Genomic DNA, 144,179 nt, shown 5'->3' on the forward strand with positions numbered 1-144,179 from the left:
CTTTTCCTCCTCGTGTACTGGGATTATAGACTTGCACCCCCACACCTGGCCATCATATTCTCTTAAAAGGAAATCTTGAAATTTGCAGGCAAATGGATGGAACTAGATAAGATCATCCTGAGTGAGGTAACCCAGACCCAGAAAGACATGCATGGTATATACTGGCTCATAAGCTGATATTAGCCACATAATACAGGATGACCACACTACAATACAGAGACTGATGCACCAACCAAGGACCATGTATGATGCGGACCTAGACCCTCTGCTCAGCGCAGTCTCCTTGTAGGTCCTACAATATGGGGATTAGGGACTACTTTTGACATGGACTCTGGTCCCCCACACTGATCACTTCCCCCTGGTGAGGTGGCCTTGCCAGGCCACAGAGGAAGAGGATACAAGGAGTACAGATGAGACTTGGTAGGCTGAGGTCAGATGTTAGGGGAGGAGGGCTCCCTTTTCTGCGGACTAGAGGAGGGAGGGAGAGGTTATGAGGGAGGGAAGGTGGGATTCTTACATAACTTCCCATATTTGTTTATTGTTATTAGGTTGATACGGGTAATTGACTATATATTGGTTTTAGCAATATTTAAAGCTCCCATGAGAAAGCAAAGTCACAGAGGTCGAAGAACTCAGTGCCATACAGACTTTCTATATTTACAATGTCAACAACAAAACTCCATGTTTTTGCTAAGTTAATGGCATTTTAAAGTTAAATGGATGATAAAATATACCAAGTAGCCAAGTTTATGGCATGTATATTAATTAATGCACGAAAACCAGTAGCTTTAAGTCTCATGTTAGGAAAGAGATTGAATGAATGAGTTTAACATAGAACATATCTTTTTGTTTATATATGTATTATTAATTTATTCTTGTTACATCTCAATTGTTATCCCCTTCCTTGTATCCTCCCATTCTTCCCTCCCTCCCACTTTCCCCCTACTCCCCTCCCCTATGACTGTGACTGAGGGGGACTTCCTCCCCCTATATATGCTCATAGGGTATCAAGTCTCTTCTTGGTAGTCTGCTATCCTTCCTCTGAAAGCCATCATAGAACTTATAAGATAGGCAATTTAAAATAAAATATAAAACTAATAGTAGGAATTTTGATTAAATATAAGATTAAGGTGTTTCAGTTAGCAGAAGCATAGGCTTTTCTTTTTGACTTTTGAGAAATGAAGTAGACACACACCTCTGGCAACACTAAAAAAACAAAGAGGCAAAGCACCAAAAGATAATTTTAACATGAACAAAGTTTACAAGAGAATCTTGAATAGAAGTTTAAAATGGAAGATTAAAAGAAGGGGGCTGGAAAGACGGCTCAGAGTGTCAGAACTTTTGGTGCTCTTCCTGGGGACACCTGAACTTGGTTTCCTACACCCATACTGGGCAGTTCATGGCTACTTGTAGCTTCAGCTCCCAGAGATCTGGTCACCTCTCTGGACTCCATAAGGACTGGTAAGTGCATGAGTGTGTGTGTGCGCACGCACGTGTACACACACACACACACACACACACACATGCGCGCGCGCACACACGTACATTCACACTCACATAAAAAGAATGTGAGAAAGTTTTAAAATATGGACAGTTTAACGTACTTTTAGATGTGAATGCTTACGTGATAAAGCTTTGAGTAACAGCGAGGGAGTTCTAGACACAGCTGGGAAGAAGTGATTCTCTGGGGATGACTGAAAAGGCTGGAGCTTCACTACGGCTCTGTGTGGCGAATTCCATCTACTCTTAAGCTGGGTGTGGCATATTCAGGGATTCAGTACAATGCCTTTAAAAAAAAAATAGGAATGAGACATTTCCCACTTTGGCAGCAGACGTACCAGAGAATGAAAGAGTTTATAATACACATCTGTGAACCATTCATTTTCGAGATTTTTATACTGACAACTGTCTGCTTCCATTACTTTCCTTTTTCTCTTTTTCACAGTCACTAATTAAACCATCCTATCTTTTATGTGAACATCTTCACTTTTGCCATTAGCATTCTTTTAATCTAGTGAGCTATTTCTATCAGTTACAAGCTTTCAGCAGTCCAGAGGTGCTGGGCTCTGTCCTGTCGTGTCTACTATTGCCCAGTCTTTTATTCTATTTACTTTAACAGCAAGTAGTCTGTCCTATTAATATATGTAATTTTTAAATTTCCAATCTCCCCTTTTTCCTTTACCCATTAAGTATGCATTTTATTTATTTATTTATTTATTTTGGTTTTTCGAGACAGGGTTTCTCTATGTAGCCTTGGCCGTCCTGGACTCGCTTTGTAGACCAGGCTGGCCTCGAACTCACAGCAATCCACCTGCCTCTGCCTCCCGAGTGCTGGGATTAAAGGCGTGTGCCACCACGCCCGGCTAAGTATGCATTTTAATAAGGTTCTGCAAGTGGCTGCATATATTTAACTCAGTGTTTTGTTTCTCTTCTGTCTGAATCTTCTATTTCCCCAACTCCAATTACATCCATGGCTCTTAATCTGAAGTCGTCTAGTTCTAAACACGAATGGTTCCCTGTTTTCCAGAGCTGACCACTGGATAACTTCACCTGATGGGTCCAGAAAAACATTTAACACTTAATTTGAAGTTTTAAATTTCATATCTTTGACAAAAATTATTTTTCTTTTTTTTTCATTGCTCTGAATAATGACACCATCATATATGTGGTTACCAAATCTAGAAATGAGAGTTACTCAATAGTTCTTTCCTTCCCTCCCCGTCTATATTAGTTAAAGAATACATACACTGCATTTCTCAGAATCAGCCTTCAGCATTCCAAAAAGCTTATTAAAGAAAACCACAATCAAAATAGAGAACCTCAGAGCCCAATTCCAACTGATATATATCTACAATACAATTCTCACACTTAAGCCTGGAGGAGCATGGTACATAAGGGAGTGGAAAGATTCTACAAGCCAAAGGATCAGGAAGTTTACTGTGAGACGGTGTCTCCTGGAAATATCAGAGAAGGTACACCGAGAAGTCTCATCAACATGGCTGCCTAAACATGACCTAATTAAGGGTGACTCCAACGGACATGCTTATATGGAAAATGAACCGCTCACAAGACCTCAACCCTAGACAAGGACCTCCAGGCAACTATGAGATACTGAAAGCAGAATTGTCTTCCTCAGGGAAAAGCACACCAACTGGTTTTCCAATACCAACTAGTTATCCCTGAAAACATATACATGCAAGTAAAGTTATACAGTCTGAGAAGGTTGTGTCTATATTTCGGTGCACATTTATTTAACAACAATTAAATAAAAAGAGGCCATGAATTTGAAAGATAGCAAGGGAAGCATTATATGGAAGGGCTTGGAGGCAAGAAAGGAAAGAGAGAAACACTGTAATTATATTATACTCTCAAAAGAAAAACAAAAACTCCCGAGTCTATTACAACATTTATGCTTTTGCTTATTGTTAGTGAAAAAAATTTAGGAGTATGTTAGTTTATATCCTGGATTCAAACTATGAAGTTTTCTGGTTAATCTTCTGTACTAATATCAGATTATTCCTTCTAAAATTGAATTCTCATGTTTCTTCCTTGCTTAAACCTCCTCCTAACCACAGATTGCCTATCTATGAAATTGTCAGTTCTCAAGGATGTAGACTTCTCATTGCCTTTCCTTCTCATATCTTCTTTCCCTCACCTCTTCTTTTCTTCTCTCTTTTTTTTGAGAGCGTATTTTTTTGATACAGAACTTTTCTGTGTAGCCTTGCCTGTTCTGGACATGCTTTCTAGACCAGGCTAACCTCAAACTCACAGAGATCTTCCTGGTTCTGCCTCCCTGAGTGCTGAGATTACAGACATGTGTCACTGCATCACTGCGCCTGGGTCTTTCACCTATTTCCTATGTGATTTTTGTCATTATCTAAAAGTAGTAATATATTTGGGTCTCTATATTCACGTGTTCTGTACATAGTCAATCAAGATTATGTGGGAGACTGTCATTGTTGAACTTGCCCAGATTTCTCACCACTCTTTCCTAAAGTATAACGACTACTTACATAATAGACATTTCATTGGTTATTGTAAGTAACCCAGAGAAGATTTAAAGTGTACGGAAGAGTGTGCATAAATGATATGCAGACACCCACGCATTTATATAAGAGACTTGCATCTATAGACTGTGGGATCCTTAGTGGGCCTGGAATCAATTTGCCTGCTACTAAAGGGCGGCTGTATTTGTCTTTCATTTCACATGGGCTATCTCCTGTAGTTGATTCTCCAATTAAATAATCTGATTTTGTAATGTTCATTTTGTGAATGTGGAGGTGGTCACGTGATGAGGGCAGAAAGCTAGTATTAAATTGTGCATCCAGGCCTAGAACCCTGATGGTTCTACAGAATTCCTTTCCCTTGCTCTAGTCATCAGACTATTTTCACTCCCGGGATCTTGCTTTCCAACCTTTTACAAAGAGACCTCTGCCTAATGCACAAATGTTTTGGAACTTTTAGTCCCACATAGTAAATGAGCCCCACATTACCCTCCCAGAACACAGCGTTGTCTGCCCTCCATCTGCCGTCCTCCACTGTCATTGCCACTGGGCTTAGTCACATTTACTCTATCCCCATTTTTGTCTTTTTGCTTCTTGAAGACTGCACATGGAATTTTTAATCGCTCAACTCCCAGGTCTCATATTGCTTCTAGGTTAAAAAGATGAATAGATTTAAGGTTCTTTTTCACTGAAGACCACTCATATTTTTAGCTCCAGCTTGTAGGCATAGAGACATATGCAGTGCTATTTTATCTAATCTGCTATTGCCTATTATTGAACCCAAAGAGTTAGAGCTATGGTTATGAATTTGCCATTTTAGCTAACCTTATCCACTGTTTAATTTCTTTAGGGAAAGATTTGGCCCAAAGAGATCACTGTTTCAAGATCAATATGAGGAAAAGAAAATGTAAGCCAAATGTTAGAACTTCCAAGCAATTATATCTATTGGCCTGGGATATAACATCCCCGCGAAGAAAGCTGATTGCTTAAGACATTTTAAACAAGAGGGAGCAAAGTAGTAAGCCCACCAGGTTGGAAGAATGTCCAAATCTGTTTCAGATAGATGGTATATCTTTACAGAAGTTAAATGCACATAAGGCCAAACACACAATGCACACCACAAACATATTGAAGGCGATTATTTGCATATGAAGAGGAAAAAAATGATGTGGCCTGACTTTACATGCTTCAGGAAAACTTTGCTTGTTTCCTTAGAGCATTTACTTGAATATTTGTTTAAGGCTTTCATCATTGGATAAGGAAAAATACAAGCCGTAGTCAAGGGGAGATAATAGTTGCCTGGGCTCCTCCCTAGGGGAGTAAGAACGCATAGTGAGCGCATACCATTGAGTTCTTAGCAGAAATCAGACACTACAAATTGTATAATTGCACAGCACTGAGAGTCTATCTCCAAAGAGTATCTTTAGCGGAAAAAACTAAGAAAGCCAATTGTGCAATACTAAGGAGTGTAAATTAAATGCCACCTAATCAACCGTTCAAATTTTTTGAGGACATGCAGAAAGAAAAGCTTGAAATCAATCCTATGAGAAAAGCTGGCTGCATACAGTACATACAGGATGAGAGGGACAAATACTACTACAGACTTAAATACAAAGAAACCATGTTAATAAGTGAATGAGGAGTGCCCTGTGTATATTAGTGGTTATGTGACATTACTATCTGAGAAGCTTGGCTCTCTCAACTGTACTTGAGGTGATTGATTGCAAAATGAAAATTATAATTGTAATAAAAGGAGCACACAATGGTGATAGATAATATCGCAATGAGATATCTTTAAAACTACGCTAAAGCGGATATGTACTGTTCTGAGGTTAGTTTCCATAGCATCTCAGGATAATCTGGTGCGGCATGAGCATTCTACTGTGCGTGCCAAACAAAGCCTAGTCCTCTGCTGTCTGATGAAACAGAGACTAAGCACTGATTCCTCACAAGGCTGTGTCGTTCTTATCCACTTTACTGCGCCGTCTCAACTTGTTCTCTACCACCAATGGCAGCAGTGAAGACACTTTCCCATTTAGCAGCTAACGGACCCTCAGTCAGCACTAGACATCTTCTAGGTTGGGATGTAGAGAGGGAAAGGAGCCAGAAAGGTGCTCCTTGTCCTAGTTTGTCATAGAAGAATGAGTTAAGCAATCTGGAACAGAAACACACACACACACACACACACACACACACACACACACACACACACACACACAATTTGAAGGCCCTCGGACACCAGGCAAGCTAGCTGATGATAGTGCTCGTGGTGGTCATGTTTATAGCATAGCAGTAAAAACAATCATAACCCCAACGATAGATTTGGGAGTGGACTAACCCCAAGCCCCCAAGGTCTGACAACCATACAGTAAATCCTCAGGTAGATCTCTCAGCACAACGATGACAGGGGCTTATATAAGACTGAGCTAAGGTTTCTTCTGGGCTTGCATCCAATTGCCAGGAATTCTGCAGAAACTATTCTCTCTGTAACGAAGTCCTAATTTGATGATTATTTGAGTGGGAAAGGGTTAAACATTAATGCCGGTCTCTTCATATTGACGTTTTCCATCTTCAAAACTCTTCAATCAAAAAAAAAAAAAAAAAAAAAAAAAAAGGAGAAAGAGAGAAAGAAAAGGCAACGACACACAGGCCCTAATGCCCTTAGCAGATGGACCTGTGTTATTGCAGCACAGGGTCTGGAAAGTCTCCATATACCAAGCTATAAATATTCCTTTGACATTTATTATCCTCACTTGAGTTCAGGTGCTTAAATACTTGGACTGAAGTCATGTTTGTAGCAGGAAAAAAAAAGTTGATCTTTAAGCATACCTTGTCTTGGGCTAAATTATTAGCAACAGACAAAGATTAAGAGTAAATATGCAGGAACAAGGGAGTCTCCCACTTAAGAGAGGTCAAGGAACCTTTAAGTCAAATTAGTTGAAGTTTAGATTCACTTGTAGTACAAATTCCTAAACGCCTCACCTCAGACAATTTGATGGATCACATCCCAGAAACTCCCCACCCACCACCCACCCCCAGCTTCCCAAGAATCATCTACCAGTGAGGTGGTCTGTGGTCTTGGATTTGAGTTCCAGCACTGCCAGCTGCAGGGGACTGTAAATTCAAACTTCTATGAATCTCAGTTCTCATTGCATTAGGGGAAGTGTAGGATTATGTAAACCAGGAGATAATAGCCCTTATAAAATCCTTTCAATAAAATAAAACCAGGCTAAAGGTGTCAGCATAGATTAACAGGCCTTCCTCGGTTAGGAGCAAGGGTTCCTGAAATGTGGTTATTTTGTGGTCCAGGCTGGGATTTAGTAATGCGCTTCTTAATTAAGGACTGCTTACTTCCCTTGGAATTGTGACTTGGAACCTGTGACAAGGTCCATTCTGAGAGAAAAAAAAAAAAAAAAACTTCGTGTATAACTTTGCTTGTGGTAACTGCCAGCACCATCCATTCCTGAGGCTGTTTCTAATCCTTGCTCGGAGCAGCCAGAACGCCATGAAGTTAAAAGAAGATGCTCAGGTCTCTTCAACTCTGATTTTCTTTCTTCTACCACGTGTGGCTTCTTTGTGCCTGAAAAACATTTTTAAAGGGCTCCAGTATGGCATTATATCAATGCCTCTGTAGTACCTGGAACAGGCCATTACACATCCATTATGTCAGGGAGAAAGAGGGGACGGATGGCTATGGAATGCACATGTAAAAGTTGGACTTTTTGTTTCCAGGCTGAACATCATTAAAACATTACAGTGTGCAGTGCATAGTTCAGGAGCCAGGCCGCCTACTTTTAAACCATGATTGCTTCACATAGTTGCTGGGTAAATTTGGACAAGTAATTTCTCTAGTGTTTCAGTTTTTCTAATTGGAAGATTTAGAAAACAATATAGTGTTTCCCTTCTATTATTGAACAAGGACTATATGACCACGGTGAAGAGTTGAGCACAGTGTTTGGACATTTGATAAAGTTTATCAGTATTTGCAAAATCAGAAAAAGAATATTAAAGGCTGAAATTTTCAAGGGGCTGTAATGTTGAACTTTAGCTAGATTTTTCTCAGACTCACAATGGGCCAAAGGTTCACCAACCATGGGGGAAAAACCCATAGAATCTTCTAAATCTGTGAGCTAGCGAGTGAGCTTTTTGTACGTGCATACTTTTGTAGGGAGAAAAAAGTTAGTAGTTTTTAAACTTCCAAAGAGTACCATGACCTTCAAAATACAATACCAGCACTCAGGAGGCAGAGGCAGGCAGTTCTCTGTGAGTTCGAGCCAGCCTGCTCTACAAAGCGAGTCCAGGACAGCCAGTGCTACACAGAGAAAGCCTGTCTCAAAACAAATAAACAACAATGACATAAAAAAGGAAACTAAAACTAAAACCAATGAGCCAATGTTTGAAGGAGTTTCCCTGGCCTTATGAGGAATGCTCACTGCCAGGCTGTGATCTTCAGAACAATGTGCCATCTTGGGAGCACCAGCAGCCCTACCCAGAGAACTGTTTGATGGAATATTAGATGGATATGTCCTAGGAGTTGGGATGCTGGCCCTGAGTGGACTCCCTATCTGAGAACCTGGAGGTGAGGCTGTCACAACTCCCTGCCCTGCACTTCTCTTACTGTAATACGTTGTATCTCCTAGACCTTGGCATTCCTGGAGGGTAGGGTTATACACTCTGCCCACCGCAACAATGACTCTGTGACAAAGGCAATCCTATGACTCCCTTGTTGAAACCTTTCTGGTGACATTCTAATGCCTAGATAACTCTTTAACACACACACACACACACACACAAACACACACACACACACACACACACACTCACACACAAAACACTGTCCAAATATCACATGACATCACCCTACTTTTCCAGCTACATTTCTTTCCCAATAAGCTCCATATATTTCATTAACATTCAATTTAAACATTATATTCTCTGTGAAACCTTCCCTAAGTTCTCAAAAAAAGGACTGTTTTGTGTTAGGAAATACCATGGCATTACATTGAAATCTCTAGTGTATCCTAGACAGCACACAAAGGACTAAAAATATACATTATTCAACGTTGTATTCCCCAAGGCAGTTACTTCCTACAGATATATTTTTCCCTTGCTCTCTTAAGGAATATTTCCTGAATCTTTTGCAACTAGGAGCAGCCATGTTACCAATTACATGGAAAGGGAGCCCATGGTATTGGCACAGAATGTGAGTGGGACATTCCTACTCCTCCCCACATGATTTTTTCCCCTTCTATGATGACTGTGGCTACATGTTAAGGACAAGATAGATGGGCTTTGAATCTTGAATGAGTTCTCCATTCCCAGTAACCACTCAGTGTGTGTGTGTTTTATGTTTTTAGGACATCGAAGATTTTTCCCACAAGTGTCATAGCAGTACAACTTAGCATATACTAGGTAATGTACTGAGTATGGTGACGTGGGAAATGGAAGAATATTGGTCATTTGGTAGCAGCCTAGGAGCATGTGACCATCTCTGTAGTTCTTGAAATATACAGTCTTGTGTGTGATGTTTTCTGTTACAGTGGAACAAAGCACTGGGGTACGTAATGTCTTGACTATTCATGCAGAAGCAAGCATTCACAGTCACTGAAGAAGCACACATCTAAAAAAGTATATAATAATGTTGTTTCTGGGTTTTAAAGGTATGGATTTAAAATTGAGAAAGGGCAATAACACTTCAAGTGGCAAAACCCAGTTCACCGCAACGGAAATTCTGGTAAGAAAATTAGTTTTGAAAGGATATATTACACGCAATATGCTATATATAATTGAAATGATGCAGAGAAAATAGCATAAAATACAGAAAGTCAGAATGTGGCTTGGGGAAAAGGAATCATTAAAAGAAAGCTATGAAGGCAGGTATAACCTTAAGTTTTAGAAGTTGGGATTGAGGTATATGTCCCGAGAATTCAGAACTATTGCTTCAGAGCTGACATCTTTACAAAGACTCCAGAGCCCCACAATTAAAGGCCAGATTCCCAAGCAGTGTCCCTGGAAAATCTGGCATTGTCAGCTTCACCGGGCTCCAGTGGTTTTGTCTACAAGCTCAAGGAATTTTTGTGGGGAAATTGGAAACTATTGGTAAAAGTGCTCACAAGACTTCACACATCAAAGCAGCTGAACGAAATATATTTATTAAAACCTGGGAATCTTCAAAGCTGTTGTTAAGAGATTGAAGGGCTGAAAGAGTGAAGAGATGCTGTCTTTTAAAATTGTGTCTTATTGCCTAAGATTTTATCACGTACTAAAAACCTATGCATGGGTATGTTTAAAGGAATAGTTCCTAATTTTGGTACATTTTAGGGCTCCTCTAAATAGAGAAAGATGCTTCTCTCAGTGAAGGAAGTAGACATCATAGACAATCCAAGTCTATGGTCAAGAATGTTGTAGCTGATTCTATGAGTTGATAGTGATGACACACTGTCACTTACTGCTGCTGTCCTGGCATTTGGATGTGTCGCCATACCTATTCTTGGTGTTTTGAGTCCAAGTTTATTTTTTCATGCTCTTCTGTACCTGCCTTTACCTTCTAGATGTTTTTGTCTAGTGCTGTCTCAGAACATGTATACTCAGGCTTTTGTGTCACGGACATTTTGTAAACATGAGCCATGTGCCGGATATTGCTCTGATGATGAGGAACAAAGAACAATAAGAAATTTCTGTCTTCATGAGGCTTAAAGTTGAGGGCAAAGGAGAAGAAAACAGAGGGTGGTAGCCATTTCTAATAAGACCCACAGCATGGTAGTTGACAGAGAAGATAGCCCCAAGCCCTGGAATATATGTGATATGTGAAGATAATCCAGTGAGCATAGATTACAAGGATTCCCTGATTTCTGTCCTGAGAAACATAGTTTTTATAGTTTACAAAAGGAGGAAAATGCAGACATCGGCTGTGAGTCAGCCCACTGCAAATCACTGCCCAAGGCATCAATCTATAAAAGATTAAAATGCCATTACTGTACCACTTAACTATGGTGCCAATTAATGCCACGGGTTTCCACAGACAGCTGATTACATTGTTTTCTAAGTGAATTAGTGCCAATCCTGTTCAATTAAATAGCACCTGGAATGGAAACCACACAGACGCATGCACTCATGCAAGGGCGCGCGCACGCGTGCACACACACACACACACACACACACACACACACACACCAGGGGGCAGAGGGAGGGGGAGAGAGAGAGACAGAGACACAGAGACACAGAGACACACAGAGAGCGAGCACGAGCTCTTCGCTCACATCCTGTTTGTGACTGAGAGACGGCAGGAAGCATGCTTGTCAGTTGTCAGGGGCAGCTACAGCTCCTGCTCCAAACAGAAAGCAGCCATCTGCGTGTCACTCAAGCACCTACTGCAAGTATACTGAAACTGACCAAAGCAAGGCACCACCTACGTGAAAGAGATGAATTATTTTTTTTATTAGGCGCAGTTTGACATATTAGCATATGTACAAAATATCCATGAGATGAAAAGAACCAAAAAAAGTAGAAATAGTTTATCAAAATGAAAAGGATCTAGAGCCTGCTTTAAGAGGCACAACCATATTAGTGAGTACACGTCTATATGTCATGTTTGGTTGGAATTTTTCTTGAATTTAAAAACGAAAAAAAAAAATAGAACACTTATGAATAAATAAAATATTTTCCTGACATATAAGAAAAAAGTTTACTTAAATGGTGGATCTGTTCCTATGTGCAGAACTGACACTGCAGTGGGCACAGCCAAGTGCTATTGACTAGTTGCTGACATTATTGATACTCTTGCTAGGTGGCCCACTTTAATTATCAGCAACACTAAACCAAACTGTATTGCAGGAATATATACAAAAGAGAACAGTGAGTTTATTTGTCCTCCAGATTCTAATTATAACTGATTCTGTTTCAAACGCTACAGGAAATGTGCTAACGTGTTTTATTTGTAAATCTGGTTTGTGGTTGCCGAAGCATGTAGCACGGCTCATTAAGATGAACTTGCCTACAATCTTGTGAAGATTTCTTGATGGATAAAACATGCATCACCATGTCTACAAAGCTTGTTTCCATGGTAATTTGAGTTTACTTTCAAACGATATGGCATTTGCGGAGAACCTGACCCGTTGAGTCCAGAAATATCCGTGTCTAGTGACATTTGATTTATTTGGCATTATCTATTTAAAATGTTGTGACTTGACAGTGGTTGTAAATATTTTGCTGACATGTAATTAAAAAAAAAACCTCTAGTAAATGCATGTTTAAAAGAATTTAAACGAATTCATAGGATTGGATACAGTCTATTTTATTCACTTAATTAGGCAGGCCTCACGAATTAGCCACTTGCTTACGAGTGATGGAGTAGCCCCAGTAAAGGGCTGAAACCAAGACCAAGAAGGGTCATGGCCAGTGACAGAGCCATGGCCAGTGACAGAGCCATGGCCAGTGACAGAGCCAGAGAGCGAGGGACAGAATCTTCAGAAACCATGATGTTTTAGTAACAGCTACAGCTGTTTGACCCAGAAACAAAAGTAAAGGAAGGGAGGCGATTCATAGGCCGAAAGAAGGAGAATATTGTCCCAGAGTTCACAAAGGTCATGCAAAGGGGAACCGGCAACATCGCCCCGTGCCACAGCTCCCCCACAGCTCTGTAAGCAGTCACCGTTGGCTTTCAAGTAGCCAATACAAATTCATTCTCTTGCCTGCTAGATGCCTTGGTGATATGAAAGCCTAGGGGGACTAGTGAGAAGCCTTACAGTATTCAACGGCTGAAAGGTGTTTACTGGAGTCACGAGAGGTATTTTCTGGACTGTCTCCAACTGAGTGGGTTACTTGGACCAAGGCTGATTACCATGGGCGACATAGCTGGGGAGAAGAGAGCTGGTGCAGGCTGTTGGGAGGAGCACGCTAAGAAGCAAGGCGACATCTAGAGAAAGATATTAGACCAAGAGAAGCAGGCTCTTTTTGTTTTCTAGAGATAAACGTGCATGTTCCAGAAGAAAAGTGACTATAAAAAATCATATGTGTCATAGGGGAGGGGAATAATGGGAAAATGGGGGGGGGGGGAGGAATGGGAGGATACAAGGGATGGGATAAACATTGAGATGTAACAAGAATAAATTAATAAAAAAAATCATATGTGGAGCAGGGTCTCTACAGGGAGGAACAGATCCAACACAGAGTGCAGATTGCTCTGGATAGGAAAAAGAGCCTAGTTGTTGAATCTGAAAGAAACGGGGGAGAAAACGGAGGTAGATAAGTCTATGGATGAGGAACCAGAGTTCATATCTCATTGATAACCTGCCTCCTATTTGTAAACAAACGGTGATGCTGTTGAATTAGAACATAGATAATTGCTGTCATGGAAATAAGCAAACTGAAGCTATGGCTATATTTATATAGCCTAGCACGGTGGGAGGGGCATAGAGAGGTGGGTGTGGCATGGAGGAGCAGCAGAGATGCGGCATAGTCGGAAAACACGAATGGGACTATTTCTCTATCCTACCTGTTTAGTTACATGGTGTTCGTGCTTCCCCACTGATCTCTTCATATTTCACTGTCTTTTCCGATACCCTAAGACTCACTTACCTGGCTATAAGTGGTTGTTTATTAACTGGCTGTCATATAGTCACCTTGAGTCCATTCTCTTGCTAGTTAGATGATGTACCAGATAGTGAGTGAGGCATTGTGGGAAAGCCAGCATTACCTAGACCACAAAGAGACCTGATGCAGGAGAACCAGCACATTCCACTTGTAGAATCACAAAGTCGGGGAAAGGTTTTGCCCTAAGTGGGACATCATTTGGTGGGGGGTAACAGGACTGAAGTTTGAGATCCCCATCTGAATTTTGAGATGGCAAGTTTAAAGCATACATTCCAAAAGCAGGATGCCAAGGCAAACAGCACTGCAAGGGTTAAAATTAAAAAAAAAAAAATAGCATAACAGGCACATAAAGCACTAAGAACTATCAGCTATTTGAGGAAAATTGACCACAGGTGGCCTTAATCTGCTGGGGGTGGGAACTAGAAACTGTTTTGTTTATCACAGGCAAATTATTTTGGCCTGAGACCAGGGTTAATTTTCTCCTTTCTTTGTTTGCTCAGGTTTTCCATACCATTTCTGTGAAAAGCTTCCGCAGTGTTTGTGGACCTTCACATTAAGAATAACAGTAGGGGTAGGCTTCCAATGCCAAAAGCCAGGAAGCAAGAATGAACAGAATGGTTTCCTCTTCCCTGGCACATGAAGAAATATCAGTAGAGCTCAAAGAATGCAGGAAAGATTTGAAAGCCACCAGTTCATGTGACTCTTGTTACTTTAGAATAAGTCAGAGGCAACTTTTTTATTTTGTAACTTTTTAAAAAGTGTTAAATAAATATGAAACTTCTACATATTACATATGATAGAAAGAAAATAGTACTTATAAAGTTAAAATCTTTCTCACTCTTATTCCCTCTTCATTTCTTTCCAATATAACTTTCACTAATTCTCTATATGTTGTTTATTTCTGTTTCACTAAATATTTAATTACATAACCAATAGTAATATCCAATAATACAGAACAATTTAAGAAACATTTACATGAATGCTTTCACAATACATGCATTTAATTTTATCTTGTTCTTTCAACTCATCCTTATTTGCAGGTATCTTTCATATAGATAGATATAGTCCAGGACATTGAATTTAACCACAGTGTGGTGCCTTATTCAAACAGCGTTTACTCAAACAGCGTTTTTCAACTTAACCACAAAACCCAAGATTGTATGACTAAAGATACTGTCTTCAATACTCCGGATCAAATCATAGCTATTACTTTACACATGTAAGAGGCAGTAAGTTTATCATATATCAAATATTATGTGAGTGTGTGCATATATATATATATATATATATGAGTTACAGTTGACTTCTGGGGTAAAGGCTTTTTAATATTAATAAAGATTATAAGATTGCGCTTCCAAGAAGTTTGCTGAGATCACTGATTTACCATTGGGAGAACTGACCTATCCCCCATTTATTACCAATAGTTGATATGGTCAGATGCTATTTTGCCAGCTTGGTGGGTGTCAAATAACATGATTTATTTGATTTTTTATTATGCAGAAACAGAAGGTATGGTTGCTGACTGCACATAAAAGTTTCTTCTGTGAATTCCTTGTTCATACCTACAGCAATTTTTCCTACTAAGTTTCTGTTTTCATCACTCTGTCTTTTTAATGTTGTAGGGACTTCCATGTACCAATGTTGGATTAATACTGAACTTTAGCCATTAGGCATGTTTTAGACACCCTGTTCATGGTACTTCTTTGCATAAAACAAGGTTTACATTTTTTAGCAATTAAATTTATAAGTCCTATCTAGACACCTTATTGTTTCAGGTTTAAACATGTCTTCCCACCATGGCTCATAAAAATACTCTCAGATATTTAATCTTAAATAATTTTCTTAGCTTGCAGAATCTTTAATCCTATAGAATTTATGTATGCATAGGGTTAGGAAGAGGTCTCCTGCTTCCGTGTAAAAGGCTTTGTCTGGACTTTGTGTACTTAATCTCATCCTTCAAGTTAGGCTTGTTTGTGTCAAGGATGCTTCTCACTTTTCTCTTTTGTTGTATTTATTCTTTATGCATCTCATATATAAAACTGTGCTTGCAGCAGTCCAGGCCTGGACAATTGGGCAGATAAAGCCCTGCCCGGAAAGTCCCCATGGCCTGGCAAGGACTCTCACACTCCTGGGAGAAGCTGGGCAACTCTGGGGGGTCTGGACAGTGTCTGAGCTGTGGCCACAACTCAGTGGGACAGAACCACCACAGCCCTCCTGTCTGAATGGGTCCAGGTGGGAACCTATCTGCCCACTACAGCAGTCCGCACCTGCATAGTTGGGCAGGTAAAACCTGGCCTGTCAGGGTATCCCACAGGCTTGGGAGAGGCTGGACTATGCCGAGGGGTCAGGACAAAAAATTAAATAGTGGCCCCCAACACAGCTGGTCCAAATCTCCTCAGTAGCATGAATGGTATCAGGCAGAAGCCTACTTCTGCTGACACGGTCAGGAGCTTTAGGTGTAGAGCAAAGTCTCCTGGAGCAGAAACCAGGTCAACTGGTAGTTCCAGGGAAGAAATCCCTAATCCCCACAGACAAGGGCACATGACCTATAAACACTCACCAACTATCCACTGTCAATGACCAGTGAAGGACACCAGATGCTGCCACCCAACGTCAGAGATAGCAAGATGGCTGAAGGACAACATAAGAATGCAAACAACAAACCCAAAAACATCTCAAGTTCCCAGCTATCCCAAAGAGAGCAACCCTGAGAACTCAAACACAATCGAAATACAAGAAAATGATCTCATATCCTTAGTAATGAGGATGATAATGAAGGAAATGAATACAATCCAAAATCAAATGCAGGAAGATGCAGCCAAACAGGTGGAAGACATAAAAGAGGCCTATAGAGAGGCACTGGAAAATTTCAGGAAAATACAAACAATCAATAAAACAGTTCAAGATCTGAAGACGAAAATGGAAACAGTGATAAAAGCACAGACCGAAGAAAAACAGGAACAAGAGACCTTAGGGAAAAAAACAGAAGTGAGCGTCACTAACAGAATCCAAGAAATGGAGGAACGAATCTAGGGACTAGAAGATACAATCATAGAACTAGAAGTGACCATCAAAAAAATGCTAAATCTGAAAAATTCCTGACACAAAATATCTGAGAAATCAAGGACAACATGAAAAGAAGAAATCTGAGAATAATAGGCATTGAGGAAAGAGAAGACACCCGACTCCAAGGCCCAGAAAATATCTTCAACAAAATAAAAGAAGAAACTTTCCCCAATTTAAAGAAGGAGATGAATATAAACATACAAGAGGCCTACAGAACACCAAATAGAATAGACCAGAAAAGAAAATCTTCCCGACACATAATAATAAAAACACAAAATATACAGAACAAAGAAAAATATTAAAATCAGCAAGAGAAAAAGGCAAAGTAACATACAATGGCAAACATATCAGAATTATACTTGACTTCTCAGCAGAGACCATAAAAGCCAGAAGTGCCTGGACAGAGGTCCTACACACCCTAAGAGACCACAGATGCTAGCCAGACTACTATATCCAGTGAAACTATCAATAATCATTGACAGAGAACACAAAATATTCCAGGACAAAAACAAATTCAAACAGTTCCTTTCCACAAAATCAGCTTTACAGAAGTTAATAGAAGGAAAACTCCACCCCGAAGAGATAGACCATAACCAAAACTACACAGGAAATAGATAAATACACCATCACAAAAACACAACCACACAAACTCTACTGTAACCAACATGAAAAATTAAGGTACTTAATAGTCACTTGACATTAATATCTCTCAACATCAGTGGGCTCAATTCTTCAATAAAAAGACACAGAATAACTGAAAGGATGCATAATCAAGATTCAACATTCTTCTGCATTCAAGAAACACATCTCACCCACAAGGACAGACATTACCTCAGAGTAAAAGGCTGGAAAAAATATTCCAAGCAAACGGTCACAAGAAGCAAGCTGGTGTAGCCATTTAAATGTCTAATAAAATCGACATTCAGCCAAAATTAATCAAAAGGGATGAGGAGGGATACTTCATACTCAGCAAAGGTAAAATTAACCAAGATGACATCATAATTCTGAACATCTATGCTCCCAATACAAGGGCACCCACATTTGTAAAAGAACTATTAACAAAGCTTAAACCACACATCGATCCCCACACATTAATAGTGGGAGACCTCAAAATCCCACTTTCACTGAAGGACAGGTCACTGAAACAGAAACTAAGCTGAGAAATAACATCATTAACCAACGTCATGAATCAAATGGATATAACAAGTATTTACAGAACTTTTCACCCAAACACAAAGCATTTTATCTTCTTCTCAGCACCCCATGGAACCTTCTTCAAAACTGATCACATAGTAGGTCACAAAGCAAGCATCAACAGATATAAGAAGATTGAAATAACACCTTGTATCCTATCAGATCACAATGGTCTAAGGCTGGACTTCAACAACAACAGACATAACAAAAAGCCTACACACACATGGAAACTAAACAACTCTCTACTTTATAACACCTGGGTCAGGGAAGAAATAAAGAAAGAAATTGAGAACTTCCTGAAATTCAATGAAAATGAAGGAACAACATACCCAAATTTGTGGGACACATTGAAAGCGGTGCCAAGAGGAAAATTCATAGCGCTAAGTGCCTTTAAAAAGAAAATGGAAACATCCCACATAAGCAACTTAAGGACTCATCTGGAAGCCATAGAGGAAAAAAAGAATCAGAAACACCCAAGAGGCATAAGCATCTGGAAATAATCAAAGTCGGGGTAAAATCAATAAATTAGAAACAAAGAGAACAATTCAAAGAATCAACAAAATAGACAAACTGTTATCCAAACTAACTAAAAGGCAGAGACATAGTATCCAAATCAGTAAAATCAGAAATGAAAAGGGAGACATAACAACAGAACTGGAGAAATACAAAGAACCATAAGACCCTACTTCAAAGGCATATATGGCACAAAATTTGAAATATAAGGAAAATGGACAATTTTCTTCATTGATTCCACTTGCCAAAATTGAATCAAGATCAGATAAGCAAATTAAATAGTACTTTTTCTCCTATAGAATTAGAAGCAATCATTGATAGTCTCTCAACCAAAAAAAAAAGTTCAGGGCCAGATGGTTTCAGTGCAGAATTCTACCAGACTTTCAAAGAAGAGCTAATATGGATACTGTTCAAGCTACTCCAAAAGATAGAAATGGATGGAACATTACTAAATTCATTCTGTGATGCCACAGTCATGTTGATACCTAAACATCACAAAGACCCAACAAAAGAAGAGAATTTCAGACCAATTTCTCTTATGAACATTGATGTAAAAATACTCAATAAAATACTTGCGAAATGAATAGAAGGACATATCAAAGATATCATTCATCATGACCAGGTAGGCTTCATTCCAGGAATGCAAGGATGGTTTAATGTACCAAAATCCATCAATGTAATCCACCACATAAACAAACTGAAAGAAAAAAAACCCACATGATCATTTCCTTAGATGCAGAAAAAGCATTTGACAAAAGCCAACACCCATTCATGTTTAAAGTTTTGGAGTGATAAGGGATTCAAGGTACATACCTAAATATAATAAAGGCTATATATAGCAAGCCAATAGCCAACATCAAATTAAATGGAGAGATACTCAAGGAGATTCCTCTAAAATTGTGGACCTGGCAAGGCTACCCACTCTCTCCATATCTCTTCAATATAGTTCTTAAAATTCTAGCAAGAACAATAAGACAATAAAAGGAGATCAAGGGGATCCACATGGGAATGGAGGAAGTCAAATTATCCCTATTTGCAGATGATTGTGTGCATAAGTGACTCCCAAAATTCCACCAGAGAACTCCTACAGCTGATAAACACCTTCAGCAAATTGGCTGGATACAAAATTAACTTTAAAAAATATATAGCCTTCCTATATACACATGGCATTCATGGAGAGGAAGAAATTAGGAAAACCACACCCTTCACCATAGCCACAAGTAATATAAAATATCTAGGAATAACTCTAACCATGAGAGTGAAGGACTTGTTTGAAAAAAGAACTTCAAGCCTCTAAAGAAAGAGATTGAAGATGACATCAGAATTTGAAAGGATCTCCCTTGTTTGTGGATCATGAGAATTAACATAGTAAAAATGGATATCTTACCAAAAGCAATTTACAGATTCAATGCAATCCCTATCAAAATACCTACACAATTTTAAAAGACATTTAAGATCAATTCTCAACTTCATATGAAAAAACAAAACAAAACAAAACAAAACAAAAAAACCGAATAGATAAAGCAATCCTATTCAATAAAAGATCCTTTGGAGAAATCTCCATACCTGATCTCAAGCTGTACTACAGAGCAACAGTAATTTAAAAAGCATGGTACTGGCACAGCAGTAGGCTTGTTGATCAATGGAATCGAATTGAAGACCCTGGAAATGAATCCACATACGTATGGTCGCTTGATTTTTGACAAAGAAGCCAAATCTATTCAATTGAAAAAGGATAGCATCTTCAACAAATGGTGCTGATATAATTGGATGGCTACATGTAGAAAAATGCAATTAGACCCATATTTGTCTCCGTGCACAGAACTCAAGTCCAGGTATATTAAAGACCTCAACATAAAACCAGAGAGACTAAATTGGTTACAAGAAAAAGTGGGGAAGAGCTTGGAACACATTGGCACAGGAGACAACTTCCTGAACAGAACAACAACAGCCCAGGCCTTAAGGTCAACAATTAATAAATGGGATCTTATGAGGCTGAGAAGCTTCTGTAAGGCAGGAGACACTGTCAACAGAACAAAGTGACAGCCTACAGACTGGGAAAAGATCTTCACCAATACTACATCTCACAAAGGTCTAATATCCAAAATATATAAAGAACTTAAGAAATTAAACACCACTAAACCAAATAACTCAACTGAGAAATGGGGCTCAGAACTAAACAGAGAATTCTCAACAGAGGAATATCGAATGGATGAGAAACATTTAAAGAAATGCTCACTGTCTTTAGTCATCAGAGAAATGCAAATCAAAACAACTCTGAGATTCCATCTTACACCCATCAGGATGGCTAAGATCAAAACTCAAGTGACATCATATGCTGGCAAGGATATGGAGAAAGGGGAACACTTCCTCATTGTTGGTGGGAATGCAAACTTGTACAACCATTTTGGAAATCTATCTGGCACTATCTCAGAAAACTGAGAATAGGGCTTCCTTAAGACCCAGCTATTACACACCTTGGAATATACGCAGAAGAAGCTCCAGCACACAAGGACATATGCTCAACTATGTTCATAGTAGCCTTATTTATAATAGCCAGAACCTGGAAACAGCCTAAATGTTCCTCAATTGAAGAATGCATAAAGAAGCTTTGGTACATTTACACTATGGAATACTACTCAGCTATTAAAAGCAAGGAAATGTTGAAATTTGTGGACAAACAGATGGAACTATAAATGATCATAATGAGTGAGTTAACCCAGAAGCAGAAAGACTCACATGGTATATAATCACTTATAATTGGGCACTAGCCCAGAAGGCATGTCCCATGAAAGTCTTTACTTACCAGGAGATTGGGATAGATGTGAGGACATCCTACAGGGACTCTAGGTAAGAGAAATATAGGAGATGGGGAAATAGAAGGATCCAGAGGGTCTTAGAAACATACAAGAACAACATCCTGAAGGGTGGATTGGGGCATAGGGGGGTATGCTCAATCTAAGCAAGCACAATACAATAGAAAACATCAAACCCCTACTCTGATCTAGCCAATGGACAGGACATTATCCACCTTTATGTGGAGAGCGGGCACTAACTCTGACATGAATTCTCATGCCCCATATTTGACCACCTCCCCTTAGTTGGGAGGCCCGGTGGCACTCAAAGGAAGAATAAACAGACTAGGAAGATGAGACTTGAATCCTATGACCATATAGTAGGGGAGGAGAGCCCCTTGGTCAGAGACCTAGGCTAGGGGAATAGGGCGAAAGCGGGAGGGAGGAACACAGGGATACAAGTAATAGGATAACAATTGAATTGTAATCTGAGTAAATTAATTAAAATTTAAAAATTAGTTAATAAATAAATAAATAAATAAATGTGCATAATCTCCATCATATGTAGAACCTAAAAATAAGTCAAATTCATACAGTAGCAAATAGCACAATAGTGGTTACCAGAGGTTGGCACTGGGGTTAGATATAAAAAGGGAGAACTTGGCCTGCTTTTATGAAGATAGTCATGGTAGAAGAAAAGGGTTGGTGTCCCCAGAAATATATAGAAGGCCAAATAAATAAAAATACATATGTTTCTGTAAAAATATAAAATAAAACTCTGCTTTTTGTTATTGCCTCTAACGTGGATCTTAATGTCACCAAATCTAATTTCAAGAAGGTCTTATCTTAGGCAAGTACTTCTCCTGGAGACAATAATTATAGTATATATGTGTTTGAAAGTGAAAATATGCGAGTGGTGAAAATAAAATCCCTGCTCTTATATAGCTTACATTTTAGAATGATTAAAGGCAGAAACACACACAGATAATATGTCATGGGGTAATAGGAATAATATATGGTGGCAAAACCTGACAGTTATGAAAGGGATGTTCTAGTCTTAGTTTTCCATTTGTATCTTAGAACCAGAATCTCTACCCTCATCAATATTTTCATGAAGTTTTTATTGAAATTTCATTAACCTGGGAATTGATCTGGAAAGTCTTGAAAATTAAATAATTAGATCGTAATAACAACTTAGGCTCAATTCTTTATGTGCAAAAATATTGATCAATTTTTTCTTTCCGTGTAAAACAACTTAAAGCACAAGCATACAGAAGACAGCCCTTGGAGTCCTTGGGCATCAGGCCATGGAGCACAGTATTTTGAGGGACCCAGCTCCTCATTAGCACAAGAGAGCTAAACAGAAAGAGCAAAACAGAACAGTCAGACCCACAAGCACAGATGACATTTCCAAGGCAGAGTACTTGAGAGAAGTGAGCTGAGTGGAGAAAGCACATGAAGGAGCTACAAAGATTCCTGTTGGGATTTCAAGTGCGTGTATGTGTGTGTGCACATGCTTGTGCACTATGTGCCAGTGTTTTTCTGTGTGTGTGCTGTGTGTCTCTTTCTCTCAGTGTCTGTGTAAACTGCCTGAGACCAAAGAAAGAAATCCTTAACCAGATAACCAGGTAAGAGAGATGAACACTCGTACCTATTACTGACTGATGAATCACTAACAGCAGCTGCCTCCACCAGCCCAAATGGGAGGAGTCTTAACCCACAGAAGTGCCAAGAAAGACCTCCCCTCAGTAACAAGATATAATTATCTCCAGGCAAAAAATCCAATTATTTTCCTTTCTAAAAGGTCTGAAATACATCTGTGAGTACCAGCCAACTTACCCATACCCTAGGATACAGCTATTACTTCATATTTTATACAAGTAAAAAAAATCTAGTATCTATCATGTTCAAGTTGACAACATCTGGCATTCAATTAAACACAATTACTAATTATGCAATGAAGCAGAAAAATCTGAGATACAATTAGGGAATTTTAATCAATCAGCATTGACACAGATGTGAAGATCAGTTGGGGAGGGTATTAAAACAATCACTTCAACGAGGTCCATGTGATCTACAGATAGAGGAAAAGCTGAATGTGAGGCAGAGACAGGGAAGATGTCACAAAGAGGAGAAACTTTCCAAATTAAGTTTCAAAAGATACAATGTCATTTCCTGGCAACAAATGTACTGAGCTGGATTCATGGAGCAATAGTGCAATAGACACCACAGAATAAGGAGTACAGAACTTGAAATCTTAGACAAAACCCCAAAATGTAACACAAAAAGACAATAAGGAATCATTAGCAGAACATCATTAGATTGTGTGACAATTTCTAAAGTGCATGCATTATATGAATGCCACATTCATGTGTGAACAGGAGGTTAGAAATAGAAGATCAGGGCTGGAGACTCAGCTCAGTGGTTAAGAGTACTGACTGCCCTACCAAAGAACCTGGGTTCAATTCCCAGCACCTACATGGAAGCTCACCTACATGGATACTCACAACTATCTGTAACTCCAGTTCCAGGATACAACACCTTCACACAGATATCCATGCAGCAAAACCACCAATGCACATAAAAAAAGGAAAGAAAAAGAAAGTCTTAAAAAAAAATATTACAAAGAAACAGAATATTAGCATAAATAATAGCCTAAGCTTTCTTTAAAAACTGATGAAAACTATGAGCTTAAAGATTTAAGAATCATAATAATGAACTCCAAGAATGAGAAATATAAAAAACGAACTACAATTTGCTGTATCATGATGTAATTGTTCATGACCTCGGCTATGAGGCAGTAGAGCACAATGCTTTGAGAGGCAGAAAGTAAACGAAATAGGTGGCAAATCTCTTCATTAGCACAACAAAGCTAAACACAGAGAGAAACTGTACAGTCAGCTCCACAAGAACAAAGTTTCCAGGAATTCAAGTGTACATGTATCAGTGGTTGTGCGTATGCATGTGCATTTGTGTGTGTGTGTGTGTGTGTGTGTGTGTGTGTGTGTGTGTGTGTGTGTCTGTGTGTCTGTGTTTAAGTTATGAAGAACTCTTAGAAGCAGCCAGGCACCTTAGCTGCAGAGGGAACAGATAGGCCTGGCAGCACATGGATGAAACACAAGTTAATCAACTACATTTCTTGCCACAGCAAGTGAAGTTAGGTATTAGTCCAAAGAACCAAAAAAGCCCTTGGCATTGAAAACCAAGTACAGTTGAAAGCATGCAATCAGTTAAAAGGGGACAAAAAGCAAGATCAGAAAGCATTTTCAGCCGATTAAAAGCAAAGAAAATCAGTATTTATAGGTCACGGCAGAAGCTACCAATTTCGGAGAAATTAATAGCAACAAACACACATGTTAGAAAAGAAGAAAGACCCAGTGTTTATAGTGTTGTTGTCAGTTGGGATAGATTTAGAATCACCATGGTAACCCTCTGCTACACATGTCTGCAAAAGTATTTCCAGAAAGATTGCAGAGAGAATGTGAGTTGGGGTCTTAATAAGAATGGGATGGAGAGAGCAAGCTGAGCACCAGCATCCATTTCTTTCTGCTTCTGACTGCGCACACAGTGTGGCCATCTGCCTCCGGGTTCTGACTGCGCACACAGTGTGGCCATCTACCTCTGGGTTCTGACTGCGCACACAGTGTGGTCATCTACCTCCGGGTTCTGACTGTGCACACAATGTGGCCACCTGCCTCTGGGTTCTGACTGCGCACACAGTGTGGCCATCTACCTCTGGGTTCTGACTGCGCACACAGTGTGGTCATCTACCTCCACGTTCTGACTGTGCACACAGTGTGGCCATCTGCCTCCGGGTTCTGCCACCAATCCTTGCCTGTCAGGATGGACTATGTTGCTTTAAATTACCCAAATTAAACCCATCCTAGCTTAAGTCACTTCTTGCCAGGTATTTGGTCACACCAATGAGAAAAAAATTAAAGAAAATGGGTCCCAAGTCAAAGTCTTTGGTTACCGTCCTAAGAAACTAGGGGTGGAGGGAACTGGACAAATATAAGACAAAATAAACAGGACGAAGGAAATCATAAAGATAAGAGCACAAATTGATGAATAAGAAAACATCATAAAACAAAGCGAGCTATTTCATGGTGAAGTCCAGGAGTGGGACACTCGCCAGCCAGGCTAAGCATCAAGAAAGCAGGCAAATCTCATTAACCAGATGGTGTTATCATGTATTCTACAGCTATTAAAACATTGTAAAATATTCCTGAAGATATTTTTCCATTCATTCCAACAAGTTAAGTGAATACATTTCTTGCAAGATGGAAACTATTAAAGCTCATTTAAGAAGAAACAAATAACTGGAGGAGATCTGTCCTGATTAAAGAAACCGTGTTTGTGGTTCAAACCTTCCCACTAATAAAATTACAGGCTTGGATGGTAAAACTGATTATTTTTTATCAAATATTTAAGAAATAAATGATATCAATCCCATACAAATTCTCCCAGAAAAATGCTGAGGAAGGCCTCATTCCCAGTCCCAGGCCAGAATACTCTCAGTAGTCAACACAGAGAAAGTAGAAAGCAAAAGCACAAAAGCACTGCTCTTCAGAATTGCTCATGGATTTAACACAACATAAAGAAAAAGGTCTAAATAGATGTTTTAAGTTGATAAAGATAAGATATGATAGATATTGATTGACATTCAGAATTTAGACTCACTGAGGTAGGAAGGTTGCCAAGTACAAATAGCCAAAAAATTATGAATGTAACATTTATATAATTCCTGATTGTTTCGTGGTTCTTCTTGCTATGTATAGTTTATTTTATATATGTGTAATAATATAAATGTGTATGTTAAAAAAAAAGAAATCTTGTCTCCTATGAATAGGAGAATGAATATCTTTTGGCATCTCTAGGAAGCAATATTAACTAAACATCTAAAATGTAATAGATGTACTTCACTACAGTAACAAAATTAAACAAATTTAAAATAACTGCTAGTGGGAAGCAGAAAAAAGATCATTGATAATGCCACATTTTCTTTATAGAACTTCTCCTACATAAAGGAAAAGAGCTGTTTCTTCAAATTGATCAAGCTTGGGTTTCATTCCCGGGAAACGAGGCACAGATAGAATACTTCCGTCTTAGGATAAAAAGCACTGAAAGTGGTTTTTACTTCTTTTTCTTTTGAAACGCAGACTTACTGTGTGTCCCAGGCTCAGAATCCTCTGATCTCAATCTCCCGAGAACAAAGAGGAGGTCTTCACCACCCAGCCGTGCTCTGCGGTGGGATTTCCATACTGCGTGATTGGACAGGGAAAAGAAACTAAAAGCTCTTCGGAAACAGTGAAATAAAAAGACCGACTGGGAGGCACTTGCGTCTGTTGTGCTCGCTAACACAACAGTGACTACGTCTACAATCCGTGAATCAGGTGACAACGCCCCCATCAATTCCAGGAACACTGCTTGCTACAGTGAGGCAAGGTGGTACGATGGGAAGGGACACACAGCCAGAAACATGTTCTCTAACCCGCATGCCCTTGTACTTGCTCATCATAGTCCCCCTCCTCATCCTCATTTGTCACAATGTCCTGAAACGGGTACACTGAATGGAGCCCGGAGATGACTGCCTGATAATTTTGTTTCAAACAACAACTGTTAAAAAGAGTACTTAGTGGTTGCTAAGGACGTTCATAATACATACCTGGATTTATACAGTTTGGCTGGAGGGTCATCTCATTGATGGGAGGGGAGCCATTTTGAGGATAGGTGTTTGGTGATTCTGTTTGCTATTCTGTGTCCACTATGCCAGGGACCATATCAGTTTCAGGTGTATTGGCTCCTGACCACTGGGCTGATCGCAAGCTTGGAGTGGGACATACTTCATGGCTGATTGGCTACAATTAACAGAGAAAGTCTTTGAACTTTCCCCTTCAAGCCAACATTGCTATGACTTTTCTGGGCAATTGACACCATTGGGAAATCCAGTAGTGTTAGTTACCTTAAGTGTGAGCCTCCTGGTCATCTTGAGGTCGCTACAGCCTGCAGCATTTACATGGGTCTCTGAATTCTGTAGATAGTGGAGTTTGTGAGGGGATCTGTGTTCATCTGCTTGGGCAGATGAGATATGCTGACCATGTTTATACAGAGCTAAAGATTTGAGGAAATTGGAATAATATCCCCAAATGCCAGATGTTTCTAATAGTCATGTATTTGCCTTTTTTATCCTCAAACATGTGGCTGATTACATTTTTCTGTGGTTTCGGGTCGATATAGCCTTAAGCATATCCAGTATAAAATAATGACAGATACAATCATACTTTTACTTTGTAACATTGACAGAGTTTAAAATGCATATGGTTTATTTTTACATATTTAAATAAAATTATAATTTTAAATGGAATAGGATTCTGGGTGATTTTATGTGTGCCAATCATTTCGTTAAAAATATCTTTTTGAAAAAAATCTTAAAACACAGACATTTAAATTACAAAAAATAAGTGAAACTGAAACCTAATTGAAATGCAATAGTAAGAAAGAAATTAGAAAAAAATAAGAAAACAGGAGGAAAACAAAAGCAAACCAAGAAAAATCTGAAATTTGCAGAACCACCAGAAAACTTTCCAATTCCACATATTACGATAACTATTATTTTCGAGGCTAAACATGCATGAAATTTGGAATTCTGATGACACATATTTTGAGACAATTTTCCTCATTTATTCCATTCACTAACAGTTCCCAAGAGAGACATTTATATTATGCAGCTTTTGAGGGCTCAAAGTATAGGTGTCTTCGTATAGATTTATTGCACAGAAAAACAAAGCAACGGTAAAAATATAGAAATGAGTTCTCTTTTTAAGTCTTTTTTTTTTAGTTAAAATGTTCATTTTGAAATTATTTACTCTTGAAAAACATTAAAAGCAGTAATTCTTTAAATTATATTTTTCTAAATGCATTTTTAATTTTAATTTTTTAGTGTGTGTGTGTGTGTGTGTGTGTGTGTGTGTGTGTGTGTGTGTGTGCACATGCGCACATGAGTGCAGTGCTTAAGCAGGTCAGAGGAGGTCACTAAATCCCTTGCAGCTGAAGTTATAGGTAGTTTTAAGACACCTGTTTAGGTGCTGAGAATTGAACTCGGGCCTCTGGAAGAGTGGTAAGAGCTGTCACTCACTGAACCATCTCTCCAGCTTAACTCCTTTCCCAAATATTAACAATTACAAAACCTCAGTACACTTACTAAAATTAAGAGACTAGGATTAGTGCATTATCACCTAATTTATAGTTTTACTCACATTTTATCAATTCATTTCTTCAGGTTTCAGATTATACATTACAATGAGTTCCTTTTTAGATTGTTCCTATAACAATCTCATTTTTTTTCCCTCTGTAACTTATGGTTGGGAGATTTTTGAACAACTAAGGCTGGTAGTTTTTCTAAAGCTCCTTCAATTTCTGTGACTACTTCTTTAAGGTGAGATCCCTGTGGTTAAAAGGCTGTTTTCCTCAGTGCTGTATCAAGAGGCAGCTGAGTGTGGCTTACCATACTGTTGAAGTGTTAATCTTCCTGATGGGGCTAAGGTTCTCCTTGACAGATTTCTCCACTGCAGAGTTACCATCTGTTCTACACTGAGTAAGAATCAAGTGTGTAGTCTACAGCTATGAAAAAATACATTCATTATTACATGTTGTTCACCAATTTTATTCATTGTTGTTCATTTCTGTCTAAAATAATTGTTATTGGCTAAATGATCCTTTTCCCCCTCATTATTCCTTATGTATTTAATGTTTGGAAGCTTAATGTAAGAGATAGTCCTCTTTTGTTTATATATTTGTATTATTTTCATCTTACTCTAGTGGGTTAATTCTTTACTTTATATTTTTCCTTTATTATTTTCTTGTGCTTGTCTCTGGTTTGACCATCAGTAATCTCTTCAAGTTGGTTCTTTGGTCATTTGAAAACTATCTACCACATTTTTAAGTCCTTCTTTGCTTACCAGTACCACACAACCTTTGAAATTCCTCTAGTACTTTCTATGTCTGAGCCTTTGAATTAGTAATTGTCTAAGTTTTACTGATTTTTGTTGTAAAATGATACTTACAAGCTGATTAGTGGGTATTGGAGATCATGGGTACAAGAATACAAGGGAGTCTTCACTGTTATGCTCTCCCAGATTTAGGAAGTGTGTGTGTGTGTGTGTGTGTGTGTGAGTGTGTGTGTGTGTGTGTGTGTGTGTGTCTGTGTGTCTGTGTGTCTGCAAGTGTGTGTGTGTGGTGTGTAGTTGGTCTACATAGTAGACTACGTAGTCTGCATCAAGGCTCTATAGCCAAAGGCCACATGAACACATGACAGCTGCTGATTGCAATAAAAGAACACAAGCAAACCTTGGGATATCTTAGTAAAGAATGGTTAGAGTTTTTTGTTGTGTTCAAGGAAATTAGGGCTTTGCTCTTAAATGAATAATATCAGAAAGTAAAACAGTTCTCCAAGGTCCTTAGTGAATTTAATCTAGAATGAGGAAAACCCATGAAGAGGTTGAAACAAACTATAAGTAAGCAGTCGCCTACTGCTTTAGTTCAGACTCCTGTGCTAAGAACATTACAACAGAGACAATGAGAACTGACTTCTCATAAGTCTGTGACACAAGATCATGGCTTGGTGTGGTGAAGACCTTCTGGCCTGCACACAATCACTTTCTTGTTCCGAGTAGCAGTTACTTCTCTGCTGCTATGACAAAATATCATGACCACCAGAATTCATAGAACAAATTTATTCTGGCTACAGCTCAGAGTGCTGGAGTCCAAAGTTGGATATGATGGCAGGAAGTGACCAGAGCAGGAAGCATAGAGCTCACATTGCTTGCTAAGCACAAGCATGAAGCACAGAGAGTGAACTGGAAATGGCCTGAGGTTTTAAACTCTCAAAGTCCATCCCCAGTGACATACCTCCTCCAGCAAGGCTGAACCATCTAAACTTCCGCAAACAGTGCCACCAACTGGGAACCGTGTGTTCAAATATAGGGGACCATTTCACATCCAAACAAGTATACTATGTCTTAAAATGGGGGCAAGAGAAAGAGAAGGCTCATAAGAGTCCACCTTCATGTTACTGTCCAACTCTAATTACCAGTCAAAGGCGCAATGAGAATCAGAGCTTCAGCATATGAACTATGGATGCCTAATTATTTTTATGTTCTATCACAAGGTTCCTGTTTTTTAAGCGTAAATAAAGTTACAAACTATCTCATTTTTATTTACCATTACAGGATCCTTGGTACAGTTATGTAATGTCCTCATCTGATACTGGTGTTCTGGGAGATTGTTACATGCAATGAACATGTATTGATAGATATGATGGCACATCCCATTTTTATCTTTCTTGGTATAATGACCTTTTGTCTATCATCTACATGTCCGCCTGTTATTGATTTTATTTAAAACACAGAAGTCATAGTGAGACTTGTAGCTTTAACTATAAAACCCTTATCTCATAAACAGCTAGATGATATTCAACTCTTAACTTGGTTGTGTGATGCTTTTACTTATTTGTGAATTCACCATCAATAAGGTGATTTTTATATAAAAATAAAGACCTCAGTAGGAGCCAACCTAGAATGGATGAGCAGCTGTTGAAGCAGAACGTGGAATCAGAAGTGGAAGATGCCCAGGTCCTGAAGCTGGTAGATCAATACATTTACCAACAAATAAGGGCATTTCTGGGATACTCAACAAAGGCCAAATCTTGGCCTCTGGAGTACACACTCTGGTGGAGAAAGAGTGCAAAGTTTGACACTAAAAAGGCTTGAGTAACACCTGCCAGCCCCACCCTGGTAAAGTAGGGAGGAAAATCACAAAATTAGCTGTATCCCGTCGTAAAATGCAGGGTAGATCACTTTTATTTTCTGTAGCTATTTAATTTTTTTCCCTTCGGTTTCATTCAACATGAAACCACAAGGGACTGAAATTGTTTTGAAAATGAGGAACACAGCCAGACCTCAATCATTTGGATTTTATTATTTGGAATTTGTGATAATTTGAAGAGTGGCTTAACTGCAGTTTAATCTAAGTTCATCTATGGGGAAAAGCCCCAAACAAATAGATTTGTATAAACTTAGGGAGGAGGGTAAAACTCATTTTAAAATATAATCAACCATTTCCATTAGATACAAGCAAGTAACAAGCAAAACAAAACAACACACACACACACACACACACACACACACAACTGTCTCCAAATTTGCTGCTAGTGGCCCCATTCCTTAGGAGCAGTTACTTAAGCTAAATGGCAAGAGTTTGTATCTAAAAGTGACAGAGTCACACTTCTCTCTCAAATGGCCCAAGGTCCACTCCTTAGTTGTATCCATTACATTCTTCTCTTCTTCTTTCTTTGTACTTATCAACCACCCCTTCTTCTCATCCCATTTATGCCTCACTACTCCCCCCACCACACACACACCTTAAGGCAGGGTCTCACTATATTCCATTCTGGCATGAGCCTGACATCCCCCCCCCACCACACCCCATCTCCATTTTCCAAGTGCTGGGGTTGCAGAGTCCTCCGTGCACTTCTCTCTTTCTCATCTTTCCTTTTCTCTCCTTCCCCCCTTTCCTTCTTCTCTCTGTCCTGCCCCTGCATTTCAGTTCCTCACTAGAAGTCAGGAGACATTTCTAATCGATGTGTGAATTATCAGACAAGAAAGTGGGTGAACAACATGCTTCTAGAATGCTAACTCTGTGCTGCTTTGGGATGAAGTTGGCAGACATGGAAAACCCATGTCCTCCAGGCAGCAACCCCTGGGCTAGCCACACAGGATGTCTGACAGAGGGTTTGGCAAGCTTAGAAGTCTGAGGAAAGGCTCTGTCTTGGCTTTTTCAACTTCTTTTTTTTTTTAACATTAGGCAATCTGTAATTTAAATGACAAACATTGAATACTGTGTAAATAGCCAGCCCTCACTTTTTCTTACAGAAATAAAGAACCATGGTCCCAGTTTATAAATGCTAAAGTTCCTTTACAGTCCAGGAGGAGAAAAGGATTCTAATTTGCACACACATTCTTTCTGAATGAAAGAATCTTTACCATCGTGAAGCCATTTTAGCTGTCTCATCCCTAATTACCACTTGGTATCTTTCTCTAACTTCATTCCTCGTGGTCTCTTTGTTTTTAATTGGTGATTTCAACCATCTGGACCCACTGGCTTGTGAAGGCACTAGGGAGAAATGGAACATAAAAGAAAATAAACTTCACCCATTTCAATCAGGTCCACATCTAAACGCTCCCATATCCCACAGCATTTCCTGCATGGTAGGAAGTGTGTGTCAGCATAGGCCAAGCTGAGGATATGTGAGTAATGAACACAAAGAACAGCACTAATGCCCTGTTGGTGCCAATGACTGAACTGCAGAGGACGTTGGAGAGATCGCCCAGCCACATCCCCCTTTGCCACAACGTCGGGGAAGGAACTGGAGCGGGGCTGACTGGAAGCCCACTCACTCAAGTTCTTGTCTGATAATTCACACATCGATTAGAAATGTCTCTCAACTTCTGGTTAGCAGCTGAAGTCCCAGGGGCAAGACAGAGAGAAGGAAATGGAGGGAAGGAGAGAAAGGGCGAAGAAGGGAAAGAGGAAGAGCACAGAGGCCTCTGTCTGCAAAGAGGAGATGGGGCAGGTGTGGGTACCAGAATGGAATATAGTGAGCTCCTGCCTTAAGGTGTGTGTGTTGGGGGTGGGGGAGTGGTGAGGCATAAATGGGATGAGAAGAAGGAGTGGTTGATAAGTGCAAAGAAAGAGGAAGAGAAGAGCTTAGAGGACACAGCTAAGGAGTGGACCACAGGCTGTTTCAGAAAGAAGTGTGACTCTGTTACTCTTAGATGCAAACCCTTGTCAATTAGCTTAAGTAACTGCTCCTATGGAGTGGGGCCACTGGCAGCAAATTTGGGGACAGTTGTGGTTTTTTTTTTTTTTTTTTTTTACTTGCTTGTATCTAATGGAGATGATAGATTATACTTAAAAATGAGTTTTACTCCCCTCCCCAATCCTTTTCCTACAGTAGAAGGGTTTTTAAATTACTATATTTAATTTTGGGGGTGGGAAGACTGGGGAAGACAATAAAGTTATGATTAGTAAGTGAAGTTAACTATGAAAGGACTCACTAAGTGTTAAAAAATGAACACACAATGGCTTCTTTGGGCCATGTTGGAAGGTATATCTTGAGACTGAACTGTACTACAAGTGGTATGCTATTTCTCTCTCTCTCTCTCTCTCTCTCTCTCTCTCTCTCTCTCTCTCTCTCTCTCTCTCTCTCTCTCCTTCCTTTCTTTTTTCCTTGACATGGGTTGTTTTATGTTGGTACTGCCTCTGTGTATTTTAATGGTAACTGTTACAAGAAATTTAGAGTAATGTCTTTCTGTCAGTTTCATCTTCACCACCACCATGGCCATGTTCACAAATCACCATCCCATCCCTCACATTCCATGTGTGCCCGCCCACCTCTACCTCCACCCACTTAATCCAAACTGTTGCCATCTCTCATCAAAGTTACAGCTATACCCTCCACAGTTACTGCTATCTCATTCCCTTCCAGTCTTCTTACGTGGGTAGTTCACAAAATAAGCTATAGCAATTAACTTGTAAAAAGTGGACTACTATATCTTTTATTTCTGGGAGGACTGAAGGATGAGGATGTTTATCCACATAGCCATGAGGACCTCATAACCAGGGTACAAGGCTTCTGCTGTGACTGATTACACTCCTGCCTGTGGCCCCTCATCAATAGCTATGTAAACTAGCCCAGTAAACTCATGGATTCCTTGGAGTGAACCCTGGTGGGTTACAATTTTGGTTTGTTATTGGAACTATAAAAGGAGGAGGAAAGTGATGCCTAGATATCCTCCAACCCAGGTAGAAAATTCTCATAACACAACCCATTAGGAACCTATCCTCGTGGAGCTCAATCTACCAGTAAAGAAACCCAATTAAACAATTGACATTATTATAACGACAAGATGTGTAGTGCTAATTACGTACATTCTCAGGAAGGTAGGAATAGCTTGAAAGAGGTCTGTGATAGCAGAGCCCGTGTCGAAATGCAGAGGTAATGCATCAGGAAGATAGCATGGTGGAGATGCCGAGCCCGAGTGGACCATGCAGCACTCCTTGTGCCAGGCTGTGTGTGTGTGTGTGTGTGTGTGTGTGTGTGTGTGTGTGTGTGTGTGTGTGTGTCTCCTTTACATTGAGAATGAATCCAAAAAGGGTCAGAGTGGAAATGGGAAATTGACATGGGACATTAGGAAGCTGCTGCTGAGTTCCAGGAGATGATGTTTCCTTCCAGCATGAAGTGTGGGGATGAAAGGAAGGTGGCTGGGTTCAGAAGACACTTGAGCATCAAGACAGATACAACTCAGGGGATGGACTGGATATAGGGGCAACAAGAAAACATAGCCATCGAAGGATCGTAGGCTTGTGCAATTTACTGCAAAGGGAAGCTTAGAATGATTGCAGACAGATGTTTTGGAATTCAGATTTGGGCACGCTGACACTGAAGTGCCTGTAAAGTCTTACGTGATTATTTCTCCTCTCTTGGGCTGTAAAGCCAACAAAGACACGAATCATCTTTTTCTAACTATATGTTTGGAACATAACTGACATAAAGGCCTTGAAATCTTCCTTGACAAGTGAATTTACGGAAGAACATAGTGCGATCACTAGTCACAGTTTGCTCACCTCTAACGTAGCTTTGGAAACTGCTTCCTGTCTGAATTGTAAGTTGACCTCTGCTTTGGCTCTTCCTTTTCCCACTCAAGCACAGGCTCATTCTCACTGCTGAGAACAAGTGTCCAAACAAATGCAGCCTCCTTTTATTAGGCGTTGCTCTAACAACAGTGTTTACTTTAGATGGAGCTTGGGGAATCTTGTGGAAGAGGGAGAGGAAGGATTGAAAGAGCTGTAGAGGTCAAGGACACCACAGGAAAACCTACAGAATCAAGTAGCCTGGGCCCATAGGGGATCACAGGGACTGAGCCACCAACTAGAGAGCATCTATGGGATGAACCTAGGTCTCCCACACACAGGTAACAGATGTACAGCTTGGTCCTCATGTGAGAGCTCTAACAGCAGGAACAGAGGCTGTCTCTGACTCTGTTGCCTGCCTTTGGATCCCACTCCCTATAATGGACAGCCTTGCCTAGCCTCAGTAGAAGAAGATGTGCCCAGTCCTACTGCATCTTGATATGCCAATGTGGGTTGATATCTTTGAGAGGTCTCAGCTTCTGATGGGCTGGGAGGAGAGGAGAGAGGGGAAGTTGCAATTCACTGTAGAGTAAATAAATAAATTAGTGAAAGATAAAAACCCTAACCAAGAAGGTGAAAGACCTTTATGATGAAAATTTCTGATCTTTGAAAAATAATTGAGGAAGCCACTAGGAAAACAGAGTCTGCCAATGGTCATGGATGGGTAAATGAATATTGTGAAAATGACCATCCTACCAAAAGCTATTTACATGTTAATGCAATCCCAACCAAAATATGCTTGACAATCTTCACAGAAATATAAACAAAAATGTTTTTCTAGATTTCTTACGTAACCAAGTCAGGTTGCTGACTTTATTCTTGCCCGTTTCTTGGGAAGGGTTTGTCTTTAGTATTGGCTGCTGCAGGACTCAGACCGATTTCCCCACTAGAACACAGAGCCGTGGTGTGGTGGTGTGGTGTGTTCTGCTCTCCTCCTTCCTTGGTCCTTTCATTTCTAAGTCGCTAGTCCTAAAACCGTTATCTACTCTCTACGCAGTCATAGTTGCCCACCTATTGGCTGAAGACGGAGCAGTCTGTATTTATGTAATGTCTCAGGGCTAAATGCATTGCAAAATAAAAGCGAATATTCCTTGGAGAGTGTCACATGTTATTCGTATACAATATATCACATTTCTAATATAACTGGTAAGAAAACCAGCCCTTCCTACTTCTGCTGTCTTGGAAAACAATATTGGGGCTCACTGAAGAAAGAGGGTAAAACTTACCTCCTTTTCCATTTTAACTCATGCTGGTCTCAGTAGCGAAGAGATCACTGATACCTTATAATCATCAGAAGATTCAGGATTTGTACACCTCATTTAACGTCTGCAGTAGCTTGGTGGGAATTACCGTCATCACCAACAAATTGTGTGTGTGTGTGTGTGTGTGTGTGTGTGTGTGTGTGTGTGTGTGTGTGTGTAAAATATTTAAGGTCCTACTTGTAAGTAATACAATGTGAACCCATGTTTGTTCTATTTTCAAACACGTGCGGTTTTATGAATTCCTCGTGTCCTTTTAATAGCATGGCTTGCAGTGCATCATCATTTTAGTTCTGTGTATAAGGCTTCTCGTGCCGGGCTTGACAAAGCTGATAGGAGAGGAAAGGGTCAAATTTCACAGAATAGTCTAGAAAGGTTTCTTACCAAAACTACGGGTGAGACTAAAAGATGAAGTGGAGTCTTCTTCTGTCTCAGGTTCCTCGCCTCTGCCTTAGGCCAACCCCGTGTGGACAATTCTAGGGCTGGCACCTTCAGCTGTTTCCGACTTTCTCTGTTGAACTAACCTCAGAATCTGGTATTGTATGTAAAATCCTCATCAAGGACATACAAGAAACAGACAGGAGCATGTGACTTTTGCCTGTGGCCGTAACTACCTGGGTGAGATTACGGCCAGCATTTTAAAAGGATGCAGGTGACTCCCCAGGCAGACGATGGTAATACTTTCTGTAGGAGTCCCTCAATCCACAAACCATAGATGTATCTAAACAGTTTTCTTGGATCCAAAGAATATTTACCTAATAGAAGCAAAATGGCTTTGCGAGCACTGGCAACATAAGCCTGTCTCAGTGGGAACTGGAAAGGGGGTTAGGAAAGGGAGCAGAAGCAGCCATCTTTAGCAGAGGTCAGAGACAGAGAGCAGACCCGACTCCACTTACTCCCCCCCCCCCCCCGTAGTTTTCCAGCGAAGATCTCTGAGGGCCTCTCGAAAGGAACCATGCATTCCAGACACACTTCTGAGAAAGCAGAACAACCCACACCACCCCTCCCCCCATCCCCGAGGTTGGATTTGGATACCCCTCCTTAGGTCCAGACTCCTCAACAGGCCGTCCAAGCAGAGTAATAAATGGGGACTCTGGCAAGCACCTGGGAACAAGCCCTGTCTTCTGGGCTTGGCTTTCAGAAAACAGCTTGGGAGGATGCTCTCTAGGTCGCCTGTCTCTAGGGACTTGTCTTGGGATCTGTAGGAGAAAGGAGGCTAAGAGGGATTAAAGCTGCCCTGAAACTCTGTACCCCCGGGGAGAACTGGGGAAAGGGGCGGAGTTGGTAGGTCCGCTTAGTTGCTTGAGCTCCCCTCTTAATCCATCACTGCCACTGTGGCTGCAGGAAAGCCATCCCCTGAACTGTCTGTCTGGAAGGAAGGATAACCTGCTGCTGGCTTGTGTTTTCAGTTGAATTATAACACTTACCTTCTCATATGGCCTTTCATCAAGAGGCTTAAGTGTTTTTCTTTCTGTGGGCCTTACCGGCCACGTTTCCCCCATTCATTATCAGCATAGGAGATTGCCATGCTGAGCCCATATGCATCACCCCCAACCCCCAGCCCCCAACCCCCAACCCCCAACCCCCAGGGGCTCTTTAGCAGCAACAATTTTCTAATTCAGAACAGACTCTCTTCTGAGCAATGGATCGCGCAAGTACAACTGCCCTTGACAGGACTTATCAAAGTCGGGGATTTTAGAAACAAGATGTGAACTCCTCCGAAAGATAGGGAGCTATAAATACCTCCAACATATTTGAGTTTACCTGGTGAAATGTATATCTTAGAGATTTTCTATGTGACTGGGTTTAGGGTAAAGTGTAGCCCGGGACTGTGGGGTCATTTGAAGACCATCATTAATATGGCTTATTACTTTCAGGAGAGAGCTGTGATTGTTTAGCACATGGAGGGTAAGGGCTTCCTAGTCAGAATACATGTGCTTTAACCCTGACTTGATATCAAATTATTTCCTTTTTATATAGCTATTGATTTTAAAGTTTACTTGTTTTTATTTCATGTGTCTATGTGATTTCTCTGCGTGTATGCCTATCACATGACAGAAAGCCTACAGAGGTCAGAAGAGGGCATTGGGGTATTGGAGAGCCTAAAACTGGAGTTACAGGAAATCATTTCACTGCCCTGGGGGTGCTGGGACCTGGATCCAGCCATGTGCAAAAGCAGCAGTTGCTCTTAACCTCCGAGCCACCAGTACAGCTCCACATTTATTTATTGCAGTTGACAAATAGTTGACATGCACTCATTGTAAAGAGATTAATACATCGTACCCATTACATCACTTACCATTTGGCTATGAGGAGATTGTTTAAAATCCACCATTTTAGTATTTTTGAGATATTATAAGACATTATTACTAACTATGACCAATTTGAAGTAGAGCAAACATTACAATAATTCCAATTAGCTGACTGAAACTGTAGCCAGTGACCCTGCCCGGTACCAACAGATCGCCCTTAGTCCTTGTGTAGCCAGTTACCCTGCCCGGTACCAACAGATCGCCCTTAGTTCTTGTGCTCTTAGGCCCTGGTGACCATCCATTGTTTTCTGCCTCTGTGACTGACATGTCATGTTTCTCACATGAGTGAGAGCGTGCTGCACTTGTCTCTCTGTACCTGTCCTATTTCCCAGAGCAGAGTGTCCTTCAGGTTCATCTATGTTATTGCGAATAACAGGAGTTGTTTTTTACTGTGGAAACATAAATGAGGTTAGCAGTTTTAGAAAAACATATGGTAGTTAGCGCCTCAAAAATAAAAACAGAATTTACAATATAACCCACCAGCCTCATTTCTGGACACATAGTTTAAGGAACTGACGTTAGCATGTTGAATGTTCGTGTCTCCTTTGACAGTTATTGTAACTGTCAAGTTAGGAATCAATCTAAGTGCAAATCAACTGATATAGATAGAAGGGTGGTATTTATGAACAACAGAATCCATTCTATGAAGCCTCTAAGAAATGAACATTCTGTACACAAAATATTTGCCAAACGCTAAGCAGACGACTTTAACTCTCAGAATCTCCGTTTCCTCATGCACACAATTGATAACAGCGTCTACTTTATAAGGTTACTGTGAAACCGAGGGGCACACACACAAGAAAAGTAACTCTGTAAAACGACAAGCATGGTGATTGCTGTACTATATTCGTCACTTCATTATACATATGTATATTATTAATATAAATATGCCAAAACAGTATTCTGAATATCTTAAGTATCTACCAGGGTTGAGAGTGGGTGCATTAGCCATCAGTTAAGCAGTTAAGTCACCTTAGATTGTTCTGTTTCACTAGTAACAAAATACTATTCCTAACCAATACCTATACCTTTATATAACATGTTGAACAGCAGGAAAAGCATACTCATTCACCAGGTTTTTTTTTATATCTCCAGAAGCTGTGTAAATCAAATAAATATGAGATCAGAAAGAGGAATTAACTACAAGCCCATTTCAACTCCAAGTCATGTGTTGATGTAATTTGTTTTTCTGTTCAAATTCTGTCTCTTTTTCAGTCTGCCATTTTAAAACTACTTCTTCTGTGTATAATAGTCTCCATTTGATAAGGTTGTAGTTATTCAATGTCCTGCTGTTTAGTTCATTATATCTCTGGCCGAATGTTTTTTCTTCATTACACTTTCCTTTGAGCTTACAGCCCCGGTAAACATAATTGTTTGGAAAGTGGGTATATTCCTCAGAAATAGAGTTGGATTAAGCTGTTAGGGTTTTCAGGAAATATTTTTCATTTGTTTTAAGAAGAAATGGTGTCTTGATTTCGAAATCTCCTTATATGGAAACTTTCAAATGAGAAGGCTAGCGGCCAAGGTAGATTAGTGATTTAAAAGGAGAGCAAGCAGTTGGAGCTACTTGGAATTAAGGATGGTGTTGAGAATTATGTTTTGAACCACAGAATTGTCAGAATCTTAATTTAGTAGCCTAGCCCAGAAACGTAAGGGATAAAATCAGAAAAATTTATGATGCAGATTCAACTTGATTTGGAATAAATATTCCTTCTGTTTTGCCAAACTCTGTAGATATTTCTAGACATGAAGTGCCCTCCACATTACAGAAGTATGCCAGAAAGAATCACTTTAGGGCATAACCTGGGAGACTGGGTCTTGAGAGTCTTCAGTCTAGGCATCAGCTTCCTGGCTGAGAGAGGAGAAATACCATTTTGGATATGTAGACCAGGGAGAGAGAAAGGTTGCTTCCTCTGCTGGTCTATTCTGTCCTGGGGGAAGGGGGGAGGGCAATGAGAATAGATCATTCTCTCTTAAAGTCCATTTTATTTCTTTTTTAAAAATATATTTTATTAATTTATTCATATTATATCTCAATTGTTATCCCATCCCTTGTATCCTCCCATTCCTCCCTCCCTCCCATTTTCCCTCTACTCCCCTCCCCTAAGACTGTGGCTGAGGGGGACCTCCTCCCCCTATATATGCTCATAGGGTATCAAGTCTCTTCTTGATAGCCTGCAATCCTTCCTCTGAGTGCCATCAGGCCTCCCCATCCAGGGGACGTGGTCAAATATGGGGCACCAGAGTATGTGTGAAAGTCAGACCCCCATTTTATTTCTAAAGAACAAGAACTGAATGCTGTGGAGCAAAAAGTTGAAAGACTCTGTGCTGTGCAGGGGCTGTGAAGAAGTGCCCTGCTAAGCCTGGTCACTGGGCAGCTGCCTCAGTAGGTCCTGTGGGACACTGCAGATGGTCTATGTTCCCGTTCCTTACATTTGCATAGACCTTTGTAACTTCTCTGACCAGCAGTGTGTGGCAGAAGCCAAGCTGCATGTCCATTGACACCAGTGGTACTGTCTAATTTGGCCTGTTTATGGATGCACAGCCTTTAGACAGGCCAACCACCTCACACAAGCTGACCACATCAGGAGACCCTGTGGAAAGGAGAATCCTCTAACACCCAGAAATGTCCAGCAGATACATAAACAGGGCATCCGTTAGAGGCTACCATCCTCCAACCGAAGAACCAAGGAGCTGACAGTAAGTGGAACCCAAACTACTCTAGAGCCAACTAACCAGGGCCCCAGAGGGGCTTGTGGAGACTGAAGCATCACCCAAGGACCATGCATAGGCTGGATCTAGGCCCCCTACACAGATATAGGCAAGAGTCCCACCTCAGGCTTCCTATGGGTCCCTTAGAAGGGGAGTGGGAGCTGTCTCTAACATGGAATCTGTTTCTGGCCATTTGGTCACTTCTCCTGGTGGGGCTCCCTTGCCAGACCACAGGGGAGGAGGGTGTGATGAGTTCCGATGCTATGTGATGAAGAGGGTGGGTTGGTAGGGAGGAAGGGCTCCCTTTTCCTAAAGAATAGGGAGATGGGGGCAGAGGGAGGGAAGGTGGGACCAAGAGGAGAGGAGGGAGGGCTGTGATCAGTATGTAAATTGAATTAATTAATTAATTAAAAAAACTTGGAACAATTTATAAAATTTGGGGAAAAATAAAGGGTGTAATTTCAAAGTTAGCAGGTTTCTTGAGAAGTGGTTGACCAACAGTAACTGAGGTCAGTAAGTGTAAGTCTACAGGAAATTTCCAATGTTTCAGGTATTTACAAACACTTTTCAAGTTCATGTTTAAAATTTAGTATTAGGTCAAGATAATTTTTAAGGACTTTAAATTGTGTTCATTTTCTCTGTGTGTGTGTGTGTGTGTGTGTGTGTGTGTGTGTGTGTTGTATGCGTGCCCCTGCAAGTGTGTGTGTGTGTGTGTTTTCCTGTGACCAGCTCAATCATTCTTATGTACACAAAAGTAAGTGAAAGATTATCCTTGGTGTGACTTTTTTTAAAACTTGTTTTTATATTTGTTTACTTATTTTTTTGTGTGTGTGAGTGTTTTGCTTGTATTTGTCTGTGTATCACACACACCCCTGGTGCCCGCAGTGGTCAGAAGGAGTGTCAGATTCCCTGAGACTGGAGTTCCAGACAGATGTGAGCTGCTGTGTGGGTGCTGAGAATTAAACCTGGGCCTTCCGCATGAGCGACAAATGCTCTTAGTGGCTAGACCATCTCTCCATCCCTGCTGTGACTTATAGAAGAGCCTGTTTCCAGTGACCCACTGGGTACAGTGTGAGAAAAGATTCTTCAGTGCTTATATTTATAAATCCAATAGTTCTTTGAAAGATGTCAGAATCACTGTTTTCAATTTTCAATCATTTTTTAAAAATATTTATTTATTTATTTATTATTATGTATAGGGACTTTAACTTTGCAGAAAGACAACCTGGCTTTTTTTCCTACAGGAAAGTCTATTTTTAAAAAGTCAACTAACCCCAACTTTAGCAGGTGCTTTTTATGGATTGGAAAAAAAAAAAAACCCAAACACATTCCTACGTCCATAAAATCCACAGGCTACCAACAGAAAGCCAATTAATAAAACTAACTCTACTTCTTAAAAAATCTTGAAATATAAAACTTTAAATCTAATTAAATGTGGGGTATGGGGATAATAATAATTTTGACAGAAAATGCACACCAGAGAAGGTGAGAAAAATCAACCTGGCATGTCTGGTGTCATGTAAAGTCAGTGACTTGCATCATCACAGCATCAGTGCAGCATAATAACGGGGAGGACTAAAGCTAGATAACTTTTTTCTTGTCCTTTTTCTTTTGTTTTTTTGAGACAAGGTTTCTCTGTGTAGCCCTAGCTATCCTGGTACTCACTCTGTAGACCAAGCTGGCCTTGAACTGAGATCTATCTGCCTCTGCCTCCCAAGTGGTGGGATTAAAGGCATGTGCCACCACTGGGTAGCTTTTTTTAAAAACATACTTTTATTTTATTACACATGTATAAAACAAACTACATACAGCAGTGAGAACCATGTGACAATCATGAAAATAATGAGTTCTATACATGTTACATTCATAGTGACTTGGCCATCTGCATTCGTCTAGTTTGAAGTAAGTTTTTCCTCTCTTGTTGGGTCTAAATTTCTGAATGTGATTCAATATCTATCCTATCTCAACTCTAATAGCATAACTTCTTTATCTTGATCTAAAATGATTTTGTCCCCTAACCAACTAAACTTGGTTGTAAAACTGTACTATCTTGTCTTCAGTGCCCCTCAGAGACTTGAGAAGGAATAAAACTTACATTTCTGAGTGAACCAGCAGTGTGGGTTAGCAGCTTCCAAATTGTACAAATTGACTTAAGACAGTTTACTGCCTGACCAGTCACTCAATACACTTTATAACCTTGGAGCCTTATCTTCAGCTTTCTAGCCTAATATCTCTGCCAGACTTGTTTTCAGAGCAGGAACTATTGAGGACTCAAGCTTCGCCTGACTTGGCAGAGTGTGGCCGTCGACTCTGCCTGCATCCAAGTTGTCCATTTTTAGGCAGATTCTGTTTGTGGCAGGAATGAGGACATTTTTCCCAGTGGCTATTTTGCCACCTTTGAAGCCATGTCCATAAGGAGGCTCTTTGATGCTCATCATCTTCTTTGAGGTCGGCTGGGTGTTGTCAGGAGTTAACTTGTCTTGTCGAAGAAGTTTAGGATTGTGAGAACAACTTTAAATGCCATATTCTGTGTGTCTCTGAGGCTTTTGAAGACCTTATTCAACAATTTTACCTCATATATTGATAGAGTCATATCTATCTGTTAGACTTAGGATATATATTCTTGTGTTAAAATATGCCAAGTATTTGACATGCTCATGTTTTGTATCAGTATACTAAATTCTATAGCAATGACTTAGACATAACCTTCATTATAAGTAACAATTGAGTTAAGGAATAGGTTCAATCATCTAGCTTTTGTTCTATCCTCATTCTATGTTCCAAAATCTCCCTTTCTTTCTTTTCAGCTCCCCTCTCCTTGTCTACATATGCAAGATAAAGGCAAAGAAAGATGTTCCTGCATTTCCTCTAATTTTTTTCTGTATAAGACCAATAATGACTCACGACCACCTCCCGATGAGAATAAGCATTTGTATATCAAGCAAGCAAACAGCAACCTATACAACCCCCCTTTGAGGGAATGGGGCATCATTCTCTTAAGGTTTCTTCAGGTTCAGTTGTGGCACAAAGTACCTTGGAGTGGGCCCCCCAAAATTGGAAAGAATGGTTAAGCAATCTAGTGATTGCATTTATGCTTCAGTTTCTAAATGTTGAGAGATTCCAGGCTTAGTAGGAGATTGAAATGGTGGTCCAAATTGGATCAGAAGTTTTCTACAATGTTGTCCAGGAAGCTGTCCAAATCTGATGAGTAAAAGCAACAGAATCATCCCGGGCTGGAACTAGGAGGATGCAGGATGTCAGTGACCATCATGCTGGGAAGAATGGTTCATGTCAGGTCTGATCCAGCTGGTTATTTTGTTCTGAAAACATAATTTCTCACAAGCATTATACAGTTCTAATATTATAATTGTATGAGGTATGCAGGATGCACAGAACAATTAAAGCTAGTTTTCTGGTCATTGTATGGGGCGAAGTAAGGCATTTGCAAATCTTCCTTCTTGCCCTACGAGTAGTGGCCTCTAATAGTAAATCACAGAGAATCTGTTGTCAACATGAGGCCTCTCTATGCCTTTACATTTATATCTCTGCCAGTCTCAGAACTATTCCCATGTAGTGGGATTAGGAATATAAATTACCTGCTTGTTCTGTAGTCTGAGTTCTTTACATCTCAATTGTGGACCCCTCTCTCTTTCCCTCCTGATCCTACCCCCTCCCTCATCTACCCCCAATCCTGTCCTCTCTCTCATCCCCTTTCCCTCCCTCCCCTAGTCCTTAGATAGGGGAGCTCTCCTCCCCCAACATCTGATCTTAGTTTATCTAGTATCCCCTGTACTACATATGACCTCTTCCTCTGTGGCCTGATTGGGCCACCCTACACACTCGGGACTCTGTCCAGTGTCCTGCTTTAAGTCTCTGTAACTGTCCCTATATCCTGCTGGGTGGAGTCTCTCCTAGGATGTCTATGTTGGTTTAAAATCCACATATGAGTGAGTATATACCATGCGTGTCTTTTTGGGTCTGGGTTATCTTGCTTAGGATGCTCATTTCTAATTCTATCCATTTGCCAGCAAAACTCAAGATTTCCTTGTTCTTAATAACCTAATAGTATTCCATTGTGTAGAGGGACATCTCGGTTGTTTCCAGGTCCTGGCTATTACGAATAAGGCTGCTATGAACATAGTTGCACAAATGTCTTTGTTGCATGGTGGGGCATCTTTCGAGTATACACCCAGAAGTGGTATAGCTGGGTCTTGGGGTAGAGCTATTCCCAATTTTCGGAGAAAGCACCATATTCCTTTCCAGGGTGGTTGAACAAGTTTGCACTCCCACCAGCCATGGAGAAGTGTTCCCCTTCCGTCACATCCTCTCCAGCATGTGTTGTCATTCAAGTTATTGATTTTTGCTAATCGGATAGGTGTAAGATGAAATCTCAAGGGTGTTTTGATTTGCATTTCCCTGATGAGTAGGGATGTTGAGCATTTCTTTAAGTGTTTCTCAACCATTCGATATTCCTCTTTTGAGAATTCTCTGTTTAGTTCTGTGCCCCATTTTTTAATTGGGTTATTTGTTTTGGTGGAGTTTAATTTCTTGAGTTCTTTATATATTTTAGATATCAGCCCTTTGTCAGATGTAGGGTTGGTAAAGATTTTTCTCAATCTGGGTGCTGTCGATTTGTTCTGTTGACAGTGTCTTCTGCCTTTCAGAAGCTTCTCAGCCTCATGAGGTCCCATTTATTAATTGTTGATCTTAGAGCCTGAGCTTTTGGTGTTCTGTTCAGGAATTTGTCTTCTGTGCCAATGAGTTCTAGGGTCTTACCCATTTTTTCTTCTAACAGATTTAGTGTGTCTGGTTTTATGTTGAGGTCTTTAATCCACTTGGACTTTAGTTTCGTGCAGGGTGATAAATATGGATCTATTTGCATTTTTTAAACATGTAGACATTCAGTTGGACCAGCACCATCTGTTGAAGATGCTTTCTTTTTTCCATTGTATCGTTTTAGCTTCTTTCTCAAAAATCAAATGGCCATATGTGTGTGGATGTATATCTGGGTCCATTGGTCAACTGGCCTATCTCTACACACTGGGTAGCTTTTTAAAACTCACATATATCCCTGAAATGATTTTTTACTAAACCTTACTCTGCACTGAGAGAATTGAGTTTTCAGAGACTTAGTCAGTATTGAAAGCCCCCATCCTTATAAGCCAGCTGCTATGTCTCCAGCCTGTAGAGAGGTTCTAGCCACCTCCTCCTGCTGCATAGATTATCTATCTGTATATAAAACCAGTATTTTGTTTGTACAATTTGTTTCCCCAACATTTACCTCTTTCTAAACCTTAAACTTAAGCATTTAGATTTAGAAACAGGTACTCCCCTTTCGGTAAGGCCAGTTTTTCCCCTCTGCACTGGTACTCTTAAAAATAAATTAATTTATTTACTTCATGTCTCTATTTCAGCCCTCCTCCCAGAACTTCCCTCTCACCTCACCTCCCCCCACCCCACCTCCTTTCTCCTCAGAAAAGGGGAGGCCTCCCATGGATATCAACCTGCCTGGGCATAGCAAGTTATAGTAGGACTAGGTGCATCTTCTCCTATTGGGGATAGACAAGGCAGCCCAGTTAGGAGAAAGGAGTCCAAACACAGGCAACAGAGTCAGAGACAACCCCTGCTCTGGTTGTTAGGGGTCTCATGTGAAATCCAAGGTGCACAACTGTTACATATGTGCCTGTCCTGACTCTCCTGACCCTGGTGTGGCTCCATGTAGTGGGCATCTCCACTCGTCCCACTCTTGAATCATGTAGGCTGACTCTAACTACAGAGATCTGAAGCCAAGATCCTGAAAAACAGCTAGCCCTGCACCAGATCACCCAGGACCTACAGAAGCAGAGCTGTATGAAACCTGATCTCTTGGATCCACTCATAAGCTGCTTTCACTTTTACATAGTGCTGTGTTTGCTTCTTAATATTTGAAAACCACCATCTATGACTCTTCAGGAGAAAAATGACTATTGTTATTTGCAGAAAGCTATAACATTGTTGATACAGTGTTTCTGGCTTTGACCTTTTCATTGGCATCCCTTATGGATGTGGCTGTTGTTAGACTTGGTAAGTTGTCTATGTATGGTCTATATTCAATCAAGACTTTGCTGAGGGTGTCACTCAGCCTTCTGTTACTATGAAAACTGCCCAAGACCATCAGAGTAAGGGGAGAGAGGTCTATTTTGGCTCACAGGTCTAAAAGCTTTAGTCCATGATTGGTTGGCTCCATTGCTTTGAACATGGGGTGAAGCAACATATCATGACAGAAATACCTGATAGAGCAAGAGTGTTCCCCTCATGGCTGCAAGGCAAAGGGTAGCAGGAGGAAGGTACTAGGAACCCACATCCTTCTAGTAACATCCTCAATAATGTGATGTCTTCTAATTAGGTCATCCGTTAGAGTTCCAACCACCTCATAATAGTGTCAAAGAGAGAACCCAGTGTCTAGTACATGCAGATTGGGGGACTCCCAAATCAAAGTCATAGCAATATCATTTGTACACTATTTCTCTAAATTAACTTGATCTTGTAGCTTTTTTTCTTAATCTTATGTATATTTTTTTAAGAAGTACTAAAAAACAAAATAACTTCATTGCTTACTGAGCCTGATGGACTATTTGGACTGATAGAAAGCTAGTATAAATGACGTCACCACAGTGGAAGGTCATACTCACCTAAAGTAAATGTTATCTGTAATTGTTTGCTCAATATACCCAAACCCCAAAACCCCAAGAAACTTAGACCAGGAAGAAAGTAATTTCTAGTCTCCTTGTCAGTTAGCCCTTCTGAGTGTTTCCCAAGACAGAATGGGTAAAGTGTGTTCTACCGCAGCTCGGCATTTAACAAATCTGTCTACAAGTAGATTCGTAGAAGCTTTGATACAAGGAAATAACTCTTTTTATGGAAACAAGAAGAATTGATGAAGTGAAATAAAAGTGAGGTGAAATATAAGGTTAGAATATGCTACTTATACTATAAGAAGGAAACAATACACTGTTCTTAGATTTGTAATAAGTGAGGTCACAGTGTCAAACTGCATCCTGGGAAATTTTGCTGAAATAGACAGAATCATAGAGACAGCTAATCAGAGAAAGGCCACTGGGGAACTGAGGACAAAGCAGGAAATTCTGAACTGTAATTGACAAATAGCTGTAGGCCCAGCATGGACCATTTAAATGTTAAAAATAGAGAGATTCCCACATTTTCCCTAGTTTAACATACAGGATTTCTACCAAGTCCTAGCATCCAATATGGGGAAAAAGGTCCTCATATGAGAGGAGGGGGAAAGTAACCAGATTGAAATATGCCAGAGCTTTCCATTCTTGGTAAGGAGTGTATTTATGGGAATCCATTTGGCTAAAGTGGTGCCTCCTTGGGCTTTATAAGAGTCTAACCTATCAAGAGGAATGGGGATGCCCAGATCTAGAATGTTCTGGCCACCCTGCTCCCTTTAAAGGGCAACACTGAGTCCTGGTGAAGTCCACAGTTCGAGGCCATAGGCGTATGGAGAGGCTGAGACCCAAAGCTATGGGAAACTGCCTCCCTCTATAGCTCACTACCACATTCCTGAAGGCCTGTTTAGCACAGATTCCTTTACATGATTCCTAAGTCTAGCTCTCAATTAACATGGAAAGCAAATCTGGGGATAGTAAAAGGCAAGACTAGACTGTGAAGGTATAAAGCAAAGGTTATAACCAGACGCAAGTAGTCCAGGAATTTTCAAATCATTGGATAAGGAATAAAGCAATCATTACATTTAGTGTGTTAAGGACTTTAATTTAAAAAGTATACACCATGCAACAATAGATAAGTGAATAAAGGAGTGGTAAATCAGAGAAATAACAAAACTATACCAGAGTCGAAAAGCACCAGTCATGAAGAATGCTGCTGCTGAGCTCTGTAGTCTGAGGAAAGTTGAGAAAAAGTGTCTGAGTTTGATAATCCTAAACCAGAAACTTCTGTAAATGAGATCAGGGAGAAAAATGAGACTAAGAAAAAGCATTTTCAAGAACAATGGAACAACACAAAAAGTACAAAGTATTCTGACTACCAGAAAGAAGGAAAAAGGTATAAAAACTATGTTTAAAGAAACAAGGATTGAAATTTTTCCTATCTGAATGTCAGATACCAAATGGAAAAAATGCTCAAAAACCATAAAGATAAAGGTGAAAAGGAAAGGAAAAATCTTGAAATCTCATCAGCCTCGAAATCTTTACTCTGTAAAATTATCCCTCACAATTGAAAAAATAAGGGACATTTTCTCAAACAAGCAAAATTCATGTTAACTTTGTTTTCACTAGGTTTGTCCTGAGGGAGACAGTAAAGCAGGTTTGTCAAAGAAAGAAAATTATATAGATCAGCACCTCGGACCTGCATGAAGGAAGCATCAGAAAATGAACAGGTGATGCTAAAATGAAAATCTTATTTTTCTTTTACTTGTTCTTTCATTTTGGTGCTTGGAATTGAACCTGGTACCTCATTTCTACTAGGCAAACACCCTATCACCAGCCTCTATCTCCAGCCCTGTTTTGATTTCTTATTTTTTTTTTTTATTGATCTTACAGCTATGTTTGCTCAGAACAATAGTTACAATGGATTAAATTACAGGTGTCGGTGTACATACATGCCCCCACTTATGCTTAGCATAGATAAAATGATCAACACTTATGATGGGAATGATGGAAGAGAGGATTGGAAACATTTTTTTTTTATAACATGGCTGTATTACCTCAAAGGAAGTCTATTGTTATTTGAATATAAATACGGAAGTATCTACAAATGTATGGCTTAAACTGGAGGGCAATGAGTAAAAGAAAACCTAAAAAGAAGCACATGTTACTAATGATGATGAAGTTCAAGTTTCCCCACTAAAGTCAAGAAGCAGGAAGAATATTCTCTCTTGTGACAGTAGTCTCCAGTAAAATAGACTTTATTATACAACCCAGCCATCCTACACAAGACTCTCTTACCACTATTTTCCAAAATTATATTCAGTGTCCTTACCTCCTCATAATAAGATGAAGAAATTAAGTAAGATGCACAGTTTGTGCTGCCTGTATGCCCTTGGATATATGGCCTCCCAGCCGACCGTGGTTGGCTTATTGGAGACTACACTGTTAAGGAGCTGCCCCTCCCTCTTGGAGCAGCTATCAGTTGTTAACAGCTCATTGCCCAGCTGTTAAATTGTATGGAATGGTTTTTAAATGTGAAGACATAAATGGAAATGGAAAGGGGGTGGAACTGAAACGTGTTAGGGGAAAAGAGTGAATACAATCAAAATATAGTGTATGGAATTCTCTTAAAAACTAATACAATAAAATTTTAAACATTCCATATACATTACGTTATGAATGTGTCCTACATGCCTAGCATAAAAAGGGCTTTCGTAGCAGACAAACATCTAAATATATCAAACCAGAAGTGCTTTCTAGAGAATTCTCCCAAGCATCAAATGCAAGAAATTATATGTAGGGAATGTATTTAATTCCTAGCCAAAATAAGTCTTTTCTTTGCAACAATATTCTCTGTAATCTTAGATAATGTTATTACAAGGCACCTTATATTTGTTTTCTTTTGAATGAGAACTGTACAAAAAAGAGTGTACTAGCGTGCATGTGTTTGAAAAGAACAAGTCTAAATTGTACAATAAAGTTGTCTGTGAGTGCATCCGAGTGTGTTATCTATTCTAATGTGTCTTTGCACGGCACTATCAGTAGACAGTAGAACAGAGATGAGCCAGCCCCAGGGAGAGGCTACATGTTTTGCAGACAGCAGAACTGGAGAGTTAGGGCTGCCTAAACAACATGACCAGGAGGTCCTGGATGTGGTACAGGGAGTAACAAGGTTTGATGGTCACATTATTGGCCTCCAGCCTTGCTTTAGCGCAATCTTTCCTTGCTTATTCCGCATTCTTCCCTTTTAGAGCTATCTTTAATCTGTACTGTTACATATTTAAAGTATGTAATTTACTGTAAAGAGATTTACTGGAATTTTTGAAGAAATTGCTAATTGAACTTTGAAAGTGCCAAATTTATTCAGATCTTAGAGATCCTTTACAGATGAATTAAATGAATTTTCACTATGAGATATCCACGGGGACTGAAGACCAGTGCCTGAGGACTGTGGCCTAAAGCTGCCTTTTTATGTAGGCACTTAGTTTTATGCTGTATCCTCAAAAAGTTGGCAACAGACTTACCTCAAGATCCAGGTACACTACTCCAGGGAGCTCGGAATAAATCCACCTCAAAATTCAGTTATACTCAGATTAGGCATGAACCAAAGGGCTCTGCATTCTACTACAGAGATGCTTGCTCATATATGTTCATTGAGGCTCTATTTATAATAGCCATAAATGGGAAATAATAGGTTTCTTTCAGTGGATGAATGGATAATGAAAATGTAGTACTTTTATACAATGGGATATTATTTAAAAAAAACCAAATTATTAAATCCATAGGTAATTGTATGGAGCTAGAAAAAAATCATCCTGGGTGAGGTAAGCTAGACACCAACAGACAAATAATCTCTGTTTTCTCTTATATGTGGGGGTTAGATTTTAATCCTTCAATAGGTATACTATAATTCATAAAACCATAGAGGTTCGGAGTAGGGTAATGAACTAGGGGTTGAGGAAAATGTCCTAAAGAAGGAGAAACATAATGCATAGTTATGAAGAAATGGGGGAAGATTAGAACAGTATTATGAAACAGGAAGGAGAATGTAAGAAGGACATGAGTGAGGGAGTGTCAAGAGGGATGAGCATTTGAGGAGCCATCTGAAAACCTACTACTGTAGAAGCTTCTGGAAAAAATGTACATACGTGAGAGAAATATAAATAAAGCCACCAAATAACAAGGAAAACAATGCCCTAATGAGACATCTTTTACCACCAAGTGAAACTTCCAGTGCCAGGCATGGGTTATATCAAATTGAGTCCTTGGTCAAAGGTACACCATGAAAACCCTGAACATCTCAGGCTATTGCCAAGACAAATTGATGATAAGGTCCTATCTCTGAAGACAAGGCTTACAGATCTCATTGAACATGGAGAAGTTGAGTGGTACCTAACTAGAGCCTTTACCTATTGACTAGTGTTCATGGTACTGGAAAATACTTTTCATGCTGCCAGATGAGAAAGATGCCCAGAAACACGTTGATCTACAACAGTGACCTACCTGCAAGATATACTAGAACAACAGTGGCATAAATGTATGAGTAACCAACCAGTATCTGGATCCACTCCATGGGATGGGACCCATGCCTGACATTTCTCAGGGAGCCAAGAACCTGAGACTAGATAGGCCATGAGCCTAGGGAAGAACCAAGTACTATTGTTTTGCTAAAGGGATGTAGCAATAAGTAACTCCTAATGACATTCTGCTATACCCATAAATCTGCACCTTGCTTAGCCATCATCAGAGAAGCTTTCTTTTATAGCACATGAGAACTAACATACAGACCCACAACTGGACAATGTGTAAAGAGTGCGAGACTGTGGAACACTTGGACCTAAATGGGATGTCTCCATCAAACCTCTCTGCTCAGGGCTCAGGGCTCAGGGCTCAGAGAGCTGTGTGGAAGAAGAAACAGAAAGATTTTAAGACCCAGAGGGGATGGATGACACTAAGGACTGGCACACATATGAATTTACAAAGACTGTGGTAGCATGCACAGGGCCGATAGTGGCCCAAGCCTGCTGGTGTTCCGGCACTGAGAGAAGTGGGCCTGAGGTCCCATCCCAACCCAGAAGCTATTACTGATTGGCATTTTCTTGCAAAGGGAAAATTGGTTTTCTCCAGCTGGATATTATGGGATATATGAACCACACTTAAGGGTAGGCCCCACACCTTATACAAAATGGACTTAATGGTATTTTTGTAAAATTTTTGTCTCATATTGCTTTGTTTGGACAATTTTTGCCTTATTGTTTTTTTTAACTTTGTGGTTTTTTGGTGTTCATGTGTCTGTGTGTGTGTATGTGCATGTGTGTGTATTTCTGTGTCTTTATGTTTGTTTATTGTGTCTTTTCCTTTCTTACTTTTTATTTCTAGTTTGCTTGGCTTTTATTTGTCCCTTTATTTTCTAAAGAAAGAGAAATAAAGGGTGTGGAATTGGATGGATGTGAAGATGGGAAAGAACCTGGGAAGAGTTGGGGAAAGAAACGTTGTGATCACAATATATCATATGAAAATTTATTTTTAATAAAATGTGCATATTAAAAGAGGAAATAGATAAAAGTGGCTTTTGAGGTGTCATACTGACAAGTTGACTTGTGATGGTTAATGTTAGCTTGATGGGATAAGAATCATTTAGGACTATTATGAATAAGGCTGCTATGAACATGGTTGAGCAAATATTCTTGTTGTGTGCTGGAGCATCTTCTGGGTATATTCCAAGGAGTGGAATAGCTGGGTCTTGAGGAAGCCCTATTCCCATTTTTCTGAGATAGCACCAGATAGATTTCCAAAGTGGCTGTACTAGTTTGCATTCCCACCAGCAATGAAGGAGTGTTCCTCTCTCCCCACATCCTCGCCAGCATGTGGTGTCGCTTGAATTTTTGATCTTAGCCATTCTGATGGGTGTAAGATGGAAACAGCCTAAGTGTCCCTCAGTAGAAGAGTGGATAAAGAAACTGTGGTACATATACACTATGGAATACTACTCAGCTATTAAAAACAAGGAATTCCCGAAATTTGTGGATAAATGGATTGAGCTAGAAATGATCATAATGAGTGAGTTAACCCAGAAGCAGAAAGAATCAAATGGTATATACTCACTTATATCTGCATACTAGCCCAAGGGGCATGTCCCACAAAAGCCTTCACTTACCAGGAAACTGGGACAGAGGGGAAGGCATCCTATTGGGACTCTAAATGAGAGACGCATGGGAGAATAGCAAAATAAAAGGATCCAGAGGGTCCTAGAAATCTACAAGTAGAACAATATGATAGGCAGATTTGGGCCCAGGGGTCCCGCTCAAACTAAGGCACCAGCCAAGGACAATACAGGAGGTAAACTTTAAACCCCTTCCCAGATCTAGCCAATGGTCAGAATATTCTCCACAGTTGAGTGGAGAGTGTGGTACGACTTTCTCACATACTCTGGTGCCTCACATTTGACCATGTCCCCTGGAGGGGGAGACCTGGTGGCACTCAGAGGAAGGACAGCAAGTAGCCAAGAAGAGACTTGATACCCTATGAGAATATATAGGGGGACGTAATCCCCCTCAGGAACAGTCATAGGGGAGAGGAATAATGGGAAAATAGGGGGGGGGGGAGGAATGGGAGGATACAAGGGATGGGATAAACATTGAGATGTAACAAGAATAAATTAATAAAAAAAATAATGTTAAAAAAAAAAGAATCATTTAGGAGACACACCTCTGCAGATGTGTCTGTGGGAATACTACTAGAGAGGCTTAACCAAGGGAAGAAGACCCATCCTGAATGTGAGTGTTATCATCTCATCGACTAGGACCCAGGAAAGAATAAAAATGGAATAAGGAATACACCACACCCTTCTTTCTACTTCCAGTCTTCCCAAATGTGGAGTCCCAGCTGTGTATACCTGTTTTGTATTCTGTGTCATAACAGACTGTATCCTATCAAACTGAGAGCCATAACAAAGCATTCTTCTGTTAGGTTACTTCTTGTTATTTGTTTTAACAAAATTATGAGAACTGTAGCCAATATACTATCTTAATAGCTATAAAATGATATATCATGGTTTTTAGTTGAATTTCCTTGAAGATTAATGACATTGAGAGACTGCTCATATGTCTGTTGGGATATATGTCTCTTTTTTTCAGATTATATATTTTATTCATTCACTTACTTTTCAATTATATAAGTTCTCTTTCTAGTTATGATTTATAGATGCCCTTCATATATTTCATGTATTAATTCTTAATCAGATATCTAGTCTATCTTTTCATTTTTTAATTTCCTTTTGAGTGTGGTGTAATTTAAATTCTATATTTTGCCTTTAAAACCTGTGTTTTTGATGTAACACAGAAAATACCATTGCCAAGGCCAATATGCAGAAATTTCCTCCATAGATTTTTCTTGTTTTATGGTTTCAGATCTTATATTTAAGTCAGTATTTAGTTGATGTCTGTGTATAACTTGATGCAAGACTCTGATTTCTTAGAAATATCCTGTTAATTCGATGTACCAGTTTCATTAGGCTAAAAGGTATACAGATTACTTGCAATGCAATCTTTTAGGATGTGTCAAGGAAGTTGTTCCAGACGTGATTAACAAATAAAGTGGTTTTTAAAAAATTGACCTTTTTCAGTGTGGGCAAATGGCTTTCAGCTCAGCTGATGACAGGATAAAACTGAAAAGCAGGACAGCTAGAAAATCATTGTCGCTGCAAGTCATCATTTGGATGCGTTGGGAAATGGTTAGAAGCTGTAAGAAATACCAGCACAAGTGTTCCCAAGGGCATCCTAACACTGTTGTTGCAGAATTTATGTATAGTAGTGCTGATTTAGGACTCTCAGATCACTGCTCCCCCAAGATGGCCGGCTTTTGTTCTCTCTCCTGCATTCTATTTGGGGTGGTATGAACTGGGAGTGATAACTGCTCTAGAGAAGCTTGCTGTTCTAGGGGGTGTTTCTCTCGGGAGCCAATCAGATTTGGGCACACATGCTGTCTGTACTTGCTGCCTGATCAAGGATGGGGTCTTTGATTTGCTTTCTCTCCAAGCTTCAGTTTCTTCCTCCATAAAGTGGTCTTGGTAACTTCTACCTCAAGCAGTACAGCAGAGGGTTTTTCCAAATGATCAACAGTGATGTTTGATGTCTTTAAAACAGCTTGTACATTTTGATATCTTTTTTTCTAGACTGTTGATACCTTTATCTTAATGTGGCTTCAGTGTAGATCTCCATTCTTTAAGTTTATTACACACATATTATGAAACAGAAGTGGCTTTAGCTTTGAAGGTTAGAGTGGTAGCTAAGGTGCAGGTACTGATCTCATAGTTTAGCAGGACAGTCACCATGGAGAACAAAGAGTTCTGCTCCAGTGTGCTGCACAGAGGAGGAGGCACCACCAGTGCAAAGGACAGCTCCTAGTCTTCTTTTGACATTTCTTCTTATCCCAACTATTCTCTTTCCCTCCTATGCTTTTCTCTTTCCTTGCAGCCCAAATTGAAAGAGAAAGGGGATTGTGAGGAATTTCAGTGTCTTTCAGCCTTTTTCTCCTGACACTTCAAGGCCAGAGTATAGAAGTATTATGTAGGGAGCCATAAAAACTTTTTTCTTGCTGCAGGCTTTAGGGTTTTTCCAGTGACATCATAGGCCATCTGGATTTGAAGACAAGAGCCACATCCAACACACACACACACACACACACACACACACACACACACACACACACACACAGAGAGAGAGAGAGAGAGAGAGAGAGAGAGAGAGAGACAGAGACAGAGAGACAGAGACAGAGAGACAGAGATGGAGAGATAGAGAGAGACAGAGACAGAGATGGAGAGAGAGAGAGAGAGTGAGAGAGAGAGAGAGAGAGAGAGAGAGAGAGCGAGCTTGCGCCTGGGCCCTTCAACATTCTCTTTAGGATGAACAGTATTATAACTGTCCTGTAGAGCTGTCATTAAATTCCTTAAGCTAAGGAGGATGGCAATTTTCTCTCCTGTCCTCCCTGTGGCAGATACAGTGAATGTTCAGCTAGGAGGCCCCAAGGACAAGGTGAGAAGTGAAGTTTGGAGATTTTTGTAAAATTATCACATAGTCTCCTGCTGAGAAGAGACAGAAGACATTTCCCAACAGGAAGCTGGCTTTAACCCTTACCACATACAGGGTTTAGAATAGGTATAAGCACATGCATTTAAAACTGAAATGTTTTAGGAAATGGTTTCCAAGGACTGTTAAGAGAGAAGGAAAAAAAGTTATCCAATGATCATAGAACAGGGGCTAATTAAAGGAAGGGATTAGGAGGGTCTGTTACAGAAAGTAGACTGGTTTCTGGTCTTTCTCTCTTGAGCACCCTAAAAAGTTAGCATAGTCACATCCTCTCAAGCTGATTCTCTTCTATAAACTTGAAGACACAGATGCTTTTCTGTCTAGATGAGGCAATGCCCCTATTCTTAGAATTAGCTAGTTTATCGCTCATCTGCTTCGTCATCACTGGAGCCCACCTTCTAAATTAGGTCTCCTTCAAGTCTCAATTGAGCAGTATAAACATCTTTAAACTGCTTTCTAGGTTTCCACTTCAATCCACCATCCACTCAGAGGTGAGAAAGTAAAGTGTGTCTCATCAGTTTGCTTGGATTGTTCTGTTTATAAATCTCTGGCTGCATATATGATTTCACATAGAACAGGTGCCTAACATGCAAGGTCCTCAGTAAGACTGAAAAAGAAAAAAGAAAAAAAAGGAAGACATTCAGATATTTAAGTTATAATACAGTGCTCTCTCTGCATCCATGGAGATTTGTTCCAGGAACAATGGTAAGTATGCAAGTCCCTTACAGATAAATAGCTTAGTGCTATATTGTATTTTTTGGACCATAACACACCCCCTTTTGGGATAAGTGACCTCTTTGTTGATGCCCAATGGACAACAATCAGACTGTGAGGCACACCCTAACCCCCCAACTTTTGCTGTCCACCAGGCATCAACAACAAGGTCACTTACCCCAAAAGTGTGTGTGTGGGGGGTCAAAGTGCATCTTATGGTCTGACAAATACGGTATTTCTATGTAACCTATACATATTCTCTTAAATGCCATAACTCTTCTCTAGATTATTTGCAATACTTGATGCCATATAAACTCTGTGTAAATAGTTGTTAGACTATCATTTAGGGATTGAGGTCAAGGGAAAAATATACCTGTACATATCCTAGAGACACCATTATAGTCTTTCAAATATTTTCACTTGTAGTTGGAACAATTCTCAGACACAAAATCCCATGGATAGGAAACTGCAGCCTGATACTGGAGGTGTAAGAAAGGTCTGCAGGACTCAGCCTGTGTTGGCTTCCTTTCCCACCACTGCACAAGGTACCAAACAAAAGCCACTTAAGATGGAAAGGGCTTATCTTTGCCCACAATTTGAGCATACGTATCATCTTGGCAGGAGCACAGTGCTGCTGGTCACATCCCATCTGCAATCCAGAAGCTGACAGGGATGAAGGCTGCTGCTCACCTCACTTTCTCCTGTCACGCTGGGATGCAAGCCTATTGGATGGTGACATCCGCATTTAGGATGTGCCTTTCCAATGTGTACTCAATCTAGAAACTCCCTTACAGACGTAGCTATAGGTCTGTTTTCATGGTGATTGACAATCAGGATTATTCACAAGACACTGCTGTAGTTCCCAGCACCCCATGGCTCTTCACAGCTATCTATAACTCCCATTCTAGGGGTTCTGATACCCTCTTCCGGCCTCCATAGGCACCAGGTACACATATATGCATGGACATACATGTGGGCAAGTCACCCATATATGCATTCAATAAAAATTTAAACATCCTTGAAAAAGTAATAAGATGGTCATTGAACGTTGGCTCACAGTCAGAATTATAAGAGCACATACATGTTCATGAGTGGATTGTGAAAATGAGGTGACTGACCAGTCAGCATATGCTGGCCTATGGAACAGAATTCATTATGGAAATCTCCAAGAGGTTGGAGCGTGGAGCAGCATCAACCCCGGACTACAGCAGAATGAGACTTACACGCCGAGACGAACCTTAGCAATTTTTGTACTTTATGTAACAAACTGCTGCAAGCGTGATGGCTTACAGAAGGTAAGTCTAGAGTCCGGTCACTATCACTGGCCAAGATCCAGCTACCGCATGACATCTCTGCCACTGGCTTTAAAGGAGAAGGTGACCCTTACCTCTGTCATCTTCCTTGGCTCATGGCTAATTTCAGTCTCTGCCTCTATGGTCACATTGTCTTTTCCTCTGAGTGTGTGTCTCCTTCTTCCCCCTAGTCTCTTCTATCCTTTTCTTCCTAGGACACGCAACATTGCATTTGTATCTCACCCAAGTAACCTAGGATGATCTCCCCACCTCAAGATCTTCCATTTAATTACACTTGAACAGACCCCTTTGCTTTACTCTATAACAATAAAAGGTTCTAGGGACTAGGAATCGATGTCTTTGGGTGGTAACTATTCTGCCCACCATAGAATCCTTAATTCACTATTTCTGGGACTTAAACTGTTCTTAGGGATGCACAGCCTGTTCCCTGGTCTAGTCTGAGTATGGTTGCACTTGACTATGATCTCATCCTACCAGCTTAGGGCTTTTGGTTTGTGCCCATTGACCACAGTGGATTTTGAACCAGAGAAATAATGAGTTCCCTGGAGACATGTAGAAAGACGAGAGAGGAAAGGTTCCAGCTAGTATCTAGTTTGTAGAAGTCAGACATTGCTCACATCAAATAAGCCACAGGACAGTCCCATACCAAAGCATTCTCTATGTTATCTAAAGTGGAGAACACTGCTCCAAAGTTACCAGAAATTCAAGCTATGTAATTGCATTGTGATGACAGAAGTGCTAGCCATATTTGGGGTGTGCTATGGGTTGTGATGGAGGCTTTGACATTACATCTCTTATTACTTGTCAACTCTGATATAATTTGTTCCCTCATCACTCTTCCAGGTATGCTTACCTTAAGCATTTAATTGTTAAGCATATGGGTTCTGCTGTATTTTCTAGAAAGACCATGTGGAATCAATCTTGGAAACATTGAACTTAACACTCAGAATAAATCTTCATATTCACCCTTAATGGGAATCCTTTTATCACCTGGATAAAGAAACTGAGTCTTAAGGAAATTAAGAAGCTTATTCAGCATCCCAAGTGGTGGAGTTTGAACTCAATCCAAGAACATCCTCAGAGGCTTGACCATAAGTCTCCATATGACGTTCTGTCTTATTGATTCAAAGAAAGCCAGAGCTAGACCCTGGAGAAACGCTAGTTCACCGACTCTAGGCGAGGAATTAGAAGCAGCTGAGTGTTTATTTCCATAGAATTCTTACAAAGAACTCTGGGATGCCAAAGAATAACAGATAAACCAACAAGATTCCCAGGAAACTGAAAGCATTATTGTCTGGTGGAAAGCATTGGTGTTGTTGTTGTTTGTTTATTTGTTAAGGGACCCTGAAGAAGGCTTGCAAAACTTCCATGTTTGAGAAGTGTCATCCACAAACCAATGCCTCACTGCAAGGGCATCAGACGAGAGCCATACCATAGTGTGGTACTGTATTGCCTCAGTCTACACAGTGTCTTTCTAGAGAAACAGATGGAAATGGCTGTGTTCTATTCAAAATTTGCGCCTATGAATCTATGAAAGGAATCGCCTTCTAAAACACAGGTTTTCTTTAAACGCATCATTAGACTCACTCCCTGATGTGGATATTAGAAAGATGGGCCTCTGTGTAATAAAGGCAGTGCAATGTGAGGTTATCAGTACAACAAGAGAGAGCATTAGTAGTACTCTACTAACTAGTGATTTAATGGAATGCTTATACTGTGGCTATGAACTATTCTTTAAAAAAAAAGTATTACCAACAATTGTCCAGGTCAAATGGGTCATCTGTATCTCCAACTGTTCTTGTTGTTGTTGTTGTTTTTATTTCTTGTTTGTGTGAATGATGTGTGTGTGTGTGTGCATACATGTACAAATGCACAATGCAGGTGTGGCAGTCAGAGGACAGCAGCTTTGTAGAGTTAGCTCACTCCTTCCTCCTTTATATGGGTTCAAGGGATCAAAACTTGGATTGCCATCCTTGTGTGATCCACTCAGTTGTCTTACCTGCCCTCCACTTGTCCTTCTATCCTATGGTCAATGCAAACTTAGTGACCCTCATCAGTAACACCCTTCATTTCACCTTGAACGAAGGGAGATATAAGATGATGGTGATGGGAAAGCCTGTTCCCCTGTCATGTTGCGAGATGTGATGCATCTTACCAGATTTGAGAACCTTAAAGAAGTAAATGCTCACATTGTAGGCTAATCTGAGGCATACTCTGTGCCTAGTAATAGCAACTGTCTCAAGTCACTAACAGCATGCCCCCCCATTCACCCAGCTAACAGAGTCTTAAGGCTACAGCATAGGGACTAAATAGGGCCATGCTCTAAAGCAGCCTTAGAGGTGCAGACAGGAATGCAGTAGAACTGACCCCTCCTGTAGACTTGTGGGAACCTGAGAGGAGGGCCTCTGGTGAGCCATGCCCAGACTCTTCACTTACTGAAATCGCCACACCATAATGAAAGGTATCCTGTTTTTAGTTGTTACATCCTAAGCAATTAGTCCATAATAACACAGAACTGGTGTGCTTCCCTCTAGACTGTCTCAAGTCTTTCCAGTAGTTTTGTTGATTCTACCCCATTCCATTCTATTTAAAACTCGCTCCATTAACTATCTCTGATTTTCTTTTAATTTGGTTTCCATTCCAAATTTCAGTTCTATGCTTGATGTAAAAATTCTCCCTTTTACCACTGATAACATTCTTTCTAGTTAAATGTGTAATGTCCACAAAAACAAACAACGTTCCTTCTTTGCTTAGGAAGAAGTTGGTGTTTATTTTCTTTCTTGCTTGAGAGTCACTATTGTAAAATGAGCTTCCATTCTTACTGCACTCTAGACCCGTAGCTACTGCTCACCCTCAAGTCTATCCGCACACTCTTGAACCCTTGTACCACACTGCCTCATTACTTGTGCTTCAATGTCCCCTATGTAACTCAAACAAGAATCTCCAAAATGAACTCCGAGTGAACTATTATTCTGTGTTATCTAGTTATTGCATGAAAGATATTTTTATAATAAATGAACCCAAGATGTAGAGTAATACAATGAATATTTGTTATCTCATAGTTTTCTGGGTCAAGTATCTGGACAAGAATATGTGGGCAGAGCTTTCCTCTATTTCTCAGATGATTGACATCAAGGTGCTAAATGGAGCTCCAATAATCTTTTGAAGGAGGGAAGGGCAAGATCTACTTGCAAGTTCCCTAGCCAAGAAAACTTCATAAGACCTACATACATGTCCACCCAGGCAAAACTCTTGAGAAATATACATTTTTTCACTAATTCTAGAGGAGAAACATGAGCTGTATGTTGTATGGACATTTGAGATTGCCTGCTCAACATAGCAGATGGCTTTTCTCTGAATGAGGAGAGAGGGGATGGTTAGAGGAAAAGATGGAGAAGATGAAGGATTGAAAAAGAAAAATGAGAAGGAAGAGAAATGAAGAAGACAAAGAAAAATAAGCACAGGAAGAGAATTAAAGGAGATAGGAAGAGGAGAGGAGGGGCAAGGGGAAGAAAGATAAGAGGGAGATGGGCAAATGGGATCACAATCTTATTGTGAAGTGGTTTTGGAAGTGACCTCTCATGACTCGTTGACAGGACTGGCTCTTGGGGAGGCATGACTCTCAGGGAGCAGAGCTCTTTGTGACCCCTACAGAACGTTGACACTAGCCTTGGCTTTGCCATTCACCATGGTACTCCAATACTCTTTGATCTTCTGATTATAACAATTATATTATTACGATCTCTTGAGGCTGTCGTTTCGCTCCTTCCTCATAAGTGTGCTACTCAGAATGTTACCTACATTTTGTATGCATGTGCCCATGCACTGGTGACAACGGTGATAACTGCAGACAGGGTTCTTTCCATGTTCTGTTCGTCAGTCTGCTTTTACTGCCTATTCCAGAACTTAAGACACAGTAGATATCCCATAAACATTGAGAAATAAAGGAAACAATGACCTCCGGATTCACTTTTGGACTGTTTACATGAATTATTTTTCAATTCTTACAATCTTGGGAAATAAGTATAATGAGTTAATAAATGAAGGGCTGAGTCTTAGAACATTGATTCGTGTGAAGAGTAAGAATTGTGTGTTATAAAAACATTGTTATCAACAAGGCACTGTATAAATGGGAGTTAGTGCTGTGATTATCTTTTGCTCTTCGTCCTCCCAGACTTCTCCCAATTCACTCAGGCTTCATGAGGAGAGAGGAGGAAACAGTGCTGAGGAGAGGAGAGAAAATAATAACATTCGATGGCTGCCAAGGGATCTGAGCAATGGATTCTACAGGCTGAATCGGCCCCCTCACAGGGTGGCCTGTCCCTGTCTGGGATCTTGGAATACTTTACAACCTGAGGGAGGTGTTGACACAATTTAGTGTTTGTGTCCCACTTCATCAAAGACATAACACTATCATTATTCATTTTGGGAAACAGCCTGCAGTGCAGAAAGAAATCATGTCACACAGAAAAGGAGTCTCAGCGTAGCATTCCATCCTGAGGAGAAGACAGGAGAAAAGAACCCTAGCATGCATGCAACCTTGACATCTGCCTCTACCCTCGGAGACTGAGCCTGGACTGTCCTCCTGGACCCCAAGAGGAAGTTCTTGTGAGCAGGGGACCCGTTGAATCTTCAGAGGATCTAACCTGCAAATTTCTTACACACATCTTTTCCCATTACCCTGTAATTAATCATGAGGAAGACAGGGTGCTGTAATTTTATAGTTTATGAATGAGGACTGTGAGATCTGCAAGTCAGGGGTTTACTCAGTCTTTCCTGGTCCTCTTGTGTGTGCTGTTTTCTGAGATACTAACAATAAAACTCAGGAGTTGCTGTTGCCCCACCCCCATCTCCACATTTTACCAGTGTGGAAATGGATTCTTGCTTACAATCATCCTGACTGTATATGATAAAAGTAAGTAAGGACCCTGAAATGCTTAATTCTCTATGCCCAATATTCTTTTCAAAGAGCATGTGATGAACTCAGAGCCTTCTATAGTTCTGAATCTGGCGGCCCAAGAAAAAAAGGAGAAAGACAAGAGGGGCATGCAAGAAGCTTTAGAGCAAGGCAAGGCAGGTGGGTGGGCACGCAGAACTGTGACACCCTCCCCCACCATTGTGTAGTTTGGATTTTAGTCTCTTGGGAGGCAATAGGAGGGGGCTGGAAAGATGGCTCGGTGGTTAAGAGCACTGGCTGCTCTTCCCAAGGTCCTGGGTTCAATTCCCAGCAACTGCATGGTGCCGAGGCAATGGGAAAGCTTATATGTCCAAATGATGATGGAAGAAATTCAGCTGTGTGATGCTCAGATCCAGAGTGGTGACATTTCAGGAGACTCATGGCCCTCATCGGAGATCCAAGAAACAATGGTCCATGGCAACAGGTCTTTCAAATGGGTCCTGAAATATAAGAAATAGAACAAAATTCAGATCTACTGAATACTCAGCCAGTGCATGGTGAAGTGTGGCTGGTGATACAGTTATAGACTTGTTTGTAACAAATAATGTAATTGCCAACTTAATTGCCACAGCATTCTTTCCCTTGCTGTTTAAATCCATCCCAAGACAAAACCTCCAGGAAAAGCCTATTTTGTTTTCAGACTTTTTAGACCCCAGGGAAGACGGAGTGAACTTGTTCAGACTCCTTAGCCCTAGACTGTAATTGTGAAAATAAAATAGCATTTCTAAATATAGTCCCATGCTTCAAGCTAAGTAGTTGTCTCCTGCCAGCTCAGAAGCATCCCAGAGGTGGATTCTACATTCTTCAGAAATATTTGCTGCAGGGTCGACATGAAGCCTCAACGATTGTAACTGGAACCAGCACGGGCGAAGGGCTGGTGCTTCCTGGCTTCTGTGAAGGAACTTTCTTTTTATTATTATTTTTAAATTTAAGTAATTTATTCAGATTGTATATCAATTGTTATTCCCTCACCTGTATCTTTCCATTCCCCACTCCCTCCCTCTTTCATCCTATTTCCTTCCCCTAGGTCAGTGACAGAAGGGGACCTCCTCTCCCACCTTATGATAACAGAGTATTATGTCTTATCTTGCTAGCCTGCTTACTCTTCCTCTGAGTGTCACCAGTTGACATGAACTATGGTGAAGGAACTTTCAGTTAACTCAGTTTCTCTGCTGGGGACCCCAAAGTCACTGTCCTGACTTTGACCATCAGAGCTCCTGGAAGGGAGAGATGATGCCGCCCTATGTCCCGATGATGAACTTCTACTGTGTGGATATCACAATCCCCAAAGCCATGCAGCAAATGTAAGGAAGGCCATAGGCAGGTTCCACTTATTCCTGTCCATATTCTAGACAAACTTAGACCAAACCTTGCCCTACTCACCCCAGAAGGGTCTTTAGAGTCAGTCCTCTCTCAAGCGTCTCCCCTAGGGCCATTTTGCTTATTATTCCCTTTGCTTTCTTAGACAGTTATCAGATCAATAAGGAAGTTCTTGGCTTCATGAGTCGAGGAGCATGCCACCTGCTGGGACAGGACTTGGTGTTAACTTATTACTTGTCAAGAACTATAAAAGTGGCCTAGGCACTGCACAGATAACCTTCATAAAAAAAAAAAAAAAAAAAAAAAAAAAAAAAAAAGAATACACACTTTCCATGTAATTTAGATCTAAACTCACTCTTAGAGGAGTGAAGTCTTTTGCCAAATGCAATACATGGAATGTTCAGAAGACATGTTTGCAGAACAAACAAACAAACAGAAATCAGCAAAGGGAGTGTTGGAGTAGGTGAGCAGTGTGATTTCTGAGACTCTGTTTTTAGGCACTTATGAGGTACAAAAGCCAGTGTGCTTATCTCTCCACACCACTTTAGATGAGCACAGGTAGCTGATGCAGGTGCTCCTCTTAGGTGGCCACTGCTGTAGACCTCTCTGTGGAGGTGCTACTATTGACCCCGTCCCGTACACGAGAAGAGGCTGAGGCACAGAACAATTCACCTGAAGACATGCAGCAAATAGAAAACCAGGCATCAAAATGAGGTAGCTTCGTGTAATAACAAGGTTTCCATGTTGCTGTGATAAAACGCTGGCCAAAGCAGCCTGAGGAGGGAAGGGTTTACTTCACCTGAAGTCTTCTGTTCTGTCACTGTGGTTCAGCTAGACCAGGAACCTGGAGGCAGGAGCTGATGCAGAAGCCGTGGAGGAGTGCTGCTTACTGGATTGCTCCCCGTGACTTGCTCAGCCCGCCTTCTTGTAGGACTCAGGATCATTTGCCCAGGATTGGCACTTTATCGGGGAGGAGGGCTTCCCATATCAATTATTAGTCAAGAAAAATGTCCCCACAGGCTTGAGACCAATATGATGGAGTCACAGCTTGCATCATATTGACAAAGAGTAACCAGTATGTCTGGCTTCAACATGAAGACAGAAGACTAACTTATGCTCATGTGACAATAAACATATGGGGACACCTTAGATGAGTGAATATTTAAGTTCAGCAATAAAACGTTTGAGTATAATGAAATATAAAGCATATTGAGTAAAATGAGTCACTGTGATCCTTGATAACTAAAAATAATACTTATACGGGCCTATGCTCTGAAAAGTTCCAATGATTTTAGGGTTTGTTGGTGTCAGTTTGAACCTTAAGTAACCCCCTAGAAGAGGATACTTCCTCTGGGGAGTGATGCTACTGGGGAGTGACACTCAGGAATGGCAACACCCTGCTTTCCTACTTTTGTGACTAAATACCTGAAAAAAAATCAAGGGGAAGAAATTTATTTGGGCTCACTGCTTCCGAGATTTTCACCCATGATGACTTAGTTCTATTGTTTACCTGCCGTGGTGAGGGAGAAAGCTGTGTCAAGGACTGTGTGATGAATCAAAACAGCTCAAGTTGTTGAGACCAGGAAAAGAGGAGGAAAAAGAAAGAGAAGGAGAGACAGACAGAGACGGAGACATGCATGTGAATGGTGTGTGCACATCAGTCGTATCTTAGTCCATAGCTTGGTGGCATTTCTGCCTAAGTTTTTGCTTAGTCCACTGAACAAAGGGAAAACAAAACTCTTGGCGTTTGTTTGGGTCTATTTCAGGAACAATTTTTGATAGCTTTTTTTGTGACACGTTTTCTATTACAGCCTAAATATCAGATCTTTTCCATGTCAAAATGAAAGGCTGCACCCAGCAGCAGATCCAAACAGATGTGGAGACTTAGAGGCAAACATTAGGCGAGGTGTTGGTAGTACTGTAGAAGAGTGGGGGATGGATAGAAGGACATCAAAGTGAGTATCCTGGGAGTGCAGGTTGGCAGATTCTCTAATGAGAAGGTGGCAGAGACAGTTTGCTGTCTCAGCAGTCACCAAAAACTAACTGTACATTGGAGCATCAGCTTCAGCTTTCTGGCCCCATACATCTGACAGACATATTTGTGAGGCAGGAACTTATTGATGATCTGTCTTGGCAGAGTTTGGCCATTGACTCTGCCTGCATCCAAGCTTGTCCATTTTTAGGCAGAATTTTCTCTGTCACAGAAATGAGGGCATTTTGCTCAGTGGCTGATTTGCCACATTTGAAGGCACCTCCATAAGAAGGTTCTTTGATGCTCATCATCATCTTTGAGGTAGACTAAGTGTTGCCAGGAGCTAATCTGTGTCATTGTAAATGTATGTTTGAAATAATAAAAACAGCTTTGACTGCCATATTCTGTATGTCTCTGAGGTTTTTGAAGACTTTAACTAAGTTTGGAGATAAGGATTGAAAAGAAAGAAGGGAGAATATATAAATATATAGGGATGATAGAAAAAAAAGTAGATTAATGAATCTACTCTGCAGCTTAATGTCTTAACTGTTACTCACAAGGTTATTTTTAATTCACTGGTATAGAATTTTGTCTATAGATGCAAAATAAGTTTAATTTTAGATACATTAGTATGAAATTCAAATTTAAGATTATTCTTTACATATATATATATTCAGTATTGTACCCATACAACTTAATTATAATATAAGGTTTACTTCCAATACTTTGAAAGTGCTATTACAGGCTGTTTAGCATAAGTAAGTTATACAAGTTAATTGCTAGTTGATCAAATCATGGTCATATCAATTACTAGTCTATTTTAATCACAAGAATATGCATTCTAGGTATAACAAACAGTTGTTCTTACATCCCAACAGTACCTGTAGTGTTTCCTATGAAAAGTTTGCTTCATCTATATGCTGCCTATGGGGATCAGTTTTGGGAATGTCCTTGCAGTTCAACTTTGTACCATTCTTCAAAATCACTGCATTAACAGTACCATGAATAACTTAAATTATAGAAAGGCATATAATAAACCTCAGACTTCCATAAGCACTAATAACTGAAAAACATGACTGGCTAAATTAGATACATAATTATCTAACCATATAAGTTAATAGAAGCAATAAAACTAAAATGGACATGGTTAAAACAGTTTATATGGAAGTCTAGGACTTAGTGTTTTGAAATGTCAGCATCAGTGGCTGGCAAATGATAACCTGTGACTCACTTTTTGCTTTTATAAGTACAGTTTTATGTACACGGCCGAGCTTAGTTAGTTGCAGACTTGCATTACAATGCAAGATTTGAGGTTTTAGCAGATACCTCCTGTATGGAAAAAACTAAGGTATGAACGAATTAATCCTTTAGAACAAATTTCTGCTAGTCTCTACAATATAATAGTCCCAACAGTTGTTAATGTATGTATTTATCTACTGACTGTAGTTAACCTGTTACCTAGGAAGCAGGCTATCGATGGTTGTTAAATGGCTTTGAATACCTGCTAAACTGCAGACACTGAATTCAGCATTTAAACATTACAGGGCAATACAGCCACAAACCTAAGGGATGAAATCATTCCCACCAATGAGTCTTTGTGAGGAAAAGCTTAGAGACAGGACAGCAGAGAGCATATCTCATAGATTGTGAATGATGTTTTGTGTGCCACTTTTTAATGTACTTAGTGGGTACTCATTAGCAAAGACGGGCAAAGAAAACATTGTTTTCTTGGTGTTGGACTTATGTGGCAATGTGCTAGAGCTGGCGCAGAAAATGTTGAGTATTAAATATTAAAGAATCTCGCAAAGCTGCTAATAAATCTTTAGTAGATTGAAATAAGCATTGTGAGAAGATTTATACCACTGAAAATTAAAAATGTTATGCATTAGTGCTCCTACGCTTGCTTGCAAGCACTTAGAAAGGCTTCTTCCTAGAAAATAAAGTTGGTGTGTGTGTGTGTGTGTGTGTGTGTGTGTGTGTGTGTGTGTGTGTGTGTGTGTGTTGTTATTCTTATTTTTAAAAAAGCAGCATGAACAGTCAGACTGATTATTTTTCATTCAGGTGAGGACACTGCCAAGGCGACTCCCCTGTGTTTGACAGCTTGCAAGCAAATGAAGCCATGGGGGCTTTGTAAGGAAATAACTGATTTGTGAGTCCCCAGGATCATGATCAAATTGGAGTGTACTCTTGGAGGTGAGGGAGACCCTGCCCAATGTCTCAGGAATAGAACATTACCACTGTAAGTGGGAAATCTTTAATCCCCATTGATCCAGAAACCTACAAGAGAAGACATTGGAAGTAGCTTAGAGCATGTACAACAGTGAAAGAGATAGAAAGGAGGAGGGAAGACACAGAAAGACAAGTGGACAGAGATGACCATCACAGGAGGAGGATGGGCTGAGCATCACAGGAGGAGGATGGGCTGAGCATCACAGGAGGAGGATGGGCTGAGCATCACAAGAGGAGGATGGGCTGAGCATCACAGGAGGAGGATGCGCTGAGCATCACAGGAGGAGGATGGGCTCAGGTTCCAGAGTAGCCCAGAATACGAGCTTTAACTTGTGGATGAACTTACATTTTAAATGTATTTGAAAGGAGGATGCTGATTCAGTCAATAGTAGAGTGATTATATACCTGTGATTTATGGAAGATATCTCAATATTGTTCATAGAGTTCAAACCTCAAACACTCTAGGTTTTAAGAATGTAAAAGAGAAGATATAAGTGGAAAATGTAAGGAAATACAAGAAATAAACACCTGCTACTTCCTGTTTGTGTGAATTGTAACTGCATTAACTGATTTTAAATTGGGACTCAATATTAATATGCTATCTACATATTTCTTCCTTTATGAAGATTCATGATTATATATCTAGAGTTGCTATAGAAATTGAGTGAAACAAATGACACTTCACATATATTAATGGTGATAATTATATATATAATAAAAAGAGGAAAATAACTTGCAGTATTTATTAAAAACATTAATTCCAAGGTCTGACCTGAGTCTCATTTCATTAAAATGTCTATGTAAAGAGTCAGAGAACTTGGAAAGAAATTCTTAGCTGCAACACTGTCAAAGAAAAAGGAGCTAACAACAGTCAAATGTGCTGATGATAAGGACATACTTGGGGCGGGGAGCCATTTGAATGAAAGACCTACAGAATGACAACAATGATAAGCAAACCATTCCAAGATCCTATGTGTACAGGAGACTGATGTTAATTCCTGTCACTTCCCAAGAGTTGGGGAGGATTACAGTGTGTCGCTGGAAATTTCTCTGGGCTTCTTGGAAGGAAAGTGCTGGGAAACAGCAGCTCTTAGGTTTATGGGTTCCTTGTAGGCAGGCAGGGCTGAGGACTGCTTGTCCAATAGGCTGCTGCTCTCATAGAGGGGCTGTTGTCCCTGGGTTGTAGCTCTAGAGAGAAGCACTCTTGAGTACAAATGCAGTAGAGAAAAGCAGAGCCTGTGATAATTGCCCACAGCTGATTCTCAGAGCCTCAGGCCCCAGGTGATGAAGAGGGCAGAGCCATTCTGGCAGAGCAGTGGGTCCTGTCCCATTGATAAATGCTTGCAGGAAGAAAGGATGCTGGATTTTTCCAGGTGAAATAATCAAGTCCCCAGAAAGAGGATCATTTTTTATGGCCCGGAACACCTTACTGACAGTTCTCTCTGGGGAGTCCTGAAGAGGGATGAGTCTCAAAGACAAGCATTCCAGGGCCTTCACCCTTCACCATCAGCAGGACATGATGGAGTCAGCAAAGCAGAACCCCTGCCTAGGCAGGGTGAGGACAGCCTACGCCAGGTTCCATGAGGACAGTTCTTTACTTTCAAAGACAGTCTAAAAATATCGGCCCCTGAGGAAGAAGCCTGCTCTGAGCACATGGCAGTCAACTGACTGGATAGACCCACCCCCTGCCTCTTCCCTAACTCTGAGCTTCCTCATATGTCCCCACAATCCAATTGAGAACCTGCTTTAGTCCTTTTGAGCTGTTACAATAAAATGCCACAAGTGGGTAGCTAATAAAAACCAGAAATTTACATCTCACAGATCTGGAGATGGAAAGTACAGGTTCAGGGTTTGGTGAGGGCCAGATTCCTGGTTTGTAACTGTCACCTTCACACTGTGTCTTCATGTGAAGGGGCGGGGCTGTTTTCTGAGCTTTGTTCATAAACACATCAATCTTAATCCTGGAGGCATCACATGTTTTAACTTCCTGACATAACCCTCCTAATACCATCCCCCTGGGGGTTAAGACTTCTATAGAGGGAATGTGGGCATCACAGGCGTTCTCATCATCTCAGAGCCGATCTTGAGTGTGTTCTCTGACTCTTCCTTCCTGTTTCTTTCTTCTCCATAGATTCTTCTCAGATCTTGGATCATTACTTGACAGAAAACAATGAAAAAAAAAACCCTAAAGATTTAAAGTCAACCTCTTTGGTTCCATGGGCCAATGAATATATCAGCTTTTATCACTTCAAGCAAAATCTCTCTCTCTCTCTCTCTCTCTCTCTCTCTCTCTCTCTCTCTCTCTCTCTCTCTCTCCCCCTCTCTCTCCCACAATTATTATGTTAATGGAAGATTGTGTGTGTGTGTGTGTGTGTGTGTGTGTGTGTGTGTGTGTGTGTGTGCATGTGGGAAATGGAGAATGGGTACCAGAAATACACTGTAGACGTAAGCCCTGCCCAAAAAGGAAATGCAACCAGAAATGCCTGTCGGCCAGGAAAAAGGCACAGAATGAGAAATTCATTTTATATTAAGAGTTTACAGTAACACTTTGTAACTTCCTTTGGGGATCATCTAATAATGAATACTTTCAAAATGTAGGAAGTGATTCCCAGTCACTAGAAGAAATGTCTTACATGTTATTTTTCTCCGGGATAGAAAGTAGTACAATGAAACCTCCATTGCTCAGAATCTACTGTGATTTGCTTGGGAAATAGTCTCCCATTTGCCCCTGTCCTCACTTCTCATTGATGGACATTAGAGTGCAAATGCTGTGTGATGGGAATAGCACCTGGAAATGTTTTCATTGCTTTGCAAAGTATTTTCCAGACACATTTTAATTAGATTTAAATGTTTATGGTAAACCACTCATTTAATTAGGCTGAAATTCTTAGGAATATAGATGTTTGGGGTAATTTTATATTTTCTAATTTTACTGGAAAGAATAACGTGTTTGTTGCAAAGTTTCTGCAGTTTAGTCTCATTATTCAGGTTGACTATCCTCAGATTCTCGGCAGCAACTTTGAAGGTGTTTGTTTGTTGTTTAAATCAAGAAGTGATAGCAACATTGATGGAGAGAACAGAGTGAATGTGGAGAGTGGAGTCACCATGGCTCACTGCGTGAACGCTGTATGAAAATTATTTCGTCTACTTGCTTCTTTAGGCCCTCAGACTTTCAGGGTGGCTGATTTACAAGGTTACTACTATGATACCTGTAAGTCTGTGTATTCAAGGATTATTGAGTTCTGTGCGTCCCTGTCCCCGTGGGCAGAGCTCCTCAGACTCATGACAAAGAAACCTAAAAAGGGAGAGAGATGTAGATTTCAGCATTGCCCAGAGTGAGCCTGAGAGGAGGATGACTTACAGGGTGCAGCTAAGCAGAGGCACCCAGATCAAAGGCAACAGCCGTCCGCGCAGGAAGCATGCACCGCGGAGGGAAGAAAGAGGAAAGCAGATGTTAAAATCAAAGAAAACTGAAGGACGTTTAGTAAATGGCTCGAAATGAGCCACGTGGGACGCCTTCATAGGAAAAGTCAGGGGGAACCATGACAGGTTTGGGGAGATCAGTTGATTCCTTTTATTTTTCCTCGTCTCTTCCTCTGCTTCGCACTTGTCTAGTGCTTTCCCTGCCCCATAAAGTGCAGCAATTAATTGGCAAAACCACAAGAGGCCCCCGTGTAGATACAGACTTCCGCCACTCCCTGTCCTCCATCAGTCTGGCTGCTGTAGTGGAAACAGATCGTGTCCTAGAAAGGAAAAAGCAAAGCAGCCCTTCATAAAAAAACACATGGTGCTGTAACCCACACGCTTATTGTGACCCAACTTCCCCAGAGCTTAGCGGGCACGTGGGGGTGACACTCTCTTTTGTACTTTCACTGCATCCCTTCCTTGCCTCTGAAGAAGCAGGCAGTACAGGCTAAAGAAACCTGGTTTCTCACCCGCATACTCTGAATCCCAGCTCTCACATTTGCTAGCCATATGACCTTAACCCATTAGTAATAGGCCAGTCTCTGTTTTCATGTGTTGTCTTAGCAGCTGTGCAGGGGGGACAAGAAGCAAGCAGTGACACTCTTGGGAGATGGTGATAGAGCTTGGGGAAGGGATCTGTTCACCGAATGCCTCCTGTCAAATAGGAATGAGGAATGATATTGCTTCTTACCTTGCAGGATCCCTGGATGGATGAAGAGAGTGACAGTGTGGCCTTGGATCTGCTCCAGGGACAGACTGCAGGCTTAAGTCCTATTTCTACCCTCAGCCACTCTTTCATTTTGTGCAAAGAGTTTCATAGCTCCAAGCTTCCGTTTTCCAGCTTGTAAATTGGGAACAATGATAGCACAGGACTTTCTGTGTTTTACAAGGATTTAGATTAGGTTTCACATTTTTCTACTTCATTTATTTATTTATGTAAGTGTAGGCGTATGGGCACATGTGTGCCATAGAACATGTGTAAGAGGTCAGAAGACGACTTGTTTGTGGGAATCAGTTTTCTCTTCTTACCATGTAGGTCCCAGGATGGAACATAGGTTGCCAGAGTTAGTGGCAAATACCCTTACCCACTGAGCCTTCTGTCTCGCCTTAAACTAAATTATACCTCTTTTGCCAAGAACTATTGCCACTATACAGTAAGTGACATAAAAGTGTTCAGTAAAGTTAAAAGAGAAGAGATAATAAATAAAACACCTTTTCAAAGTACCTCACACGTGACTGGAATCTTTGGTGTTAACACAGTAGCTGGTCACAAAAATGATGAGAGAAATTAAAGACAGATGCATGTGAAAAAACGGAAATTAGATGACATGGAAAAGAGGAAATTGAGCAATAACTTCCCATTTTGAGGTATACAAACATTTACACTGGGGAAGAAGACAATAAACATTTTTCTTGTGAAACGAGATAAAGCAAGTTCCCACTTGCCTTGGAGGCCATGGGGCTTGGTTAGAAGTGGAGCCACAGAATAGAAGTTGAGACTGATATCACATTTCAGTCCATTCCATGACTTTACAACGTGGGCAGCTATAAAGACACTACAGTTCTGTCTACAAACTTTTCTCTTCTCTTCCCTCTGAGGTGAGTCATGGTGGACACATATTATGACTGGGATGTAGGAAGGCGAGGCAAAGGACAGGAAATGATGTCTGTGATGTCTAGCAGTGTAACTCACACATACTGCTCGGAGAAACATAAAAGGGCACAAACTGTGAAGCAGCCATTTGGATTATCATAAAATTAAACGTTTCCTATAACCCACTAATTATGCTGTCAGGCACTTATCCTCAAGAAATGCAAACATGTGAATAAAAAAAATGCCTGTGCAGGAATGCTTATAGAAACTTTACTCACAGTGGATAAAAACTGGCAGCCATTCAAGTGTCTGATAGATGAATGGATGTATCCGATTGTGTTATTGTATAGTCATGGAACAGAACATTTCTGAACAGTAAAAACGAATGAACTGTGTATGCAGACAACAGCATTGATGAATGACAGAAAACATCACATGAAAGAAAACAGTATAGTATAGCATAAAGCAAAATGGTATGCATTCACGTTAAACTCAAGAAGAATCGACAATTTACAGTGATAAAAATCAGAATAATGACTACCTATTCAACGGAAGTGAGAGCAATGAGTAGGAGATGGAAAAGCTGGTTTTCATGATTAAGGTTTAGGCATTTGCTAAAACTCATCAAAGTGTGCTTCCAAAATTTATGCATGTAGAATTTTACCTCAATTAAAAGTAACAAAACGCCTAAAATCCTTCAGTCGCTTATCATCTCACATAGAAAAAAATTAAATTTACATGGCTTCTAAGGCCTTGTGTGATCCAGGCTTTCACCTTGCTGCCTTCTCCTTCACTTCATCTCCTTGCCATCTTGCCTCCTTGCTCCCACCTCAAAAGTGTCCTATTGGTTCTTTGTGGGCATGCTGCAGACTTGTGATTGGTTCTTTGTGGGCATGCTGCAGACTTGTGATTGGTTCTTTGTGGGCATGCTGTAGACTTGTGATTGGTTCTTTGTGGGCATGCTGCAGACTTGTGATCTTACAGGGTTCCTTTTTCTGCTCAGTCCTTTCTACATCTCATCCCACAGGTGGCTTTCTTGTTTATTGTCAGAAAACGTGCTCTCTTACCTTCTTCAACGTGAACTTCTCCGTACTTCAAAATGGTAAGCTATTGTTCAATAATGCTCTTTTTAGTTTCTTCCTACCTGCATCTGTTTTTAATTCCTTTAATTGTTTTGTGTGTGTGTGTGTGTGTGTGTGTGTGTGTGTGTGTGGGTCTTATTAGCAGTACCTCTACACAGACTAGTTATTCAGTTTAATCAATAGCTTTCGCTTTCAGAATAGACTTTTTGACTGTAAAATTACTGAGTGCCTCTATGCATTTATGTTTATGGAAGTTAGTGCGAATCACTTCTCATGGTTTGTATTTATGCTCTTTCCAAGAATGAACCCACAAGTGTTCTCCAGGCACATGTGCTCCACATGTGCATATGTGGAAATGTTATGTAGTTGAGTAAACACAGCTGAGCCTATTAAATTGTAGGAACACACACACACACACACACACACACACACACACACACACACACACACACACCTTATATACCAGAAGCATTCTGATAAATCCATCAGGGTGTTTATTTGATTGGGGTATAGTGTGGTCACTCAAGTACATCTTTGCTTAGTTTGTTAGGCTCTTGTATTGTTGGGTGACATAAATACTCTACTCTGATCTGTACTGGTCCTGCTACAGCTCTATTTGTCCGCCCTTTCTGGTATCAGGCATAAAAATAACCACACCTGCCTTATGTGAATTGGATAGGATAAGAAACAGTGATCAAAACGCAAGGCACTGTTTTATAATTTTGAGAATGCTACTCTATGTAAAACCATTTAATGACTTGGGTATTTGGGTTATAATTTTATTATTTTTCTTTTTTGTTTCCTAGTTACTTCTGTATAAAAGAGACAATGCTGTATTAATTTGCTACATCTTAATTGTGAGTAAGAAGCATGTCACTTGGCGTATAGTTATTAACCCATTTTTAAATAGTCATGGTAAGTGAGTGGACTCTACTTGACCCACAGTAATAGTTAGGGAAAGGTTAGGCAGTAGGCTACACAGAAAGATTTTGTTTTTACCATTGTGGCAAACTTGTTCTTGTTGCCCATGGTACCCTACACCATGTTCAATCCAATGTCAACAACAATCTTTATTTTTCATCTATGTCTGATCATCTTATTCCCACCCTGATGCCCAGTCTCCTGAGCCCCACACGCCATCATCCCTCAGCCTTTTGGGTAAGATCAGGTGCAGTATCTGTTCATACCAGTTCCATCATATTTGGGACATCCTCTACCCAAATATCACACTCAGGCTTACATATCACAATCATTTTTTCTCTCATAAAGCAAATCAGATAAAGTCAGCTTTTTATTGAAACCTGGCAATGACCTCCCAGCTTTCTAGAATTCAACCTAGAGGTCACATGATCTTTGAGACTTTACATTTCTTTTATGTACTGCTTTTTTCTTATCTAGCTCCCCCTTTCTCCTTACCCTATTCTTCTCCTAGTGCTCAAGACTTCTGATCCCCATGATTGTTGGCCATCCTCTGGCTGGCTGATTTTACAGCCTCTGCCCCCTCAGCCTCTGCTTACTTCATTCAATGGTAAGCTATCACTCCTGTGGCTACTCTCTCTAAAACATTTTCCCCTCAAGCTCATCCCTTTATTTTCACTTCTAGCTGTTTCCTTAAATATCTTGGTGTTTATTTATCAGTCATTATTTCCTGTTAGAATGTAAACCCTCAGATCAGTGGAACTTGGCCATATTTCTTTGCTGTAGTTTCCCAGGATAATGTGTCAAAGAATATTTTAGGCTTTCATAAATATCTGCTGTGTAAGTCTACCAAACATTTGCTATCATGAAATATTATTTAAATGATCTTTTAGCTCCTTAAGCCTTAGGCTCTCACAATACCACCAAGTATGAAATGCTTGTTCTTGGAAAGAAGACAATGTGCTCAAATGGACTCAAATTTTCCTGGAAGAAGAGAAAAGACTCGCCTGCACTTTGGTGTTACCATTAGGACAAACTGAGGGTCATTGACAGGGGCCGAGGGGTGGGGACAAAGGACCTAGTACCTAAGTGCATAAAGAGCAAAGAGAGATTCTGACACTGGGCTTTTAAGAAAAAGCTAGTCTGTGATTGCAGCTAGCAGTTTTCTCCCAGAATTCTTACATAACTGCTGTGCTTGAGGGGGAATATCTGAACATAGGTGAATTAAGTAGCTATAATCTGTGAGTGTCAAGCATGCTGTGTGGCCTGCCAAAACGAGAGTCAGCCACAGACAGGAACTCACCAGATGACAAAGCAGAAGGCAAGACAATGGAAACTGAAGAAAGCAAAATGTTCAAGTCCTTGATAATTGGGAAAGGGACTGATTCCTTTGGAATAAATAAGCACCAACATTTCTTGGAAAGTTTGTGTGGAAAACCTTAAGTGACTGTTAAATGGATGTGTTTTTATCTTTGCTTTCATTCTCCAAAAATACTATATCCAGAGATAAATCTCAAATGCAAGAATAAGCTTTATCTACCAGAAAATTAGAAGTCTCTGTCTCCCTTCCATGTCCTATTGTTTCATTATTTTGATCTCTAAATCAACTAAATCCTTTTGAAGGCCAGCAGCACAGAAGCACAACACTTGATAATTCAAGTAACATTTATTGAGTTTTTTTCCCTGAGTCAAACAGGAAGTCATCAGCAGAGAGAAATACCTGATTTTGGGCCTCAAAAAAACAACTTGAATTGAATGTTTTTTTCAATCTTTTGTATGAATGTACATCTTTATTACAAACAGAAACTTCCACTAGCCATGAACCATTTTATTATGTCACCAACAAAAACCACTTAGAGATGTATAATGCCTCTTCCATCAATGCAGAATAACAGCTGACACAATAGGAACACTGTATATTGTTGGCAATAAATCTTGAAGTCTTGATTTAATAATTTCAGAGGTGTGAAGAAAAATGGGTTTCATATAGTTCTTAATGTGGAGACCCAGAGTTAATGGCTCATTAAGATGGGGAATGTCAGCCTGCTAGGGTCAGACTATCCTGAATGAAAGGCCTCCTTAGAAACAGTATGGTTATGTCTGCATCGCAACAGAAGAGGCCATTGAATAGCGCGTTCGAAACTCAGACCATCTTGTTGCAAGATTGGGGGTCAGCAGGTGGCATCTGATAATTCATGTGACCCTTTAGACCTCCTGAATACCTAGACTGTCTAAAGCATAAGTCTCTGTTGTTAGGTGGTTGCAATCTAACTGAGTAAAGCAAAGGTATACCACACAGTATGCAATGATAAATGTAAGTACAAGAATTTGCATCAGTACAAAGGAAAGCTAAATAAAGCCACATTTGATCATGAGTTTTGGAAAGACATATGTCCAGATTATTAAACAAGATTGTGGCACTATGTCTGAAAGATAGAGTGGAAAGGCATCCAGTATATTTTAGGAAAAAAGAAATCAGGTTATTGGCGGAGAGTAACAAGCTTCCTAGCTTCATCAGCTACACCCCTTGAGGTAGCCAGTCTTTCCATTCCAATCCTGCTTTAAGTCTTCCTTCCAAAATCTGTCTCTGCTTCTAGTGTAATGTCGCCTTGATATTTATTGGTTTTAATAAGCTTCATTGAGTAATTATCTCAGTTAAGTACTCTTCTCAAGGTCCCTCCCCTTTGGAATTACCAATGAAATGACTAGCAGCAGTCATCAGTAACGCAGCAATCAGTGGATCATTTAAATGGATCCTAAATGCAGAAATCAAGGGGAAATTTGTTCAGGTGACTTTTTTTTTTTAAAGAAAGCAATCAGAAGATTAGCTAACGTGAGTGGGGGTTTGTGCCAGGATCTGGAATTGCCCTTTAACACCACAAACTTACCCAGTCACTTGTTAATTTAATTTAATTTTTTTTTTTGAACACAGTGCACTTTATACCAAAGCAGGGTTGAGTCCCAAAGGCTTCCAAAGTATGTCATCTGTTCAGTGGTATTTTATGAAGCAGGTGAATTGAGCCTGTAAGACAAGGAAGGCAACAGGGGTTTGTGCTTATCTAGATACACTGGTGTAAAAATGAGGACAAGGTGCTTTTCAAAATAAACTAGCTGTTTAGCTGACACCAGTAAAATGATTGGGAGTGGAGCCCGACTGAAGGCGCAGTGGTGAACAGTACTTACTACTCATGCGTATTACCCGTGTGCTGATTCCAGCACCTCCAGGCTTACGACCACCTTTAACTTCAGTTTTAGGAAGTCCAATGCCACCTTCTGGCCTCTGCAGGCACCATAGATACACGAGGTGCATATACATGCACCAAGGACACTCACACACAAACATAAATAGAAATAAATAAAATTTTAAAAGAATTTAAAAAAAACCATACAGCAAGTAGACAGGTATAGTCCTATGCCTAAACGTTCTAGTAATGCTTATTGAGTTTTTCAATACCAAAGTTAAATTGAATATTACAGACCTGCCTGACAGAGAAGTACTGGATAAAAGAAGGGCTTAATGAAGTATTCAGCTTCATCCGTTCTCAACTACTAATGTCTCTATGAATTGTGTTCTTGTTGTGTAGACTTTGATTCCGATCATAAGCTAGAACCTGAGATACTGTTCTCAAGGCATTCAGTTATGCCTTGGCCCATGACTCTTATGTTCAGTGACAAGAATGTTCCCAAAAGCAATGATGATGACAGAGAAAAGGAGCACACCCCACAGTCCCTAAAGTCTCTTCGTCTCCTCTATTTCTCTTTGCAGACTATCTTTGGAAAGTGCCCCTCTTTGAAGTCTATTCTTCCAATGTTTTAACTATGAATAGTTATGGGAAGCAAATGATGAAAAGATTGTGAGATTTAATGACTTGAAAATGTGCTACACAGATAATCCTTTTTATTTTATTAGAAGTGTTGTGAATAACACGGAGAGACAATTGGAAAGGAAGAGAGGACTTCATGAATTCAGTACGACTTTCCTGGAAAAGTAATGCAAATGGATCCTCTGAGATGAAAGCCTTCACAAAGTGCTTATTAAGGCCCACAGATATAAGCATGTGTGTCTAAGCACTTAACCACACAGCCGGATTTCATGGTTTACAACGGGACTTTCTTTCATTGCTCTATATTAATTGTTATTTACAAGGTCGTTCTATAAATGAGATGTTCTTTTCTAGCAAAGCCTCACAACCTGTATTTTATGGGAAACACACACACACACACACACACACACACACACACACACAAGAGGTAGGCAATTGATGATTTATAAATCAGGAAGTAACAGCTAATCAACTTCTATGATGTCCCAAGCCATAGAGGGAAGTTTTGTGTCACCTTTGATTGTCAGTCCTGTTTCTGTTAATGGAGACACACTTGAATTAGGTGGGATATGTGCAGTCTTGAAGGTGCTATATGAAGGTTCTCTTGGCATGAGTGGAAAGCCGTGGGCAGACTGTCACTATGTTCTATCTTCCAACCTTTTAAGCAGCCTGTGGCATTCACTATAAGAGGAGGAGCTGAGTCTACTCCTCCATACTGATGCCCACCAAATATGACATGACACAGCCATTCATACATTCAATTTTTAATTTACTGACTAGATATTGAATCTGATGTAATGTGAAAGGCTTGAAACTGGCTTCAAAACAGCGCTGTATTTAAAGATTCAAGGGATCTTTAGGATTAAAGATTAATAGGATCAGAAATAGTAGTGAGAGAGGAAGCTCACCTTATCAAATCTTTCCACTCACAATATTTGTAATCAACCCCTATAGTCTTTATCAGATGCATTTTTCTAAGAATTTTTTATTTCCATCCTAAAAGGTGTTGCCATTTTCCTAAGAATTATTTTGTATCTATCCTGCTGCATGGGTTTAAGCCTGATGCATGTGCAGTTACTTTATTTCATGCACCAGTTTGCCTGGATATATGATTTACCTGTCCTTGCTATATGGTGGAGAACTGAAATAATGATTTCCTTATATAATTGTTTGTTGACTAAGTAGTTGATGTAGAACTGACCTGCCAATGAATACATGGAGCTAGCAGAGGCATAGGCGCTCCTACATGTCAAAGACAGAGACACCGGGAGAGAGACTAGAACTCACTATTATTTAAATCTAGCATCAAAAAAGTCATGGTGTTACAGAATTCAGAATAGCATGAGATTTGGATTACATTCTAAAGGAAGCTTAAATTTTACTTGCTGAAATCTTCAGGCAGGTAAATTCATCTATACATCAAGTCAAGAATTCATATTTACAGTAGAAAATGTTTGCCACTCCCAAGTCATGTATCTCTGGACATATGCTTTTCTCTTAAACAGAAATATTAATAACAACAACAACAACAATAATAATAAAAATATCACATGTGCACATATACTCCCTTAGAGAGTCTGCACATGTGCAGGTAACTAGTTGCTTATCAGTAGACTTTGGGATAGACAGTGAGTAATAGAATGTCAACTATTTCCATGTCTAACCCCTGCCCCACTGAAACTGGTGTGCCCTTGGTCGCTGGACGTACACAGGGCATCTCTTAGGGTTGAGCTGCATCCTGGTTACAGCAGTTAGCTTCTGCATCCCCTCTTCAGTTCCTCCCTGTGATCTGCACCCCTCCTTTTCTTCCTGCCTCCTGCTCAGTTGTCTCTTTCTTCGCTAGCCTTGTTCGTTCATGTTGTTTCACTATATTTTCTTCTCCTGATCTCAGTTTGTATACCCCGTCCCTATGGGTACCCTCATCTCATCTCAAGGTTCATGTGCCACTTACTCTCCCTTCATATGCAATTGTATCCCAAGATTTAGTCAATACTGCATTTGAGAAAAACCCAATGTCAAAAATCTTTCAAAGAAAAAATATATGCATGTGTAATTTTATGTCTGGAAAACACACACATTCTTCTAGCCAGCTATAAAAATACACTCAGACTTGTTTGAAGGCCTGCCTATTCCTTCACATAGCTTCTCTTTCCTTTTCCCTTCCTGAGATTTTCTCTGAGATTTGCCTCTACTCTACTCTGGAAATAGCTGACAATGACTTCTTTCTGGCCAGAAGAAGTTGTCATCAAATTTCTTACTAATTTTTCACCATTCAGAAAGAGTTTATGTTTTGCCAAAGAATTCACCTTGGGGCCCTTTCAAATAACCAACTCACCAGGGAAATTTAGTATCTGATTGAGCTAATCAAAATTAGATTTACTCACATTTGGAAAACATATCTGCAGTTTTGCCTCACTGCATATAGCTCATGTATCCTTGAAATATGTGCAAATCAGATCTTTGTAAGTTGATTGATGGTTCCAATGTATTAATCAATTTGTTAAGAAAAACAAAAATACTTCTATAGTCAATAATAAGTGTTGAATATATTAATTGTGTAAATTTGGATTTTATGCATTAAATATACTTATTTTGAAGGTATGTTTATGAGTATACCTATACAAGACATAGGGATGGCAAGATCAACCCTAGAGTATGGCAAATAGGGCATACTACCAGGACTCTGGGCTCCTGTTATCAGCACAGTTCAAATTTTGTTGTTTTTTTTTTTTTTTTGTAGGATAGACTGTAGGTCATAAAAGCAATGTGTGTTCCATAATACCTGAAGATTTACTCCCTACAATTAAATGTCTCTTGATTTTGCTTTATATGTGTATGTGTGTGTGTGTGTGTGTGTGTGTGAGAGAGAGAGAGAGAGAGAGAGAGAGAGAGAGAGAGAGAGAGAGAGAGAGAGAGAGAGACAGAGACAGAGACAGAGACAGAGACAGAGACAGACAGACAGACAGAGACAGAGAGACAGAGACAGAGACAGAGGAAGAGAGAGTAGGAGGAGACAGATAGATAGAATGGAAGAAAGAGGAAAGAGTGGGATGTAATGACTGTCAGTTTTGTTTTCTCTCCGTTAATGTACGTTAGTTCAAGTGTTTAATTTGAGGCCAATTGGGCACTGACCTTGTCAGAGACTGTAACTACTGTACCAGCTTCTTCACCCCCGTCTGGTTGCTGGAATAGCACAAATCAGCTTGTCCCAGGCCAGGGGGCCACACACTCCTGGTCTGTGGACATAGGAGTTTCTCATGTGGAATCATAATGAGGGAGGCACGAGTCTGAGGGGTACTTACTGCATCAGCACCGGCAAACTCAGAGCCACCCTCCAGTAAGATCATCTCTAACCATCTCCCACACCACACACTCACACGAGCCAACAGATAGGAACAACAGCCCCTGTGTTGATGACTTGGCAATGGTATAAAGTCAGACACCAGGAAGCAACAAGATATTTCCCTCAGGAAGACCTTGGCTTGGGGTGTCCCTCCCTTTCCTATGTCAACAAAGCCTTCGTCTCCTAACTGGAAAACCACAGAATAAGCCAAATTCCTTCTTTTCCACCTTCCCCTCTGGATGGAAGGGGCTCTATTAGACAGAATTTATATAGTCAGGTTGTGTTGACTTTACTCTCATTAATGGCTCCAATTCATAAAAAGCGCTGGGAGAAAAAATTAACTATCTGAAAAATAAGCAAATACATGAGCTCTAGTTCATAGTCCAGAAATGCAGAACAAACAAAAAAACTCTGAGAAGGAGTGACCAATTATGGTTCACCTCATACATGGAACTGTGACTACTCTCTGCATGGCAGCTACATAGATGCCTAAAGCCTGTGTGGAAAATGGTAAACAGCCCCATAGCTGATGGAAATGAATACTTACTTATGCAATAATGAGAACTCTGAAATGATACCAAATAGGCTGACCAAACTTTTAAGTAGCACGAAACATTCTTCATTTATATTTTTATGGCATAAAAGCTAAATTAATAAGCAAGTATCATATATCCCATACTGTGTTTTATTAAATATCTATATACACAGCTGAACTGACAGTATACCTATGCATGGCGGGGGCAGTTTCAGCCTATTTTGAAGCACCAGAGATACTCTCAGATAATATTGAAGCCTAATTTTTAACCCAGCCAAACACAATGCCATCATCCCAGCCCTGTGGTTCCCAGACACCTTTACCACTGAGCTATATCACTGTCTCAACTTCCTTCTGATAACCCATATCTTCCATTTGAACCCATTTCCTTTGTGAAACTTCATTTTATAACATCCAGTCATTATTTTTTCCCCTCATTTGATTTCCCAGACCATAATTATCTTCATCATTCCACCAACACAACATCTTATATGGACTACTACTATTTTTTCTTGATAGCACAGACAGAACTACCCCAAAATTTATTCTAAACTCTGTAAGACACAATTAAGGCCTTCCTTTTCTCGGGACTTTCTCATCATCATTACCTGTATCAGGTAGGTGCTGAAGGGGCTGATGACAGGAATGAGAAGGGAACAAAGAGAGAGAGAGAGAGAGAGAGAGAGAGAGAGAGAGAGAGAGAGAGAGAGAGAGAGAGAGAGAGTTGTACGTTGAGGTTGTTTAAGTCATTACCCTTCAGGGGCTGAGGACAAGTCTCCCCTGGCAGGGAATAGCATGCACAAGAGGCCATAGGTTTGATTCCTGGCCCTGAGCTCAACCCACAGCACCAAAAATTGAGTCACAATCTTTGGAGTAGGTAAAAAAAGAATAAGAAACTCCTCAGTAATTTTGTTAAAGATGGTAAAATAATAGAGAGGGGTGAGTTTCCATTTGGTACGTAAAAGAATTGTAGACAGATTCACAGTTAATAAAGTGACGACTGACAAGGTATAATGGATAATCCTTTCTATATTTAAGTTTATTTATTTTTAAATAAAAATACATTTTTCATACAGTATATTCTTATCACGATTTCCCCTTCCTCAGCTCCACGCAGCCCCTCTGGTCCTGTGTCCAAAGTGCATAGTGTCTAGTGTCTTCAGCAATAAGGACTTCCCTTCCCTTCCCAGTTGTGTTTCCATATTTTTATTCCATTAATAGATTAATCCATTCATTATGTTAGAACTCTGGCATTTTAATTTCTCTAGAGACCCCTCTAGGTGGAAATCAAGGTAACAGCAATTGTATATAATGTTTTAAGAGTCTCTTGAATAACCCTGACCAACAACTCAAAAGACTTCTCAATCCTAGTGTTGGAGTTTTTGTTAGATAGTCTGTGGTTCTTGGAGGTGGGGGCATTGCCATCCCAAAGTGGATGTTATGTATTTGTGTGCTATATTAGTTTTAGGTAGATAAACAATAGGATGATTCCTTATGCATTTTTAGACATCCCTTACAATTATTTTCTGACTTTAAGAATCTTTTTATAACCCAGTGTCACAAGCATTGCTTTGTGTTCCAAATGCTTTATAGTTTCTGTAAAGGAATTTTAATCCAGCAGCACGGATGCTCTGATCACATCCAAAGTCTCTCTCTCACTCACTCACTTTCACACAAATGCATGGACCACATATACAAAAGGGATACAGAGAGAAGGAGAACAAAACCAGTGACCATAAATGTTTACGTCGGCTTCCAGATTCTCTTCTCTGTTCCACTCATTCATGTATTCATTTTTAACAAGTACTTGTGGTCTTGACTAATGAAGACTTCTAAGTACTGACAGCAGATAATCGGTCATGCTCTAATCTTTTTAGAAGACATGTTTGCTGTGTTTAGTCTTTATCATTTCCTTTTACATTTTAGGAATAGCTCATCTTTTACTATACAAAACTGCTCATATTTGTCTGGAATTTCTAGGAACTATCAAGGCAGTTTATGAATTACCATCTTAATAATATGGAGTTTTCCAAACCATGAATGTGAAATATTTACTTACTTAGGTTTTCATCTTTCTCAACAATGACTAGTACTTTTTCACAGATCTTTTATTTCTGCTGTTAAAACTATTTTAAATGTTTTAATTTACTGTTGTCGCCGTCTATAAATTGTGTCTTTAATTTCATTTTGCTGTTCTGTGTAGTATTTAAGAATACACTTTGTTTTCTTCTTTCCCTTGTATCTCCTGACCCTTTAAACTTTACCTATTAGTTCTAATACCTCTGCTTCTTGTTCCATGCATTTGCTAATGTAGAACATCACGTACTAGAGGACAAAATAGTTACTTCCTTTTTCCCAAAACTGATGTGTTTTACTTCTCTTTGTCATCAAACTAGAGTCTAAACTGATAAACAGAAAGGGTGGTAAGAGTAAAAGCCACCCTGGCTCATAGCTTTAGATGAAAACCATTCATGTATTTACTGTTAAACAGGACGCTAGCAGGAAGGCATCTTCACATCATTATCTTCCTGTACTAAGAACTCCTATCACGCCTGAGGTTTGGGTTTTGCCAAATGCTTTCCTTGTCTATGGAGATGATCGTGCATCTGTCTTTTATTAATACGGTAAACTACATTGATTTTTCAAATATTTACCAATATCTTCATACTTGGATGAGTGTACTTTTGCATGTTATGTAATTATTGTTATATTTGACTTAATTTTTTATTAAACAGGTTTGCATCTTTGCTCCTGATTTTTACTTGTGATGTACTTGGCTTTGAGTGATACTGGACTTACAACATGAATTTGAAAATGTTCCTCTTCAATTATGTGAACAAAGTTGCATAGGATGGGCATACTTCTTTGACATTTTCTTTGAAAAAGTCTCTTGAGGCTGAAGATGTGCTCAGCATTTCACCATCACTTGATACCTTTCCAGAGAATTAGATAGAGTTTGGTACCTCTCACCTATATCAGGCAGCTTACAACTGCAATGAATTCCACATCCAATGCCTCGGATACTGAGTGAGTTCAGCCTCTACCTAACCCAGCTAGACTCTGAGCTGAGACTACAGCTCAATGGGGGAACATTTATCTAGGATGTAATGATGCATTCCCTACTCCACAAAACAAAACCAAAAGTATTTTCAGTATGCCATTTTAATTTATTTGCATTCCATAATTTCTTACAAAAGGAAGAATATAACAACTTGGGTTCTTATTGTCTTCCTTCTCCTCCTTTGCCTTCTCATCATCATCATCATCATAATCATGATTGCTGTGAGAATAGATTCTAGTCATGAAATTTGCCTGATCTATAGAGCTTATCACACCTATAGTGTGTGGTGTTGAAGCTTCTGCTGATTTTTAATTATTTTAAAATTTAGCTCTTATTTGAATATAAATATCTAGAGAAAAATTCAAGTCATGATGTGTGACGAGTTTTTCACTCTAAGGAAACACATGGAACAAGCATTAAACTAAAAGAGCAGTGTTAGCAGCATCCAGGAAGTTATTTTGTGGTCCCCTCTGAAAGTCTCCATTTCCCCACGACTCCACATAGAATGGATTTTTTTCCTGATTTATGTAAATGAAGTAGCATGGTTGTGTACCTGTTTCTGCATTGCCTCTTTTCTGAACGTCTTACTGGATCTGTAGATTCATGTGTAGAACTACACAGAGCAGCAGACCAGTCTCTCTCTCTGCGGGGATGACACTTTGTTCACCATGGTGTCAATGAGCAGGAAGGTAGTCTGATGACTGCAACACAAATCTGTTGTAAATATACAGTGAATGCAATGCAAAAAATTCAATAGCAGGATGAGAGAACGTGCATATACCTAATTTTAGTACAAGCTTCCTGGACTCTGTAAGGTGGTTATACTGATTAATATTTCCACCACAGAGTTTTAATCATTCTGCTTTCTCTTCAGTGCTTGCCATCTTTCTGTTTTGAAATATTTTTGTCATCATAAAATAGGTTCGTTATGATATCATAATACATTCATATAAAATACACATGCACTTTGACCATACCCATCCATCACCTTTCTTTTCTCCCTCCCATTCTGCTTACTCTTCCAAACTAGTCCCCCTTTAGTTTCCATGACTTGTGTATATGAGTGTGTCAGACTCAAAGAGTTTTGTTGAAGATTCCTTAAATGTGTATTCGAGGCACAGTAATAGAACACACTTAATGCAAATGTGGAAGGGGGAATACTGAGCATAAGGTCTAAGCATGGAAGGAATACAATGAAGATGAGGGAGAGTGGAGAACGGAGGAGGCTCAACAAAATTTAATGTATGGAAAAGCTATAATGAAGCCTGGTACTCGATAAACTAATTAAAACAAAGAATAAAGTTAGGGAATTTGAATCCCTGTGTGGGTGAATAAAGCTGCCCCAGAATCCATATGTTACTAAATAAAAATCTTAGCACCAGGAGTGGACTAACCTTCTATGAGTTACTGGGCTACAAGGACCTCCAAAACATTACTGGCAATTTCTACTGCACTTAGTTTATTCTCATAACTGCTTGCTGTGCTCTGGCTCCTATGAAGTCTTTTATCAAGCATCAGTGATTATGGTCTTCCAGCATATGGCTGCATAACCAGTATTGACTCTTTGCCTAACTATAATGGCGTCACTTTTATTAAAAGTTGTGGTTATGTTTCTCACATCTATGTCTTTTGTATCATTTATTCTGGATTTTTTGGACTTTCTGAGTTCACTTATGATGATAACTCATGAATGGCATATGAGTCAATAACTTTATATTATTCCTCTTCCCTGAGTGGATATTCACTTTCTTCTTATGAACTTGCCCTTTCACTCTTGTCTTCCCTGTTTCTTGTGAGATGTTTGCCTTAGTTTGTCCTAGAGTCAGTACCACCTGCCTCGCTGTTTGTCCTATAGTTGCCATCATCTATCTCGCTGTTTGTCCTAAAGTCTGTACCATCTGCATCACTAACTTTAGTGAACTGAGATCCAGTAGATCAGGAAAACTTCTTTGTGTGCTTTTGTTTTGCAAATGTGTGAGGTTATCCTTTCTGAAACTTAAAGAACCAGAACTAGGGTCTATCTAAAAAAGGACTGGGATAGATGCAGGAAGATTTACCAAGAGTGTGTGGTCTTGAATGCCTGGTTGGACCTGTGCATAGAGCCTGAGAGGATGACAAAAGTGTTATCTAAACAAGACCTGGCTTCTCTCCATGGAGGAAGGAGCTCAGCTCCGCAGCGCCAGCTCGTCCTCTGATCCCCTACACATGCACTTCATTGTGCTAAGCTGTAGAACTGCGTGGTAGTGATTTATGAGGCCTGTGTTTCTTCCCTGATCCACGCTGCCACATTGCTGGAGGTTTGCTTTTATGTCCACGTCAGGGGCAACTGGCAACCAGCTGTTGGAAACTGGTTTAAGAAAATAATAAAAGTAAAAATACCCATGGACTATCCTGTCATTGAAGGTTTCTGGTACCTGCCATCAGCTTTGGAATAAATAAGAGACGTTTTGCCTCTTGGAATGAGATTTCTTTATGACAAATAGATTTATATTGTGCTGGAATGATTGCTAGGTACCAAGAGGCCTCACATAAGGGCTAAGTTAACAATTGAGATCTTTAGAATAATAACTCATATGGCTCCACCTCCTTTAGTCTTAAAGGGTTCCTAACTACTTTATATGTATGAAACCCCAAAAGCACTGGTTTCTCTATACTTTCCTCTTTCTGGGGTGGAATTTAATATCTGGGAAACTAGAGTGACAATACAAGTTCTCTGCCCACTAAGACATTATAATAAGGCAGTAGCCAATAAAAAAGAAAAGGACCCATTGTTTGGGGGCATGGCACCTTCACATTGATGGGCCTTGAAACACATACAGAAAAAGAAAAAACATTCTCTTCGGGAGCCACTGATTCTTTGAATTTCTGTATACAGGACCTTCGTGGATATTTTATGAACTGTTTTGCACACACTCCCAACTACCTCAGAACATTTACTCATCTGTTCATAAATTACTTGTTGCATAATTTCAAGAAAGACTTGAGATGCCTTGCAATGAAATGCATGTACGACCAGATAATTAACATTTAAACAGAAAGTAAAAATACGTCGACTAAGGGGGAAGTCAACATATAGAAAGTATTGGGCAGCCTTTGTTAGTTGAGCCAGTTAGTTAGTGCTACTGCATGTAAATACGTGTTTTGATAGGGCTATCCTGTAACCAAACAAATAAAGTAACTCTGGGTGGGGAAAACGAATTGTTTTTAACTTCAAAATTCCCTAGAATTTGCTTAGAAGCACTGTACACTTACTCATGGAGGGATATAGCTGCCTGCTTTACTCGTGTCACTCTGCAGAATGTTTGTGAAGAAGGCACACACTCTCTTTTCCTTCCCAGGTGAGAATGACACTTACGTTTTTATTTTCTTATTTGCTGTAGAGAAGTTTGTACAAATATTTACTGGTTAATCACCAGCAGATCTACTGAAAGGCCATGGTCTAAGCTGTCAGTCTGATTCAACCTGCAGCCTGGATTCTGCAAGAGTCACCACCCTGGGATCCTGCAGCTCTCTCTCCATGTGGCGCTCTTGCTGAGGGTCTACATGTCAAAGCTGTCTTCATGTGCCCCACCACCAATTTTCAGGAGCACAAGTTCTTATCTCCACATTTCCCTGGGGAATTGTCCTCTTGGTGCTTTCGAGTAGTCTCAGCCTTGTAGCTCTCAGGAGTCAGTGGTCAGCATCAAGGAAGAAGGTTTTGTTGCCTGCCATGGGCCTATGAAGAGTTTTCCTCGGAGGCCAGCCCCCATCCAATATTTGTCATGTCATGCCATCCCTGCACTTAGTAGGTTATTAACCATTTCAGTCTTCTATGTCACCTGTTGAAATGAGAACGCAAGGTCTCTGGGCCTCTGCAGCCCTTTCCCTTACATTAACCTAAATCACACCAGATGTGGGTCTTTAGTGTCTAGGAAAACTAATTGATGTCACCAGTCACAATACTTCTATTGTTATATTTAAAAGAATACAAATAAACAGTGTGGTGGCTTTTCCCCCTCCTTCCTTTTTCCTGTAGCTGAAAGAGTCAAAGGTTATGCAATTAATGGCATTCAGAAAGTGTGATGAAAAATTCGTGCACAGTGGGGAAAAAAAAAAAAAGAAGATCAAGAAAAGAAAGGAAAGAGGAGGATCCCATGTTGTGGGGAAGAGGGAAGGGAGCCTCTCAGGGACCAGCAGTAACCCTGATGGAAAGCCGCTGTGTGTAAGACATTATTATTTGTTATGTGAGTGTAGGGAGATGGCAGCCGAGCTGAGCAATACACCTGCTGGGCTCCAAGAAGCCAAAAACAGCTGCATGCATTGATTTAGAAGCTTGCTACTTGGGGCTCCAGGAACGAATCAAGCGACAGCTCATAAAAAAAGAGGGTTTTATGATCCCCCCTCTCTCTGTAAGCAAACAGCCACATCATATGTTTTCCTAACGCGGTCATAACTCAAAATTAAATCCCAGCCCAAGGTGTCAGCCTGGTGCCATGTCAGGACTGTAATGGCTTGTTTTAGAAGTTACCATGGAGATGGTGGAGGAAGAATGGGGGTAGGTTAGGGAGGTGGCAAGGACCACAAGGTGCTCTTCCCCTTGGCATGGCTTGGGCACGTAGGAACAATTAGGTGTTTTGTTTTAGAGAGGTAAGCAAAGCAGACAGTGTTTAGCTAGCGGTTTCATGTCAGTCACATCCTCTATCTTACTCTGTTCAGGCACCAAGGGCTATTTCACTAGAGAGCTGCTCCTGGCAGAGTGGGGAAGGGTGAGATGCAGGGAGATTGCTCACAAGACAGGACTTTGCAAAGCTCTCACTGCAAAGTTGTTCACTCACTTCTTGGAACGGAGTGGAGTCAAAGTACTTCTGCTAAATACTGAGGGGAAGTGGGTGCTAAAACAGCAGGTCCAACCATTCCACAGCTGCAGACTAGATAGGCAAACTGAAATGCTGTGGACCACAGGAATGTTGGACAAAATCTCCACGCAGTACTTGCATGGCTGGTGAACACAGGCAGGTAGCTGCTCTGTAGGCCTTGGCATCACGAAGGTTTTCATTCATTTTGAAAACAGTTACAGAGCATTAGAGAGATTGAAAACTGAGTGATCATAAGTATACAAACGATGAAAGGGTGCTGGGAGTCATGCATTGCACACCTCTTTGCTGATAGTTCTATATCAGCTTGGCCATTCTTTCAAGGCTCACAATGCCATGCCTCTGTATAATGCCTAGGTTCTGTCATCTAGCCTCTTACATTGGCATTTTTACCCATGGCAAAATAACTCATCAACCTGCTTTCTGCTACCATGTCTTTAACCATATCACACCCCTACGTGACCTCTCTCCTGAATTCATTCTCTGTTTTCAGTTGCCCATAGTGTATATATCTTAAATGCCATATCATGGTCCCTTCCTTTCCCACGTCAGTTTTTTTTCTACTTATTTTCTACTTTATATTAGTCTCAGTTACTAGAACTCAGAATATCAGATGTAGCTTTGGCTTTCCTTCCTCTACTCGGGATAGACACTGCTCCCTCTTTCTACTCTTTGTAGATGGTTTCTGTAACCCACAGACATTTTCCCACCTCCATATTCCCTTCTGATTGCTGGCCAAGCTACTTCACGCACCAGCTACAGGTGGCTACTACTCCATTTGCCTTCTTCTAGTTTCCCAGCCCCTTTTCCATCCAGTTCTTCATTCCATCCATTTGCCTGAATATTTCATGATTCCCTTGGTTTTAACAGATGAGTAGCATTCCATTGTGTGAATGTACCACAGTTTCTTTATCCATTCCTCAGTTGAGGGATATCTGGGTTGTTTACAGATTCCAGCTATTATGAATAAAGCTGCTATGAACATAGTTGAGCAAATGTCCTTGTTGTGTAGTGAGACATCTTTCGGGTATATGCCCAGGAGTGGAAAAGCTCTCTAGGTAGTGCTATTCCCAATTTTCTAAGAAAATTCTAGATTGATTACTGAAGTGGTTGTACAAGTTTGCACTTCCACCAGCAATGGAAGAGTGTTGCCCTTTCTCCATATCCTTACCAGCAGGTGCTGTCACTTGAGTTTTTTGATCTTAGCTATTCTGACATGTATATGGTGGAATCTCAGAGTCCTTTTGATCTACATTTCCCTGATGACTAAGGATGTTGAACATTTCTTTAAGTGCTTCTTGGCAATTCAGTATTCCTCTGCTGAGAATTCTCTATTTAGTTCTGTACCCCATTTCTTAATTGGTTGTTTGGTTTGGTGGTGTTTAATTTCTTGAGTTCTTTATATATTTTGGATATTAGCCCTCTGTTGGATATAAAATTGGTGAAGATCTTTTCCGAATATGTAGACTGGCTTTTCCTTCTATTGAGAGCATCCTATGCTTTACAGAAGCTTTTCAGTTTCATGAGGTCCCACTTATCAGTTGCTGATCTTAGAGCCTGAGTTGTTGGTGTTCTGTTTAGGAAGTTGTCTCCTGTGACAATAAGTTCAAGACTGATCCCCACTTTCTCTATTATTAGACTTCATTTTTCTGGTTTTATGTTGAGGTCTTTGATGCACTTGGACTTGAGTTTTTTTGCAGGGTGATAAATATGGATCTATTTGCATTTTTCTATATGTAGACTTCCAGTTAGACAAGAAATATTTGTCGAAGACGCTTTCTATTTTTTATTGTATGGTTTTGGTACCTTTGTGAAAAATCAATGTTCATATGTGTGTGGGTTAATTTCTGGGTCTTTGATTCAATTACATTGGTCAACCAGTCTATTTGTATGCCGATACCATGTAGTTTTTTATTACTATTCTTCTGTAGTACAGCCTGAAATCAGGGATGGGGCTACCTCTAGAAGTTCTTTTATTATATAAAATTGTTTTACCTGTTTTTGGTGTTTTGTTTTTACATATGAAGTTTAGAATTGTTCTTTCAAGGTCTGAAAAGAATTTTGTTAGTATTTTGATGGGAATTACGTTGAATCTGTAGACTTCTTTGGTAAGATGGTCATTTTACTGTGTTAACCTTACTGATCCATGAGCATGAGAGATCTTTCCATCTTCTGATATTTTTTCCAATTTCTTTCTTCAAAAACATGATGTTTCTATCATAGAGGTCTTCCAAGTGATTTGTTAGAGTTACACCAAGATACTTTACATTATTTGTCACTAATGTGAAGGGTGTTATCTGCCTCTTTTCTTTCTCAGCCAAATTGTCATCTGTATACAGAAGGGCTACTGATTTTTTTTTTTTTTTTTTTTAGTAAATCTTGTATCCACCCACTTTGCTGAAGGTGTTTACAAGCTGTAGAAGTTCTCTGGTAGAATTTTGGGAGTCACTTATGTATACTATCATATCATTTGTGAATAGAGATACATGGACTTCTTTTACAATTTGCATTCCCTTGATCTCCTTTAGTTGTCTTAAGTACTATATTGAAGAGATACAGAGACAGTGGGAAGCCTTGTCTTATCCCTGATTTCAGTGGGGTTGCTTTAAGTTTATCTCAATTTCATTTGATGTTGGCTATAGGATTGCTGTATATTGCCTTTATTATGTTTAGGTACAGGCCTTGTATGTTTGATCTTTCCAATACTTTTAGCATGAAGGCCGTTGGACTTGGTCAAATGATTTTTTGGCATCTAATGAGATGATTCTGTGATTTTGCTCTTACAGTTTGTTTATACGGTGGATTATGTTGATGGATTATCATATGTTCAACCACCCCTGCATGCTTGAGATGCACTACTTGATCATAGTGGATATTTTATGTGTTCTTGGATTCAGTTCACAAGTATTTTATAATTTTTTAATTAATATATATTATTAATTTATTCATATTACATCTAAATTGTTATTTCATCATTTGTATCCTCCCATTCCTTTCTCTGTCCCACATTCCCTCTACTCCCCACCCCTATGACTGTGACTGAGGGAGACCTCCTCCTCTGTATATGCACATAGGGTATCAAGTCTCTTCCTGGTAGTCTGCTATCCTTCCTCTGAGTGCCACCAGGCCTCCCCATCCTGGGGAGCAGAGTTCATGTGAAAGTCAGTCTCCACTCTCCACTCAGCTGTAGATAATGTCCTGTCCATTAGCTAGATCTGGGTAGGAGTTCGATATTTACTGCACATATTGTCCTTAGCTGGTGCCATAGTTTGAGCAGGACCCCAGGGCCCAGATCTGCCCATAATAATGTTGTACTTGTAGGTTTCTACAGCCCTCTGGATCCTTCTATTTCTTCATTCTCCCATGCTTCTCTCACCTAGAGTCCCAATAGGAACTCTTCCCTTTTGTCCCACTTTCCTGGTAAGTGAAGACTTTCATGGGACATGCTCCTTGGGCTAGTGTCCCGATATTAATGAGTATGTACCATTTGACTCTTTCTGCTTCTGGGTTAACTCACTCATTATGATCATTTCTAGTTCAATCCATTTGTCCACAAATTTTAGGAATTCCTTGTTTTTAATAGCTGAGTAGTATTCCATAGAGTAAATGTACCACAGTTTCTTTATCCATTCTTCTACTGAGGGACACTTACGCTGTTTCCAGGTTCTGGCTACTATGAATAAGGCTGTTTTGAACATGGTTGAGCAATTGTTCTTGTTGTGTGCTGGAGCATTTAGTGGGATAGCTGGGTCTTGAGGAAGCCTTATTCCCAGTTTTCTGAGATAGCACCAAATAGATTTCCAAAGTAGTTGTATTAGCTTGCATTACAACCAGCAATGAAGGAGTGTTCCTTTCTCTCCATATCCTCTCCAGCATGTGGTGTCACTTGAGTTTATGATCTTAGCCATTCTGATGAGTGTAAGATGGAATCTCAGAGTCATTTTGTTTGCATTTCTCTCATGATTAACGACATTGAGCATTTATTTAAATGTTTCTCAGCCATTCGATATTCCTCTGTTGAGAATTCTCTGTTTAATTCTGAGCCCCATTTCTCAATTGGGTTATTTGGTTTGGTGGTATTTAGTTTCTTGAGTTCTTTATATATTTTGGATATTAGACCTTTGTCAGATGTAGGGTTGGTGGAGATCTTTTCCCAGTCTGTAGGCTGTCGCTTTGTTCTCTTGACAGTGTCTTCTGCCTTACAGAAGCTTCTCAGCCTCATGAGGTCCCATTTACTAATTGTTTATCTTAATGCCTGGGCTGTTGGTGTTCTGTTCAGGAGGTTGTCGCCTGTGCCAGTGTGTTCCAGGCTCATCTTCACTTTTTTTTCTAACCGATTTAGTCTCTCTGGTTTTATGTTGAGGTATTTAATCCACTTGGACTTGAGTTTTGTACACAGTGACAAATATGGGTCCAATTGCATTTTTTACATGTAGACATCCAGTTAGACCACCACCATTTGTTGAAGATGCTATCCTTTTTCCACTGAATAAATTTGGCTTCTTTGTCAAAAACCAAGTGACCATATGTGTATGGGGTCATTTCTGGGTCTTCAATTCGATTCCACTGATCAACCAGCCTATTGCTCTGCCAGTACCATGCTGTTTTAATTACTGTTGCTTTATAATACAGCTTGAGATCATGTATGGAGATGACTCTGGAGGATCTTTTATTGTACAAGATTGTTTTAGGTATTCTTGGTTTTTTGTTTTTCTGTATGAAGTGGAGAATTGAAATTTCAGTGTCCTTAAAAAATTGTGTAGTTATTTTGATAAGGATTGCATTGAATCTGTAAAGTGCTTTTGGTAAGATGGCCATTTTTACTATGTTAATTCTCCCAATCCACAAACAAGGAAGATCATTCCATCTTCTCATGTCATCGTCAATCTCTTTATTCAGAGTTCTGAATTTTTTTTCAAACAAGTCCTTTACTTCCATGGTTAAAGTAATTCCTAAATATTTTATATTGCTTGTGGCTAACCTGAAGGGTGTAGTTTTCCTAATTTCTTCCTATGCATGATTGTCATTTGTATATAAAAAGGCTACTGACTTTTTTGAGTTAAGTTTGTATTCAGCCAATTTTCTGAAGGTGTTTATCAGCTGTAGTAGTTCTCTGGTGGAATTTTGGTGGTCACTTATATACACTATCATATCATCTGCAAATAGGGATAATTTGACTTCCTCCTTTCCCATTTGGATACCCTTGATCTCCTTTTGTTGTCTTATTGCTCTCGCGAGCACTTCCAGTACTATATTGAAGAGATATGGAGAGAGTGGGCAGCCTTGCCTTGTTCCCAATTTTAGAGGAATTTCCTTGAATATCTCACCATTTTCTTCGATTTTGGCTATTGGCTTGCTGTATATAGCCTTTTTATGTTGAGGTATGTGCCTTGTATCCCTGATCTCTCCAATGCTTTGAACATGAATGCATGTTGGAGTTTATTGAATGCTTTATCTGCATCTAAGGAGATGATCATGTGTTTTTCTTTTCAGTTTGTTTATATGATAGATTACATTGATGGATTACCATATTTTAAACCATCTCTGCAAGCCTTGAATGAAGCCTACCTGGTCATGGTGAATGACATCTTTGATGTGTTATTGTATTCGTTTTGCAAATATTTTATTGAGTATTTTTGCATCAGTATTCATAAGAGAAATTGGTCTGAAATTCTCTTTTTTTGTTGTTGGGTCTTTGTGAGATTTAGGTAACAATGTGATTATGGCCTCATAGGATGAATTTGGTAATGTTCCATCCATTTCTATCTTTTGGAGTAGCTTGAAGAGTATCAGTCTTAGCACATCCTTGATGGTCTGGTAGAATTCTGCACTGAAACCCTGGGCTTTTTTGGTTGGGAGACTATCAGTGACTGCTTCTATTTCTATAGGGGAAATGGGAATATTTAGCTTGTTTATCTGTTCTTCATTCAATTTTGGCAAGTGGAATTGACCAAGAAAATCATCCATTTCCCTTAGATTTTCAAGTTTTGTGGCATATATGCCTTCGAAGATGGATCTTATGAATCTTTGTGTGTCTATTGTTATGTCTCCCTTTTCATTTCTGATTTTCTTGATTTGGATACTGTCTCTCTGCCTTTTAGTTAGTTTGGGTAATGGTTTGTCTATCTTGTTAATTTTCTCAAAGAACCAGCCCTTGTTTTTGTTGATTCTTTGGACTGTTCTCTTTGTTTCTAATATATTAATTTCAGCCCTGAGTTCAATTATTTCCAGACATCTACTACTCTTGGGTATTTCTGCTTCTTTTTTTTTTTTTTAGGGCTTCTAGCTGTGTTGTTAAGTTGCTCATGTGGGATGTTTCCAATTTCTTTTTAAAGGCACTTAGTGCTATGAACTTTCCTCTTAGCACTGCTTTCAATGTATCCCACAAATTTCGGTATGTTGTGCCTTCATTTTCATTGAATTTCAGGAACTCTTTAATTTATTTCTTTATTTCTTCCATGACCCAAGTTTCATTAAGTAGAGAGTTGTTTAGTTGTCATGTATGTGTAGGCTTTTTGTTATTTCTGTTGTTGTTGAATTGCAGCCTAAGACCATGGTGATCTGATAGGATACATGGTATTATTTCAATCCTCTTGTATCTGTTGAGGCTTACTTTGTGACCAACTAACTGATCAATTTTGGAGAAGGTTCCATGGAGTGTAGAAAAGAAGGTATATTCCTTTTTGTTTGTGTGAAATTTCTGTAGATATCTGTTAGCTCCATTTGATTCATGGCATTTGTTAATGATGTTATTTCTCGGCTTAGTTTCTGTTTCAATGACCTATCCTTCAGTGAGAGTGGGGTGTTAAAGTCTCCCACTATTATTGTGTGGGGATCGATATGTGGTTTAAGCTTCATTAATAGATCTTTTACAAATGTGGGTGCCCTTGTATTGGGAGCATAGATGTTCAGAATTGTGATGCCATCTTGATTGACTTTACCTTTGATGAGTATGAAGTGTCCTTCCTCATCCCTTTTGATTAATTTTGGTTGGAAGTCTATTTTGTTAGATATTAAAATAGCTACACCAGCTTGTTTCTTGTGACCATTTCCTTGGTATGTTTTTTCTAGCCTTTTACCCAGAGATAATGTCTATCTTTATGGGTGAGATGTGTTTCTTGAATGCAGAAGAATGTTGGATCTTGTTTATGCATCCATTCAGTTAGTCTGTGTCTTTTTATTGGAGAATTGAGACCATTGATGTTGAGAGATATTAATGACCAGTGACTATTAAGAGTCTTAATTTTGATGCCGGTTCCAGTAGAGCATTTGTGTGGTTGTGTTTTTTGATGGTGTAGTTATCTATTTCCTGTGTAGTTTTGGTTGTAGCTTGACCCTTTGAGGTGGAGTTTTCCTTCTAGTACCTTCTGCATTGCTGGATTTGTGGATAGGTACTCTTTGTATTTGTTTTTGTCATGGAATATATTTTTTTCTCCCTCAATGGTTATTGATAGTTTTACTGGGTAAAGTAGTCTGGCCTGGCATCTGTGGTCTCTTAGGGTTTGCATGATCTCTGTCCCGGCCCTTCTGGCTTTTATGGTTTCTGCTGAGAAGTCGGGTGTAATTCTGCCGTTAAATATTGTTTGGTCCTTTTTCCTTGCAGCTTTTAATATTTTTTTTTGTTCTGTATATTTTGTGTTTTGATTATTATGTGACAGGAAGTGTTTCTTTGCTGGTCTGTTCTATTTGGTGTTCTGTAGGCCTCATGTATGTTTATAGGCATCTCTTTCTTTAGATTGGGGAAGTTTTCTTGTATGATTTTGTTGAGAATATTTTCTGGGCCTTGGAGTCTGGCATCTTCTCTTTCCTCAATGCCTATTATGCTCAGATTTCTTCTTTTCTTGGTGTCCTTGATTTCTTGTATGTTTTGTGTCAGAATTTTTCCAGATTTAATGTTTTCTTTAATGGTTGCTTCAAGATCTACGATTGTGTCTTCTAGACCTGAGGTTTCTTTCTCCATCTCTTAGATTCTGTTAAACAGGCTCACCTCTGTGTTGCTCACCTTCTTATCTGAGCTCTCACGTTCCCGTTTTTCTTCTGTCTGTTTATCATTGAATCCATTTTCATCTTCAGATTGTGAACTGTTTTATTGATTTCTTTCATCTGATTGTATATTCTCGTGTTTCTTTCATTGCCTCTTATAGGCCTTCAAAGCTTGAACAGTTTTATTGATTTCCTTCATCTGGTTGTTTGTATTTTCCTGAATTTTTTTCCAGTGCATCTCTATAGGCCTCTTTTATGTCTTCCACCTGTTTGGCTGCTTCTTCCTGAATTTGATTATGAATTTTATTTGTTTCCTCAATTATCATCCTCATTACTAAGGATTTGAGGTCATTTTCTTGTATTTCCATTGTGTTTGAGTTCTCTGGGTTATTTTCTTTGGGATAGCTGGGATCTGGAGATGCCACACTGTTTTGATTTTTTTTTTTTTTTTTGCATATGATTTTATGCTGTCTTTAGTCATCTTGCCATCTCTGTTTTGGGGAGGTAGCTTCCAGAATTGGGTGAAGGGAGTCTGAGGATAGATTCACCTGTTTTCTTTTTATTTCCCTAGGCCAGAAGATCTGATGTTTCGCTGGTCTGGATGGCAGGATGCCAGCCCTGTAGTTTTGGTCTCTCACAGCCAGTGATCCCCAGCTCCCCTGTACTGTAGGTCCTGTAATTGCCCTGGGTCTCAGAATGTGTGTTGGGTCAGGCCAAAGTGTCCACAGCCTTCTGGGTCCCCTGGTAGCATCTGACCTTTCCAGGGACTGAAGCAGGTCGAGTGGTTGGGGTCTGATGGCCACTCTACTCCCTGTCTCCCTGAGATGTCCCTAGTCCCAGAGCTCTGATGCTCCACTGGTCTGTGGTTCCCTGTAGTGTTTTGGGACTCAGACCCCTCGCAGAGTTGAGGTTAGTGTCACGGGACCCAAACTGCACACACACTGAGTTCACATAGCGTCTATAAACCCAACCTGAACATTGAGTCCAGTTCACATCTCTGAATCCAAGTGGGTCTCGGGGCCTAATCCACACACTTAGTCCAGTTAGCACTGAGTCCTACCAGGGTTTTGAGCCCCAACCACACACTGAGCTTGCAGAGGTCAGCTAGAGTCTCAAGACCTGGACTGTACACCAAGCTCAGCTAGAGTCTCTGGGCCCAAACTGCCTGCCAAGTCCAGCTAGGTTCTCTGGTCCCCAACTGCATGCCGAATTCAGCTAGGGTCTCTGGGCCCAAACTGCTCGCCAAGTTCCACCAGGGACTCTGTGCCCAAAGCATACACCATGTTCTGAGCTAGGGACTCTTGGCCCAAACCACATGCACTGAGCTCAGCTAGGTTCACTGGTTTTGTCATGGAATATCTTGTTTTCTTCATCTATGGTGATTGAAAGTTTTGCTGGGTATAGTAATCTGGGCTAACATCTGTGGTATATTACGGTCTGCAAGACATCTGCCCAGGCCCTTCTGGCTTTTAGTTTCTCTGTTAAGAAGTCAGATGTGATTCTGACTAGTCTGCCTTCATATGTTACTTGCAGCTTTTAATATTTTTTCTTTGTTCTGTACCTTTATGTTTTAATTATTATGTGGCGGGAGGGTTTTCTTTTCTGGTTTATTAAATTTTGTTGTGTAAGCCTCTTGTATGCTTATATATATCTTTTTTATGTTGGGAAAATTTCCTTCTATGATTTTGTTGAAAATATAGTCTGGTCCTTGCAGCTGGGAATCTTATCTTTCTTCAAATTCTATTTTTCTCAGGTTTTGTTTTGTTTTGTTTTGTTTTTTAATTGTGTCTTTGATTTATTGAATGTCTTATGTCGGGAAATTTTTTTGATTTGCTATTTTCTCTGACAGATGTATATATTCAATTGTATCTTCTATGCCTGAGATTCTCCCTCCATCTTTTGTATTCTTTGGTGATGCTTCCTTCTATAGTTCCTGTTCTCTTACCCAAGCTTTCCATCTCCAAGATTTCCTCAGTTTGTGTTTTCTTTATTGATTCTATTTTCATTTTCAGGTCTTGAATAATTTTATTCATTTCCTTCACATGTTTGATTGTATTTCCCTGTATTTATTTGAGAAATTTATTAAAGACCTCTATCATCTTTATAAACATGGATTTAAGGTGTTCCCCATGTTTCATCTGTGTTAAGATATCCAGGGCTTGCTTTTTTAGGCTAACTGGGTTCTGGTGGTGCCATATTGCCATGATTTTTGTTGATTGTGTTTTTTTCAGGCTGGCCTTTGGCTGTCTAGTTGTCCCTGGCATTGGCTGGTTGATCCTGGAGCCTGCTGGGCTTCTTATGCATGCAAGAGGAGCACTGGATCATAGGCTGGAGGTTGGCTTTCCATGAATAACCTGCAGCTCTACTTTGTTGGTTGTGTCCCAGTTGGACTTATAGGCAAGGGATTGCAATGTAAGTGTCTAACCTGTTTGATCCTGAAGTCTGGCAGTTCTCAAGAGACTAATATAGTCATGAACTATAGTTCAGATCTGCATGTCTCTAGAATCTTTATTCCTCCTTAGAGTGGTAAAAGTAGCAGGGAGGTCTGAGGCTGGAACCATGTATATCTGGCAGTCAGGATGCCCTCCTCCCTTGAGGGAGACATGAATGGATGCTGGTACTTCAAAGGTAGTCGTGTCATCACTTGCCTGCTCTGTGGTGATTGAGATCATGGTATTCAGATTCTGTGTGTGTTGGGTGCTGTCATCTTGGAACAAGACCCTGTATGCACCTATTAGCTGGTATGTCTCTACAGGGGGATGGGTAGAACCATGGACCAGAGGCTGGGGCTGTGTCCCTGGTATCTGGAGGCTATCCTGGTGAGGCAGGAGGAGTCTGGTGTCTGGATGATTGAGCCCTGCATTCCTGGAACTCAGGAGTCCTCCCTATCCAGTTCTTGAAGAAGAAGAAGAAGAAGAAGAAGAAGAAGAAGAAGAAGAAGAAGAAGAAGAAGAAGGAGGAGGAGGAGGAGGAGGAGGAGGAGGAGGAGGAGGAAAAGAAGACCAATCTCTTGCATAAATAAGCTAAGCCTCCCTAATTATAGTATGTTTCCAAAGTACTCTCACTACCCAATAAATATAATTTTAATATTATCGTTTGATATTTACAAAAGCTTCTCAGGTGTTGCAGCCATGCCCTCTGTCTCCTCCAGTCAGTGACATCCATTATCAGATATTCACATGTTTCCCTCTTTCTTGGATTCCTCTCATCACTTGGCACAGTAACTTGTACAAATACTTAAGGAGCAGAGAGTGGGAAGAAATGAAGATATTAATAATGAACTATGCCAAGATACCAGTCATGCCCCATCCTTGATTTCCTCTACTAGTGTTAAAACTTGATTTATACCACTGTACTTAACACACCATTTAATCTTGATACTACAGACTTTTCTTTTTCCTAAACTGCTAAAAAGTTCAAAGCAGACCAAATAAATTTAGTCCACAATGCACTTCATCTAATGGTCTAGAGCAATGGTTCTCAACCCTCCTAATGCTGAGAGCCTGAATATAGTTCCTTGTTTTATGGTGATCCCTACCATAGAATTATTTTGTTGTTAATTCATAACTGTAATTTTGCTACTGTTATGAGTTATAATGTAAATGTCTGATATGCAGATTATCTGATCCACTATTTCCAATGGAGTTGGAAGGTTGAGAATTGCTCCTCTAGTGGATAACATTAATATTTGGCCATCCTGGCCTATAACTCTAGCAGAAGGTAACTGCTCTATCAGAGGGCAATCTGATACTAGCAATGCCAGGTAAGACACTGCTCACTGCCCACCAACGTTCCTTGGAGCCCATGTACCTGTCTCCAACAGAACCCTCTCCCCCCAGCTCCATATGCTGGCACAAGACACCTGCTCTACCCGGAGCTCAGAAAATTGGGAATAGTGCTACCCAAAGACCCAGCTATCCCACTCCTGTGCATATACCTGAAAGATGCTCCACCACACAGCAAGGACATTTGCTTAACTATGTTTATAGCAGGTTTATTCATAATAGCTGAAATCTGGAAACAACTTAGATGTCCCTCAACCTAAGAATGGACAAAGAAACTGTGATACATTTGCACAATGGAATACCAGAAAGGATTTTTAATGGCCTTGTTGAAAGCCAATTCTCTGAAAACTTGTGGATATTTTTCTGGGCTTTCTATTCTGTTCCACTGGTCTTTACACCTGATTTTTATGTCAATACCAAACTGTTTTGGTTTTAATTGCTTTCCAGTATATTTTAAAGTAATATAACTTGGTGAATCAGGTGTTTTTTTCTTTTTCTCATGATTACTTTGGTCTTTTAGGGGTGGCTGGTAGTTCCATATGGATTTTTGCATCATTTTTCTTACATTAAGAGTGCCACTGTGAATATACTGAATACATAGGTTGCTTTGAGTAACATTTGAACAACACTGATTAGTTAATTATTCAAATCTATGAATACAAGTATCTTAATAGATTTCTTCTGTTCCCTTCAATTTCTCTTGTCAATTTTATAGCTCTCATTTTAGAAGTCTTTCCCTTCTTTGGTTTTCCTATTCCCAGGTATTTTTATTTTTTATTAATTATTTCAAATACTGCTGCAATCTTGAGTTTTTTTTTTCACCTAGTTAACCTTCCTCATAGAGGCAGTGTTGATTTCTGTGTTGATTTTGTTACTTGCAAACTTACTGAACTTGTTTATTGCATCTAAAATTTTTTCAGTACAGTCTGTAGAATTTACTTCATGTAGGACCCTTCTGTAAATGAGGGATATTTTTTCCACAACTTAAATGAATTTCATTTCTTCCTTTTGTTCTCTGCCTTGATCTTCTAGTACTGATTTTGAATAAAAGTAGGGAAGTAATGCATCCTTATGGTATAAGTTACTTTTCTAGTCCCACAGTCAACTACTGATGAGCAAAATTAAGGGAGAAAGGGTTTATTTTGGTTCACAGTTCAGAGACACAAAGATCATTGTGTTAATGAAACATGGTGGTAAGAGTCAGGAATTAACTGGTCATATTGCACCCAAAGTCAGGAAGCAAAGATGGAACACAATGTGTAGCTTGATTAAAGAACCTCAAGACCTACCCTCGGTGACACACTTCTTCAGTGTGTGCTGCTTCCTAAAGCCTACAACCTTCCAGAACTGCATTGCCAGCTGGAGACCAAACATTCAAACACATGAGGCCATGGAACACATTTTCCATCCAAACCACAATTCTTACATCATTCTAAATTTTAGAGAGAAAAATCAACTTCCTGTCATTTGACACAGTGCTAATGGTGGTTTTTAAACAGCCTTTATTATTTTGATGTCCGTTACTTTTACATATAGTTTGTTGAGAGTTTTTGGTCATTGGAAATATTGAATGGTGTTAAATGTTTTTTATTCTATTGAGATCATCACATGATTTTCAGCCTTGATTTTTGACTGGCATATTTGTAATGGTTTTGTCTTTAAGCATGAACAACGCTTTAAACATAGGGGATTTTTGTCTCTATATTTTACAGGTTAGTTGGTAAACTTGGACTGATTGTTGAGTTCTGTCAACAATTTAGCATCCACTAAAGTTTAGCATCCACTAAAGTGAAGGGAAAATAGCATTATATCATGATGATTTTGGAGATAGTGTTTGACAGCAGGATTTCACAGCTTTCAGACAGTACCTCATTGTTTAATAGGTACAATACTGGACAAGTTTCAAAGCTTTCTCAGCAGCAGATTCTCACCTTATGAACTGCAGAGAACACTGATTCTTTTTCCACATTAACCATGTGAAAAGCAAGCAGGTGAATACATATGAATTGCTAAGGATGATCTGGTGTGCAACAGAGTCTAAGGAAATATTACCAACTTATATTCAGGCAAAGTTGATGACCACACTCTTCCAAGTCAGGGTAAGCAAGTCCTCAATAGTTCCTGCCCTGCAAACAAATCTGGCAGAGATATTAGGCCAAAAAGCTGAAGATGAGGCTCCAAAGTTATAAAGTGTTTTGGGTGACTGGTCAGGCAGTAAACCATCTTAAGTCAGTTTGTACATTTTGGAAGCTGCTAACCCACACTGCTGGTTCACTCAGGAATTTAAGTTTTATTCCTTCTCAAATCTCTGAGGGACATTGAAGACAAAATAGTATAGTTTTACAACCAAGTTTAGGTGGTTAGGGGATAAGATCGTTTTAGATCAAGATAAAGAAGTTAAGCTATTAGAGTTGAGATAGGATAGATATTGAATTTCATTCAGAAATTTAGACCAACCGAGACAGGAAAAACACTTACTTCAAACTAGCCAAATGCAGATGGCCAATTGACTATGAATGTAACACATATAGAACTCATTATTCTCATGATTGTCACATGGTTCTCCCTGCTGTATGTAGTTTGTTTTATACATGTGTAATAAAATAAATGTATAAAAAGAAATATTACCTATTCAGATTTTTTCAGTCATTTTTCTCTTGGAATATGTTGGTATAATAAATTGCATTATTAGACTTGTGGGTGAGGTGAGTGGAGCTGGAGACAAGATGAGAGGACAAACTCTGGATCTGCCAAGATGGCCAGGCTTCCCCCACAAGATCATCAAGGAAACCGATCATTTGCTGGCACAGCTAGTTCCCGGCACTAAAGCAGAACCAGATGAGAGCAACGCCCACTATTTTCATATGGTCATCGCAGGCCCCCGGGATGCCCCCTTTGAGGGAGGGACTTTTAAACTTAAACTATTCCTTTCAGAAGAATACCCAATAGCAGCACCTAAAGTACATTTCATGACCAAAATTTATCATCCTAATGTAGACAAGTTGGGAAGAATATCTTTACATATTTTGAAAGATAAATGGTCCCCAGCACTGCAGATCTGCACAGTTCTACTCTCAATCCAGCTTTGTTAAGTGGTCCTAATCCAGATAACCCATTAGCAAATGATGTAGCCTAACTGAGCAGTGGAAGACCAACAAAGCCCAAGCCATAGAAACAGTGAGAGCAGGGACTAGGCTATATGCCATGAGTAATATTTAAATTGATCAGATCATCAAGTGTGCATCATGTCTCCTGTTCTGTCAAGACATCTTTCCTTTTTTTTTTTTTTTTTCATTTAATGGACACACTTTTAGAAACATTACAGAATAAAAGCCCATGCATCTTTGTCTTTGGTGATTACATCCACACTAGCAAACCTATGTCTTGTCCTGATTCCCTGTTGTGAAGCATGAGCAGAGGCTAGAGGTGTGATTGGGTTGCTGTGAGATGCTGAAGATCATTGACTCTCTGCTTTGATCATTTCCCTGTCATGGTTTGGTACAAAGCACTGTGAATGAAGGTAATTGTCAGGGTTAGATGCCAGAGGTATGGGTGTCTTTATTTTATTTCTAAGGGGGAGGTAGTTTAGTTTCATGGCCTCCTTTCTCTTTCCCCATCTTAAGGGATCTAATTGCAGTAGTTAAATGCAGCTAACCAGTTTTTTAGAATAAGCTTTCTAGCCAAGTTTAACTTTTGATGCTCTAGATGGACAACCGTGACTGAACTAAAATGGGAACATTAAGTAACTATCACAGCCCTCACTAGTAACATTGTGACTTTGTGGTCAAGTATAGATCTCTGCCCCACATACCCCTACTCTGCAAAAAAAAAGCAGAAGCAGAAGGAGAAGAAGAAGAAGAAGAAGAAGAAGAAGAAGAAGAAGAAGAAGAAGAAGAAGAAGAAGAAGAAGAAGAATGTGTGACCATTTTGTATGGCTTGTCTGGAAACTTCTGTAAATCTTAAATTTTAGTAAAATAATTTTTGTTATTCTAAAAAATTAAAATAAAATAAATTACATTATTAGGTTTAGCACCACTGCCCATTTTGCATTTCCAAAATCAATCTCATCTAGTAATTTGTAACTTTTGTAATATTTCATTTGTATGTTTTTACTTATATTAATATTTAAGTTTGGCCAGGTGTGGTGGTGTATGCCTGTATCCCAGTATTCAGGGATGCAAAGGCAGGCAGATCTCTGTGAGTTCGAGGCCAGCTTGGTCTACAAAGCAAGTCCAAGACAGCCAAGGCTACACAAAGAAACCCTGTGTTGAAAAACCAAAAAAAAAAAAAAAAAAAAAAAAAAAAAAGTTGGCCAAGGGTTTCCTCAAGCTTCACCCCTACTGACTAGAGCTCTTGGTATTGGATGGTACTTTGCACACTTCGAGAGAGGAGAAAAACAGTCATCAATATCATCCAACTACAAACTCTGTGACCTACAGCAGAGACCTGCCTGCAAGATATACTGGCACAATAATGGTACAAATATTACAGGAGTAACCAACCACTTAAACAAATTGGATTTTTCCTTTAATTCTTTTTATTTTTTGTTCTTTTAGAGTATGGAGAAAATTTCTTTTATTTTTTTACATATACATTTATATTATTTGACATATATACAATAAACTACCTATAGCAAGAATAACCATGACACAATCAAGAATTATATAATGTTACATTCTTAGTGTTTTGGCTATTTGTACTTGACAGCCTTGAAAAAAACGTATTTCCTATTGTGGTGTGTCTAAAATTTTGAATGTAAATCACTCTCCATCACATATTGTCATCATCAACTTAAAACATCTATCTAGATCTAAAAACATCTTAACTCTTAAACAATTAAGCTCCATTGTGAAACTAAGCTACCTGTTCTTCAACTCTCTCAGAGACTTGAGAAGGAATAAACTTGATTACCTGAGTATACCAGGAGTGCAGGTTAGTAGCTTTCCAAATGAGAAGATGACAAAGACTGTTTTCTACCTGGATAGTTATCCAAAACTCTCTATTATGTTGGAGCATCTTCTTCAGCCTTCTGGCCCAACATATCTGACAGACATATTTGCAAGGCAGGAACTATTGAGGACTTGCATACCCTGTCTTGGGAGAGTTTGGCCATCTATTTTGCCTGCATCCAAGCTTGCCCTTTTTTAGGAAGAATTCTGTCTGTGATAGAAATGAGGACATTTTTCCCAGTGGCTTGTTTGCCATGTTTGAAGCCATCTCCATAAAGAGGTTCTTTGATGCTCATCATCCTTTTTGAGATAAGCTGGGTGTTGCCAGGAGTTAACCTGCTTTATTGTCAAAAAATCCTTAAAACAATAAATACATCTTTAAATGCCGTATTCTGCATATCTCTGAGGTTTTTGAAGACCCTATCTAACTTTTTAATCTCATATATCTGTAGAATCATACCTATCTGTTACACCTAGATGTATACTCTTGTGATATAAATGGACTATAATTGACATGACCATGATTTGATCAATGGATAATTAACATGTCTACCTTACTTATCCTAAATAGCCTGCAATAACACTTTCAAGCAATTGAAAGTAAACCCTGTATTCTACTTGAGTGGTATGGGAACAGTACCTCATATTAGAGTAGAAATATATATAATGTGTGAAGAAGAATCTTAAATTTGAATTTTATACCAATGAATCAAAATTAAACTTATTTTGCATCAATATACAAATTTCTATACCAATGATTTAAAAATAACCTTGTGAGCACAGTTAAAGCCTTAAGTTGAGGAGTCAACTCAATAATCTACTTTTTGTCCTATCATCCCTATACATTTCTATATCCCCCCCTCCTCTCTTTTTAGCTCCTATCTCCAAACCTGAGAAAGAAAGATAAAGGGAAAGAGAGACATCCCTGAGTCCAACCTCTTTTTCTTTCTGGATAAGACCAATAGTAACTTATAACCAACTCCCAATGAAAACAAACATCTTTAGGCCAAGAAAGCAAGCAAAATCCTATCCAACCTCCCTTAATGGAAATGGGCCATCATTCTCTTAGGGTTTCTTCTGGCTGATTTGGGATGAATAATACCTTTGTAGGGACCCAAAAAATGGGGGAAAATGGTTAAAGAAGATAGGAATAACATTTGTGGTCCAGTTTATAAATGTTGAGAAATTCCGGGCTTAAGAAAGTCCTATGTGTGACAGTCTGAAATGCTGGACCAATTGGGAACAGAAGCATTCTTTGAAGCTGTCCTGGGAGCTGTCCTGTTCTGATGGAGAACAGCAAGGGAAGCACTTGATGCTAGAACATGAAGGATGTAGATATGTCAGCGTACAGCATGCTGAGAGGAATGAATACTGTCAGGTCTGATCCAGCTTCAAAGTCCAGTTCTTTTGTTCTGAAAACATGTAAGTTTTCACATGCATTATACAGTCCTAAAATTATAAGTGTATGAGGCATGCAGGGTGCACATACCAATTAAGGCTAGTTCTCTGCTCTGTGGATGAGCAGAAGAAAGACATCTGTAAATCTTCATTCATGCCGTATAAGGAATGATATCTAATCCTAAATCACAGGGATTCTGTAACCAATAAGAAGCATTGACTATGCATAGACATTCATGTCTCAGCCAGTCTCAGAGCTATTTCCATGTAATGAGACTAGGAATATAAGTTACCTGCTTGTTCTTAATTCTTTATATCCCAATTGCAGTCCCTTCCTCATTACCTCCTGTCTCACTGTCTCTCTTTCATTCCCTCTCCCTCCCTCCCCTAGCCCTCGGAAAAGGAGGGCCCTACTCCACCTATATTTGATCTCAGCTCATCAAGTCTTTTCTGTACTATCTGTATCCTCTTCCTCTGTGGCCTGGTCAGACCACCCAGCCAGAGAGAAGCACTCCACATTGTGGGGCCAGAGACTATGACAGAAGTAGTCCCTACTCCCCATATTGTGGGACCCACATGGATACTATGCTGACTATGTATTGCCACTAAGCAGTGTGTCTAGTTCCTCACCATGCATGGTCCTTTGTTGAAGCACCATCCTCTGTAGCAAACCCCTCCTCCTCCCAGACTTCTTAAATATATATATTTTTTATTTATTATAATTTATTCACGTTACCTCCCAATTGTTATTCCCTCCTTCTTATCTTCCTGTTGCTACCCTCCCTCCCTCTTCTGCTTATTCCCCTCCCTTAGATCCCTGGAAACAGCCTAGTAGGTCTCATCAGAATGGTCTTCATCCCCTTCCACTGTGTGCCTACTCGACCCTCTTGCTAATGGGCAGTGACCAAATAGTGAGCACTCGAGTGCACGTTAGAGGTTCAGCAGCAGCTTCTCGCCGCCCCCCCCCCCCCACATGTAGAATGAGTTCACTGCCTGCTTCTGAAAAAGGGGTCTTGTTTCTCTGCGTGCATTGTCATTGACTGGTGTATCAATTTGGGCAGACGTCCCTGTGCACTGATCCCCAGGCCTTGATGGTCTCCCTTTGGAGCTCCTGCTCCTCCTGGGCCTTCCGTCCCCCACTCTTCCCTACAACTCTCAGCATTCTGCCCGGAGTCCAGCTTTTAAACCCAGTATATGACCCATTTGATCCCACACTGGGTGGAATCTCTCAGAGGACATTTATGTTGGCCTAAAATCTACTTATAAGTGAGTATAAATCATGTGTGTCTTTCTGGGCCTGGGTTACCTCACTTAGGATGAACATTTCTAGTTCCATCCATTTGCCTGCAAATTTCAAGATTTCCTTGTTTTTAACAGCTGAATAGTATTCCATTGTGTAAATGTACCAGTTTCTTTATCCATTCTTTGCTTGAGGAACATCTAGGTTGTTTCTAGACTCTGGCTATTACAAATGAAGCTGCTATGAACATAGTTGATCAAATGTCCTTGTTGTATGGTGGAACATTTTTCAGGTATATGCCCAGGAGTGGTGTGGCAGGGTCTTGAGGTAGAATTATAAACAAACTGAAGGGGAAAAAAACACATGCTCATCTCTTTAGGTGCTGGAAAAGCATTTAGCAAAATCTATTTTCAATTAAAAATTTTACAGAAATTTTCTCTTTAGTAAGATTATTCTTCCCAGTTGGACGAGTGAGATACCTGATATCTTTGAATTTAGGTTATTTAGTCTTTTGATGTGTATAAAGCAAACCAATCCCAATTTTAAAGTGATTAAGACAATATCCTTGCATTTATCATATACTTCTGTATTTTGGCAATTCAAAGTTTTTGTGGCTGGGCTATTCTTCTTCTGGTCATAGTCAAGCTTGACCATATACTGTAGGGAAGTCAGTAAGTAATTCTGTTACCAATGGCCAATATTTACTGGCTTAGATGATCACACATCTCTCACCATTCAACAGGCATACTTGGTAGTGGTCACTTGGTAGTGTATAAAACAAATTGAATGGCCAGTCTAAGAGTGATTGTGAAGAGTACATTCTACTTCTAAATGGGACAAGTTGCAAAGTTTACATCACAAAAGGACATGGGTACAGATATGGCAAGGATTTGTGATTATTCTTTTGAAATATTCAACTATAGAGTACTTCCTACATACCTTGATCTTCTGTCAGCCCATTTAGAATGCTTGTCATTTTGGGTGTGCACTTACTTATTCACTGATATATATCCTAATTCCTGTTTATCTACATACCCTAAAACTTACACACAGACTAGGCTCTCTCTCTCTGTTCCTCTGTGCGCCCACACGATAGTGTATCCCATTACCTTAAATGCCTCTACTGCATCCCTTTGGTTACTTAGCCATGCATCCTGACAGAAAACATGGTGCACTCTTGCCTTGATCATCTTCTCTTGCTCCTTTTAGCAAGGGTGGCTGGGTCAATATTCTTTTTCAGAGTGTCTCTCTGTGCCATTTCTGCCCCTTTCTACCATGGATCTATTTGGCCATCCATTGTCAGTGCGTACCCACTGATCTCCCTTTCCATCCCTAAACCTGCTTCTCCATCTGCTTTTCCTAGATTTGAAAAGTTAGGTTCTTAACAACTCATTTTAAAAAACTAAAATTGGTGCAGAACATTAAAATATCCAGCCAAACTTAGCTTGCTCTTTTGGACAGTTGGGCTAGTGTCAGAAGACACATTTTCAGTGGGATACAGTACATCGTTAGTTTGAGATCTGTTTCATATATAATTGATACAATCAATATATGTGTGTGTGTGTTTATGCTTCGTAAAATATTTAATGCTAGTTTTCTTTGTTCATATTTTATTAAGTTATTCATATTACATCTCAATGTTTGTCCCATCCCTTGTATCCTCCCATTCCTCCCCTCCCCTATGACACTATGTATATGTCATAGTGTTTTTTTTTTTTATCTTAAAGCCCACTTGTGTATATGTTTGCACATGTGGGAGCATATGTAAAGATGCTGAGGACTAACAAATGAACCAAGACTATAGAGGGAGAAGAACATGAAAGGGGCTCCAAGGGAGAAAGTGTCTAAAGACAGATGCTTTTCTAGCCTGTAAATTTGTGAGCATGTCTGTGAAGTTGTCCATTATACATGCATGTTTTATCAGTCACTCAACATGTGTTTATTGGGTGCCTGGTATGACACTCACATCATGCTCAAGGTCATGAAGTTGACCCCAGGGGTGAGTATTGCACTGCATAGAATTCTATCCCTCGCCTGGAATAAGAGTCAGACAGCCATTGCCAAAGGTAAAGGAGAAGAGGCAGGAGGCTCCCATGTGTGGCTGTGGCTGATTGAAACCATACTCTTTCCCATGAAACAGCCATTCCAACTTTACTGTCAGGAGATAAAACACCCTCTTTTTCCCCCTGTCTGTGTGGAGATGTAGGTAATACTACTGTCATTGGGTGGAATTTAAGAGTAAGATGGAGCCTCTTCCCTGAGGTTCTCAATCACCAGGCCATCTGGGTGATTAAATAAGCAGCATTTGGGGAGGATTGCTTCGAGTGTCTTGAGAGCCAGATGCACATTTGAAAGCAAAGTGCCATGAAGCCAGGGATTTTGTGCTTTCATAGAATGAGAATCAATTTCAAAAACTGGGTTGAGAGGGCTAGTTAGGAAGACATGCATGGAACTTGTATAGTGAGCCCAATTCTCTTCCTCCCATGGAAAAGTATCACATTCTATGAAATCAAACAGAAGAAATTAGCTGACACTCAGCCTTCAGAGCTTTCTCTCTCACCCACAGGCTTGTTATCATTATTAAAATTAATCAGTAACATTCTATTCTATTTGTATATAAATGTAGTACTAGGCACTTACTGCTTTATTTAATGCTCAAAATAAGTTAGCTTAGTAGGCACTATTGTCCCACATTTGAAATTTCATAAACTTTACCAAGTTCTATTGATCTCTGGATCCCATTGCCTGAATCATCACAGAATTAATATCATACATTTGACTAAAATCCATATCAACTGGTCTACCCCCTATAATATATGAATCTATTTTGGAAAGAACCCTGATAAAGGCCTAGTCATCTTTTTTTTTTCCCTGAATGCACCTCTGAACAGAGGCTGATGAATTGGGAAATACCTGGTTTTAAACTTAAAGGCTTGGATTTAAGGTCTACTTTGCCTTTGCACTAGTTAACTTTCTTTGTCTATAAACAAAAGCAAGCACCCAACTGGGGGGAGGGGCACCATGATGGTACAGTGAAATGATAGGCTTGAATAATCCTAGAAAAGTCCACATTTCATTCAACAAATGATATTTGTTACTTTTTTCCCTTTTTTTAAATTAATTTATTCATATTACATCTCAATTGTTAGCCCTTCCCCTGTTTCCTCTCATTCTTCCCTCCCTCCCATTTCTCCCCTTCCCTCCCCTATGTCTGTGACTGAGGGAGACCTCCTCCCCCTATATATGCTCTCAGAATATCAAGTCTCTTCTTGGTAACTAGCTATCCTTCCTCTGAGTGCCACCAGGTCTCCCCATCCGGGGGACATGGTCAGAAAAGGGGCACCAGAGTTCGTGTAAGAGTCAGATCTCACTCTCCACTCAATGGTAGAGAGTGTCATGTTCATCGGCTAGGTCTTGGTAGGGGTTCGAAGCTTACTGCCTATATTCTCCTTGGCTGGTGCCTTAGTTTGAGGAGGACCCCAGGATCCACATCTGCCTGTCATAAAGTTCTTCTTGTAGGTTTCCAGGACCCTGTGGGTCCTACTATTTCCTCTTTCTTCCATGCTACTCTTGCCTAAAGTCTCAATCAGATATCCTCTCCTCTGACCCACTTTCTTGGTAAGTAAAGATTTTCATGGTACATATCCCTTGGACTAGTGTTTTGATATAAGTGAGTATATACCGTTTGTCTCTTTTTGCTTCTGGGTGAACTCACTCATTATGATAATTTCTAGATCAATCCATTTGTCCACAAATTTTGGAAATTCCTCGTTTTTAATAGCTGAGTAGTGGGACCTCATGAGGCTGAGAAGCTTCTGTAAGGCAGGAGACACTCTCAAGAGAACAAAACGACAGCCTACAGAATGGGAAAAGATCTTCACCAACCCTTCATCTGACAAAGGTTTAATATCCAAAATATATAAAGAACTCAAAAAATTAAACACCACAAAACCAAACAACCCAATTGCAAAATGGGGCTTGGAACTTAACAGAGAATTCTCAACAGAGGAATATCAAATGGCCGAGAAACACTTAAAGAAATGCTCGTCCTCGTTAGTCATCAGAGAAATGCAAATCAAAACGACACTGAGATTCCATCTTACACCCATCAGAATGGCTAAGATCAAAAAAATGACACCACATGTTGGCGAGGATGTGGAGAGAGAGGAAAACTCCTTCATTGTTGGTGGGAATGCAAACTAGTACAACCACTTTGGAAATCTATCTGGCGCTTTCTCAGAAAAATGGGAATAGGGCTTCCTCAAGACCCAGCTATTCCACTCCTTGCAATATACCCAGAAAATGCCCTACCACATAACAGGGACATATGCTCAACCATGTTCATAGCTGCTCTATACATAATAGCCAGAACACGGAAACAGCCTAAATGTCACTCAGTAGAAGATGGACTAAGAAACTGTGGTATATTTACATGATGGAATTTCTTATTTTTTCATGCCAATAATTTTGCCTTCACAGTAGATACAATAGCGAGCAGGAGAGGGCACAGCCTCTTCCCCCATGGTGCTTACAGCCTATTAGAAGGGAAAAATAACCTTAGGCAGGAACAAGAGTGAGGAAATTAGGGACTCAAGCCCAGTACAAAAATTAAGCAAATAATAAAACATACCTTAAGTAAGATCACTAATGTTTAAATAGAATATTTTAAACACTCAAAATTATGCAATAACCCCCTGGTAAAAATTAAAACATTAAATGTTGTCATGATCAGTATTACTATGTTATTTTCTCTAAGAGAGGTGCAGCAGCTAACAAGCATGCATGTGCACAACCATTCATACACATGTGCCTGTCTGTTCACCTAGAAAAACTTGGCTGGTTTTGAATAGGAGGATGAGTCCATATAGAGGAAACAGCATGTTCAAAGGCTCTGGGGTAGGAAAGCATTTCATCCAAAATCAGCAAGAGAGTGAATTTTAGACAATGGTGACCATGAAGTAAGTGCAAAGAGGTTGGTAGGGACAGTAGTCAGAGACAATCCCACAGGATGTGGTGACTAAGCAAAGGACTTAAGTTGTAATTTGAGCGTAGTGAGAAGCCATGGAAAGGTTTTAAGCAGCCAAGAGACTAGGGTTTATGACTTTAAAACATGTTGTTATGGTTATTGGTAATGAGGAGATAATAGGTACAGAAAAAACAAACATGCTAGAACCCAGTTAAATAGACCAGAAGGGAAAGTCTTAGTGTGCAGGCTAGTTCTTATGTCAGCTTGACACAAGCTAGAGTCATTTAAAAGGAGGGAAAATTAATTGAGAAAATACCCCCAGAAGACTGGACTTTAGACAGCCTTGCAAGGTGTTTTCTTAACTAGTGATTGATGTGGGAAGGCTCAGCCCATTGTGGGTGGGGCCATCCCTGGCCTGGTAGTCCCAGGTGCTGTAAGAAAGCAGGCTTAGTAAGCTGTGAGAAGCAAGCCAGCAAGCTGCATCTCTTCATGGCTTCTGTATCAGCTCCTGTCTCCAGAATCCTGCCCTGACTTTGTTCAATGATGGACCGTTATGAGATGGGTAAGCCAAATAAACTGTTTCCTCCTCAAGTTACTTTTGGCCATGGGGTTTATCACAGCAGTAGAAACCCGAGCTAAGACATATAGTCTGTGCCTTATGATTATTTGTATGTCAAGGGTGGTACTAGGAATTCAGAGTGGACGTCTGTGTGATCTAGAATAAGCTATTCTGTTTTTCTCATCTTTTGTGTTCCCATGTGTAAATTGTCATACAGTTTTGACTATTGTGAGATGGGTATGATTTAATTTAGATAATTTATGTAAAAGTCCAATGATAAGTGTTGAAATAACATAATAACACATTTAGATAGTGTATGTGAAAGGCCAATGGTAAATGAGGAAATAATACACACACATACAGAGGGAGGATCAGGGTTTATGTCTATCTGTGTATTTCTTTCACTACCTAAAGGAACACTTATTTTCTTGTAAGTACTAAATGGAGATATATTGAGTTTTTAAAAAATTCCCCAAGTGCCACCACTTGCTAATGGATTCTGAGTTGTTTTTCTCTTTAGCAGCGATGGTCCTGTTAATTATACTTTCTAAGTGCATAGTTAGCCATTGCTTTCCAGCCCCACCCTACTCCTGTTTTTCATAAACTCTTGCAATAATATATAATTCATCCCCTTGGCCCCGTCTCTTTCCACCACATGCTATTCTACATATTCCCGTAGCCTTGTTTTCAAAACAGGCTAGTTCCTCTAACTCGTCCTTTCCAAACTTTAACAGACTTCGAGCAAGCCCTTGAATCTATTAGTATCTCCACTGAAGGTGACAACATATATCAACCAAAGTGAATTTTGTTACGACTGCAAAGCGTGTTCCTGTATCAATATGGATAACATGGTCAGTAGTCACTACGACCACTATGAATGGAGAATATTTTACCTGCTGGGTACATCTGAATTCATCCCACTCCCTACAGAGCTCTAGGAGACAATGGGTGCCACTATTGTCTTCCTATGGATTACAGAGGGACAAAGAACAGCAATGACTCACTCAATATCAAGCAGTTACCAAATTATGAAACTCGTGTTTATGCCCAGACAGTCTGTATTCTAAGAAATAGAAAAGGGAATTAAGTGCCTGACATCTGGCAAAATCTAATGGCTTTTGTGTTGTAAGAACTTCTACAGCCCGCTTCTTCTCTTTCTCAGGCCACAGCCTTGTCAGGGGAGGGCAGATCATGTTCTACTGAACTCTTCATCCCTCAAAGGCGAAGATGCACTGGGGTTAGTTTGTGCTGATTTCCAAAAGTGAATTTTGCACTTTTTTTCCTAACTTCATTCTCAGTAACATCACATTGGTAGGTTGAAATTGACTATGGGAACTAATTAGAAAACAAGGAAAGAACAGAGCCCAAACAAGTCCCAAATTTCATCACCAAGTCAATGAATGCATTTTCTTTTCTTCCCTCCCTCCCTCCCTCCCTCCCTCCCTCCCTCCCTCCTCTCTCTCTCCCTTTCTTTCTTCTTTACCTTCTTTCCTTAGCTAGTTTGACTTAGATTTACATAATATGCAATCCAAGGAGATCAGTTAATGGAATCCATTATTTCAGAAATTCTAAGAAAACCTAATATGAGGATTAATATGGTGACTTCTGCAGTAATTATTTTAACTATCTGACCTTACTATCGAGAAGTTCTACTCTGCTCCATAGATTCATGTATTTAAATATTCAGTTTTACTTTCTTTTATCTGTAGCCCAGAACCTGGGGTAAGCAGAGAGGACCAAGTGTGCAGGATCTCTCAAGTGTCCACTGGAGGGATGAACTGTTTTGTACATGTGAAAATTGGCAAATGGAGGATGCTGACATTATTGTTTCTCCAGCAGCTGCAGCAACTAGAGAACTTGACTCTTGCCAACAACTACAACAGCAAAAACAAAAAAAAACCAAACCAAACCAAACCAAAACAAAAAAACAAAATGGCTCTCCTTTCGCAGATGGCAATGTGGGTGGTCACAAAGACCCATAAGAATATGTTTAGTTTCTAAAACTCAACATCATAAAATTTGGTTATGCAACAATGCTTTACGCCTGCATTCCATTTCCAAATTGTCCAAGTACAAAGTTTAAATAATGCATCACTTCAATTGAGCCATGAAATACCAATAGTAAAGAAAGACAGACACAGGAAGATGACACAACCTCCTCGATATCCCGGCCATGTGACAGCAGAATCGGGCTAATAACTCAGATCTGTAATGTCTAGCATCCATATGACATAGTCATGTTACACTAGTAGGTTTCAGATCTTTCTACTCTAGGTGGTTTATATGAATGTTCTGATGCTTGAGAAACTAGTCAAGATGAAAAGCAGACTTTAAAACTCTAACACGTCACATATGTATATACACACACACACACACACACACACACACACACACACACACACACACACACACACATACATATCACTTGTCTAGCCTGTGCAAGGCTCTGGGATCCGGCACCAGCACCAAAACTGCAAACTCAAATTATAACATTTTTTTTATCCTTTGGATTTGAATCCATCCATATTACAACTTAGCTAGTACTGGTGAGAATGAGAAATGGCTGTGTGAGTACCACAAACGTGTGGTTGTCTGAGAAGAAGAGACGAGAGCTGTATTTTGTATTTTTTCTTATGGAGAAAAGAAAGGCAAGTGGATACCATAGAAAAATTGTACTCCTGCTAGGTAGACTTTAGAAAGTTAAGTTATCTGTACCTAAAACATTGCAAATCAAATTAGAACAGAAGCCAAAATATATCACACATGCCTAGTTATCGGGACATTTGTTCCTTTGAGAAATATTCACTGAAAACTGAGTATATGCTCATCAGCCCATACCCAGTACTGAGGAAAATTCACAGATGCCCAAGATGGAGTTTCCGCTTATACTGACTTAGGCACTGGTCTGTTCATAATTATCCAAAGACAGACTTCAACTGTGAATGTTAACCATTAGGGAGAGAAACAAAACACATAACAAAAACAAAAACTGTGTGGAGTGTGATGGCCAATCTTGGCTGGCCACATGGCTGTGTCTAGAATTAACTGAAGCACATGCTGTTGTGCACTCCTGTGAGGACTTGCCTTTATTAGATTGCTTGACGCAGAAGACTTAAATGTGGTGGCACCTCCTGATGAAGGACACACATTGGAAAGAAGAATTTTGCTTCTTGCCTGTGAGCCCCCATTCTCAGTGACAAGTTCCTCTGTCCTTTCCCTTTTTCTGGGAATGTTTAGTAACTTACAAATTTATTCTATATATGCAACTGCTTTTGAGTTTCCAAATCTTTAATTTCAGTTTCAAAAACAGAAGAAATAGAAAAAGAAGAAATCTTCTAAGTAAGATGGCATTCTAGAAGGGGTCCAATGATGGAGAAGAGTCAGAATAAGAAAAGGAAGAATCCATTACAAAGAAAAAACTTGAATGCCACAAATTCAGAAAGACAGTTATAGGCCTCCTGAAAAGTATGTGAGAACTCACAGAGAAGAAGTTAAGCTCCACGCACACGGTTCTCCTACAGATTAAAGGAAGCAGAAAATGCCTACAAAAAGTAAGCCAGGTATCCCTGAGGAAGAAAGTGGAAGGCCTAAGTCTTTGTGAGTGAGCCTCAAAGCAAATTGTAGCTTCAGGAGAGATGCTCAGTCATCCAGCAGATGAGTCAAGCAGTCAAGGAATCCTGTTCTATCTGTAGGATTCAAGGAACAAGACTTGGAACCATCTTATGAAAATCTATTGTTTACTGGACAAAAATGTTAGTGCTAAGTGTGCGATATCACCTTATGACTTTGGGGCAGGGTGGCCCTAAGAGCCAGCAGAAGAAGATGATAATTTTCTTCTTTTCTATATCTGAATAAAGTTTATCTTTATTACATCATATTTTCTTTACTTGTTGATGGAAGCTTCAGCTGAGTCCATAAGTTAAATACAGCAAATAGCACTACGATATACAATGAGGACTGGGTTCCCATCACATGCTGACTTAGATTCCCTTGGGTATAGTCACAGATAATGTATGGATGGGTTATATAACATGTCTGGTTTTCTTTTCTTTTTCTTTCTTTTTTTTTGCAGAACATCCACACTGATTTCTACACTGGCTGCAACAATCCATATTTACAGCAACAGAGCATAAGGGGTCCCTTTCCTCAAACCCTCCTAAGTATTTTCTGTCAATTACTTCCTAGATGACAGGCATTCTGGCTCAGATGAGATGGAATCTCATAGCAATTTTTATTTATAGTTCCCTAATGGCTAAGAATGAGCATCCTCTTCTTATGTTTATTGATCCCCTGTTCTTCATATCCTGAGAAGCATCTCATCATCCCATCTATTATTGCCCACTTGTCAATCAAATCATCTCACAGATTTAGGTTTTCGGTTGGTTTTTTTTTTAGTTCTTTATATTCTAGATATTCAGATATATAGTGAGCAAAGATTTCATTCATTCTGTATACAGGTTCTTCATTCTATTAATGGTTTCATTTGTTGTGTGTATACTTTTTAATGCAGTCCCATTTGCTCAGTCTTAGAATTACTTCCTGAACTATTGGAGTCCTTTGCCTATGACTACACTTCAGTTTCCTCAGACAAATTCAAAGCACTATGTTATACATTTGTATGGTTTATCCATTTTGAGCTGACTTTTGTACAAAGTGAAGGGTAGAATATTTTTCATTTTTCCCAATGAAGATATCTAACTTTTATTTATTTACTAAAGAGCTTCTTTTTTCCAATGTGTGTTTTTGACATATTTCTTGAAGACTAGATAGTTGTCAGTCCATAAGTTTTATTTTTGGATCCTCAATCTATTCTATTGGCCCATATCTGTTTTTTGTGCTGGTATTATGTTATTTTTCTTCCTGTGGCTTTGTGTTGTAGTATAACATGAAATTAGGCATAATATCCCTAACATTTATTTTCTACCTTAGAATTGCCATAAAAATTCCAGATCGTTTCATGTTTCATATTAAGCTTGGGGTGACCTTTACTGTTTTTGAGAAGTATGCTGATGGAATTCTGATGTAGATGTGAATTGCGTTGAATCTATAGTCTGCTTTTACTAGAATGACAATTTTCACAGTGTTAATTTTGCTAGTCTGCGAGCATGGGTAGTCCATGCACTTGTTAGTGTCTTCTTTAGTGTTTCAAGATTTTTAACTGTAGAGGTCTTCCACCTCTTTTGTTAGGTATATTCCTAAATATTTTGCAGAAAACATTGTGAAAGACTTTTTTTTTCTAATTTATCTAATTGACAACAAATTTAAAAGATGATTATGAATAGCAACATTATATCCTGTCACTTTACTGTTTATCTTTGTGTGTGTGTGAAGAATTTAGGATATTTTCAGTAGAAGATCACGTCATTTGCAAACAGGGATGTTTTGACTCCTCTGTTATGTGCTGGTATACCTTTTATTTCTTGCTCTTGCCTTATCACTATGGCTAAGATTTAAAGAACTATATTGAATCTGAGTGGAAGAAAGATGCCCGTGTCTTCTTCCTGACTTCAGTGAAAATATTTTCAGTTGTTCCCTATTAAGTATAATGTTGATTAGATTTCTCATACATAGACTTTGTTTTTGTTGAGGTATAATCCTTGTATTCCTGTTTCTTTCAGGGCTTTCATCATTAAAAAAAACTTTATATCTATCAAAAGCCTTTTATGTATCCATTGGGTTATCATGTGATTTCTACCTTTGAGTCTATTTATGAAATAGCTGTGTTCTTAATGCCACAATTTAATCACACATACATAGTTAGTGGCCCCAATGATAGAACATAGAGTAAAATCTACATAATATATGTTGTAGAAACATAAACTGTTAAACTAAATATGTATTTATGCAAACTTTATCATTTTTGATGTCTCTGCAATAGATATTAAGTCAGAGGTTCAAGACTCCAGTTCATCTCTCCCTGTCCTGGACTCCAGGGTGCTAACATTTATATGGGGAGATGAAAACTGCAGAGCACAGCCACAACTCTTCCTTTGTCTTGTTATGTGGTTTTGTCACACAACCTCGCTCATCTGGGTTTCTTTAAATTCTGTAAAATTCAGAGACTGAGTTCAGTAATTTCTAGACTCTCGTTCATCTTTGACATTCCAGCACTATACATAAACTGCAGATTAAGCACATCAAAATGTCTGGAGGTAAAATGAAGGGTTGCCCTTTACACACCCTTCTTTTGCTCCCATGGAGTTCCATGGACTGCAACTAGATTTGATTTGTACAGCAATGCCAACTCCAGAGTATTTATGTGCTTCAGACATTAAAACGATAGCTACTTTAATGTTCTCCTGAACATGCTAAGGAGACATTGCCATTTGAAACACTTGAGTGCACAGGTTATCAGTTGCATCAAGCCAGTCACCTCCCCAGTAATATAAAATGGCAGACAGTTGCTCTCTTTGGGTATGAGTTTGTCCCCAAGGAGAGCTTACCATTGGGACAGTGTCCCAGAGTCAGGACCTAGAAGAGGATCTAAAAGTCATCCTGCAGCACATTAAAAAAAAAGTGTGCAAATTGAAAAGAAAAAGAGTAAAGCACTTGATAATGTGAATGTTAAGAAAAAATCTATGAAAATCTGCTTAGCCGAGAAAAGGTATATGGAATCAGTAACTCTGGAAAAAAAGGTTAAGACCAAGTATCAGAGGAAAAAACATGGCAGTGGGCAATAGTTTCTAGTTTGCTATAGAAAGGATGTGAAAGTACAACTTCTCAAATACAAAGTTTCTGTTTGTTTGTTTGTTTATAAATTCTTTCATTTCAAAGAAACTTAATTCTTAAAAAAGCTGATCTAGGGGGAAATTTGTAAAGAAAAACTAGATAAATTATTGGATAAATCCTGTTACACACACACACACACACATCAGTTTGTTCTTCCTTCATTGTTTTCATTTTCTCTCCCTCTTCATCATTTTATTTCTTTCTTCACTTCCTCTCATTCACATCACATATGTATATATATTAATGTGAAACATGCTTTCTCTCTATGTGATATATCATGACATATATGAACTATTAAATTGGTTATATGTTTATATGATTTATAAACATCCATCTTATTTTTATTATAACTAGCTTATTATTTTCAATACTTAAATATTATTCCACAGTATAAGTGTCAATCATTTCCATGCTGACAGATGTTCGCTCTCTATGGTACTTTATGTGAATAAAAGAGGAAGACACGAGTCAGCATCATGCTCACATTTGATAGTGAAAAGAGAAGATGGTGCTGACAGTGAGCAGAGAGGCAGGTGAGGCAGCTCAAGCAATGTACAGCCAGAACGCCCTTTAAAGACAGATAGTTCAAATGACAGAAAAGGAATGAATGTCTACCATCATGAAAGTCACAGGATGAGACAGCTGAACCAAACTTACAATAACTACATCTAGTCTCTTAATTTTACTAAAAAGAGGAAATTGAGGCCTCTCGAGATTATCTTTCTCAAGGTCACATAACTCACAAAGGGTCCCGGTCTGTGCCTCTGGATTAGCCTCGGCCGGAAAGGAGTAATGAAAGGATGTGATGAGCCTGCCTGCGATAGGGTGCTGAAGTGCTTCTTCCTCTGAGTGGTCATGACTTTCCCCAGTCAGGGGTGCAGCTTAGCCCTATAGTATATCCCCAAATATTTTCCATGTGCTCTGTACGTAGGCTTTCTTTTGGCATTCACACTTCTCCCATTTAAGACTGGCCTTTTCAACTATGTGTGAAAGCAACAGCATTCATTCTGTCCCTGCCTTGCCTCTGCATACACACCACTTGGGGTGAGCTGACTGACCTCTCTACACTCCAGTTTGTCTGTTATGATTGTTAAATACAATGCAATTTGTGGATGTGTGTGTATAAGTGGAAATAAATATGAGAAAGCCTAAAATAAACAAGACAGGAGACAAAAAATAAGAAGGGTAAAAAGAGACCCTGAGGAAAGGTTTTGAGGGCAAAAGGATACATGTGACAGTGGAAACAGAAAGGAGGCTGTGGGAACTGTTAGGAGGCAGGAGCACTGGGGAGCAAGGGAAGGAGAAGCACCTAAGATAAATTATGCTTAAAAACTACATCTCTAATATTTTGTATGGTAAATAACTTAAAATACTCAAGACACATAAAGCAATACAAAATCTAAACAAGAAACCAACAAAAAACAAAACAAAAACAACAACAAGAAAACCCAGAGAACTAAGTCATCCAACAATGAAATGGGCTAGTGAGCTGCAAAGAAGAAATACAAAGGATGAGTGAATACTTGACACATTGTTCAGTATTCTTATCCATCAGGACAGTGGGGTCTGAAACTGCTCTGAGACTCTGTCTTACCCAAGTCAAAATTGCTATCCTTAAAATAAACCAAGTGAGTACAAACTCTGGCAAAAATGTAAGTAAAGACGAAACTTTCTTCCAGGCTGGCAAGATGTGGGTATGTTTAGTCATTATGGGAGCCTGTGTGCAAGTTCCTTTAGAACTAACATTAGAACTGCCATATGACATATCTGTACCACAACTCGGTATGTACTCAAAGGACTAAGTCAACATATCACAAAGAAACATGCATATCACATCCATGTTAATAGCTGAACTATTCACAATTGCCAGGAAGTTGAAGCAGCCTAGGTGCCCATCAACAGCTGAATAGATAAGAAAGTGTAGTTCATTTTTACAAATAAAATTTTTATGCAATCATGGTGAAAAGCGGAATCAGGACATCTGCAGAAAAATGAACCCAACCAGAAGTCACAATGTTAAGTAATATAAGACAGAACCAAGAAAGACAAACATGCGTATTTTTTCTCTGTAAAGAGGAATTAGATAGGGGATCATGAGGGAAGAGAGGGGGTCTTCTGAGAGGTGGGAAATAGAACAGAAAACATGTAAGAAAGCAGAAGGGGAGCACTTACTGGGTTTGGGGAACCAGCTAATCAGACAAGAGGACACAGGGGAAGGCAGCATGGGGATGAATTAGTAAGGGTGTGTTGACTGCTGTGTATACATGAAGATGCACTGATAAACAACTGTTTGCATTATAAGCTGAAATTAAGAAAATAAAAAGGAAAAAACAAGAACAGCCACAAGAAAGTGGATGGACTGAGGTAAGTAAAAGTTTAACACTAAACAAGGTACCCATTTAAGCTTTATCTTGCCTTTGGAAGACATGTTTAAAGAATAACCCCTCACTTGTTAGCCCATTATTATTAAAGCAAATTGTTATTTGATTTCATAATCATATTTCCATTTCTCTTCCTTGGCATGCTTGTATAATTTTGAATTTTATTTGTTGATGTGTTTGTGCTTTTTAAATTCTCTTGATTCATTTTTTATAGATCATGTTATAAGCTCATGAGTGTTCAGAAATGTATTCACTTCTTCAAACTTGTCCAGTTTATTAGTTTTCAGAATACCCCCTAATTGTATTCTCAATTTCAGGGACATCAATTTATTGTAACTATCTTTCTTTTTTATACTCTAGTTTTAATAATTTTTGGCTCTCTCTTTTAGTAAATGTAGCTATAGGTTTGTTAACCTTGTTTTCTTTACACAAAACCAACTTTTTATTTCAGTGTCCCTTTGTATCATTGTTTTGTTCTCTATTTTATTAATTCTGATTATGATCTTTACTATTTCTGTTTACTAATCTTTCATGTGGCTTGTTCTAGTTTTTCTATGACTCTGCAGCATACCATTCCATCCCAGTTCCCCACCCACCATCTATCCATTAGTCCTGTTTTAATTTCAGAATGGCTGTGTGCTTTCAATTCATGGTAGAGGTAAGAATGACTTTGTGTGTCACTGTATGTCTATTTTTAAAAGTGTTTTGTGTGCAGTTGAAAATATTCTGGAGCAATTGTGTTCAGTGTCCTGTACAAATAGAACATAAATAATTGCTTACTTTTGTTGTTCAAATATTCTGTATTTTGCCTGATTTTTATTCTGTACTAAGTCTATAAATGTTCTTAATTTTATTTTAGTTTCTTGATATCATACAATGTGTTTTGATGAAATTCAAGAAATGCATTAAACTCAAAGTAACTGCAGATCTCTTTCTCTCTGTGTCTCTCTGTCTCTCTGTCTCTGTCTCTCTGTCTGTCTCTGTCTCTGTCTCTCTGTCTCTGTCTGTCTCTGTCTCTGTCTCTCTCTCTCTCTCTCTCTCTCTCTCTCTCTCTCTCTCTCTCTCTCTCTCTTTCTCGTTTGTTTTGGGTTTTGGTTTTTTACCTGTATCAGTACTTTTCTTTAATTATGAAGCACTATTAGTAGGTATTTAGGTCGAGGGTGGTTATTTTGTTACATGGGAGCCGCTTTCACCATGATTCTCCTCCCTCCTTTCCTAGCATCATAAGGTACGTTCACATTCTTTACTGTTGAGCAGGTCTTGTCATATGTAAATCCATCCTGACACTTTTTCTTGCTTTCTGCAGGTACTCAATCTACTTACACTATATAAAATGAATGACAGACTTAGCAAACTTACTTTATCTAGCTATTATGTGTCATTTATCTACCCAATGTATTATATTATCCAACCTACCACGTTTGGATTAATGTGTGTACATGTGTATTCATTCCAGTTTATGCTATTTCACGGGTGCATGCCAATGCATGTGTGTACCGGCATGCATATGGAGCTGTGGAGGCCAGGGCGTAACTTCATGTGTAATTCCTCAGGTATTCAACGTTTATATGCTTGTTTGTTTAATCTATTTTGTTTTTTGTTTGTTTTGAGTTACTGGCCAAATAGGCCACATTGCCCTTCTGTGCCTTCCAAGTCTAGCAATAAAACCACACACTGTCATGTCTACTTTTTTTAAACCTAAATTCTTTGACTCAAAGTTCAATCCATATGCTGCATGACAAGCAGGCGACCACCTGAGTTATCGTCCCAGCCACAATGAATCAGGTTTTTTTTTATTGTTTAATTCTACCTTCCTATCAGAATTTTTTTTAGTTATGTAACCTTGAACTTTTAGATGTTATCTAAGAGTTTGCAGAACACTTTGTAACTGTTTAGTGATTTGAGCTACTCCCGTTTGGTCTTGTTTTACTCTCATGTTTTTATATATGTTGCAAACTAGACATGATATTAGTACTAATGCTTTAAGATCTGGTTAAAATGGCTTTGTATTCATCTGTATATTCATCATCTTAGTGGTCATTTTTCTCTTGCAGGTCTGCTCTTCCATCCAGGATCATTTGCATTGCTTTAGCTATGAAGAATCTGTCAATCTTTGTCAGTGTGTGTGTGTGTGTACACACACTGGTGACAGACTGCCTTAGCTCAGGTTTATTGGGAGGCATCTTAATTTTGCTTCCAGCTGAGAATATTTTCTTTGGGCATGGAAATCATAACTCAAGTTTTACTATGTTTTATATACGTGATTTGAATTCTTTCTATCTCATTCTTTGACCTTTGGCCTTTTAATTTTCTAATGAAAACTCAACTGCCAGACAATCTGTTAGCTGTTCAGTACTCCCCTATTGCTGGAAGCTTTCAAGATTTCTTTTTGACATTAAAAAAAAAAAAAAAAAAAGGAATTACTTTGTGTATCTACAGGCATTGTGGGTGTGTATACATGTGTATGTATGCACATTTATGCACTGATAGGTTCATCTGTGTGTGCACATATGAAGTTGGGAGGTCAATCACAGGTGTCCCTAACCATGCTCTACTTTATTTTTGAGGCAGGGGTCTTGTACTGAATCTGTAACTTGCTGCTTTGGCTGTTCTGTCAGCATAGTGAGCCTGCAGCACCTCCCTGCATCTTCTTAGTCTTTGCTAGTCTACTGATCAACCTTACATGGATGCTAGGTGTCTAAACTCAGGTCCTCATGTTTACACAGCAAACACTTTACCAACTGAATCATCTCCCTGCCTCATCTACAGAGGTTTACTTCTATGGACTGCCTTCAGGGTTCGTGGTAGTTCTTAAACCTGCAGGTTCTCAGCTGTCATTTCTTCTTCTCTGTCTTTTACTCCTCCTCTCCCCTCCTACCCTTCCTCCTCCTCTTTCTCCTCAGCATTTTATTACTTGCCCAACTGTTGGCCTCTCTAAAAGTGTGTGGGTACTATAGATTACAGTGAGTAAAAACTCACTAGTTTTTGTAAGATCTTTCTTTTTCTCCCAGTAGATTCTTTGGCTGAACTACACTACATTCACAAGGCTAATCTGATTTCGCCATATACTGTAAAAAAGAAAATGATTCACTTCTCACTTCAACACTGTAAAATAAACTACATACAGCAGGAAGAACCACGAGACAATGGGCAAGTATATAAATGTTACATTCATAGTGATTTGGCTATTTGTATTTGGCAAACTTGAAGTAAACATCTTTCCTATTTTGTTGGGTCTAAAATTCTGAATGGAGATTAATATCTATCATATCTCATCTCTATTAACTTTAAACAGCTATCTTGATCTAAAAGCATCTTAACCCCTAACCTACTAAGCTTAATTGAAAGACTAAACTATTTGGTCTTCAAACCCATCAGAGACTTGAAAAGGGATAAAACTTAAATACCTGAATGAACTCGGAGTGCAGGTTACAGGCTTCCAAAATGAGACAGTTTACTGCCTGAACAGTCACCTAGTGTTCTCTATAACGATGGGGCATCATCTTCAGCCTTCTGATCCAATATATCTGACAAACATATTTGTGAGACAGGAGCTATTGATGACTTGTTTACCCTGTCTTGTCAGAGTTTGGCTGTCAACTCTGCCTGCATCTAAACTTGCCGATTTTTAAGCAGAATTCTGTCTGTGGCAGAAATGAGGACATTTTGCCCAGTGGCTGGTTGCCACATTTGAAGCCAAATCCATATGGAGGTCTTTTGATGCTCATCTTCTTTGAGGCGGGCTGGGTGTTTCCAGGAGTTAACTTGTCTTCTTGTCCAAGACACTTTAGAATAATAAAAACATATTTAAATGCCATATTCTGTAGGTCTCTGAGATTTTTTGAAGACCTTACTTAACTATTTTGCCATATATAAATATATATCTATCTATTAGACCTAGAAAATATATTCTTGTGATAAATTTAAACTAGTTTTGACATGAGCATGATTTGCATCAATATACAAAATTCAATACCATTGAATTTAAAAATAACCTTATTTATGAGTAACAATTAGGGCCTTGAGATGAGAAATAGATTCAATAATCTACCTTTTGTTCTATCCTCCCTCTATATTTCTATATCCCCCTTTCTTTTTTTTTCCTACAAAAGGAAGATAAAGGAAAAGAGATATGTCCCTGAGTCACACCTAGTTTTCTCTCTGTAAAAGATCAATAATACTTATAACGAACTCCCAATGAAAATAACCATCTATAGACCAAGAGAGTAAACAGAAACCTATCCAAACCCCCTTAGAGGAAATGGGACGTCATTCTCTTAAGGTTTCTCCAGGCTGATTTAGGGCACATAATTCTTTGAAGGTCTCTCCCTGCCCCCCAAAATTGGGGAAAATGGTGAAGTAAGCCAGAGATAGCATTTATGGTCCATTTTTCAAAAGTTGTGGAATTCCAGCCTTAATAGAAGTCCTGTCTGGGACAGTCTGAACTGCTGGACCAATTGAGATCAGAAACTTTCTACAACCCTGTCCTGGAAGCTGTCCTGTTCCAATGGGTAACAGCAACTGAGGCAGCTGGGGCTGAAACATGGAGGGTGCAGGATGTCAGCATCCAGCTTGCTGAGAGGAATGAATCCTGTCAGGTCTGATCCAGCATCAGTGTCTAGTTCTTTTTTTCTGAAAACATAATTTCTCACAAGCATTATACACTTCTAAAATTGTGATGGTATGAGGTGTACAGGATGTACAGAGCAATTAAGGCTGGTTCTCTGCAAATCTTGCTTCATGCCATACTAAGAATGGCCTCTAATTATAAGTCACAGAGAATCTGTGACCAACATGAAGCCTTGTCTGTGCATAAACCTTCATAACTCAGTCTCAGAGCTATTCCCATGTAGTGGGATTAGCAATATTAGTTACCTGCTTGTTCTGCAGTTTGAATTCTTCACATCCGGATTGAAGCCCCCTTCCCTCATCCCCTCCAGATCCCGTCCACTCCCTCATGCTCTTTCCCTCCCTCCCTCCCCTAGTCCTTAGCAAGGGGAGCCCTCCTCCCCTAACCTTTGATCTCAACTTATCCAGTGTCCTCTGTACTACCTGTAACATCTTCCTCTTGGCCTGGCATGGCCACCCTGCCAGGTTAGAAGTGAACAACATTAGGAGGCCCGAATCCACATATTGTGGGACCCACAAGGAGACTGTGCTGCCTGTCTACTACATCTGAGCAGGAGGTCTAGGTCCACATCCCACATGGACCATGGTTGGTTCATCAGTCTCTGTACTGTAATGTGGTTAACCTGAACTTAGTGGCTAACATCTGATTATGAGTAAGAATATGCCATGTGTGTCTGTCTGGGTCTGAGTTACCTCACTCAGGATGATTGTCTCTAGTTCCCTCCATTTGCCTGCAAATTTCAAGGTTCCCTTGTTTTTAATAGCTGAGTAGTATTCCATAGTGTAAATGTACCATGGTTTTTTTATTCATTCCTTGACTGAGGGACATCTAGGTTGTTTCCAGATTCTGGCTATTACGAATAAGGCTGCTATGAACATGGTTGAGCATATCTCCTTGTTGTGTTCTGGAGCTTCTTCTGGGTATATTCCAAGGAGTAGTATAGCTGGGTCTTGAGGTAGCCCGATTCCCAGTTTTCTGAGAAAGTGACAGATTGATTTGCAAAGTGGTTGTACAAGTTTACATTTCCACCAGCAATGAAAGAGTGTTCCCCTTTTCCACATCCTCACCAGCATGTGGTGTCACTTGAGTTTTTGATATTAGCCATTCTGATGGGTGTAAGATGGAATCTCAGAGTCATTTGGATTTGCATTCTCTGATGACTAAGGATGTTGAGCATTTCTTTAAGTGTTTCTCAGCCATTTGATATTCCTCTGCTGAGAATTCTCTGTTTAATTCTGAGCCCCATTTCTCAATTGGTTTATTTAGTTTTGTGGTGTTTAATTTCTTGAGTTCTTTATATATTTTGGATGTTAGCCCTTTGTCAGAATCAGGGTTGGTGAAGATCTTTTCCCAGTCTATAGGATGTCATTTTGTTCAATTGACTGTTTCCTTTGCCTTACAGAAGCTTCTCAGTTTCATGAGGTCTCATTTATTGTTAGCCTTAGAGCTTGGGCTGTGGGTGTTCTGTTCAGGAAGTTGTCTCCTGTGCCAATGAGTCCAAGGCTCTTCCCCACCTTTCTTCTAACATTTTTACAGTGTCCAGTTTTAAGATGAGGTCTTTAATCCATTTGGACTTCAGTTTTGTGTGCAGTGATAAATATGGGTTGATTTGCATTTTTCTACATGTAGCTATCCAGTAAGACCAGCACCATTTAGTGAAGATGCTATCTTTTATTCCATTGTATGGGTTTGGCTTCTTTGTCCAAAATTAAATGCCTATAGATGTGTGGTTTTATATCTGGGTCTTCTATTTGATTCCACTAGTCAATCATCCCATTTCCATGCCAGTACCACACTGTTTTTATTACTGCTGCTCTATAGCACAGCTTGAGATCCAGGATGGAGATTCCTCCAGAAGATCTTTTACTGTACAGGACTGTTTTAGATGTTCTGGGTTTTTGTTGTTGTTGTTGTTTGTTTGTTTGTTTGTTTGTTTTCCATATGAAGTTCAAGGTCTGTGAAGAATTGTCTTGGAATTTTCATGGGAATTGCATTGAATCTATAGATTGCCTTTGGTAAGATGGACATTTTTACTATGTTGATTCTTCCAATGCAGGAATATGGGAGGTCTTTCCATCTTCTGATATCTTCTTTTATTTTTTTCTTTACAGACTTGAAGTTTTTCATATAAGTCTTTCACTTGTTTTGTTACAGTTACACAAAGATACTTTATACCTGCTGTGGCTATCCTGAAGGGTATAGTTTCCTTAATTTATTTCTGAGCCTATTTGTTATTTGTATAGAGCAAGGCTACTGATTTTTTTCTGTTGACTTTGTATGCAGCCATTTTACTGAAGGTATTTATCAGTTGTAGAAGTTCCTTGGTGGAATTTTTAGAGTCACACACACACACACACACACACACACACACACACACACACACACACACACACACACATACATTATCATGTCATCAGCAAATAGTAATAGTTTGACTTCTTCCTTTCTTATTTTTATTCCTTTGATCTCCTTTAGTTGTCTTATTGCTCTAGCTAGAACTTCAAGTACTATGTTGAAGAGATATGGAGAGACAACCTTTTCCTGTCCCTGATTTCAGTGGAATAGATTTAAGTTTCTCTCCATTTAGTTTGATGTTGCCTATAGGCTTACTGTATATGGCCTTTATTATGTTGAGGTATGTGCCTTGTATTCCCACTCTGTCCAAGACTTTAAACATGAATGGGTGTTAGAGTTTGTTGAATGCTTTTTCAGCATCTGAGGAGATGATTGTGTGTTTTTTCTCTTCATTTCCCTTATATGATGGATTATGTTGATGGGTTTCCATATATTTAACCACTCGTGCATACCTTGTATGAAGCCTTCCTGGTCATGGTCCAGTAGGTCTTGGACATAATTTTGATGTCTTCTTGAATTTTGTTTGTGAGTATTTTTATGAGTATTTTTGCATCAGTGTTCATAAGAGAAATTGGTCTGAAATTCTCTTTCTTTGTAGGGTCTTTCTGTGGTTTAGGTATCAAGGTGACTGTGGCCTCATAGAATGAGTTTGGTAATGTTCCTTCTGTTTCTATTCTGTGGAAGAGTTTAAAAAGAATTGGTATTAGTTTATCTTTTGAAGGTCTTGTAGAATTCTGCACTGAATCCATCAGGTCCTAGGCTCATTTTGGTTGGGAGACTTTTGATGATTTCCTTGATTTCCTTAGGACATATAGGACATTTAATTTGTTTACCTGATCTTGGTTCAATTTTGGTAGTTGGTATCTATCAAGGAAATTGTCTATTTCATTTAGGTTTTCAAATTTTGAGGCATATAGGCTTTTGAAGTAGGACCTAATGATTTCTTGGATTTCCTCACTGCCTGTTATATCTCCTTTTCCATTTCTGATTTTGTTGATTTGATTACTCTCCTTTTGCATTTTAGTTTGACTAAGGGTTTGTCTATCTTGTTGATTTTCTCAACAAATCAGCTCCTTGTTTTGTTGATTCTTTGAATTGTTTTCTTTGTTTCTATTTAATTGATTTCCGCCCTGAGTTTGATGATTTTTAGCCATCTACTCCTCTTATGTGAGTCTGCTTTTTTGTTCTAGAGCTTTCAGGTGCACTGTTAAGTTGGTAATATGAGATATCTCCAATTTGTTAATCAAGGCCCTTAGTGCCGGTTTCCTCTTAGCACTCCTTTCATTGTGTCCCATAAGTTTGGGTATGTTGTGCCTCCATTGAATTCTAGAGTGTCTTTTATTTGTTTTTTTTTTTTTTTAATTTCATTCCTTACCCAGATATAATTAAATAGGGAGTTGTTCAGTTTTCATGAGTTTGTAAGTGTTCTGTTGTTTTTGTTGTTATTGAGATCCAGCTATAATCCATGGTGGTCTGACATGATGCAAGGAATTATTTCAAGCTTTTTGTGTCTGTTGAGGTTTGCTTTGTGGACGATTATATGGTCGATTTTGAAGAAGGTTCCATGAGGTACGGAGAAAAAGGTGAATTCTTTCACATTTGGGTGACATGTTCTATATATATATCAGTTAGGTCCATTTGGTTCATGACGTCTATTAGTTTCACTGTGTCTCCATTTAGTTTCTGCTGCAATGATCTATCTATTGGTGAGAGTGAGGTGTTGAAGTCTCCCACTATTAAAGTGTGGGGTTTGATGTGCGATTTAAGCTTTAATAATGTTTCCTTTATGAATGTGGGTGCTCCTGTATTTGAGGCATAGATGTTCAGAACTGAGACATAATTTTGGTGTATTTTTCCCTTGATGAGTATGAAGTGTCCTTCCCCATCTCTTTTGATTAGCTTTGATTGAAAGTCTTTTATTAGATACTAGAATGGCTACTCCCGCTTGTTTCTTTGGTCTGTTTGCTTGGAATACCTTTTCCAGACTTTTATTCTAATGTAATGTTTATCTTTATTGCTGAGGTGTGTTTCTTGTATGCAATAGACTGATGGGTCCTGTTTTTGCATCCATTCTGTTAGTCTATGTCTCTTCATTTGGAAGTTGAGGCCATTGATGTTGAGTGATATTAATGACCAGTGGCTAATGGTTCCTATTCTGATATTCTTAGTGGTAGAGTGTGTTTGTGAGTTTCCTTTCTTTTGTTTTTGTGAGTGCCAGGTTATTAATTTCCTCTGTTTCCCTGAGTGAAATTACCCTCCTTGGGTTGAAGTTTTCCTTCTAGTATCTTCTGTAGAGCTGGATTTGTGGTTAGGTGCTGTTTGAACTTGGTTTTGTCATGGAATTTCTTGTTTTCTCCATCTATTGTGATTGAGCGCTTTGCTAGGTATAGTAGTCTGGATTGGCATCTGTGGTTTCTTAGTGTCTGCATGACTTCTATCTAGGCCCTTCTGACTTTCATAGTCTCTCTTGAGAAGTCAGGTGTAATTCTAATAAGTTTGCCTTTAGATGTGACTTGGCCTTTTTCTCTTGCAGCTTTTAATATTCTTTCTTTGTTCTGGACATTTAGTGTTTTTACTATTATGTGGCAGGGGGATTTTCTTTTCTGCTCCAATCTATTTGGAGTTCTGTAGGCTTCTTGTGTATTTATGGACATTTCTTTCTTTAGGTTAGGGAAGTTTTCTTCTATGATTTTGTTGAAAATATTTTCTGGGCCTTGCAGGTGGGAGTCTTCTTTTTCTTCTATCCCTATGATTTGTAGGTCTGGCATTTTCATAATGTCCCAGATTTCTTGGATATTCTGTGTCAAGAGCTTTTCAGATTTAGCATTTTCCTTTACTGCTGTATCCATTTCTTCAGGCATACCTTCTATTTCTGATATTATTTGTTCAATCTCTTGAATTCTGTTGGTCATGCTTGTGTCTGTAGATCCTGTCCTCTTCTCTCAGGTTTCCATTTCTTGGATTATCTCAGATTATATTTTCTTTGTAGCTTGGATCTCCTGTTTCAGGTCATGAAACTTTTTTATTAATTTCTTTCTCCTGTTTGATAGTAGTTTCTTCAAGTGATTTATGCAGTTCTTTCTTTGTGTATTCCAGTTCTAGTCCGAGGGATTTATTTTCCTCTTTTAAAGCCTCTATTATTTTTGTAACCTCAAATTTGAAATCCTTCTCTTGTGCTGCTCCTGTGATAATAGCTCCAGCACTTGTTGTGGTGGTGGGACTGCTGATTGTTGGAGGTATCCAATGGACCTGCGGGTTGTTACTTGTGATCTTATGCTCACCTCTTCCCATTGTTATGTCTTTGTGTGGGGCTTGTGGTCGCTGGATACTTGGGCACCCAGAGTTTTCTGGGTGGTCTGTGGACAGATCCACTTGTCTTCTAGTCCATGGCATCTGTTCCAGGCTAGGACTCAGAGACACTGGTGCTTTGGGGAGCAAAGGCTTTTTCTGTGTCCTGAGAAATCAGACCCTGTCTGCCAGGCCAGCCTGGGAAGCCACATGTATCAGGGAACCCAGTGGTTGTTTGGCCCGCTGGTGTTATCAGTGGGTTTTCTAGGTGGTATATAGTCAGATTCACTTGTATTCTAGTCTGTGGCATCTGCTCAAGGCTATGACATACAGACCCTAGAGTTTTTGGGAGCAGAGTCTGTTTCTGTGTCTTGGGAAATCAGAGGCTGCTAGCCACCTGGTGAGTGTGTGCACACCCAGGAACTCTGGTAGTTGTTTGGCCCGCTGGAGTTTTGGATGGGTTTTCTAGGTGGTGTGTGGTCAGATCCACTTGTGTTCTAGTCTGTGCTGTCTGCTTGGTGCTGGGACTCACTGACTGACCTTAGAGTTTTTGGGAACAGAGGCTGTTTCTGTGTCCTGGGAAATCAAACACTGCCTGACAGCCCCCGGGGATGCTCGTGCGCATCCAGGATCTTGGTGGCTGCTTGCCTGCCAGATTTGTGGCTCCAGCCTGTGAACCAGTGGGGTGATGGGTCTTTACCGCGTGCCACACTGTTTGGCGCCCTCTCACCTGTGGGTTACTGGTGCTGTTGTTGTATGGGTCTCAGATCAGTCCTTGGGTTGCTGAATGTTCACTGCTGACCTGCTGCTCAAAGAAGGTGTGTGTTAGGCGCTGCCATCTTGGGTCACAACCTCCCAAGAAATCTTTTTAAATATTCAATTTTCTTTCTTTTTTATTATTTTTATGTCTGCTTATTTATTTATTTGTAGACTATATTTACATCTTTCTAGTCCACTTCTCCTTCCTCCAACTCTTCCTACATCCCCACAACTCTTGTATGTAGGTTTTTAAATAATTCATTAGATTAATAAACATGCTGTCAGTCCTCATTTAGAAAATTATTCCTATCTTCATATTGCTGGATGCAAGTTTATTTACAAATTTGTAGATTGCAAATTATTTTTTCCCACTTTGAGAAAACTATTCTATAATGATCTGTTCTTTGTTTTTGCTGTTTGACAAACCTTAGTCTGTTTACTTTCAGACTAGGACTTTTTTCTTTAGGCTGCTAGTGTTTCCCCATAGGCAATTTCTCTTCCCCCTCATGATCCTCTTAAAGTTTTCTCCTAAGACATTACCATTCCTCTAAGGGAGAATTCTGTTACAATGTGCCTAACTGTGAATTTATCTATCCTGGTGTCTTTGACTCAGCTGAGATGACTGGTTTCTTCATCAACAATGTGGCCATCGCCTGTTCTACAGTCTCCACAATCTCTGATGCTTGGTAACTTTTATTTAGCCCCCATGATTTCCTCAGCTCTGTCGCATTTTCTATCTTTCTCTTTCATTCCATTTTGAATAACTTTTACATATCTATTTCTCCCGCTGTGCTTATTAGCACTAACTAAATAGTTAGGTTTTGATTTTTGTTTGTTTGTTTGCTTGCTTTTAGCTTGAAGCAGTCTGTAAAAATGAAGGCATTGGCTAAATGTTGTTCATGTCTTTTTAAGTCCATTTACCCAGATGATAAATTTTTATCTTTCCCTACTTAGAAAACAAGTGGGATCTTCCACTTGTTGGGATGTAATGTGAATAAATTATAATAAATGAAATATACATTAAAAAAGAAAACTAGTCTCTCATGTAAGTTGTAACAATTGGATTACCATTGTAAAATCTACCAGTATATCAGGAGAGATTCCTATAACCATAAGAGTTCTTCTCTGAAAACCGTGCTGCTCAGTTGTCAGGATGTAGGAAGATAGGTTTCATCTGAAAACCGTGCTGCTCAGTTGTCAGGATGTGGGAAGATAGGTTTCATCTGAAAACCGTGCTGCTCAGTTGTCAGGATGTGGGAAGATAGGTTTCATCTGAAAACCGTGCTGCTCAGTTGTCAGGATGTGGGAAGATAGGTTTCATCTGAAGAGGAGAATAAATGATAAAGAAATTGATCACTGTCATGTCAACACAGACAAGTCTCTGTCGTAGGAATCTTTAAGAACAAGAGGGAGGTGAAGACTCCAATAAACATACTGGGTTAAGACCGTGGCAGTACTTACTCTAGGTTGTCTTCTCTAAAGTACTCAGTACCTGCGTCATTATTGCTTGGTCCAAGAGACAGAGAGCAGCCCCCTGTCCCTGCAGGAAGGAAATGAAAACTGGGCTGACACTAGGCAGATCCCCTTCAGGAATCACTGTCCGAGTACTAAACCCTGCAGAGAGCACAATGGCTTTCCTTTCCCTTAAAGAGACAAACAGAATGAAGAAGGATGAGGAAAAGAATGGATAGATATAAAAATACAGCAGCTCAAACTGCATGCGAGGAAAAGGAAGGATGCAATTCCTCAACAACAAATGCAGAGCTGCCAGGAACAAACCTTTTTTACTCATTCGAGTCCCACCCTGATCATGAGTTTGCCATGTCTGCTGTGTCATTCAGTTTTGGCTTATCCCAATTGGCCGAATCACACCAGTGAAAGGAAGAGAGACTGAAAAGTTAAAGGCAACTTTGCCTGCCCTGTTATTACTTTGGTTTTTAATTCATCTACCTCTGACCTCAAAATGTGATGAAGCTTCATGGCACTGCTTTTTAATTGTTCATCGCGGTCATAATTTAGGAGTTCTATGCCCTGAGTGGGAGGTATGATAGCAGGCACATTGCTTCCTTTTCTTCCTATCTGATTCTCCCAGCACACTTTCTTCTTAATGATGTTTTATATGTGAGGGATATGAAGTTGAAATGCCTGTTGTCTCATTTGTTGGCATAGTTGCTTTTCCAGAGCTGGCTGTCGGGGCCAGTGTCTGTTTTCTCTCTCACTTTCTCACGTGTGTTAAATGGCTCTGGAACTTAGAAGTCTCTGCCAGAGGCTTATGCACTACGAAGGCTGCTGCTTTTGTCAGCAACATCAGCCTAGGGTAGAGGTACAAAGGTCATTCTTCATTTTCAAGACCCACGTTGGGCTTGCAAGCATTAGATTCACAACAGTTTTCCATTAGTCTGTAGATATTCCATTTATTGGAGTTTTAAGTCTGGGATGACTCCTGGCAACTGTCTGGCAAAGGAACTTAAGGGAAAGAAAACAGGAAAATATTTAGCGGTGTGTGCAGTTAAGATTTTAAGTATCCGACAACCAAGAGTAAAATCTTGTGCACTTGAGGCCAAACAGGTTTACCTGGCTCAACCACAAAGTAATTGTAGGTCAAAGATGAATCATAAATAAGAATTGCAATATTGAGTAAGTAGACAGGATTAAAAACAGTATGAAGCATTTGTTTCTAATTTTTCAAAGAGACAACAGAAAGCCATGTAAACTTCTGGGGGCCTATTAACAGATCAAAGAGAGACAGGTGCTTACTGGTCCAGACAATGGAGGGAAATTTGATCAAATCGTCCCAGAAGGAAGATCCTTTCTACTGTTAAAAGACGGGTAGAAACAGTGGGCAGCTGATGAGAAGAGCCATTTTGATGTTTAATATCTTAGGTGTCATGTGATTAGAGAAGACCCAGGGTAGAATTCATGTTAGAAAATGACAGGAAAGGATGCCCTGGGAGGTCTGAGATGGAAGGACTTAAGGACACACTAGTGGAGGCATTAGAATAAAAACCACGGGATACTTACTATAAGGCATATGCCAAAGAACATAACACAAGAATGATTTTGACCTGGAGTGAAGGTTGGGAAGGAGTGGAGAGCCTGTCGAGGGCTACACCATGAGTCTCTTTCCCACCTCTTTATGAATGCAGGTTTTATTGCACAGGTGTAATAATTAATCCAAATGGCTAGCAGATGTAGCGATCCGTCTTTGGGCATGCTAGCCTCCAATAGTCTCCCAATCAGCAAATTCTCAAGTCAGGCCAAAGAAAATTAAAGAAAATAAATTCTGTTGAGATATTTATGGAGGCCACCTGGATAGAAATTTGACAGCTCAGGAACTGCCTGGATGCCAGGCAGCAAAGAAAAGGTCAGAGCCCCTGCAGCAATTGGGCTTGCAAAGCCCAGGAACAAGAAAATGGAGTAGTCAGTCACATTGGATCTCAAGAAGACCAAAGATAGAACGTTCCAAGAAAAACATCACTGGTCTTTTCCTATATTCTCTTGAGAAACTTGCTTTTGTCTTTTGACAGGGGTGCTACCATTTTCCTTAATTGCACTCTCCACTCTGGCACAACCAATCAGTCAATCATTCAGTCATTTATAGGGCTTCATTTAGAGTCATTTCCTCTTTGTTTCTACTCCTACTTTTTCAGCTCATGCTCTTAAATCATCTCCCCCTAGTGTAGACAGTCCTCATTCTCCTTTCTTTAATTTTCCGTCCTGGCCAAAGAAATCACTCATTATTACAATTTTAGTCTTATTGTTTACCTAGTTAAAATATTTGGCACCTTCCCATTGCCCACTGAATAAGGTCCAAGTTCTTTGCATGTTAATAAATAGGACTTTAAGTTAGACTCAATTTGTCTTCCTAGTTTCATTGTATATTACCTTTATTATAGCTTTATGAACTCTCTGTTACAGACAAATTCATCATTATCCTTCAAAATAACCACTGATGCTCCTTTGTTGCATAATACTGCCTGAGCAATAGGCAGTTTTCCCCCACATCTATTCAAAGCTATATTGCACACTGTAAGAAACAACGAATGGCCTACCTCTCTTTATTTGGTTATTCAACACATACTTATTAAATCAAAACTCCATGAAAATGTCATGAACATGTCATGCCAAAAATACGTGAACATGTTTGTGTCCTTCCGCACTGTCGGATTTTGTTGAGTAACTATCAATTCATAGTGTATGGTAGGCAGTTTCCGTTGTATCAGCTTCCCAGTACTCCTACCTCCCTTGATAACCTTGACTGAGGAAAACAGCAGTTCTTAATTCTAGACTTAACTAGTAATGTTAACGATCATATCATACATTCAATCACCATGCAGAAAGCCTACACAGGTATGTGTGTGCATGTATTTATGTATGTGTGCACCTATCTAACTATCTATCTATCTATCTATCTATCTATTTATCTATCCTGTACCAATATAACTATCTATCTACCTAACTGCCCACCTACCTATGTAGCTTACAGAGTAACTACAGAAGATTAAATGGACATAGGGGTTTCAAAGAGGCCTGAGAAACAATAGCTGAGAAACTGATGGGGATTAAAAGGTTGTGTTGACAAAATAATGAACCCTAATGAAACTGAAGGGAAAATGCTTCCATTTCGAGTCATAACCCTGGAGGTCACAGATTTGAGAATGAAGCTGCAGAGTTGAGTCCAGTTGTAGAGGTGAAGAATCAGGACCAGGTCAGAATGAAGAGACTGACATACAATAGAATGGGCGGACAGCAATGGAGTAGACCATGTCAACAGCAGGGGCTGCACAGAGCCAGGGGCTGCGCAGGGCTGAAGCCCCTAGGATGGTTGCGAGTTCTCTGTCAGGTGCTCTTTGGTACACATGTAAGTCAAATGACTGGTCATTCACTGAGCACTATCTCTAGGTGTCTACCTCTTTCTGAGATCCAGACAAGAGATCTCTTTTCTTGGTCTGATGTGTCTGTAAAGTTCTGGCCCTGGTTTATTTGATATGATTTTAATACACTTTTGTGTCCCTACAATCTCCATTCACCATGATAAATTTATTCTCTCTCTCTCTCTCTCTCTCTCTCTCTCTCTCTCTCTCTCTCTCTCTCTCTCTCTCTCTCTCTCTCTCTCTCTCTCTCTGTGTGTGTGTGTGTGTGTGTGTGTGTGTGTGTGTAAGGATAAGTTGTCAGTATATGTTGTGTGGGTAGTATTAGAGATATTGTCCACCCATGTTATTCCCACTCAGATGTAAAGTCATGCCACCTCCTCAAAGTGGAATAAAACTCTGCTTGTAAGATGGAGTGTCATGGGTAAGGCACAAAAACCCCACTATTTTATAAAAAACAAAAACCCATTATTTTAAATGACTCATAGCAGTACACAGTCTGATATGCATAGTAGGAGCCAGAGATGATGGCTGACTCCAAGGAATCAGTCTTCCAGACACAACAGAGCTAATACACATATGTTATAACATAATGGGAAGAGCTATGAGAGATTGGCATGGTTTTCAGTTCAGGGTGGGATGGACCAAGGACATTTCACTGTGTCTTTCTTATTGAATTATAAGGACTAAAAATAAAAATCAACAATTTCTGGATACAAAGCCTGAAAATACAAATCAACAATTTCTGGAATTTAAAGAGAGAATGACACAAGAGCTGTTTGAGATGAGACCAGAATTTTAAATATCAGCAGCAATAGGTCTATTTGTGTTTGCTTTCTGTTTCCAGACAACTCAATTCACTGTGAACCCAGAAGTGGTACCTGAACACAGACATGGGACATCTGAGAAAAAAATCATAGATTTCTGGTTCCAGTAGAGGAAATCATCTCCCTGTAGAGAATTTAGCTGTCTGAACCTGGTGACCAGTTTTGGGTGGTTTCTTTCCTTCTGATCCCCATGGTGCTCAAAATCTTTAGTGCTTGTAGTGGATATAAACATGTTTTTGTTTTAATCCCAAGTGTGAGATGTGAAACATACTTGTATAAGAGCTTGTGGTGTTTTTCCGCTGGAAACAGACTTGTGAGAAAACAGGTGATGTTTGTCTACATGAAGAGGAACCGCCACTTGTGGGGGCATGGTCTTTGCCAACTGAGAAACGTCATTGTATGGAATATATATACACTTTTTGGACTTGGCTGTCCATCACTGCATTTTGAGACACTTCTAGAGAGAACCGCTCCAGTGAATGCTTCAAGGTTCCAGCTACTGATCCAGGTTCTGGCTGCTGCTCCAGGTTCCTGAGACTGTGGTTGCAGTCATCTTTGCTGAATTGCTGGTTTGGTGTTTAATGGATCTGCTGGAACATTGCCAACTACACCAGTGGAATCGCTCCAAGGAACTGAGTCTTAAAAGGTCTACCAGTCTTCTCCTATTTCCATTAACCTCTTTTCTTTCCTATCTAGGGTAGGTGGTGGGAAGGGAGGTATCAACATTAAAGAACCCCAAATAAAGTAGGTTTGAAAAAGTTCAAAACCTAAAAGTGCTGTGTTTTTTTCCTCATTGCTTATTTAAAACAACAAGGTATTTAGTTATTCTGTAAGTCTGCGAGGTGTGGCCTGGTCTGGTTTATCAGATGGGTTACTGCACCAGGGCAATGTGCCTGTGCAGCCATGTCTGCCCTCGGAAACACATCTTCCTGCTAATCCTAAAGCATGGCATCTATTCTGCACTTGTCTTACCTTTGGGAGTCTGTTATTATTTATAACTTAATTATCTAGATGTTTAACTCTCACAGAATGCACCTTAGTGGTGTATCTGACCCTAATCTGTAAGAAAAATGGCACTGAATTTACAGGCTTCAAGTTACACTGTTTGTCTGGATGTTGGTCACATACAATGAAGTCGCCCATACATCCTTCAATGCCCAGAGTGAAACTGATGCAGAGCGCAGAACAGGGACTTTTGCCAAAAGGACAGCCTGGGAGTATACGAAAAATAACAAGCTAATAGGCTTTGCAAATTCCCAGATACTACAGAAAAGTTTCTCAAACAGCAGAATAGTTCTGATGACGTTGAGGAACTAAGTGGCACAGCACT

General features: G+C 39.6%; 1 pseudogene; it reads left to right on the top strand.

Moving 5' to 3' along the window:
• The first annotated feature begins 106,623 nt into the window (after positions 1 to 106,623).
• On the top strand, positions 106,624 to 107,116 carry LOC127206131 (ubiquitin-conjugating enzyme E2 N-like; annotated as a pseudogene).
• Positions 107,117 to 144,179: the final 37,063 nt, after the last annotated feature.

The sequence above is a fragment of the Acomys russatus genome, chromosome 23 (genome assembly GCF_903995435.1).
Source record: "Acomys russatus chromosome 23, mAcoRus1.1, whole genome shotgun sequence".
NCBI lineage: Eukaryota > Metazoa > Chordata > Mammalia > Rodentia > Muridae > Acomys > Acomys russatus.